General features: G+C 41.7%; 1 protein-coding gene across 2 annotated transcripts; it reads left to right on the forward strand.

Annotated features, from left to right (window-relative positions):
* The first annotated feature begins 22,230 nt into the window (after positions 1-22,230).
* MICALL2 (MICAL like 2) lies at positions 22,231-84,358 on the forward strand. Of its 2 annotated transcripts, none has more exons than XM_072597744.1 (18): positions 22,231-22,399; positions 22,833-23,072; positions 43,666-43,714; positions 47,127-47,268; positions 53,279-53,463; positions 54,919-55,034; positions 58,563-59,603; positions 61,476-61,717; positions 65,992-66,085; positions 68,031-68,215; positions 73,299-73,436; positions 74,011-74,075; positions 74,478-74,601; positions 75,417-75,507; positions 75,815-75,888; positions 77,313-77,427; positions 79,144-79,190; positions 83,902-84,358. In XM_072597744.1, exons 2-18 carry the CDS (start codon positions 22,930-22,932, stop codon positions 83,991-83,993), a joined length of 2,943 nt encoding a protein of 980 aa, XP_072453845.1. In that variant the 5' UTR covers positions 22,231-22,399; positions 22,833-22,929; the 3' UTR covers positions 83,994-84,358. The 2 variants fall into 2 exon arrangements, with proteins under 2 accessions (XP_072453845.1, XP_072453846.1); XM_072597745.1 differs by having other exon boundaries at positions 22,271-22,289.
* Positions 84,359-144,179: the final 59,821 nt, after the last annotated feature.

Raw genomic sequence — 144,179 nt, forward strand, 5'->3', positions numbered from 1 at the left:
ACATAATAAGCTTTCAGGCATTTGAAAAACAATGATCATGTCTTCCCAAAGTTGTCTCTTTTTCAAGCTAAATGTCTATACTTCCTTCAACTGAACCTTAAATAACATGATCGTTGGTCCTTTCATCTCCCTGGTCACCCCTTTGGGACATGCTTTATCATGTCAATGCCTTTACTGAAACATAGTGGTCAGATTTGGATGTAGCACTAGATATATAGTCACTGGGACCATCACCTCCCTTTGCAGTCTAAATCTAAGCCCAATTTACAAATCTTCCCTTTTTCAAGAACAATGATAGGTACAAAGAAGGATTATGGAACTTAGGCATGGAAGGAACCTCAGTGATCCCCTAACCCAACTCCCTCCACTCTCACACTTTTTACAGATGGATAAACTGAAGCCTAGGGAGATCAAGTGACTTCCCAAGGTCAATCAGCTCCTATTTGAATAGCTAGACATCATAAATTGAGTCCAAATCCTGCCTCAGACACTAATTGTGCTACTCTGGACAAGTTACCTAACATCTCTGTGTTCCAGTTTACTGATCTATAAAAATGAAGGGATTGGACTCGATGGCCTCTAACATCCCTCCCACCATCTATGATTTTGTGGAAGGAACATATTATCCAGGAAATTGAAAAAAAAAACCCTATAGGGTATAGCTGATTCAATTCTAAGGTTATGTGTGTATATGATATATATTACATAATATATATAATATATAATATATATTATATGTGCACACAATAGGTATATAGTATATATTATGTGTTATGTATATAATATGTATCTGTATATAATATGTACATGTATCTATTATATGTATATATGTATATAACATACATATATACATATGTACACACACACACACACACACACACACACACACTGTGATAGGTACTTGGGGATAAAAATACAAAATCCACCCAAAGAGGTATAACCCTACATCAGAACTGCTTTGGAAAAGTATGCCCATCTCCACAGCAATTCTGACCAGGACTGCAGAAGAATTATGTGCCAGATATAGAATAATTACAGCTGACTCCACAAAACAAAACAACACATAAGATAAAGAAAGGATTCATGGAATTACCAGGGTGAATTTAAATGCTCAGGACTCCCACTCAGCATTTCCCTTTCTTCCTCACCCCAAGTCCTACTTCATGAGTAGACTGAACATAAGCAACACCTCAGACTTGAAACTCCACAATTTAGCTGTGGGCAGCCCTATCCACTCCCCTTCCCCCTTCCCCATGGCAACAGCTTGGACCGAACCTCCTCTGAGCCCACCAGGAGTGACAGACGTTGCTTCTGGCCAGCCTGATGAAGGAAATGGAAAGGGTCTGGAGGAGGGGGGCTGGCTGGAAGACAGGAGCAGTGTAGAGGTCAGTATAGCACCCAAAAGGAAGGGGAGGACTCTTTTGACCTAGGGAAAGGGGAGTAGAAGCCCAGCTGGTGGCACTCATCTTGCTCCAGGGTTTACTCTGGACAAGGACCTGGGTCCAGATGACCTCACTCTCTCCCAACTTCAGGAGGCTGAGGACAGTCTGCAATCCAGCCTCAGAGGGTCTGTTCAGCAGTGGAAGGGGGATGCGGCCAAGAGTAAGGACAAAAATTAGAAGTACTGTACATAGCTACAGTAAAAGAAGATGGCTCAAAGCTCCAAAGTTCTAGAAAGAAATGTGGAATAAAAACCAAGCACTGCAGCAGAGAAGACAACAGAGAATATCGTAAAGATAAAAAAGGATGAGTAAAATCTCAGAGAATCCAGAATCCACTGAGAAAGAACTAAAATTAATCAATGAAAAGTGAATCCTGCACTTTCCAGATGATAGAACAGCGGCAGAGAAGTCCAAGATGATACAAAAGAAAATTTTTCTTTCCATTAAGTCTACATTTAATCTTATATCTTCTACCCATTTCTCCTACTTCTGCCTCTTTCCTCAGGACAGTCCTTCAAACCCCTATATTGTCTACTCTCCGTCACCACTACCCCTCAAGCTTTTTCTTGAAGCACTGGACTTGAAACTAGAAGACTTAGATTTGAATTCCAGCTCTTTTATTTATTAGCTGTGTGACCTTGGGCAAATCACTTTTGATTTCTGGACCTCAGTTTCCCCAGCTGCAAAATTAATTCAGAGGACACAGAGCTCATGATCAGCAGCTACTTACTCCCCAGTGTGGCCCAAACTGGATTAAAATGTAATTGGGAAATGTTCAACACAATTTCTTCTTGTCGTTTGTCCATCTCAATATACAGATAAGTCATTTGGCTCCTTATCTTAAAAAGGCCAAGGTCTCCCACTACATCCAGGGTATTCTTCAGCACCACTAATAAAAATACAATATAGCATAGATAATGATAATGTGAGTTTTCTAAGTCAATCTGAAGCCTGCAAGGGATCCCTTTGTTTCTATTTGAGTGTGACCGTCCTTAGAATAGACAACCACTTGAAACTGGGATTCGAACCCAAGTCTCCTAGGTTCAAACAGTCATTTACTCCAGCAATGTCAAAGCTGTACGACCTTGAGCAAGTCTGGATCTGTTTCCCAAGTTGAAAAATGAGGTCAGTGGACTAGGTGATCACTACAGTCCCTTTTGGCTCTAAGGTTCCATAATTCTGAGAATCTAAAATTCTGTTGTTAGAGCTTTGGATGAAATTCAGTTATCCCTTCCACATCGTGGCTTTCTTCATCATGGTTTTAATATATTTCTGGTTGGCATAAGACATTAAACGGGAATTTTGAGGGAGCCACAGACAGCACACAAAAGCCAGTAGATGACACAGAAAAGTTTAGAAACTCAGAAATGCATGACATTTATGTGTAGAATTATATAATACCAACATATGCTATCTTTTAATGCTGTAATAGACTTCTTTGGTATGAAGAGCATCAAAGAAAGTTACATGGATTTTCCAGATTGCGGGGCCCTGCACCCCTAACCCTGAGATGTGGAAGGGATAATTGTATCACCAATGCAGTAAATGATAAGTGTTAATAGCAGTAAATACTGCAGTAGGTCAGAGAGAGGAGAGCTGACCTGGGGTGTCAGGGAAGAGGCAGAAACTTGACATGGACCTGGAAAATCGGTCAGGATTCAGAGAGGAGCAAAGGAGAGAAGGACCTTGCAGACAGAGGAAATGGTGTGTGTGAATATAGGTATCATGAACTCAGTGTAGCTGGAGCAGAAGCCTAGGAAGCTAATGGAGATAAGCTTGGAAAGGTTGTTTGAGGACAGATCATCAAGGGCCTCGAATACCAAATTAAGGTGCTTGAGAGGCAGGGTGATTATAACGAATAGAGCCTTGGATGTTAAAAGTTATTGTGCTTTTATGGTAATTACAACATTTTGTTCAATCCTGTCCCCATTCGGAGTCAATTCATGACTCCCATTTGGGGTTTTCTTGGCAAAGATACTGGATAGGTTTGCCATTTCCTTCTCTAGTCCATTTTTACAGATGAAGAAACTGAGACAAACAGGGTGAAGTGACTTGCCTAGGGTCACACAACTAGTAAGTGTCTGAAGCCAGATTTTAAGTTAGGAAGAGAAGTCTTCTGATTCCAGGCTCAGCACTCTATCCTCTGTGCCACCTAGTCGCCCACTATTCCATTATGTTCATATAAAATATATTGTTCAGCCTTTCCCCAAGTGATGGATATCCCTTTATTTTTGAGTTTTTTGGTACTACAAAAAAGAGTTGATATAAATACTTTGGTCATATGGGTCCTTTTCTCTTTAGCTGTTATAGTGGTATTGTCACATCAATAGGTATGCGCAGTTTAGTAGCTTTGGGGCATAGTTCCAAATTACTTTTCAAGAGGGCTTGATCAATTTACAGTTCCACCAATAGTGCATTCATGTGCCTATTTTCTCTGCTACCCTTCTAATATTTATTATTTTCCTCTTTTTTTGGTCATCTTTGCCAATCTGATACTTGTGAGGTAGAACCTCAGAGTTGCTTTAATTTGTATTTCTCTGCTTGTATATTATATCATTAGATAGTATAGCTATATACTACCTATATAGCTGGATATATATAGTCTATCTATAAAGATGTATATAGATAGTATATATTAGAGAGTGTATTATAATCTCGAAAGTTGCTTGGAGGCTCCAAGCAGCTGTGACTTGCCTATAGTCACAGAGCTGGTATACGTTAGAGGTAGGAGTTGATCCTCAGTCTTGGCTCTAGGGCTAGTCCTCTGTTCCCCATGTCATGCTTTCATTGTTGAGTTGTTTCAGTCGTGTCTGACTCCTTGCGACCCCATTTGGGGTTTTCCAGTCAAAGACACTAGAGTGGTTTTCCATTTCCTTCTCCAGTTCATTATACAGATGAGGAACCTGAGGCAAACAGAGTTAAGTGACTCGCCCAAGGTCACACAGCTAGTGAGTGTCTGAGGCCACATTTGAGCTCAGAAGATGAGTCTTTCTGATTCCAAGTCTAGTGCTTTATCCACTGAGCCACCTACCATGCCATGTTATCTCTATATAATGATTATAGGAGCACACACACACACACACACACACACACACACACACACACACACTGCTTCACTCTACAGCTTATAATACATTTCTATCCACAACCTTGTAGGTAGGGAGTGCAAATGGTTGTCATTTCCACTCTTCAGGTTAGGAAATGGAGGCTCAGGGATGGTTAAGAGATGGCTTGTCCATGCTTCTATAGCTAATAAATGGTAGGACTGATGAACCCATTTCTTTTAAACAGTGTTTTTTAATTCTGAACTTAACAAACACACCCAGATAGAAACAGAGACAGAGAACATTTCCATGTGTAAATTAGAACAGAAGATTATACGCAAAATTCTAAATTCCTCCTATGTACAATTGCTTTTCTCTTCTAAGGTATATAATAAATTTGACGTTACTTTCCTTCTTGTGTGGATTTCCCTCTGAACTTCCTTCTGTTCCCTTCTGGGTATTTTGAAATATGCTTCAATAACTTTCTTTTATTTTTGTTTTGGCAACACTACAGCTTCCCCCTTCCCCCGGCTCAAATCTCCTAAAATGTAAAGGGAAAGAGAATTCTCCTGACAAATAAACTTCGTCAAGCAAAACAAATCTGTATATTTGCCATGTCCAAAAATGTATGCCCTATTTTGCAAAACCTAGGTCTTCTTAATTCCTGGATAAACTGAGCCCAAATCTGGTTTCTCGTAATTTTACCTATTGGTCTCAGCTTTGCCCTTGGGCAAAAATAAAGCATATATCCAATGCTTTTTTCTTTAAGAAAATCCCTCAGATATTTGAAGATAGCTATCACATCCTCTCCCGAAGTCTTCCATTCTCTAGTCTAAACACTCCATGTAACCCTTGGCCCCAAACCAAAGTCTCTGGGGTTTTCATGGACGTGGTTCATTCTTGGGGGCTTCCCATAATTATACTCTTAAGCTTAAGTCCCCACCCTGGATTTCCCTTAGGAACAGCAGAATATAACTCAAACTTAGGTCTTTAAAGAAAAGTTAAAAGAACCTTCAGCTCCCATGTAAGCCCTTGGGATAGACACAGGATAGGCTGTATTAAACAAAAATGTGAAACCCAACGAACTTGTACTTGAGTCCATCAAAGCTCAATGATTGTCCTTCCTTCTCTGGTGGACCTCTATCTTCTCCTCAGTGACCTGTACAGTTTTCCAGAATTATTGTACTCCCCAGAGTTTGAGGCTGCTTCCATTCTGGCCTGTGTACCATCCCTTGCCAGGGGAAAGCCACTCTGGTTAAGGGCCTCTGGAATGGGAAAGTCCTTGGGGGTGCTTAGAGATTCATATAACCCATCCCTCTGGCAAGCTCTACTTCTCCCAGACTCCTATATAGTCTTCCCTGGAGCTAATTTCCCCTCTCCTAGAAGAAAGAAGACGGGGTGGCTAGAGTCACTTTCCTTCCCCTCAGACCTTCCCGGGCTACACCACTCACAGTACTAGTAGAGGGAAAGACACAGGTTTGTTCTGTATCATGGATTCATCCTTTGCTTAATCACTAATTGGACATTCCCTCAGTTAAACTGAGATCTGTTAAAGACCTTAGTTTAAAAAGGCCAAGGTCTCCTACTGCATCCTGGGCCATCTCCAGTCATCTTTATCTAGGTCTTGCCATTGGACCAGATGGCTCTGGAGGAGAAAGTGAGGCTGGTGACTTTGCACAGCCCTCACTTAAATCCAATTCACCTGCATGTCATAGCACCACCTCCGTGATGTTATGGTCCTCTTCGAGAACAAAGGATAAAGAACAAGAATCATGCCTTGCTGATCTTTGGCTTTAGCTTCTACTTGGTCCCAGAACTCCTCTGCTTGGTCCAGGGATTCAGCATGACCCCGAAACTCCTTCTCAGTATTCAGGAGACTTGAAGTTCTTACCCTTCCCTAATAACTCTTCCTCTGATCCACTATGATGGCTAGATTGTGTTCCTGTTGCTTCTGACTTGGTATAGATTATCCTTACCATTCAGATGGCATCTCTGGGGGCCATGTGGGTGCCTAAAAGAGAGATGGAGGGGTAGGGGGAAGTATATGACTGGGGAGAAGTCCTTGAGAATGTATAGGCTTCTCTTCTAGGAAACAGAGCCTGGGTTGTAATGTCTCCTTCCCTCTCACCTTTGATTCTATCCCTTTTAAATACCCAATCCAAGGATATAGATATTGGAACTAGCCATGAAGGAATGAATCATCTTTATTGTGGTATCAACAATCCAAGAAATATCCAGGGCAAGGAAAGTGGTGTTGTTTGTCACTTGTGTCCAACTCTTTGTGACCCTATTTGAGATTTTCTTGACAAAGATACTGGAAAGGTTTGCCATTTCCTTCTCCAGTTTATTATACAGATGAGGAATCTGAGGCAAGCAGAGTTAGGTGACCTGCCCAGGGTCATACATCCAGTAAGTGTTTGAGGCCACACCCCATCAGAGACTTCAACACTAGAACAAAGTCAACGGAGGCATCGGTGGAGAGGTTTATATTTTACCCAAAGCAGACATCTTTCATAACAAAAACGATTTCATTGTTTCATCTCGATTGGGTTCTATGTCTAATTCTTTCTACCATTCCTTGTATGAAATAATTTCACGGCAGAGCCCTCGCTATCCTAGCCACTTTTCCTTAGATTAGTCCTTACTTTGTAAGTACTCAGTTAGTACTTACTGTCTCGGAAGTTAGGTGGTGCAGTTGATAGAATGCTAGGCCTGGGCTCAGGAAGGCCTGCATTCAAATCCAGCTTCAGGCACTTACTAGCTGGGTGACTCTGGGCAAGTCACTTCACTTCTGTTTTCCTCAGTTTCCTCATCTGTAAAGTGAGCTGGAGAAGGAAATGGCAAACCAGTCTAGTATCTTTGCCAAGAGAACTCCAAATGGAGTCATGAAGACTTAAACGTGACTGAAATGACTACACAACAACACCTTGGGGTCTAGTTTAAGATTAGAAATTTATTTTATAACCTTATTGCAATTTCATTGGCTCCCTTTGTCGTCTTATTTTTTTTATGCATTTAAAAACATTATCCTGAGAAGAGGTCCATAGGTTCCCCCGGACTGACAAAGAGGCTCATAACATAAAACGTTAACCTAAGAAGCCCCACTCTACGTGTTTTCTAGTTTGTTAACATGATACTTCAAATGCGGTACCCCAACCTGAACAGAATATTCCAGATACAACGTGACCAGGACAGAGTTCAGTGGGAATAACCATAGGATCATTGATTGAGAAGTGGAAGGGACTTCAGAGACCAACTAGTCCAACCTCCTCCTTTTACAGCTGAGGAAACTGCGGCCCACGGAGGTTCAATGACATCCAACTTCATACATTTTGCATCAGAGGTAAAATTGGGGTCCGTATCTTCTGACTTCAGAGCTAATGTGCTTTTGAGTGTACCATGATACCTGTCAACCACCTTTGCTCTTCTGGACTCTGTACCCTCATGAATGTAAAGTAGCATGATGTTCGCTTTTTTTCAGTCACATGGTTGGTTCATATTGTGCTTATAATGCACCAACCCCCCCCCCCCCCCCCGCCCCAGGTCTTATCATAGGATCAGTCAGTCACAGAATATTAGAATTTGCAGAGACTAGAGAGTTTATCTAGTGCAACCCTCTCTTCTTACAGGGAAGGGAACTTGACTTACAAAGGGGAAGTGACTTGCTTAAATTTGCTCAAATTTGCAGCTACAACTCGGATAAGGGTGACCAGGACTTTGTTTCAGGGCAGTCTGGGGAGCATGGCGGGGGTAGGCATGGCGGGGGTAGGCATGGTGAAGGTAGGCCAGGGGTCATGCATGTGGCCCAGATTACTCCTTCTCTGCACCTGTACCTAGGATGCTGTAGACATTATGATCTTCTCCCAGGACCTGGCTTTCCTCATTGCCATGTTGGTGTGAATAAACCCATCAAAAGGAAGATAGCCTTCATTATGCTGCTGGACTTAGAGACTCATGCTGGAAGAGTACCCCAGGATAAGCGACATTGTCAGTGCACTCTGGCCTACCCAGAAACAGCCTCAGGATGTCCCAGGCTTTTTGTCTCTTCCTCCAAATACATGGGCTCCCAGGTGCCAAATGTCTAGTTTTAGCTTCGCCCAGGTATTAAGTGATAGAGCCTTTTCTGCAAGAAACTGCCATGAAGTTCATGCTTTCACCAATTTATTCTGTCACTGATCTTTTGGATCTGTACATAACACTTTCTTATGGGGAAGGGCAAAGAGACTGGATTTGTGATTTTGTCAATATTTAGAATTCCCAGTATGGAAACTTCCTCCTTCAATGAAGATGAGTAACTTATGGTTTTAGAAAATGGCCTGGTGCACTAAGAGCTTAAGTAAATTGCTCATGATCACACAGCTAATAAGTGTCATAAGCTAGATTTGAATTGAGGTCTTTCTAAATCCCGAGGCCAGCTATTATCTACTACACCACTGCTACATTTTATCTTCTATTCAGTCCATTATACTAAGATCTTTGGGGATCTACTAAGATCTTCTGGGATCTATTATTTTCTGGGATGCTGATTCCAGCATCCATCATTCTACCATCCAATTTATTAGCTATCTCCCTTGGCTTTGTGCTTTTGTTTTTTTAAGATAAAGATAACATCTACGTCATTAACCACATTGTTGGTAAAAATGTTGAATAGTAGAGGATCTTAGACAGAACCCTGCCTGATGTGACCAGGAGCATCTATTCAGTTTAACAAAGTGGATAGTCTTTGGTTAAGATTATTTAATGGGACGGTATTTTCACCTTTTATTTATCTACAATAATTTATAATTTAAATTAAGTATAAACAATTAATAATTAATTAATGCATTCTTTTTTTTTTTTTTTATTTAGCTTTTAACATTCATTTTCACAAAATTTTGGGTTACAAATTTTCTCCCCTTTTCTCCCCTCCCCCCCCAAACACCAAGCATTCTAATTGCCCCTGTGATCAATCTGCTCTCTCTTCTATCATCCCTCTCTGCCCTTGTCTCTGTCTTCTCTTTTGTCCTGTAGGGCCAGATAGCTTTCTATACCCCTTTACCTGTATTTCTTATTTCCTAGTGGTAAGAACATTACAGTTGATCCTAACACTTTGAGTTCCAACTTCTTTAGCTCCCTCCCTCTCCACCCCTTCCCTTTGGAAGGCAAGCAATTCAATATAGGCCAAATCTGTGTAGTTTTGCAAATGACTTCCATAATAGTTGTGTTGTATAGGACTAACTATATTACCCTCCATCCTATCCTGTCCCCCATTACTTCTATTCTCTTTTGATCCTATCCCTCCCCATGAGTGTTGACCTCAAATTGCACTCTCCTCCCCATGCCCTCGCTTCTATCATCCCCCCCCACTCTGCTTATCCCCTTATCCTCCACTTTCCTGTATTGTAAGATAGGTTTTCATACCAAAATGAGTAGGCATTTTATTCTTTCCTTTAGTGGAATGTGATGAGAGTAGACTTCATGTTTTTCTCTCACCTCCCCTCTTTATCCCTCCACTAATGAGTCTTTTGCTTGCCTCTTTTATGAGAGATAATTTGCCCCATTCAATTCTCCCTTTCTCCTCCCAATATCTTTCTCTCTCACTGCTTGATTTCATTTTTTTTAAGATATGATCCCATCCTCTTCAATTCACTCTGTGCACTCTGTCTCTATGTGTGTGTGCGTGTGTGCATGTGTGTGTGTGTAAACCCACCCAGTACCCAGATACTGAAATGTTTCAAGAGTTACAAATATTGTCTTTCCATGTAGGAATGTAAACAGTTCAACTTTAGTAAGTCCCTTATGACTTCTCTTTGCTGTTCACCTTTTCATGGTTCTCTTCATTCTTGTGTTTGGAAGTCAAATTTTCTTTTCAGCTCTGGTCTTTTCATCAAGAATGCTTGAAAATCCTCTATTTCATTGAAAGACCAATTTTTCCCCTGAAGTATTATACTCAGTTTTGCTGGGTAGGTGATTCTTGGTTTTAGTCCTAGTTCCTTTGACTTCTGGAATATCCTATTCCATGCCCTTCGATCCCTTAATGTGGAAGCTGCTAGATCTTGTGTTATCCTGATTGTATTTCCACAATACTTGAATTGTTTCTTTCTAGCTGCTTGCAATATTTTCTCTTTCACCTGGGAGCTCTGGAATTTGGCCACAATGTTCCTAGGAGTTTCTCTTTTTGGATCTCTTTCATGCGGTGTTCTGTGGATTCCTTGAATATTTATTTTGCCCTCTGGTTCTAGAATCTCAGGGCAGTTTTCATTGATAATTTCATGAAAGATGATGTCTAGGCTCTTCTTTTGATCATGGCTTTCAGGTAGTCCCATAATTTTTAAATTGTCTCTCCTGGATCTATTTTCCAGGTCTGTTGTTTTTCCAATGAGATATTTCACATTATCTTCCATTTTTCTATTCTTCTCTCTTTGTTCTGTGATTTCTTGGCTTCTCATAAAGTCATTAGCCTCCATCTGTGCCATTCTCATTTTGAAAGAACTATTTTCTTCAGTGAGCTTTTGAATCTCCTTTTCCATTTGGCTAATTCTGCTTTTGAAAGCATTCTTCTCCTCATTGGCTTTTTGAACCTCTTTTGCCAATTGAGTTAGGCTAGTTTTCAAGGTGTTATTTTCTTCAACATTTTTTTGGGTCTCCTTTAGCAGGGAGCTGATTTGCTGTTCATGCTTTGACTTCATGTCTCTCATTTCTCTTCTCAGCTTTTCCTCCACCTCTCTAACTTGATTTTCAAAATTCTTTTTGAGCTCTTCCATGGCCTGAGCCCATTGAGTGGGCTGAGACACAGAAGCCTTGATTTCTGTGTCTTTGCCTGATGGTAAGCATTGTTCTTCCTCATCAGAAAGAAAGGGAGGAAATGCCTGTTCACCAAGAAAGTAACCTTCTATAGTCTTATTTCTTTTCCCTTTTCTGGGCATTTTCCCAGCCAGTGACTTGACCTCTGAATATTTTCCTCACACCCACCTCACCTCCTGATCCTCCCAGCCAGTGTTTGGGGTCTGAGATTCAAATGCTGCTTCCAGCCTCAGGGCTTTGGGCGGGGGCAGGGCTGCTATTCAGTGTGAGATTAAATTCAGATGCTCAGGTGAGGGCAGGGCTGCCTCTCAGGCTCAGTTCCCTCAGGGAGTTTATGCACAGACCTTCAACAATGGATCCAGGCTCCTGCCTGCTTGGGGAGCCCTGGTCTGCCGCTGCCCCTCAGCTTCTGTCTCCCGAGGGGGCCCGAGCCATGGGGGCACCCCACTCCCTCCTCGACCCGCCAAAGGGACTCTCTCACAGACCCCCGTCACCTGTGGGTGGAGGTACTTGTGTGGCCGCTGGAGATCCCGTCCCTGAAGCCCGCTTGGATCTGTTCCTCTCGGTGCGCGGCCACGGCAGGGCTATACTCAGCTCCCAGTCCCGGCGCCCAGTCCGCAGCGCGAAGGACCCCCCGCGAGAGGTTTGCAGGTCTCTCCGGAACAGAAATCTCCCTCGCTCCAATGTTCTGTGGCCTCTGGGTGCAGAATTCGCCGTGAGTTACTTCTTTGTAGTTGTTCTATGGGTTGTGGGTTCGGAGCTATGTGTATGTGCGTCTTTCTACTCCGCCATCTTGGCTCCGCCCCCTTCCTAATTAATGCATTCTTCATATTTATATTCTTCTCGTTAAAGGCTTTAAAAGTCAACCTCCATCTTTATGGTTGTGGTGGCTGATGACTGCAAATGGAATATGCAACCACTGACTGTTTTCTCTTTCCAAAAGAGGCTATTACAATACCAGATCTAATAACTACTTACCAGCTATGTGACCTTCAGCCTTAACTCAATGTCTCTGAGCCTCCTGGTGGGGTAGCTGATAAGAAATCTGCTAAGCAGCTGGGTGGGGGCCCTGGCAGCAGCCATGAACCCAGATGAAACAGAAAACTGGCCTCTGGACTCATACCATACGATGATAAGCCTTGATTATGTAATTTGTACTTTCTGTTTCTTTTTGTTGTTGCATGTTATTATTCTAATGCTGTCGCAAATACTACTATGATAATTAATAATAAAAGCTAGCATTATATAGTATATTATAACCATAAGGCAAAATGGAGCGAGCATTGAATCTAGAGCTAGGGACAACTGGGTTTAAATTCTATCTACTCTGATACTATATAGCTGAGTAACCGTTCACTTATTTCCTCTGGGCCTCACAGTTATTTCTCTTCAGCCTGGACTAAAAATGGTACTGGTCAATCTCTTCCAGTGGTTTTGAACTCAGCCTCCAGGAATAACTTCCAACCTAAGCTATAGCTACATTACCAGGAGACACCTAAGAGAACGCAGCCACCTTCTAAGCAGCCCTTGCCATAAGCTTTTGAATTGTGCCGCCTGTGAAATAGGAATAATGCCCATCGAACCTATCTCACAGTATTGTGGTGTGGAATGAGATAATTGGGTCCTTTTCAGCTGCCTACAAACATACTCACATCTTCCCCGTCTTAAAACCAAACCTTCTTTAATCCGACCATTCTTACTAGCCACCATTTTATATCTCTCTTCTCCTTCATGGCTAAACTTCCTGAGAAAGTCACATGTACCTGGTTGCCTACACTTCCTCTTCTACATCCTCTGTAATTTGACTTCTGGCATCATCATTCTGGCTCTCTCTAAACTGTCACTGCTCTCGTAATTGCCAGATCCAATGGCCTTTTCTCAACACATGTTTTCTTGACTTCCCTGCAGCGCTCCACACCGTTGACCACCGTTTTCTCCTGGACACTCTCACAAATGATCTCATTTGAGTCTCATAAAAGCCTGTCCAGGTGAATGATTCAATTCTTATTTCCATTCACAGGTGAAGAAAGCCAAGGTTCCCTTCTCTTTGTGTTTTCCTAACACTTCTCTCTCCTCATTCTCCTTCTGTCTGTAGAAGGGGGGTTTTCAGCTGAGGACTGGAGGAAGCCAGTGAAAGCAGGAGAAGGAGATAGGGAGGTAGAGAATTCCAGACATTAGGGACAGAGAGGGAAAATGTCCCTGATCGTGGAGTGTGGAGATGGAGCGTTGGGTCCGAGTAATCCATTCCCCGTTCTCTACTTAAACTACTATGCCCCTAGTTCAAAATGCCATCACCTGTCACCTGGCCATTGTGATGGTTGCTCAACGGGTCCCCCTTCCCTAGCCTCTCTATTCCTTAATCCATCCTTCTCCCAGTCTCTCAATTTCCTTCATGTATAGTTATGAACGTAGAATTTAGAGATGGGTGGCACCTTAGAGATTATGCAGTCCAATATGGGTAATGAAGCCCAGGGCTCTAAAGGGTAAAGTGACTTGCCTACGGTAACACTGGTATCAGAATTAGAATTCAAACCTACATTCTATCACTTCAGACTATTTTCATCCTTAGTCATTAACTCTTAGCACTTAGCACAGTATTTGGTACATATTAAATATTTAATAAATGTTTGTTGATGGTGTTAAGGGAGCCCCTGAACTTGTCTTTCTGAGTTGCCATATTCTTAAAAAACACTGGATCCGGAGCATAGAGGAGACTCTGAGTGTGTCAAGGACCCCACCCCTTCCCAGCTACCATAATTCATTGTGTGCACCCCAAGCTGGATTCCCTGTGTATCCTTGGGGGGCAAGACAGATACCAGCCACTCTGCGCCAGGCTGGGAAAATGCTTGTGTAGCTTTTGCAGATAAGCAGACCCTCCATCTTTAGTCTTTATAGTCTAAGTTACCAGGGGAAAAGAATGCGCCTTTTGCCATCTTCTTGGTCCTCCCCTTCGCGAAAGGTTGTATCCTTTTTCCCACCTTTACTGCACCTTTCCCCCTCCTGTGCCACGCCCCTTCCTGTTCTCTCCTCTTCCTTTTGTTGTGCTGTTATAAATAGGCAAAATGTCATGGTCTTCCTCAGGAAAGAAGGACAAACAGCAACATAAACATGCAAACTTCTGTATGAACTGTGAACTCTTTGGGTCCACACGCATGTTCATTTCTCTTGTAATAGACCTGGTTTTCACTGAAGTCTCATGATGCTGTTTGCCTGTTGACAATGGATGACTGATTAACTCAATAGCTATAAAGTAATGGGGTGAGGCATTATGCTATTGATGACTATAACATGATATACTATGTTGCTGGTGCGCCAGAAGGAGGGAAGCTAATTTGGGGACTCCCTAAGGATGGTGGTTTTTTAAAACTATTCTTCCCCTTCAGACTAAAGTCCTTCAGACTTCCCTGAAGGAAGAGCCTTGGCTTCACTGCTCAAACCTAGGGGCCATGTCATTCCCCTGAACAAACAACTTCTCTGGCTCCCTATTGCCTATAGGATAAAAATAAAAACTCTTTATGACTTTTCAACAGCTCCTCAATCTGGCTCCCACTTACCTTTCTAGCTTTACTTCAAAGTCTTCTCCTTGATGCCCTCTATATTCCAGCCATACTGGATTATTGGCTGTTAACTGATCTCTGAAAGCTGTCGTCTTTGCCTGCAACATACTCTTATCTTTCCTCTGTCCACTTAAAGCTTTTTCTTCCTTCAAGGTCCAGTTCAGGTACAATCTCCTCTATGAAGTTTTCCTTGAACCACCTTCCCTCCCAACCCACTTCAAGCTGAAATGTCATCTTCATCCTCAAATTTTCCTAGCACATTTTGTATTTCTCCTTTGCTCTTGTTATATTTTTTTACCTCAAGGGTTCTGAATGTAAGTCCAGAGACCCCTAAGCATCTCTAGATAGATTTCAGGGGTCCCATGAACTTAGATGGGAAAAAAAGTTATATCTTAATTTCAATATAATTGGCTTCCTTTGTAATTTTATTTTATGCATTTAAAATATTATTCTGAAAGGGGTAAGTACATAAAGCTTCACTAAAGTGCCATGACACAAAAAGGTTAAACCTCAGTTTTCTTCTCTGTAAAATGAGATTGTGGCACTAATGGATCTCCAAGGGATCTAGTATTCCCATCACTAATGATCCCTTCTCTACTAGAATCATACTTATTTGTGTACATGCTGTATTTCTGCCAGTTCTCCCAGATCTCCCTGACTTCCTCTGGACTTTAAAACCATGACCCTCCCTGCCCTTGTATGGGACATTCACCCTCTGACTCTGCTTTCTGGCTTGTTTTTGTGTGTTATCATTGCCATTAGAATGCCCTCAAGGACAGGGACATTTTTTTTTTTTGCTAGTCTGTATATCCCAAGCCTTTAGTACAGTGCCTGGCCCATAGTAAGCACTTAATAAATACTTATTATTATTTCATAATATTATTATCAATATAATTAATTAATATTATCATATAATTAATTTATATTAATAATATATTATTTATATATTATATAAAAACAATATAATTAATTATTATTAATAAATGCTTATTTCCTCCCTTCCTCTCTCTCTTCCTTCCTTCCTTCTTTTCTTCCTCCCTCTTTCCTTTCCTCCTTTCCTCCTTCCCTTCCTTTCTCTCTTCCTCTTTCCTTTCCTCCCTTCCTTCCTCCCTCCCTTTCTTCCTTCCTTCCTTCCTTCCTTCCTTCCTTCCTTCCTTCCTTCCTTCCATATTGTAAATTCCTGGAGGACAAGGATTATGTCATTTTTTTACTTTGTATCTTTACCTCTTACTGTAGAGCCTTGCATAGAATAGATAAGTCCTCACAATAGAATGGAAAGAGGTCTAAACCTGGAGACAGGAGAGACTCCTGCTTAAGCCCTGCCTTCTTCATGTACGCGCTGTGCAACCATGGCCAAGGAAGGCATTGTATACCTGCATCACGGAATCACTATGAGAATTGAATAAGAAAAACATGTGCAAAGTACTCTATCCATATCAGCTCATGTTATATTAGCTGCTTAAGCAATAGTTTCTGACTTTGAACTTCCATATAATTCACTAAGACTTTGCTTCTTGTGTCACGAGTCACTGTGCCTCCTTTGCATGCAAAGAACATGCTGCATCTTCCTCATTATGACTTGGGTATAGCCCTCATTACAGGGAGAGGATAAGGATGTAATTCATGCTCATTACAATAGATACTATTTTACTCATGTATTTATCTTATACAGCCCAGCTCTTTCCTTCTAGGAAGAATCGTAGCAGATGCTATCTCAAACCCTTTAAATAATCATCAGCTTTCTATCCTGAAACTATGGGTAGCTCGGAGGTCTTATGGAGAGGATATAGGAAGAATCAATGTTTCGTAATTCTCTCTTGATTTCTATCTCACCGTCTTCTGGAGAAGCCCATTTAATTCTTATCTTTGTCTTAGAATCCCTAAATATTAGAGTTGGAAGAAATGGACGTGGTAGAAAGAATGTCAGGTTTGAGATGAGAAGACCTGGCCTTGAATTTGGACCAGCTTCCTGTTGGAGGCAGCTGGGTAGCTAGAGTGCTGGACTTGGAGTCAAGAAGACCTGGGATCAGATCGTGCCTGTGTGTGACTCTGGGCCAGTCGCTTACCCTCTTTCAGCTTCAATATCTTCTTCTGTAGAACCTCAAAGAGTTATTGTGAGCATCAAATGAGAAAAAATGCAGAGTGCTTTGCAAATTATAAAGTATCATATAAGTATTGTTGTTTGGTCCCTTTCAGTTGTGTCTGACTCTTCGTGCTCCCATTTGGGGTTTTCTTGGCAGAGCTATTGGACTGATTTGCCATTTCCTTCTTCAGCTCATTTTACAGATAAGGAAACAGAGGCAAACAGGGCTAAGATGAGTCTTCCTGCCTTCAGGCCTGGCACTTTGTCCACTGTGGCAATGGTTTACTGTAAAAAAAAAAAAAAACAATGAAAATTACCCTTCCTCTCTCTACCACCACAATGGGAAAGAAAAAAAGAAAGAAGAGAAAAAAAGGAAAGATGATGAAAAAAGACAAAAGAAAGAAAAAGTGGAGAAATAGAGAGAAAGGAAGGTAGGAAAGAAAGAAAGAAGGATAATGTACTATTTTCAAGTCCGAGCCTCAGTGTCTTTGACTGTAAAATGTGAGGAGTTTGACTACACGATACCTCAGGTTTCTTTCAGCTCTAAATCTCTGATCATCTGACTCTGAATTCAGTTCTCTTTGTACCACACCACTGAGTGGTACCGCCAAATAAATGTCAATAATTTAGGCAAGAAGACCTGAGTTCACACACTGACTCTGCGAACTACTATCTTTGTCATCTGGAGCAAGTCACTTAAAACCTATCAGCCTCAGTTTCCTATAATCAATCAGTAAACATTTATTAAGCGTCTACTACATGCCAGGCATTGGGCTAAGATCTGGGATTACAAAGAGAGGCAAAAGACAGTCCCTGACATCCAAGCACTTAAAATCTAATGGGATATATATTATAATATAATACATACATATGTGCATATATACACACATATGTATACATATACATACACACACATATATCTATATACAAATATCTACAAAGCAAGCAATATATAGGATTGTTGTGTTTGTCCTTTATTGCCAAAGAAGACCATGTCATCAGAGAAATGATGACATGACTTACACTTGACTTTGTTGTGAGTGAGGGAGGATTGTGCAGGCCACCAGCCTCACTTCTCCTTCACAGTCATATGAATGCAGTCACCAGATATTCATCAGGATGACTGGAGATGATCTAGGATGCACTGGAATAAATAGGAATTAGCAGAGGGGAAAGCATTAGAATTAAGAGAGGTTGGAGAAAGCTCCCTGTAGGAGGTGGGATTTTAGTTGACTTAAAGGAAGCCAATAATGGTGAATAGCTAGAGAAAATGTCCAGGGTGTTGTGTTCATGGAACAGCTGGGAAGCCAGTGCCCCTGGTTTGAAGAGTACATAGGAAGTAAGATGTAAAAAGACTGGAAAGGTAGGAGCAGGCAAGGTTATGACATGCTCTGAATGCCAAACAGATCATTTGAATTTGACCTTGGAGGTAATAGGGTGCCACTGGAGAACCGTGTGTGTGTGTGTGTGTGTGTGTGTGTGTGTGTGTGTGTGTGTGTGTGTGTGTGTGTGTGTGTGGTGACCTAATCAGACCTATGTCTGAGGAAAATCACTTTACTGGGTAAGTGGAGAATGGATCAGAGTGGGAAAGCCTTGAGGTGGGCAGACCCACCAGCAGGTTAGTGCAAGAGTCCAGGTGTGAAGTGATGAGAGCCGGGGCCAGAATGGTGGCTGTGCCAGGTGACAGAAGAGGGTGAAGCGGAGAGATGTGGCAAAGGTAAAACGAATAGGCCTTGCCAACCACATCTAGCATACGGGGGTGGAGAGATAGTAAGGAATCCAGGATGACTCCTATGTTTTGAACCTGAGAGACTGGGAGGATGGTATTGTCTTCTACAATAATGGGAATGACAATAGCCTTTATCTCACAGGGTTCTTGTAAGAAGCAAATGAGAGAACCCACTTTGCAAACTCTAAAGTGATTTCTGAATTATGGCTGTTATCATGCCTTCTTCTGAATTGTGGTGTAGTGTAAACAAGACCAGGCTCTTCCACATGTTTTTTTCTTCTTCCTGATGAGATTGGCTTTCTCTTCACCCACAGTTATACTCAGTCATGCTTAGAATATCTGAATGTGATGCCTGCTCTTTCCTGATGTGGTGAAAGGTAGAGTATCCATTATTCCTTCCAGAGAGTGAGATACCTCTTCCTACTGATCCCGATCCCTGAACTCCTCACGGTAAAGTCTCCTTGAACCTTGAACTGTTTGCTGTATTTTTGTATACGCTTATATATAAGCATACATATAATAGAAACATAAACAATAAGCATCTATCAAGTGCCTACTGTATGCCAGATACTGAGTATAAAAAGATGAAAATAAGACAGTCTACCTTAAAGGAATTCATACTCTGGGGAAGTGGAATGGAGAGGAGATGATACTCATGTATTGTGTTTCAGTAGGTTTCCATATCAATGGAATACATATAAATAAATGTACTGTTATTTCCCCTGATAGGATGTAAGCTCCTGGAGAGCAGGGATTCTTTTGTTTTTGTCTTTGTATTCTCGACCTGTGCCCTGAGCCTAGTAGGTACTTGCTAGTTGTTGAAATTAGATTGGCATCACTTCTGATTGGGGGCACTGAGTTTAGCCTTTGGTTACTCGGTCAGAGTTTGGTATTTTCTGGGTTCTGATGCATTCTTCAAGCTGCTCACATTTGAGCGATTATTTCCCTTCATTTCTTCCTATTTTAAACAAGTTGATGTCAGTCGGTTCAAGTCAAATGCGAGCTGAACAAGGCATTAGAACTGCTCTAGTTGCCAAGTCATTTTTCATTTGTGTCCGACTTTTTGTGACCCCAGTTGGGGTTTTCTTGGCAAAAATACTAGAGTGGTTTGTCATTTCCTTCTCCAGTTCATTTTACAGATGAGGAAACTGAGGCAAAGAGGTTTAAGTGACTTGCTCAGGGCCACACAACTAGCAAAGGTCTGAGGCTAGATTTGACTCTAGGCACAGTGCTCTCTATCCTCTGCACCACCTAGCTGCCCCAGGAGATGGCCACAGAGGTAAACTCATGTGAGGGAAGGGAAATGAGCAGGATAAGTTCTCCTAAATTCCTTCCCCTTCCTTGTTTACTCTTGAAATTGTTGGAGATAGTGTCTCATGAGGATTGTCTGAAGGAACTTGAGGATATTTGGAGAAATCTGAGAGGGACATACACCGTAACCATCTTGAAGTATCTGAAAGTCTGTGTAGAAGAGAGATTTACTTCTTTTTGGCCTCAGAGGGCAGAAGCAGGACCAGTTAGTGGAGATTTCCTGAGGGGGATTTGGGATGTTCAAGGGCCCCCATGCCTACTGAGAGCTAGCTGTTAAAGCCTTCACACCTTGGAAATAGGCAAATGTTACAAATCAGGGGCGCATTTGTAATTTTGTTGATTTGTCTAACTTTAAGAAAGTGATAGGGAAAATATTAATAATGCTGATTAAACTTAAAAATATGGTGTGTATATTTTTCCCCCAGGAGAGCCATTGTTAAACATTTACCAGCATACCTCCAGACAAAAGAGGAAAAACCTCTTTACAATTAGAGTGGTTCAAGAGGGCAATGGACCACCTTGGAAGGTGGTGAGTTACCCTGCCCTGGACATCCTCAGTCAGACTAAGGCTGTCCACTTGCAAGGAGATTTCTGTTTAGTTACAGGTTGGACTACAGCAAGAGTTCTTAACCATTTTTTGTTCCACGTGCTCCTTTGAAAGTCTGACAAAGCTCAGAATAGTGTTTTCAAAATGCACGAAATAAAATACATAGGATTACAAACATTATAATAAAATAGTTAAAGGAAAAAAAACCTGGGTTCCCAGACCCCAGATGAAGGACCCCTGCGGTCCTTCACATCCGTGAGGTTCATTCCAACTCTAAAATTCTGTGATTTTTTCCAAGTCAGAAAATGAGGTCTTGGGACTCAAACCATTTACTAATTTTTCAACTTTAGATAATTCATTTCGCTTCTAATAAGCCTCAGTATCCTCACCTGAAAAATGGGAATAATATTATTTAAGCCATCTACCTACCAGAAGTTAGGCCCTTGTGGAATGTGAAAATACTTTCTAATTAGAAAGTCCTATATGTATAAGAACAGTTATTAATTATTATTATTTAATTAAGACCCTTGGTTCCTGCCTACCAATTCAAGTTCCAGCTTTTGTAGTTTGGTAAGCAAGGGATTCATAAATCAGGATTTCATGTGGAAATGATGTATATTATTGTGGTTGGTCTTTTAAAATCCTAGCATTTCAGGGGTAGCTAGGTAGGTAGACCCAGGGGGTAAATTGCCTGGCCTGGAATCAAGATTTTAGTTCAAATCTGACCTCAGTCACTTATAGCTGTGTGATCCTGGACAAGTCACTTATGAGCTAGAGAATCATCAGTCAAACAATCTAGCATTTCAGCATAGTGTACATTAATCTGTTAGCCTCAATTAAGTCTTTGGCTTTGTAGTCAAATGAATGAAAGGCTTGTTGTGTACTCAGTATAAAGTTGTAGAATCTTAGAGTTGAAGGGATTGTTAGAAGTCCTTTAGTTACATCTCTCATCCACTGCAGGAATCCATTCCACAGGGTGCTGGATAGATGAGATCGAGCCCATGCTTGAACACTTAGCTGAGTCAGGATTCAAAAAGATCCCTACAGGCTAGAAACACCAGTTCTGAAAAGATGATTAGGGCAGATAGCTACAAATCCCTTAACTTCACCTGAAATCCAGGGACTTCCAGTTTCCCCCACAATTAGCTAGTGCTGGGAGTCCCTTCTCTCTCTCTCTCTCTCTCTCTCTCTCTCTCTCTCTCTCTCTCTCTCTCTCTCTCTCTCTCTCTCTCTCTCTCTCTCTCTCTCTCTCTCTCTCTCTCTCTCCTCTCCATCTCCCTCTTTCTTTCTCCCCTCTCCCTCCCCCCCCCTTTTTAAAGCACGGGTGGGGGTGGGGACAGACCCTAGAAATCATCAGCCTAGTTACCTGGAATTCTTGATCTGGGGCCTGTGAAACTTTTTGAAAGTTTTGATAACTGTATTTTAATAGAATTCGTTTCCTTTTCAATCCCATCTCTTTTATAAAATTTTATTCTGAGGAGGGTTCACCAGTCTGCCAAAGGGGTCCGAGTCGCAAAAAAGGGTTATGAACCTTTGCTCTAGCACAACTCCTTCCTTTCACAGATGAGGGACTGAGGTTCACGGGGAGGACGGGACTTGCCCAAGACCATTCCCTGGGCCGCTCGATCCCCAACTTTTCTGTCTAGGAATGGGGTGCCTCCACCCCACACCTTCCCCTGGCCAGCCCCGCCTCCCTCGCTAGTCCCCTCCCTCCGCCCCCTCCTTCCCCGCCTCCTCTTTCCCACAGATCTGGCCAAGAGCTTCCCGGACACCCAGAAAGCTGCTGTCCGAGCGTGAGTTGGGGTGACCCGAGGCCGGGCCTCGCTTGCCTGGTCCCTTCTGCAGCGAGGACTGCCCTGCGCTCGGGTGCTGGCCAGCGGTCTGGGGACCTGAGGGGGTGGAGGTGAGGAGCGAGGCTGCCGGGCGAGCGGAGCCGCCGCCGGGCACCGGAGGGCAAGCGAGCTTAGGGAGCAGCCCGGCGGCGGCGCGGGGCTGGGAGGGAGCCCGGAGGAGCCGGAGGACCTGAGCCACTGGGGCCGGCCTCTGGGAGCTGGGGGCGGGCCGCCGGAGCCCGGGACTCTGCCCGGGACTCTCAACCCTCCCGGACGCTTCCGATCCCCCTCTCCCCGGCCGCCGTGACCGCCGAGGGGACGGGACCTGGCGGTGACCAGCTTGGTTGCATCCCCGGGGTCGTTGCCGCCTCCTCCAGGGAGGCCCCTGGGGTCGCTTTGCGTGGAAACCGATCTCCTGGGAGCTGGGCTTTCAAGCAAGGGCGGATCGGAGCTAGAGTGTCCCTGGAATTCCCTGCCCTGCCTAGAGGTGCTCTGGCTTTCCAGGTCTGCACCCAGGAAGCGGGGCGCCTGAGAGGGACTTCCCCAGCCTGCGCGTCGGGAGCTTCACCATTCCCCGCTTCGTTCCCATTCCTGACTCAGGATGGCTGCCATCAAGGCCCTGCAGCAGTGGTGCCGACAGCAATGCGAGGGCTACCCCGAGGTCAACATCACCAACATGACCACCTCCTTCAGGGACGGCTTGGCCTTCTGTGCCATCCTGCACCGGCACAGACCAGACCTCATGTGAGTAGCGGGGGCCCGGAACCTTGCAGGGGCAGCGGCTCTGCTCCTGTTAGCTCCAGACAAGTGTCGGTTGGCATCACCCTGACCAAGGTCCGGGCTGCTGCTCGCCTTCACCTTGAATTAAACTAAGCTTTCTGCGTCTTGGTTTCTCAAGTCTCTTTGTTTCAGGACCTCCCACCAAGAAAGGGGTGGGGGTGGGGGTGGGAGGACCGGACCACGGTCTGATACATCACCGTGTAGAGTACGGGTGAAGGAGTCAGGAACACCTGGGGCCAAATACCTTCTCTAGGATTATGTGAATTATGTGAATGTGGGCAAATGCCTCCACCTTTCTTAACCTCACTTTTCCAATCTGTAAAACGGAGACGATAATAGCCACAACGCCTACTTCATAAGATTTTTCTCAGGTGTAAATGAAACTGTCTGTAAAGGGCTTTGAAAACTTTAAAGGATTATATTAAAGGTCATATTATTATGCCCAAGAAGCTGGGCTACTAGGCAAAGATTCCAGGAGTTCAGGCTCCTCCTCCTCCCTTCCTGGAAAAAATGCAGAAAGCCTCTATTCTTGGGTCTCTTGACATCTGACCTTAGTATCCCCAGTTTTCTAGTTGTCATTCCTCTCTCGCCCTCTAATGAATGAGGTGGACGTCAGCACCCTTCCAGAAAGGACATTAAGTTTCATTTGTCTTGAGACCAAACTTTTGATTTGCCCAAAGCCAGAGATAGAGGGATGCTGGGATGGTGGAAAAGTCCTTCTTTCCCCTGGAGTCAGTTGGGCCAGGTCAGGAGTGGCTCAGTTTGGGTGCGGATGGGGCTGTGCAGAAAGTGTGAGACACTAGTCCATCAGACCAGAGACTGGCTGGGAGCCCAGAGTTTGCTCTCCTTTAGGAGTGCTGGAGACAGTGGGTTATTGCCGGACAGTCAGGCCTATGAAGGGGGGTTAGAGGGGGGGGCGGGGTCTGAATACTGAGCTGAAGTGAGGAACTCCCAAGTCTTAAGCTAGAATCCTGTTTCCCCACTGGTGACAAGAGGAGGGGTTTGGGGAAGGAATAGGACCAAGTATTTTCCCCTCTAGGCTTGAAGTAAGGAAAACTTCTTTAACCCATAACCCCCTGTAGAATTCTCTGCCTCAGAGAAGATCTGAACTGTGTGGTGGTTTTCCAGGGCTTTGTTTGGAAAGAGACAGATTCCTGCTGCTGGTGCTAAACACTGGGTTTCCTGGGCTATAGAGAGAAGCCAGTGAGGCCTCCCCACCCTCTTCAGCTGAAACCAAGGCCATGCTGAGTGTGGAGGAAGTTGGATAAAAACAATTCTTCAGAGGTGTTAACTGGCCAACTGAGAGTAGCTTAAGATGTTCCCATTCTGGAGTTTGGAGATAGGGGAATGAAATGCCAGAAAGGTAGGGCTCAGGAATACACTGGGATATAAACCTGGGGTACCATTTATTTGGAGCCAAACTGTCCATAGTGGCCATGAAGCCCAGGAGTGGGGAATGAATGGGAACTAGTCAACGGGCCCTTGCCACCCCAAGCCAGGCTGGTCACGTGGAGAGTGTTCTTTGGCTCCTGCTACTGCACAGGAGGCAAGAAACCCTTTCAGAAAATGGCTTTTATTTATTTTGCTCTCTCCTCTCTGTCCTGCACTATGTACTTCCTTACAGAGGATTTGGGAATGCTCAGAAATGTCATTTCTATTCTAAAATACATTTCAAATGCGTGGAGGAATGCTTTTACCCTTTTAAAAGAATGAAAGTGTTTGTTTAGGCTCTGCTTCCTTCCAATGGTAGTTTTCAGCAGGGTGTTAAAATTTTATTCCATTTCTCCAAACACACCCATGTCCCAGGCAGTGTAGTACAGTGCAGGGAGGGTTGAATTTGGAGTCAGAGGATCTGGGTTCTAATCCCATCTTCTTCTTCCCCTCTGTCATCTTGGGTAAGTCACTTGACTACCTTCGTGCCTGAGTTCCTCCTCGTTAAAATGTAGACCAGTAGTGTTAAACTCAAACAGAAGTGGGGGTCACTTGTCTGCACAGGATGACATGTTAATTTAGTTTTAAAATGTAATGTTATTCGGGCCTTACTGTATTTATTTATTTATTTTGTTAAATATTTCCCAATTACATTTTAATCTGGTCCCACGGGTGCTCAGGGTTATTGTGGACTGCATGAGAATGTTTGGACCTCTGAGGTCAGTTCAATTCGATTCAATGAATATTTATTAAGGACCTACTGGGCACTCTGCTAAGGACCTCTGTGTGTGGTCCTTTCCATCTCTGTTTCTGGGACCTCTCAAAAATGTTGAAATGTCATATTTTTTGCCTGAGAGATGGGAAGGGACTGAAACAGTAGTGTCCTGTGATCCCTTGGGCTAATTTTGTTAAGCATGGAGGGCCCTGAACTTGAGGTCATGGGACCTGAGTTTGAATTTCAGCTCTGCCACTTTCTACCTGTAAGGGCATTAGCCTTTTCTTTGTATTTGTCACCTTGTCTGTAAAATTAGGGGATCAGACTGGATGATTTCTAAGTTCCCTTCTAATCTCCCATTCTTTGATCCTATGACCCAGTGACTAGGGAAACAAAGTCATGTGTCTCATGAGGACAGAACTGGACAAAAGCATTTTGCCAGTGACCTAGAACTCTGTAGTCCGGGGAATCTAGCTGTTCACCCTGCTGGTGTGGTTACAGAGGGGGCCCAAATGGGTAGACTGAGGATTTCCTGGTGGGTGCCAGGAATTTCCCTCACCTTCCTTTTCATGACAAAAATTTCCCTGATTCCCTCAGATTTCTCTTACAGTGTAAGGGAAAGGGAGGATGGCCCAGCCTGGCTTGTTGTGGTGTGTATTCATCTTTGTTCAGAATTACAGCACAAGCTGAGTCTTTTTGCTTTCTTCTGGGCTCCTTCGGTTCTACCTAGCTTCCCTTCTCTGCTGCTGCTGCTGCTTGGAGTATTGTGGGGGTTTTGTGTGCATGTGTATGCCAGCTTGTGTGGGTTACTAGGCCAATTTCCTGAACCACATGTGCTCATCTCTCCCCTGCTGCTTCCCTGTTTCCTCCTCTCCATCTTCTTTCAGGCACCAGCAAAGCCTCCTAAATTATTGGGGGTTCTCAGATCCCTGGAGCCTGTCCCTTGATGGTCCCCTTGGCCTTATTCAGCCACAAGCTTTCTGTCCTTTGCTGATCGCTGGGGTAAGTTGCCTGCTAAGTGACTTGGAGTCATTCTGTGTTCTTCCTTGAGGGGGAGTCCCCTTTCTAGGACCAGTCAGTGAGGAAACACCAGGGGAAGGCCTGGAAGTGACCCTCAATCAGCAGTTTTTTTTAAGATTCCTTGGAAGGTTGTAAGGCCTGGAGGGGCAGAGAGGTGGAAAATTCTAAGCTATTGGTATAACCCATATCCAGGACATCCTTAGGGGATGCCAATGTCTGAAGCAAATAAAACTTTGTCTCTTTTTCTTCCTTCCTCAATATTTCTATTTAGGTGACATAATGAAAGCAATTTAAAAATCACAAAAGAGCAGCCTGAGGGGTGTGTACATATGTAGGAGTGGGGAGGGTCAGGCTTTGTTAACTTATAGAGATGATGACTGGGATAGTGATGACTTTTTTCATCTGTTGATTTGTATATGAGTATTAGGTTTGTATTTAGCACTGGCTGTTGCCATCTTTTTTCCTCACCCATCCAACTGTGTGTATCCCAGAATTACTACCTATACCTCTAGTCACAGTAGCATGGAGGCCCAGCCATCAGTCCACCACTGTCTTTGGCCATGATCATCCCAACCAGGACCTCAGGGAATATGAGTCAATTGCTTTCCTAACCTCCAAGGTGGCCAAGCTCCCAATTCCAATTTGGAATATTCAACTCTCAGCCATTCTCACTAATGAAAGTGTCCAAAAATTCCATAAAGATGTACAATAATTTTAATAATGCTTTATATTTGACTTGTATGATGTGACTTGGGGGTATGTATGCTATTTTATCTTAAGAATGACCTGACTTTAAGTTTTTTTAATTTAATTTTTTTCAACGAACAATTTTATTTTCTTTCTCTCCCACCTCCTACAATGAAAAAGAAACAAACAAAAAACCGTTAATACAAATATATAGGCAAGCAAAATAAATTCCCTCATTAGCCATATCAAAACAATACATGTCTCATGGTGCTTCTTGACGGATGTTAAGCTTAGTTCGTGCCACCTGAGTCTGCTCTGGCTCACCCCGCAGAGGATGCTGGCCCAGAAGTGTGTAGGTTACAAAAGGAAAGTGACTTGGCTTTCCACATTTTGCCAAGGAGGATTCACCATGTAGAAAAGAAACAAGTACTGAGGATCTAAGGGGTGGAGGGAGCTGAGTTTTTGAGTCTGTTGCCTTGTTCCCAAGCTAAGTCACACTGGAACCATCTGGGGACACTGATAATCTTTCTTACTTTTAAAGGCCCCCTGGGAGAAGGATAGGAGACATCCTGTTTTAGTATCGAACAACCTCAACATCAGGAAGCCCTTCCTTTTGTTAAATCTCCAAAACCTTCCTTCAAATTCCCTCTTGGTCTGCCCTCAGTGGAAATGGACAATATCTCTGAATAGTAACTCAATGTATCCTTGAAAACTGATGTCCTCACCCCTCTACCTCGATGGAATAATTCTTGTTCCTCTAACCTTTCCTCATAGGTCTCCCCTCTGAAATGGCTCCAAAGTCAATAAACATTTATGAAGCACTTGTTGCATGCAAGGCACCATGATGCTACATGGTAGGGATGCCAAGATGGAAAAAAACAACCCAGCCTCTTCCCTTAAGGTGTGGTGGAAAGGGCTGTTTGAAGTCAAAAGAGACTTGGGTTGGAATCCTGGCTCCAATATTTCCTATTTATAAAAAATGGGTATGAGAACACTTGCACTAGTTCCCTCTAAGGAAAGCTGTTTGTAAATCATGCAGCACTGTGTAAATAAATAAAAAGGATCACAAAAACAAGGAAATGTGATAAGAGAAGAGTGTGATCTGCTGAAGGTTAGAAAGCCTGCACTTAGCAAGGTGCTTTGCACACAGTAGGTGCTTAATACATGTTTTTTATGCATTCATTTTTATGCATTCATATTCTCTCCAAAGGAGAGTTTAAACCAAGTATTCTAGGAAAATTTAATGGAGGATCACTTTCATCTAGGCTCGAGAGGAGGTGAAATCAGGAAAAAACTTCATGGAAGCCCCTTAGCTAAATGAGCCTGGAAACAGGAGGATTTCAGCAGGCAGAGATATGGAGGAAGTATGTTTTAGGCATGGGGGACAGTTTTTGCAAATGCATGGAGGTAGGAGAGATGAGGTGGGGGGGAGGCAAGGAGAAATCCAGTTTCCCAGTTTGGAGCATGTGGATTTTCTCCAGAGTCTGGTTTAAAATTTTGCATTTTACATTATAAGCACCAGGAGAAGCTCCCAAGGATTTCTGAGTAGGGGAATGATGACACCAGACATGTGAATTAAGGTGATCTTGGCAGCTGTGTGAAGAGTGAATGCATGGGAGAAGAGAAGAGGCTGGAGGTAGTTAGAGATGTTCTCTTTCATGGAAGGACCTGGAGCCGGGGCCACTGGAGTGCTGCTCTCTGAGTAGGACAAAGATGGGGGATTTCTTTTTTTTTTTTTTTTTGAGGGGGAGTGGGGGAGTCAGGCAGTGAGGATGAGGGCTGAGGCCTATGATTCCAGCCTGACACCAGAGCTATGCCAACATATTCTTGGTGGCCCAGGTTGCTGCCCTGCAGCTCTCACCTCTGCCTACTGGTTTTCCCCTGGGGTTGAGGGTATAGGAGTGTAAGGGCCGGTAAACACTGGGTAAGAGACTTGAGAATGGGCCCTGCCTGAGGGCTTTTCCACCAGCTGGATTGGAAGCCTCCAGCCCACGTGTGCAGTTCCGTGGTGACGACAGTCTCCCAAGTCAGGCCAGGTGAGCGCTGCCCTGGAAAAAAAATGGTCACGCCCTTCCAGGGCGGGTCTCCTCACTGCTTTTCCTTTTGGCTGCAAAGGTGCTAAAACCACTTAAAAGGGACTTTGGCACCTCAGATGTTTGGAGATACTCTTCTGCCACCCTGGAATTGCCTATTAGAAATTTCAAGTGTTTCCAGAAAGCGTTCTGCAGTTTCCCTTTGCTCTGGTTCCTTGGAAAGAGAAGAGGGAGAAGCTGAATTCCTATGGCCTAGAGAAGGGAAGTTTTAAGAGCTTAGTAAGTCATTTGCAGACACATAAGTGGATGCTTCACTGAAGGCAAGACAAGAGTGAAGGGAACTTGGGGGAGAAGAAAGCTTTAAGGGACTTAGGTGAGATGTTAGAAAGTACTTCCTGAGGGTCTGACCACAGACCATATCATGGAACCATAGTTTCTGAGGCTCTATTATTGTGTCTCTGTCTTTGTCCAAAGACAGGAGAATGGACTAGATGATCTTTGGTGGAACCTTCCAGCCCAAGGAAACCAAAATTCTGCTTTTGCCTCTTTTGGAATCCATAGAGATGAGGAAGAGGGGGATGAAGATGGGGAAGGGTGAAGGTCCAAGATGGCAGCCGCTGGATTTTTTTCTGTGTGGCACCAGATCCAGACTGCCTTCTACTTGGACACTACACTTGTCTCCTGATGGAAAACTATTTCTCTTCCTTGCATAAGCATCAAGACTCACTGAAAGTGGTAGCTCTGGAGAGAGTGGGGAGGGGAGAGGAAGGAGGGAACTGTGGTTGACCTCACTTCCCACACGAAGACACTAGACATTTAGCAGGAAGCCTGGAGCCCATCTTCCAACGGCTGAGTGGACAAGTGGCCTTCTATTCTGGAGGCTAGGGGTTACTCGGCTCCAATAACCTTTTCCCCTTCCTGTTGTTTTCTTTCCAGAAAGCACATGGAGGGGAATGGACATTTTTCTTCTCCTCATCAGTTGGTGTCAGGCAGCCTGAGTATTGAGAAACCTACTGATGATGCCCCTTAGGGTGAAACTTGAACTCTCTCTCCTTTGGGAGAGGAGAAGCCCTAGTTAATTTCCCAACTTTTTTCACCACAAGAGAAAAAAGTCTGGATGTTCTTGGGTTTTCCCCTGGCTCAGGCTGCAGTGAAGGGACTATTGGGAAATAGGAGAAGCTTGTTCCAGCAGTCTTGGGCACTTTTGTACAGATGGGCTCCCAATATTGGCCAGTTCTGACCCTTTTCTTCTTATACATCCCACTTTCACCTAGCCCTTTTAGGATTAGAGAACCAGATCCAGCAGCCCTGTTTTGAGCCCCCACAGCAGAGGCCCTGCTCTCCTAATTGTGCCAGTTTTCTGGGTGGTTGAGGAAGTCTAGAAGGGGAGGGATGCATCTCTAGAGTTGACCTCCCTGGAGGCAGAAGGCTGCAGTTGTTTCCTCTGTAGACGTGGCGTCGATGAATGGAGCGACTCTTTCCTAGACACAATGCTTTCTGCTTCCCTTTGCCTCTCACACATGTTTCTTGCTCTCTGACTCCTTTTCTTTGTGTTTCTGTCTAATTTTATTTCCATCCCAGCACCTAGTGTCTTGTACATAGTAGGAACCTAGGCTGGACTTGTTGATTGAATGGATATGTCTCCTTTATTTGCTTTCTCTGTGTTTGATTCTGTGCATCAGTTTCTTTACGTTTTTGTGTCTCTGTCTCTATTTGTCTTTTTTTTGTATCTCACTTTTTCTGTCTTGCAACCATTCACTGGAGTGTGGTGTGTGAGCAGAGGGGCTGCTTGCTCTCTTTCTCTCTGTGGGATTAACTCCAGATGTGGTAGAGAAGCCAGTGGGAAGGTTTTGATGAAGCACTTTTCCTTCCCTTGGTAGTACCCTCCCCCTCCCCTTTGAAACCCCCCCCCCCAACCTTCTGCCCCCTTAGTGGTTGGATTTTGTTCCAAACCATAAAGCAGCGTGAGGTCAGCACTCCAGGAATTTGGAAGTGGGTATAAAATCCCCAGGAGCCCCAGGGCTGGTTAGTGAGAGGTGGTTGGGTCTGGAGATCTGTGAGCAGCTGCTGGCTCTCATTTCTCAACAGATGTTTGTTCGTGGCCATAAGGGGCTACAGTCAGAGCAACAGCAACTTGGCAGGCAGAGAGGGGGTGCCTGCTCACCATGTTGATGGGAATCAAGGTTGCTTAAGCTCTTCTTGCCAGGCATTTGCCTAACAGGGGGCTGAGCACACAGTAGGCTCTCTTTAATTAGTTGCTGAATGAACGAATGGGGGAAAATGCTTGACGAATGAATGAGTTTTATTTGGAAGCAAAATAGAAAGCATTATTATCCCTTTATGTGAAACAACTGTGTATTTGCACCTGGAATGCTTTTAGAGTTCAGGAGTGTATGGGGCTTCTTAACCTTTTCTTGAGCCCTCTTTGGCAGTTTGGGGAAGCCTATAACCTCAGAATAATGTTTTTAAGTGCATAAATATGTAGGATTACAAAAGAAACTAATTATATTGAAATGAATGTATGACATATTTTTAAGAAATAAGTTCGCAGACCTCAGAATAAGGATCCCTCTGTAGAGTAGGATGAGAAATGGTCCAGAAAAGCAATGATTTTGAGAGCTGGAGAGCAGTTTCTAAAGGACAGACGGTAGTAATTAGACCAGTCAGTCATAGGATCCCAGTATGTAAGAACTGCAAGGGACCTAGACAGCTTCCAAGCCTCTCATTTTACAGATGAGAAGATTCAGGCCCAAAGCGGGGGGAGCAAATGCCTTGTTTGCAAAGGAAGTGATGGGAATCACGTGACCAAGAAATGTGGAGTTGATAGAGACCTCCGTGATTCACTGTTATACCCATCCCTCCGTCATCTATCTATCTATCTATCTATCTATTTATCTATCTATCTATCTATCTATCTATCTATCTATCTAATCTATCTATCTATCTATCTATCTATCTATCTATCTATCTATCTATCTATCTGTCTGCCTATCTGTCTATTCATATGTCTGTCTCTCCATTTTTCTATCTGTCCATCCATCTATCTGTCTGTCTATCTATCTATCCATCCACCCATTTATCTGTCCATCTATCCATCTGTCTGTCTGTCTATCTCTCTATCTATCTCTATCTGTCTATTTATCTGTCTGTCTATCCATCTGTCTGTTCATTTATCTATTTTTCTGTCTATCTGTCCATCTATTTGTCTCTGTCTATCCATCAGTCTATCAATGTATCTATCTGTCCATCTATTTTTCTATCCATCTATCTATCCATCCATCTGTCCATCTATGTATGTGTCCATCTATCTCTCCATCTGTCCATCTATCTGTCTGTCTGTCTTTGTATGTATGTATCTATCCATCTCTTTGTCTATTTATCTATCAATCTGTCTATCTGGAGTCACATCTACAATATCCCCAGCAACTGGTCATTCAGTCTCTGCCTGAAGATCTCCAGTGATAAAGAAATCTACTCCTGTTGGTGCTTCACTTCCTTTTTTGTATATCTTTGAAAGTTAGGTATTTTCCACAGAAAGTATTCTAAACCTTTCTTTGTTTCTCAAGTCTCTGACATTCTGCCTCTCCCCACCTTCACTCATCGCCCCCTCCACCTTAGCAACTTTGCAAACTCTACTGAGAAATTTGACACCATTCCATGTGAGCTCCAATTCTTTTCATCTCACAAAAACTCCATGGCATCATCTCCTTTGCCCTCGTCTCTGACAAAGAGGTAGCCCTTCTCCTTACTAAGGCTGACCCTTTGCACGTACATCTGATTTCATCCCCTGCAGTAGTCTGAATCCTCAATTATGCCTTATACACTCATCTTAACATTCTCATTATCAACAGCTTCCTTCTGTTTGGTTCAGTTGCGTCATGTCCAACTCTTCATGACCCCATTTGGAGAGGTTTGCCATTTTCTTCTCCAGTTCATTTTGTAAATGAGGACGCTGAGGCAAACGGTAAAATAATTTGTCCACGGTCACAAAGGTAGCGTATCTGAGGCAGGATTTGAATTCAGATGAATCTTCCTGACTCCAGGTCCAGCACTTTATCCAGTGTACCGCGCAGTTGCCTGATTCTTTTCTTACTGACTAAAATAGTCTAAATCTTCACTATTCTTAAAAAAAGACCTTCAATAGACCCAGAATACCCTTAAGCTATTGTCTTCCCTGTGTCTCTTTTCAGACAAACTCCTTGGAAAAATTGTCTGTTCTCTCTGACTCTACTTCCTCTCCTCTCCCTTTGCAATCTGGCTTCGTTACTCATGATTTAATGGAAATTCCCCCAAAATTACAAATAATCCCTTAGTTGTCTGTCTCCTTAAATATAGTGCTTTCCCTCTGGGATTATCTTGAATTTTCCTGTATCTTGTTTGTAAATAGTTTGCATATTGTTCTCCTATTAGACTGTGAACTCCTCAAGAGCAGAGATCATTATTATTAATATTATTATTTTTGACTTTTTTGGGGTCTCCAGTGCCTGGAATTTTGTAGGTACTTAATAAATGCTAGTTGTCCGACGAACTGAGTGATGATCCTTTCTTAGTCTTAATTCTTTTTTGACTTCTTTCTTGCATTTGACCCTGTTGGCTAGTTTCTCTTCCTGGATTCTTTCTCTTATCTGGTTGTTATTGTTTTAATGACTTTACTTTCTCTCTCTCGATTCATCTCCTCTCTAGTCACTCTTTCTGAGTCTCCTTTGTAGATTCATCACCATATCATACCCCCTAACTGTGGGTATTTCCCAAGCTTTGGTCCTAGGCTCTTTTCTTTTCTCCCACTACATTTTCTTTCCTGCTAACCTCCTTAGCTATCATGAATTTAACTGTCATCTCTATCTAGATGACTCTCAGATTTATATATCCAGCCCCAGTCTCTCCTCTGAGCTTCAGTTCTACATCACCAATTGCCCATTGGCTATTTCAGACTGAATATCTCAGAGACATCTTAACTCATTGTGTCTCCAATTGAACTCCTTAGAACTCTTCCTTTTCCTAGAGATCCTTGTTTCTGGAGAAGGCACCATCATCAGTCTTCCTAGTTCATTACCTTGGCATTATCTTGGACTATCCCTAACTCTATATATCTAATCACTTGTCAAATCTTGCAATTTCTTAGCCTTCCAATAGCTCTTGAATCTGACTCCTTCCTACTCCCATAGTTGCCACCTTTATTTAGGCCTTCATCTCCTCTTACCTATTATTGCACCAGCTTCTTCACTGGTTCCCTACCCCAAGTTTCTCCCCGCTCCAGACCATCATATACACTGCTGCTAAAGTTATATTCCTTAAATACAGAGCTTACCATGTGACTCTTCTGCTTAATCAACTCCAACAGCTTCCTCTTGCTCCTGGGACAAAATGTAAGCTCCATGGTTAGCTTTTAAAACCCTGTACAACCTGGCCTGAACCCACCTTTCTAGCTTCATTGGACATTATTCTCCTGCCTGTGTTCTGTGAGCCAGACAAATTGGCCTTCTCTTTATTCCATAAGACTCCATTTTCTATTTCTGTGCCTTTGCACTGGTGGTCCCCTGTGCCTGGAATGTAATTCCTCCTTAATACTTATGAAGACACTGGCACCTAGTAGGTGCTTAATAAATGCATGTTCCCTCCCACCTCACCTTTAAGTTCCTTTCTTCCTTCAAGACCCAGCTGAAACACTTTTTCATGAAGTCTTTCCTGTTCATCTTAAATGCTAGTGCCCTCCCTCCCAAACAAGCTACTTTGTATTCAATTACTTTGTGTTTATAGTGACTAACTGTAAATTTCTAATGTATATAGTTTTTTAATATCTTTTTTGAGGCAGTCAGGGTTAAGTAACTGTGTGCTAAGGTCATAGAGCTAGTAAATGTCTCAGGGTGGATTTGAACTCAGGTCCTCCTGACTCCAGGGCTGACGCTCTATCCATTGTGCCGTCTAGCTGCTCCATGGATATAGTTTTACATGTATCTGTTGCTTCCTCCATTAGAATCTGATACTCCTTGCCAATAGCAATGATACAGTAACAATTGTATCGTACTTTGTACTTTGTATCCCCTTACATAGCGCTACTAGTATCTGGCACATAGCAGATGCTTAAAATGTGCTTGTTGATTGATTGACGATGTTTAGCTGACAACTAATAGGCTGTAACTTCATCTTTGGTAGTTGATTTTTTGAGCCCCACAACAGAACTTGACATTTATCTCTATGAGAATGCAAAGTTCAAGGCAGCAACTAGATTTTGTATCTTTCTCGGAATCAGCTAGATGGAGCAGTAGATTGAGTGTGGAGCTGTGTGACCCTGTGCAAGTCACTTAACTATTTGCCTCAGTTTCCTCATCTGTAAAATGAGTTAGAGAAAGAAATAGTAAACCACTTCAGTATCTTTGCCAAGAAAACCCCAAATGAGGTCTTGAAGAGTCAGATACAACTGAAAAATGACTAAACAACAGCAAACAACAATAACATCTTAGTTTGTAGTAAGGGATTAATAAGTATTTGTTGAATTGACTTAGAACTTTATTCAGTTCCATCTGGTAAACTTCACCCTACCTTTCCAGTCTCTTAAGATATTATTGGTTCTATACTCTGCCACTTAATATGTTAGCTGTTCCTTCCAGAGGCTTGTTATCTGCAAATTTTATAAGCATATTATCTCTACCTTCATCACAGTCATTTATAAAAATGTTGACCACCACAGGGTCAGGGACAGAACTCCCTCAAAGACCTCCTTCTTAGCTGACATTGAGCTTTATGATCAAAAGCTATTGTCATGAATATTGAAGTCAAATATAAATGTAGGCACCAAATCCTGAAATATTAGAATACATAAGTACCCCTTTGGCATTTGGGCTGGATAAGTTTAGGATAAAATCCAAAGAATTCCTACTTCATCCAGTGGGTAGTGACTCATGGCATTCTATGCTTTGTTCTTCTGAATATCACACCCTTACCATATAAAACTGGAGAATTGCCTTTAATTGGTGTTATTTTTCAGCATACAAGTATATAGTATATACTTACGAAATCTCTTCTTAGGCTTGCAACCTATATCACTATGATAAACAGAATCCAAACTTTCTAAAGTCTAAATGACTGATAGCAAGAAATTGGATTAAACCATTTTTCAGTGTGAAGTCAGAGAGCCCTTCCATGACATGCCCTTCCATGATATGCCCTTCAGACCTAAGAGTAACAGAAGTCTGGAAAAGAGAACCCTGGCTCTGACTCAGTGTGGCATTTCCTGTGGTCCTATGAGGGCTGACTGCCAGACAAGGATGGGTGGAGGACCCTTGAGTTGGATCTGAACACACAGCCTTTTCTCTGACTATTTAAGGTCTTTGTAGTGAGGATCGCTGCAGTCAGGCAAGGCTTCATGGGATCTTCCCCTTCTCCCTGATTACTCTGGCTCTTGCTGATGTCTTTAGTGTCTGCATACCTTTCTGTCAACACTGCACATTTAACTATTTCCTCAATCTCAGGCTTATGTAGGTTGGATTTGTGCAATTAAATTGATAGAACCTTCAGCAGAAAATTAGAGAAAGCCTGACAGAATGGCAAGAAGATATCTCAGCTCTGGTCCCAGTTTTTCTGCCTGGGAGCTGTGTAACTGCAGGCTAGTCATTCCATTTCTCTGGGACTCATTTCCCTCATCGATTAAATGAGGGGAATAGTTTAGATGACTGGAAGGGGAGGGACCTTCTTATGATCAAAAGTTATTGTCATGAACATTGAAGTGGTTTTACTTCACATACTAAATATAATGGTGCAGTCAGTGAAGGCTATATGAGCTTAGAGCTAAGAAGAGATCAAATTGAGAAGTAAAATTCCTCTTTTTTTTTTTTTTAGTAAAATAAGTCTTCCAAGAGAAGACAATTAAGTTGGTCCTTGAAAAATATCTGGGATATGTCAGTGGAGGGAAGGCAGAAGTTATTGAGCAGAACACTTAAACTCTGAACAACATTTAAGAGCGTTGTTTCAGAATTTAAGAACAATTGGGGAAATGTGTGTGTGTGTGTGTGTGTGTGTGTGTGTGTGTGTGTGTACACACACACAAATATACGTATATTAAGAACAACTTTTAGGAAGAATTAAGAACATATAAAAAGACTGTGTCCCAACCTTCTCCCTCCCTGATCTCACCTCCCCAGAAGGCCTTATCCTACAAGGCAGGAGAGCATAGAACACCACACCCAATGCCACAATGGTTCTAGGAGTCTCTTCTATCTATCCAGTGTGTGTTCAGATAGTTGATCCAGTTGAGGATGCTTCTCTTTGCTGAAAAGTCAACTGTCTTTTCTCAGCTATACTAATAAAAAGTGATGAAGAAACTTTGTCCTCACAGTGCTTTAAAAAAAAAATTAATGTAATAGCGCGTAGTGTAGCAGAGCCTTGCCTACATGTTGCAGGCCTATGACAAGATTATATTACTGGCCATGCCTTTCAAATCTCACCCTGAGAAACAAAGCTCTGTCTCTTAATTCCCATCCTCAGTACCTGACCTCTCATCCCAAGAACCTTAACCCTTTGTCCTTAGGATTTAGGCTCTTGTCCTTAGTATTTAATCCTCAGCCCTAATCCTTAGTCTGTGCTAGAACCTTAGTCCTTCATCTTCTATGTCTATTTCTTCATCCTTAGTACTCAGCCTCTATCCTTGGTAGCATTTAGCTCCCATCTTTAGTAGTTAGTCCTCAGCACCTTTATCATTTATTCCCAGTATTTAAACCTTTCTTTACTCCTTGTCCCTCTCCATCCCTCCCTCCCAAGCACACAGACACCTGACTCCCATCAGTGACTACCCTTATCTCCCCAATGCCATGGTCTAGAATCATGGAGTCAGTAGATTTAGAGCCAGAAGGGATACTGGACCATCCAGTTCAAATCCTCATTTTACAAATGAGGGAACTGAGATCCAGAGTAGTTAAGTGATTTTACCACATAGTTAGGTGGTATAGTGGATAGAGTTCTGGACCTGAAACAGGAAGACCTGAGTTCACCTCACATACTTTGTGACTTGGCCTCAATTTTCCTCATCTTTAAAGGAGGATGATAATAGCACCTATATTTCTCTCAAATTAGATAACATATGTAAAACACTTGGCAAACCATAAAGTGCCATGTTAATACTATTGAATTATTATCATCTTAATAATAATAGCTAGCATCGATATAGCACTTTAAAGTTTGCAAGACCTTTAAAAACATTGTCTCATTTTATCCTCAGAACAGCCCTGAGAGGTAGGCACTATTATTATTCTTTTCTTGGAAATGAGAAAATTTAGAGATCAGAAAACCTCAGACAGAGGTTAATGACTTGCCCAGGGTCACACAGCTACTAAATGTCGGAAACCAGATGTTTGCACTCAGGTGTCCTGACTTCAGATCTAGAACTCTATCTATTTATCTACCTCATCATAGTATTTGTAGCAGCAAGGGACCAAGTGACACAAAATAATATAAATAAAATAAATAAATATCCTTCTACTTCTATTTTCTTTGCCTTGTGGATAAAAAAAAAATACACTGCTTCAGTTGATGTATCTTGGACTTTCTAATGTTAAAACTGACCAGTCTAAAACCTTCTTTTTAAAGCTGAGGGTACTTGGGTCCATGGAAGAAAAACATCTTGTATGAGGTCACAGGTAGGCAGTAATTGGCAGAGAGCTTTGCTAACCTTATGGGATGCTTATGGTTTGCATTGGATTAAATACAGAAAGGGACCTTAGAGATCATCTAATCTGACCCCTTCATTTTACAAATGGGGAAACTGAAACCCAAGATGCTAAAAAAAATATTCTTTCTATTTTTAGTCATATCTGACTCTTCATGACCTCATTTGGGGTTTTCTTGGCAAAGGTAATTGGAGAGATTTGACATTTCCCTCTCCAGCTCATTTTACAGATGAGGAAGAGGCAGCTAGGTGGTGCAGGAGTCAGGAGGACTTGAGTTCAAATCTCACCTCAGACACTTGATATTCACTACCTATGTGACCTTGGGCAAGTCACTTAACCCTAATTGCCTCATCCTGTGTCATCTCCAGTCATCCTGATGAATATCTGGTCACTGGATCCAGATGGCTCTGGAGGAGAAGTGAGGCTGGTGACCTGCACAGCCCTCCCTCACTCAAAACAAAGTCAAGTGAAGTCATGTCATTATTTCTCTGATGATATGTTCTTCTTCAGCAACAAAGGACAAACACACACAGATGAGAAAATTGAGGCAAAAAAGGTTAAATGACTTGCCCAGGGTCACACAGCTAGTAAGCATCTGAGGTTAGATTTGAACTTAGGTCTTCTTGACTCCAGGTCTGAGGTTCCATCCACTGTGCCCAGCCGATCTTTCTGCTCTATTACAATTAACACCTGATATCTGGAAGAACTTCATCAAGCACAATCCATTCATTGCTGTGGAGGAAAGAGAAGAACCTGAAATTGGAGGCATCATGAAACAGAGGCAAAAGCAGGTGCTCTGAAGTCAGAGGCTGTCAATCTTTTGGGTCTGACTCTACATGACCCCATGGATTTTGCCTATGGGGTTTTTTAGGCAGAGATACTGGAGTGGTTTGTTATTTCCTTCTCCAGTTCATTTTACAAAATGAGGAAACTAAGGCAAGCAGGGTGAAATGATTTATTTGTCCAGGGTCACACAGCTAGTAAGTGTCTGAGGCTATATTTGAACTCAGGTCTTCCTAACTCCCGGTCTGAGGCTCCATCCACTGTATTCCCTAGCTGCTTCAGAAGTCGGAGGACCTGGGTTCAAATCCTACCTCTGACACTTGTTACTTGTGTGTTTCCTCATCTGTAAGAAAAGAGCGTTGGCCTCTGACGTCATTCCTGGCTTTCTTCCCTTTCGAGCTGGGTGGTTGTGACCTTGTCATTTCTTATTGTTGGAGGAACAGCTGGAGACCCTTGGAAAGGAAACACCTGGATGAGGCAGGGGGGGCATTTTGTGGGACTGTGAACCTTGGAGGGTGTGCCGGTGGAGTCCTGCACCCATTTGTGGGTCATTGTGTTTCTACAGGTGGGTGTGGTGATGATCAGATGTTTATTTAAGATCCAAGTTCCCTTTCAGCCTCAGGTCTTTTTGAAGATTTTGTTTTGTTTAAGTAATGCCTTGTGGAGCACCCAGATGCTGGGTATTATGGGTTTTCTATCTGGGGCTTTCACTTGCTCTGACATCCTAGCTGGGGGAGTGGTCCTACTCAAAAGCAGAGGATTGGAATGGAGGCCTGGATGGGCCAACCTTGTTCCCAAGTCAGGCCTGGCATGTGCTGACTTAGTCTAGTCCAGTGACTCCCAAACTTTTTGAGGATGTTATGCCCCCCCTGCTTTTAAGATAAAATTTTTAATAATTGTGGAACTCCATGTGATAGGAGTTGTGTAATTGTATAATTTATTGTAAAAATGCATAAGAAACTCAGCAACATTTTAAAATGAATTTGTATTTTGTTAATTACAATTAATTAAAAAATAGCTGCAAGTAAGGGCCAAGATCCCGTTTTTATATAGCCTGAGAACTAAGAATGGATTTTTTCCCATATTTTAAAATAAAGTTTTATTTTATTTAAAATGTAAACTATTTTTTGCTGACTTGGCCTGGTCCTTCTCGGAATTAATCAATCAACCTATCTGTGGCTCAATGGATAGAGCACTGGGCCTGGAGTCAGAAAGACCTGAGTTCAAATTTGACCTCATCCCAGTTTCATCTCCTCCCTCCCACTATAAGCTGCTGGCCTCACAAATGCCCTTTATTGCCTGTTCCCAAGGATCCCACAGTGCTTTGCTATCTGCCCCTCCCGCCCACATAGAAGGCAGCTAATAATATCGTGTCCCTAATATCCTCAGGAAAAGCTGAAGTGTGGAATGAGGCATAGACAAGTTTACTCTGGAGTAGACAGGCTTGGGACCTTCAGAACCTCATATTTGGGCTAGGGGTGGGGGAGAGGGTGCAGAGACAGCACGCCAGGAAACCTTTCTATGAAAAGTAATGCTATGTCTTTTGCAAGGATATTGCACTTTAGGGAAATTCACATCTAAAATAAAAATTTACCAGTTTTGTTTTAATGAAAGAATGAGTTATTAATATTTTGAAAAAGAAAACATATTGTCAACCCTTTTCAATGACCCTGGAATGACCTCTTGTTTCTGTCTTTGGTTGATCAGCCTGGAGTTAAGTATCTACCTGACCTTAGGCTGGCTGGATAACTGATCGAAGAACCCAGGATTCCTAGCTTCCATCCCCAGGTTCCTGCTGATTAGCAACACTCTTCTGTTCTCTTTGCAATTTGGCTGATTGGTCATAGGGAAGTGAGAGACTAGAGGGTTGTAGAGCTAGAAACAACTTTAGATGCTATCAGTTCAAACATTGAGGCTAAGAGGTAAGTAAGGTGACAGGGGACAGGTAGCTAGTAAAGGTCCAAAGCAGGATTGAAATCCAGGTCTCTGAGTTCAAAGTCAGTATTCCATCCACACTCCATGCTGACTCAGAGAGCTGTTGTGTGTAGTGGGGGGATCAAGGTGAACTGGAATTAATCTTTCACCTTTTGACCCAATATTGTACAGTTATTCGGAGTGTCTTAGATAGTGGGTTGGAATCTTGACTCTTCAAGTTACTGTCTGTGACTTTGGGTGAGACACTTAACCTGTCCAGGCTTTGGTTTCCTCTCCTGTAATGATAATGCCAGTGATGATGGTAATAGTCTTTACACAGGCAGCTGGGTGGCACAGTGGATGGAGGAATGCCTAGCCTTGAGTCATCTTCCTGAGTTCAAATCCAGCCTCAGATGCTTACTAGCTGTGAGACCTTAGGCAAGTCACTTCACCCTGTTTGCCTCAGTTTCTTCATCGGTAAAATGAGCTAGAGAAGGAAATGACAAACCACCCTTGTATCTCTGCCAAAAAACCCCCAAATGGAGTCATAAAGAGTTGGACGTGACTGAAATGACTGGACATACGTATGTAATATATAGTCATATAATATGTGTAATTATATGACTATATAATATATTATTATATATCAATAGAAATTATATTAAATTATACATTAACATATCAATTAATATATAAGAATATATTTATTACTATATAAAATAATAATTAATACATAATACAATCTGACTATATATAATTATACATATAACTATATGATTATATAGTAATATAGTATGTAAAGGTAATATAACATGTATAATTTATGATGCATATATTATACATACACATGTGTAATAACCATGCCTTGTTCATCTTTGTGTAATAGTCTTCTTTGTGGAAAGAGTGGGAAGGAGTTATTAGGAAGTGACGATGTTGTGGTGTGGGCAGTTAGGCGGTACAGTAGCTAGAGCGCTGAACTTTGAATTATTAGGAAGACATCTTCCTGAGCTCAAATCAGTCCTCACTTACTCTAGCTTTGTGACCCTGGGCAAGTCCCTTCACCCTGTTTGCCTGTTGCCTCATCTAGAAAATGAGCTGAAGAAGGAAATAACCACTCCAGTATCTTTGTCAAGAAGACCCCAAACAGAGTCATGAGGAGTCGGACACAACTGAAAACGACTGCGCAGCAACAAAAGCGTTTACCTAGCGCTCTAAAGTTTGCTAAGTGGTTTACACATGGTATCTCATTTGATTCTCATAATGTCCCTATGAAGCAGGTGCTACGATTATCATTCTCATTTTACAGATGAGGAAACTGAGACTGAAATAGACAAAACTGTGACTTGTCCACGCAGCTAGCGTCAGAAGGAGCATTTGAACTCAGGTCTTCCTGACTTCAGATTAGGAATGAAATAAGAAATGAAGGGATCACGGTGTCAAACTCAAGTAAAAAGAATCCCTGCCACATATTGATAGGAAACCACAAATCAATGTTATCTATGTTGTATTGTATTTTTATTTGTTTTGTTAAACATTTCCCAATTCCATTTTCATCTGGTCCCAGCAGCATACTGGAAGTTATGTGGGTCCCTGGCCTAGAGGATCCCTAAGAGTCTTTACCACTTGATTGCTATGTTGAAAGAGTTAGGACCTCTTGGGTTATCTGCTGTTGTATGTGTAAGACTTGTGAGCTCCTCAGGGGCCAAGCTGCTTGTTTAGCTTGATTCACTCTTACATCTATGTGGATTTTGTTGCTGCTACCATCACAGATGAGGGTTATTAGCTCAAAGGATGGGCTGAGCCCTGCTGGGTTGACTATGTAGCTTCTGGGGCTCATAACTTGGAGGTGACTTGGGTTCATGCTCAAGAGAGAAGCTGGGGAAGAGTCGGTGCTCAGACTTGTTTGGGAGGAGTCTGATGTGTTGGACGAACTACCTGGGTTCTAGCCCCAGTCTCAATTCTTCTTAGTTGAGTGACCTTGAATGGATCTTTCAACTTCTCTGAAATTTAATTTTTCTTGGGGTTGTGGTGAGGATCAATGGGGTTATAGACTCATTTTATAAAACCATAAAGTGTTTTGTACATGATTGCCATGATTATTTTTTTTTCAATGCTCTAATCCACTTGGGCAAACAAGGTTGCTGTGGCCTTGCTTCTGATCTGCCTCCAACTCTTTTCGGACTCTCTACCTGAGGGGTGGTGGGCAATGTTTGCAGCAGGGTGGGGGGGTGGGATGTAAGGGGAGGCTGAAGAGTCTTATAGAAAACTATGCCAAGCTAGTTGGGACTTTAACTCATGTTGTTTTCCTCTTTCAGAGACTTTAGCGCCCTTCGAAAAGAAAATATTTATGAAAACAACAAGCTGGTAAGTGCTATATTCCTCCATTTCTATCTATTCTTCTATCTCTTGCTTTCAGTGACCTGGCTCTGTTCCCTTGAGGTGTTATCATGGCGGGAGAAAGAGCATGTCTCAGTCTTTAGTTCTGCATACCTGTGGTCAGACTGAGTCTTGGAGCCTGAGACACCCTTCCCATCTCAATTCATTCTATTACTCAGAGAGTTTTCCCCTTCTTGGTTTTCCTTCCATTTCCAGTTCCTTCCCTAGTGCTTTATGTCATTAAGGAAGTTGTGAATTGGTGCTTATAATACGTTGGTTGGTAGCACCTGATTTTGTAAACTACCTCACTTTTTTTTAGGAGACTTCTGAAGGGTTTTGCCATCCCATAGGGAATTGTTGCCATTTTGTAGATAAGCAAACTGAGACTGAGAAAGGTACTTCTGAACTACTAAGTGAGGTCAGAGTCAGAGCTCCTGTCTAAAAGTGTGAAAAAAAATCCTTACTGTTCTCTCTCAGAAGAAAAACAGACTGTCACCCCCGCCTCATGTCACAAACTGCTTGGGCTGTTAATCTTTTTTTCGCCTCATTCCTCTCAGCCTTTTTCCCTCTCTTTAGGTGGCAGCCAGACTTTCCAGTTCCCCTGGAGTTCCTGAGGGTGGGGAGGGTTCCGGTGAGGTGGTGTTGGGGTTGAATCAGGGGAAGCAGGTGGGAGAAAGGAATGGGCTCCCTTGGGAGCAGCCTCTCCTCTGGCCCAGGCTGCCGCAGAAGCTCAGACCACCCATCTGTTGGGAGCGTAGGCTGGCTCCAGAGAGGGCCAGTGTCTGCTTTGATGGACTTCAGCTGCTCTACTCTCCAGGACGGATCCGGCCTGAGCTGACCCAAAACTGGAGCAGGCCTGGACATGGATTTCTCTCCCACTCCCCAAGCTTTATTTCTTTCAGAGACCAAAGACATTATTTGCTCTCTCTCCTTACCAACACCCTTACCTTCCCTCATCTTTATCAGACTCCTCTTCCTTCTCCTCTTCCTTTTTCTCTTTCTTTTTCTTCTTCTTTCCTTCTCCTTCTTCTTTCCTTCTTCTCCTCCTTCTCTTCCTTCTCCTCTCCTCCTCTCTCCTTCCTTCCCTCCCTCCCTTCCTTCCTTCCTTCTTTCCTTTTTTCTCCCCCCCCGCCAAGTTCTTTGAATCTCTTACCAGAGTATCCAGTCAATGGTGCTTCCCAGAATGACCCTATAGAAAATAATCAAAGGACCATGTGTAGATACAGGTTATAGACTCACAGAGCATTTTTGTAGGTGAGAAAACAGGTCTAGAGACACACAGTGACTTGTCCAACGTTACACTGGTAATAAATGGGGAACTGGGATTTCAGCTGAGGACCTCTGACCCCAGACTCGGTTCTCTTCACTGTTACACTGATTTCCTATCCTCTGTGAATGCTTGTAATTAATCGTGTTCATGGGGGCTATAAAAGGAGTTTTACTCAGGCTGTTTTTCTTTTTTCCCATTCCATACAACGGTGTTCTTCCTGCTTTTAGTTATGCATCCTCCTCTTGTTCCTTCCTCATTGTACATATAGATAAGAAAAGCAAGTGAACTTGAGCCTAGGACTTCAGTCTGATGCTTCCAATAGCATTGTGGAGAATGAGGGGAACAGTGGAGAAAAGGGGAACATGGGAAAGGAGATTAGGTAGAGAAAGAGAGAGGCATAGGGCAGAAGTTGGGTGAAGATCAGCGAATGAGTATTGGGGATTAGGGGAGGTGAGCAAGGACTGAAAAGTGCAGGCAGGAGAGAAAGGTAAACAAAGCCCCACCTTTACAGGATTAGCTCAGCTCCTCTGGACTCTGCCTTGTCAAGGTCCATGAAGATCCTGCCCAGGCTCCTTTGCTTCATCCTTATTCTCTTTATCTTCTCATGTAACCCCCTCGCTCTTCTCTGTACTCAGCCTTATGCCTTATCTGAGTCTCTGGCTGCTTTTCCAGTCTCTCCCCAGTATGACTTCTAGGCAACACCATCCCTGTGGGTCAAGTCTGGAAATTTCCTTTCTTTCCCACTAGACAGATCAACTCCGTTTAGGATTCTGGGTGCCTGATAGTGGCAGGAAGGAGTCCAGAGGTTGGAGGGTATCTGGTTAGCAGTACTGGGGGTGGGTGGCGAAAGAGAGCTTCAACAACTCTAGTGAAGGGGTATGACTCTGGGTTCAGAATGAAACCTGCTTCCCTGCTCATGCGGGTAATAAATATTGTGGAAATACAAATACAAGCAAGAGGAAAAATAGTCCTTGCTTTCTAAGAGCAGGAGAGAGACCTTGGGGATGACCCACTTGGCTCTCCCTACTGAATTGCCTTGCTTCACATCTCTTGCCTTTGAAGTCAACCAAGTAGTCAGTCTGGTGAAGGAAGGCATGTGTGTCTCTCCAGCCTGTCCTGTACTGTTTCCTGTCTTTCTTCCCTTCTCACACACCCCAGGGCCTTCTAATCAGTGTCTTTCACCATCACTCCAGTTATGAGAATATAATTCATTCTCTGTATGCACTGGGTAGTTCCAGAAAGGGGTGAGGGGAGGAACATAGAGTAGATTAGGGAAGGTGGGAATAGAAGAGACTTTGGGTCATTTTTGTTGTATGGAGCTGTTTGACATGGTTGCTTTGTGGGTGAGAAGGCTCTCTTGGGGTTATTGGGAGCATGCATCTCCCTCTTTCAGAGAAGCTATTCTGGGCAATTACTGACCATATAAGGATTCTTGTTGAGAAAGAATGTGTCTTTAGCTCAGTGCCAAAAAAGAGCTGTTAGGACATTGATCTGTGTTTGTGAAATCACTCAACGAGCCAAAAAAAAAAAAATTGGAACCTTTTGGGAGATTATTCTTCAATTTCTGCCCTTTCACTTTCTTTCACATCTGAGTTATCCAACTGTTAGGCCAAAAATGTCTAGAGCTCTCAGGTCGTGTTGTCTCTAGGATCAAGACTGGTGCTAGATAACATTGACAGCTTTTCTTGTCATCTTCCCCCTTCCCATCTGCTTGGAATTGTTTAGAAATTTACCTGTCTGCATTCAAGGGGCAGACTCCTGATGGTCCCTTTCACTGTCAGGGATTATGAGAATACAGATGGGGACTGGACCTGGGATGTCATCGATTTAGGAAATTCCCAGATGAGATGGACAACACAAAATCACATACCATGAAGTTTTGATGTGATGTGTTATGGATACTAAGTCCTGTAGATTTGTGGAGAAAAGATCATGGTGGGCCAAGGCAATTGAAAGCTTATAGCCTTGGAAGGAAGAATAGGTAAAGAGGAGAATGCAGTCAGTCAGGAATGGCAGCATTTCCTATTCTCTTGCCCAACTTTAGCCACAGGGCAGAAGTGCCCTGTGGGGCAATCACCTGTCTCATCTAATAGGTGTCTTATGCCTTTGTCCTCTTTTCATCTATTGTAGGCATTCCAGGTGGCTGAGGAGCAGCTGGGGATACCAGCCCTGTTGGATGCAGAAGATATGGTGGCTCTCAAGGTGCCGGATCGATTGAGCATCCTGACTTATGTCTCCCAGTATTATAATTATTTCCATGGCCGGTCACCTAGTGAGTAGTCAGTCCTATCTCACCTTCTTCCTCAATACCTTTCCCACAATCCTTGGGCAGGGCTCCTTTTTTTCTTGTTTTGGAAGAAACCCTAGAGAGGAAGTTGGTTGAGTTTTTCAATTCAACAACTTTGCTTAACCTCAACCATGCTTCCTAAGCTGCTTTGTGTATGTAAGATGGGATTTACAGGGAACTTAGTAGGAGAATGATTGTTTTAGCTATATAAAGACATGCCTGGTAGATGGCATAGCTAGATGGGATTTGCAAGAGGGTCATGCTGGTACCTCCAGCAGCCTAGTTGGTGAATGGGAAATTCTGAGATTGAAGTTAGATGATATTGTCGAAAAGGGGTACTGAGTTGTTATTGTTCATTCATTTCAGTTGTTTCTGACTCTTTGTGACCCCAATACAGGAGTGGTTTGCCATTTCCTTCTCCAGCTCATTTTTGAGACCAGAAAACTGAGGCAAGCAGGGTTAAGTGACTTACCCAGAGTCACACAGCTAGTAAGTATCTGAGGTCAGATTTGAACTCAGAAAGATGACTCTTCCTGACTCCAGGCCTGGCCCTCTATCCACTGTACCACTTAGCTGCAGTTAATTCTAACTGGTTTAGAATTATATCTATTTGCCACTCCTCAATAACTCTAGTGTAGGGGTATGAGTATGGGATAGGATTGAAACCAGCCTCTCTAATCATGCAGGCAACAAACATTTATTAAGCACTTAGGATGTACTAGGCACTGTGCTAAGCACTGGAGATACAAATACAAGAAAAAGGAAAGACAGGCCCTGTCTTCAGGGAGTTCACAATTTAATGGAGAGCCTCTATCTGTAGACTCCCAGGGATAGGGGGCTCTCTATTGCATGAGGCACCAGTGCTAACACCAGCACAGTTCTGTTCATCTTCTTGGATGAAGACCAATCCATTCTCCAGTTATAGAAGCTCCAGTTTCTCTGTTTGAAACAAGAACACACAAAATGTTCTCCTTGTTTATCATTCCATTTAAACACTTGCATGTCATGGTATCCTCTCCCTGATATCATGGTCCTCTTTGAGAATGAAGGACAAACACATACTACGAGTAGTCTGAGCTGCCTGAATGGGGACCCAGCCAGTTGGGTAACTCAGCTTGTCATCTCCCTGTCCCTCTCCAAAGGAAGGTAAATTTTGGTGGGTGAAAGTTGCCTAGTTCACTTGGGGCTTACTGGCAAGGTTTCTTTCTCAAAGACCAAACCTTAAACCCAATTCACTCTGGATCTCATGGGATGGACAATAATAGATCCCTGCCCAAGCACCACTTAATGGCTATTTTTTGGTCCCTCCTGGCTCAGAGTAAATGTCAGTAGTAACTGTTTCTCTTTTGGCCAGTCACCCTAGGGGTCTTCCCCTCCCAGTTTGATTTTTTTTTTAAATTGAAAAGGGGCCATTCCTTGATTCACTTCTTAAAGAGGCCTATTCACTGAAAGGAGTTATCTTACTCAAAGTGAAATCTGAAGCCCTTAGCTTAAAAAGGCCAGGGTCTCACATGGCATCCTGGGCCATCTCCAGTCAGACTGATAAATATCAGGCCACTGGACCCTGATGGCTCAGGAGGAGAAAGTGAGGTTGGTGACCTTACACAGCCCTCCCTCCCTCAAAACAAAGTCAAGTATAAGTCATGTCATTATCTCCCTGATGTCACGGTCCTCTTCCAGAATGAAGGACAAACACAACAACAATTTAAACAATGAATGGATTGTCCAGTTCTTTGGCCGCCTGTTCCCCGCTCCCCACCCCTCCCCCAGGTTTGTAAACAGGTCATTAAAAAAATGACAACCACCCCAACCATGGTAGCTAGGTGATGCAGTAGATAGAACTCTGGCACTGGAACCACTAAGACCTCAGCTCAAATCCAGCCCTAGCTTCATGACCCTGGACAAGTCATCAACTCCTGTCTGCCTCAGTTTCATGGTTATGAAAACAATAACTAACATTTATATAGCACTTTCTATGTGCCAAGCACTGTGCCAAATGCTTTACAATTATTGTCTCATTTGTCTCACAGCAACCCTGCCTTCCCTCTCTCACTCAAAGGAATGTATATATTCCATGACAGGTAGCCAAGCTGCTAGTGGGGAGAGTGCTGGACTTGAAGTCAGGAAGATCAGAGTTCGAATTTCTCCACAGACATTTATTAGTTATGCACTTATAAGTCACTTAGCTCATCTCAGTCTTACTTTTCTATCTGTAAAATGGGAGTAAAAATAGCACCTGTTTCACCCAATTGCTGTGAAGATCAACTCAGAAAACATATGTAGAAGCACTTGGCAAACCTCAAAGAGCTATATAAAAGTTTCTGTTATTGTTGTGCTAATGAAGGCTGTGGCTATATTGGGGACACAGAAAGTCTGCTTTGGGAACTTCTGAGACAAGTCCTTTCAGACCTAGCTGTGAAAGCCTTCTTGCTAGCTCCTTTACTTTTTAAGAGGGTGTTCTAGTCTATCCAGTGATGGGTGGGGGGTGATGCCTGATCTAAATAGGGTGTGTAAGGGGTTCCTGGCAGGAGGGTTTGGGCTCTCAGAACAGGGAAGATCTGAGTCCTCAGGATCCCCTCTTCCCAAGGAGCATGACCTTTCCCAAAGCTTCTATTTCATCCACTATTGTGCTCCGCTCACACATGATTTCCTCTCCGCTTGTGCTGTGCTCAGCCTTTTATGAACAGCTCCCTCCCCACCTCCCTTTGCCACATTCCTAATCTGAAGTTTAGAAATTCCCGTTCAAAACTCTTAGTGACTCTGGGAATTGTGCCAGCTTCTGTGTTCCCTCCTCCCTCCATTTTCTTTTAGTCTCTTTGTATCTCCCCCTGCTCCCCCTCCCACTCTTCCAGCCCTGAGGAAATCTATTTTTCTTTATTGTAGTTAAATAGAAAAATCCCCTTTTTGGACCTCCATGACCCGTTGTGTGTTTTCACTGTTGTGGGGATATAGACCAAAGGCTTGCCCTCCGTAGACAGTTCTGTGTTATCCAAGCTCTAAGTCCCCCATTCTCTGGCTCCTTAATTATAAGCATTAGATATGGCACTGGTCTTGGGAGTCAGGGAACTCTTGGGTTCATTTGCCACCTTAGACACTTACTAGCTGTGCAACCCTGGGCAAGTCCCTTAACTTTTCTGATCTTTAGTTTCCTTATCTATAAAATGATGGGAGTAGGTTGGAACTCAGTGACCCCTAAGGTCCCTTTGGACTCTATGATCCTCTGTGATCTTTGCTAGGGCCTGATCTTTGCTAGAACACTAAGATCTGATTTGAGAAGATTTGAGTCTGAGCCTTTGGGGTCTGAGGGAGGGAGGAGCCAAGTCATAGTCTGATTCTTTGGTCCAGATTAAAGGGTCTTTGTGTAATTCACCGTGAGCCCTTGTTGGTGGCTGAGCTCCATCATTGCAATGGGAATTCCCCATTCCCCTAGGAAAGTGTTTGTGAGAAGCAACTTGGTAGAGTGAAAAAGGCATTGGCTTTGGAGTCCGAAGACCTTCATGAACTCCTAGCTATCGGTCTAGTGTTTACTATTGTGTTACTTTGCCTCAATGACCCTAGAAAATGGGTTGGGTTAGATGACCTCTATGTTCCTTTATAGCTCAGAATGTTGATGAAACTCCTGAACATCTGTCTTGCTCTTCTGTCCCTTGTCTTCCCATCACTCCTTTCTCTCCTCCATTTTTCACTTCTCTATGAATGTTCTTCTGGATTGATTCATCCAGACCCTTTGATGGCAGATTAATGTGACGCTGCTTAGTCCTTAGTGCATCTAGTAGGTCTTTGGTGGGATACCATTCTGGATTTTCTCCATCTGCTCTGCCAGTTTTTCACTGGAGGAGTCCCAAACTGTTTCAGGGTGTTTATGACCACAGTAGAGAGAGAAAGGAGTCCTGCTAGTATGTATGTGTTTCAGCTAATATTCAGGAATAGGCTGACATCATATGAAATGATCTGTAAGTTAGATATTTGTAAAGTACTTAGCATGGTGTCAAGGCATTACTTCTTGCACAGGCATTTCAGTCACGTTCAACTCTTTGTGACTCCTTCTGGAGTTTTCTTGACAAAGGTACTGGAGTGATTTGCTATTTCCTTCTCCAGCTCATTTTACAGATGAGGAAGCTGAGGCAAACAGGGAAGTAACTTGCTCAGGGTCACACAGCAAGTAAGTGTCTGAGGCTGAATTTGAATTCAGGGCTTCTTGACTCTGGGCCAATCTACTGTGCTACCTAGCTGCCCCTACACTTGAGTTTATTTTTCTCCTTAATCTTTTCCTTTTTCTTATTCAAACTGAACCCTGTGCTTCCAGGTCCAGTTAACATGTGATCTCTTCCAGGAAGCCTGCGATCATTCCAGCCCACAGCAAACTCTCCCTTCTCTGAACCAGACTAGCATCAAACATCTCACATTTCAGTACTAGTTTGTAATTTTGCAAGTGTTTTCCCTTCAACAACTCTATGGTATGGGTGTAGTGATACTACAGATGAGGAAACTCCACTCTTAGTGAGGCTAAGTGTCTGTCCAAATCTTAAGAGTAATCAGCATCCGAGGTGGGTTTGGAACTCAGGTACTCTCACCCCAGCTTGGTTATTCTGTCTCTGAATTTATTGTCTATACTGGACATTTGGTACTTCCCCAATACTGAGCACCTCATTTCCTAGTACATAGCACAGTGCTGAGCATCTGGTAAGTGCTCAGTAAATTCTCATTCCTGTGAATTAAATTGAATAGGGAGAAGTATGGTTTGAGAATCACAGTCTGATCACTGTTCTAGCGGGCGTGCTCGGCGTTTTGTGTGAGCATTAGTAAAATCCCCTATACTGCAGGTTAGTCTGCTGGAGGGAAATGGGGTATAGTGGATAGGGTGCTGAACTCGGAGTCAGGAAGACCTGAGTTCTAATCCTGCCTCAGATACTAGCTGTGTGACCCTGGGAAAGTAATGTGATCATTCTCAGTCTCAATTGCTTCAACTGTGAAAGGGTACCTACCTTACAGGGTTGTTGTGAAGGTCAAATGGAATAGCATATAGAAAACATTTTGCAAATCTTAAAGTGCTAAGTGCTGTTATTATTCTTGTTAATAGTACTAATGGCAGCTAGGTGGTGCAGTGGATAGAGTGCCAGGCCTGGAGTTAGGATCTTTGTGAATTCAAATCTGGTCTCAGACACTAAGTCACTTACCTCTGTTTGCCTCAGTTTCCTTATCTGTAAAATGAGTTGGAGAAGAAAATGGCAAACCATTCCAGTATTTCTGCCAAGAAAATCCCAAATGGGGTCACAAAGAGTCTGACACAACTGAAATGACTGAACAACAAAACAGTCATAGATGTTGGATTTGGGAAGGAGTCTTACATGTCATGAAGTCCAGCCCATTCATTTTACAGAGAGATGAGGCCAAGAGAGGCAACATGATTTGCCTCTGCTGATGTAGATTAGGCTCAGAGCCAGGATTTGAACCTAGGATCCCTGACTCCAAATACAATGTTCTTTCTATCCCATCACACTGCCTCTAAGAATCTTACCTGTGACATCTCTGCATGCAGACTTCATGTGATAGCTTGTGTGGATGGCTGGATCAGAGGATGGCCAGGGGTGAGGGGAGCCAGAAGAATGTTCCTTAAGTTTGTTTCAGTCTGCCCTGGGAAGTTTAGAGATGGAAAAAGTTTGGGGAGCAGTGGACCCCTTCTTTGAGGAAGCTCCTGTGCTTTAAGGCTCTGGTGTCAAACTCAAATAGAAACTGATCCTGGCTGGCCAGACACTAACTTAGGAAACCACAAATGAACATTATCTGTGCTGTATTATATGGTTATTTATTTTGTTAAACATTTCCCAATTACATTTTAATCTAGTTCAGGCAGATGGAGAGTTTGGCACATCGACTTTAAGGGGAAAACCCAGGCATAGCCATAGCCCTGTTGCCTCTTGGTGATGGTAGTGGCTTGGGGAGATGGTGGGAGTTGATTCCACTGGTCCTCATCTGTTTGTGTTTTCTGTACTAGTTGGAGGCATGGCTGGAGTGAAGAGGCCTCCTTCAGACTTAAGTGAGGAGCCTGTAGGGAAGAAAGTCATTTCACAGCCTGTCAAGCCTGCTTCTCCAGCCCCCGTGCAGCCACTGTCTCCAGTCCGGACAAACCCCTTTGTCCAAGGGAAGAGCACGGGGACGGAATTCCTGCCAGCAAAACCTGTAAGCATCCCAGATCTTTCCCCCTTTATGACCTATGTCACCCTACACAAATTGGGGCTGTGTACAGTTATAACACCCTGCCTTTGCCCAGAAGTCTTTCTTTAAGGAGCTCAAAGCATGATGTGAATTGTTTTCTTTTAAAAATTGATATTCATGACCAGGGAGGGTTAGGCATAAACCTGATTTTTTTTTGGTAGGTGAGAGACTACAAGGGTCATCGATACCCTCCAGTGTCGGAGCCAAATGAGTTAAATGTCCAACTCATGGTTCTATTTCCAGTTCTATTCTTTCTATAATATCCCCAGTAGAATTCACAACTTTGAAAAATCTGACATCTCAGTATATGGAGTATTCAGATTGACCTGAAAGGGCGGGGGCTTTTTTTGTATCATATTTGGGAAGGCATTATAAAGGCAGGTTTCCTTCTCTAATTTCTTTATTCAAAAGCAATGATAGTAATGTAATAAAATGTTGCTAGCGAACATTTATGTAATGCTTACTGTGTGCTAAGTGCTTTCCGGTGTTGATGTCATCAGTCCCGGGGAGCTGGGTGTTATTGTTATCCCTTTTTTACAAATTATGCCTATGGATCTTTCTGGGGTTATTTTTTTCCAGGTCAAGAATTCTTAACATTTTATGTCATGGACCCCTTTTGGCAGTCTGGGGAAGTCTATGAAACTCTTCTCAGAATAATCTTTTTAAATGTATAAAGTTAAATAAGTAGGATACAAACCCACTAATTATATTGAAATATGGTTATGAAAATTTTTTTTTAAAAGCCTCAAATCTAAGTTCACTGACCCCAGGTTAAGAACCCTTACAATACCCTCCAGTAGTTGGTGACTATTGGAGGAAATGAACCCTTTAGGCCTTCCCCCAACACCCCTTCCCTGCTCCCTATTGAGAGATATGCCTGTAGATTTGTTTGAACATTAATGAAGAATGAGTTTAGGAAAAGTAAGTGGTTCCTCCCTCAAGATCAGTCTGGGTGTGGCCTTTTCTATTGCTGATAAATTCAGACAAAGGCCAAATTCTCGTTATCTTCCAACCCCGAAGTGAAGAAAAGGAAGACTTTGATGGGTGGAGAGACAACCGAGCCAGATGCATTATTAGAACTTTCAGGGCCACTTAGATACAGAGACTGAAGTCCAAAGTTCAACAAGTGTTAACAGAATAATTTCCAGGAGCAAATGACCAAAACAAGTTGCTTAAGGCTGATAGCATACAGGGGAAGGGGAGCTAGCCTGTCCTAGGCCACGGAATGAATAATGGATGGAGTCACGAGTTCAGGCCCAGAAAAGTGCAGGATGTGAATCGGGTTTGCCATGTCTTGCTAAGTGCTCTCTGCCCTTCCCAGACATCATCCTACCTGGGACTGAGCATCTGGGTTCTGCTCCTTGCCAGGCTCTTGGCCCACAAGGTTGATCTGATGGGCTCTGTCTCCATCTCCCTTAGGGCAGCGAAAGCCCCCGGGGCTCCAGGAGCAGTATCTGTGCTATCTGCAAGAAACATGTGCACCTGGTGCAGCGGCACCTGGTGGACGGAAAGCTCTACCATAGGAATTGTTTCAGGTAGGTTTGCTTTACCTCTCCTGTCACTACTTGCCAGGAAGAAGGTGGAGTTTTATAGTTTCATACACTGAAAACTAGAAGAGACTGGATTGGTCGTCTAATTCAAATAATATGAACATACATTTCTTTGGTGATTTCAGTTTTTCAAAAGGCTTTCCTTTTGTCACCACCCTGGGAAGTAAGTGGGACAACGATTATCATCTCTGCTTTGTGGTTGTTCAGTTGTGTCCAACTCTTTGTGGCCCCATTGGGATTTTTTTTTGGCAGAGATACTGGAGTGGTTTGCCATTTCCTCCTCCATCTCATTTTACAGATGAGGAAACTGAGGCAAACAGGGTGAAGTGACTTGCCCAGGGCCACACAGCCAATCTGAGGCCAGATTTGAATTCAGGAAGTCTTCCTAACTCCAGGCTCAGTGCTTTATCCGGCATCACTTATTTTTTCTTTACAGAGTGAGGAAACCAAAGCTCACACGAATGAATGATGGTTAACATTTAGAGAGTGCTTTAAAGTTTTGCAAAGTGATTTGCTTAGATTACCTAATTTAATTTGATCTTAATGAGCCTGAGAGGTAGGTTTTTTACTATCCTTATTTTACAGATGTAGAAAGGAAGCTGAGGAAGCTTGTATTCCTTGCCCAGGGTAACAAAGCCAGTAATTGTCTGAGGCAGAATTTGAACTCAGGTCTTTCTGACTTCAGGTTGTTGCTATATCCAGGTCTTAGTGCTTTTCTACCTAATCACAGTGGCCAGTAGAGGAGCTTAGGAACTCAGTTCCTGGTCACTTGGCTCATTGACTTAACCCAAGTACAGCCAGACCTGGATTCATCAGGAATCTGCCGGAACTGAGGATTCTCCTCAATTGGATTTTTGAAAGCTAATGCTAAAACCTGTTTAGAAGATTTCTAAAGTATGTGAGTAGCGGCTCCTACCTCTGTGCAATAGTCTATTGAGCATTGGATGTTCAAGAATGTGACAAAGCCTCATGGTTCTTAATCTGAATGTTGGTGAACCTTAATGAGTCTTAGAGAAGGTGATGGTTTAGGAGGGTGGGCTGAAGGTAAACTGAACCTAGGTGTACCTGGAGCCAGGAAGATTCATCTTCCTAAATTCACACCTGGCTTTGGACACTAGCTGTGTGACCCTAGCCAAGTCACTCAACCCTATTTGCCTCAGTTTCCTCATTTATAAAATGAGCTGGAAGAGTGGCAAACCACTCTAGTATCTTTGCCTGAAAAACCCCAGATGGGATCATGAAGAGTCAGACACAACTGAGCAGCAATCACAACTAAGACTGAACCCAGAGCTTCCCATGGAAATAGTGTAGTCTAAGTAAAAGAGCTCTGGAGTAGGCATCAGACCTGGCTTTGCCACTAACTAGCCTCACGGTCTTGGGGAAAATCACATTTCTCTGGGCTCTAGTTTTTCTGTCTGTAGGGGATCTGATGAGGTCAATGGTTTCCAAACTTTTCAAATATGGAGACTTGACATAAAAGTTAAAAAAAAATTTAACCTAAAAAAATTTAATGGAACTCCTCTCTGAAAGTATTTAATGTCCATTGACTGAGATTATTTGCAATGACCAAAAGTTACTATGTATGAATCAGTACTTTCAAAGGAGTTTGTGTTTTACAATCACAGCATCTGTTTATTGCTAAAAAAAAAAAAGTGTGTGTGTGTGTGTGTATCTATGAGAGGGAGAGAAGGAGAGGGAAAGGGAGAGAAAGAGAGAGAGAGAGAAAGAGAGAGAGAGAGAGAGATTATTCAGGCTACTTGGAGTAAGTTTGCTTATTTATGGATCTGCAAAAACTCTTCAGTCCATAAGATAGAAATTATTGCATTAAATGATTTCTAAGGTCTCTTTCCAGCTCTGCCATTACATGATGAGTTTAAAAAAAAACCCCACAGAAAACAGTAAAAAAAATCGGGGCAACTAGGTGGCACAGTGGCTCTGGAGTCAGGACAACCTGAATTCAAATCTGGCCTCAGACACTTATTAGCTGTGTGACCCTGGGCAAGTCACTAGACCCCAACTGCCTTTCAAAAAAAATCCCCCAAACAAAACTAAAACTAAATCCTTTACATAGGTGTATTTTCTTACCATGGGACTCTTTCAAAAGTAGAATGTCATTGGAGGGCAGGAACCTAATCAATTGAGGGTTCTGGACTGTCAGGTTCTGGTTAATTGAAGTTTTCTCATAGTTTATTCCCAGGTGTGGATTGCAGATTCTGGATCAACCATCCCTAGGATTAGAAGCAGGAGCCTACTAGCATGGAAGATACATAGAATCATAACCATAGGACTGGAGCCTATCTAGTATAATGCCTTCCTTTTACAGTTAAGGAAATGGAGGTTCAGTAAAGTTTAGTGACTTTTCCAAGGTCACATAGGTGGTAAGTGTGAGAAGTAGGTTGCTAGAAAAATTCCTCTCCATTTAGCCCAGATAGACTCCTCTGAGTCTTTCTAAAGTCCATTCCCTTTCCCCTAAAGCTGCCCTGGGCATGGACACTTGGTAACAGGAGCACTTCACATAGAGAGGCTCTGGCAGTGGAATGTCTGGGATGGTGAAGCCAGGACATGAGAGAGTCCATGGGTCAGGTACAGTGAGATTTAGGATGTACAAAAATGAACCTGCTGTCTCCAATTCAACCAGCGTTTATGAAGCTCCAACTTTGTGCCAAACACTTTTTTAGGCATGGAGACAGATAAAAAGTCTAGAAAAGATGCAGTATTTGTCCTTATGCTATTGAGTAGGAGAACAAGGTAACTAATAATATATGGTCAGGGCATTAGTTGTGAAAAGTGCTATGTAAGGTCAGAGGGAAAAGGTTTTGGCTATCTAGGAAGGCTTCATGAAGCAGGTAGCACTGATTTGGGTTTCAAAAGATGGACTGGATTCATCAGACCAAGAGGGGAGAGAAGGCTATTCTAGGCACAGGGAAAGATATAATCAAAGGCATGAAAACTTATGGGACAGAGAGTAAGCAAACTAGGCTAGAGCATATAGTACACAGAGTCACATGTGATGAGTCTGGAAAAGTAGGCTAGTTACAGATTATGAAAGGCCTTGCATGCCAGACAAAGGAGTTTGAATATAACTGTGGGTAATAGGGAGTCACAGAAAATTCTTGAGCAGAGGAATGGCTCTGGGTACTTGGGGGACAGGGAAAAGTGGAGTGTAAGTTATATCTTTCATTTCCAGAGGTATTCTCCTCATATATCTTACGTCTTTTCAAGAATTTTACAGGTTTGGTGTTGGCCATTCTAATTTTTAAAAGCTTCTAGGTGGCATGGCACTAAGCAAGTCAGATGGCTACAGCCACAGGGAGTCTGTCTTCTTTATATTCTCATCTCCCCCAACAAACTTAGCCCAGTAGCCGGTGGTCATTGGAACACACGATGATGGACTAGTTGGAGTTGAGGGATTGGTTGGAATTGATGCTTGGAATTGATGCTCCAAGATGGGAGCTTACAAGCTTAGGTTTTTGGGGGGCTTTTTTACCCTAAGGATCTTTCTTACATTCCCAGATGCAAACAGTGTTCCAACACACTCCACTCAGGTGCCTACAAGTCCACAGGGGAACCCGGTGTTTTCGTCTGCACAAACCACCACACTAAAGCTTCTACCCCGAACTCTAAGTCCCCTAGCACAGATCAAAAGCAGCCAGCAGCTGGGTATCCGAGCTGGACCAACCCTGTTCTAATAGATACCACATCCTCTGGTGGATCCTGGAGGACCCGGGAACCAGATAAACCGAAGGAGGCTGGGCAGAAAACGAACCAACCAGGCAGAGAGCCTGTTAGCAATTCTACTGCCAAGAGTTTTGTCCAGTCATCTGGATGGAGCCCATCTTCTGTGGGCAACGGTACCACGAATTCCCTCAGCTCCATTAACCCTGCCCTCCAGAAGTCAACGTCCAGCACAAATACCCCATCAAACTCTTTCCTCAACCGATTTACTCAGAACTCTTCTCCAGCTGGTGGCAAGTCCAGTGGTGTTACCAATAACTCCCCCGTGGGGTGGTCATCTGCTCAAAGAAAATCAGACCCACCTACAAACCCTGCCCTGAACAAATTAGATATTCACACGACTTCTCCTCAGGGTAAATTAAGTTTTAGTGTGACTCCTCAGAACCCACACACATCTCCTCTGAACAAATCAGACTCTCCAGCAGGAACCCAGAGCATCACTTCTCGGATCAAATCAGACTTCCGTGCAGCTCCTCAAAACCAATCAAACTCTTATACAGTGGCTTCACAGCACAAAGCAGACTCAAGCCCCAATAACTGGACTTCATCTGTGTCCAAGACGCAGCAAGCCCGGGAAAAGTTCTTCCAATCATCTGGGACCTCAGCTGATAAACCCCCAGCTTCCAAGGAGTATGGTCTGACTTTTACTTCCTCCCAGGCAGCTGGGAAAACACCCCTGGGGGTCACAACTGTTCCTGGTCAGTCTACACAAGACAGCACAAAGAACAAGGCTCGCGAATTCCTTGTGAAGAACCTTAAGATAGGACCAGGTTTTGACTCAAATGGTCAAGAAGGCCCTCCTGCCCAGGGCTCTAACAGGTAAGAGGAATTTTCCTCACATATGCTCTGCATCATGGATTCTTTATCTGGGTCCAAGTACTTGTTAAAAATTAATATTTTCTTAATTATTTCAATGTAATTGATATATTTTTGGTAAGCCTGTGTATTTTATTTTATGCATTTAAAAACACCATTTAGAGAAGGGGGTCCATTTTATCCAACTACCAAGGGGTCCATGATCACAAAAAAAGATTAAGGACCCATTCTCTCTCCTACTACACATGGAGAGAACATTATGTGTTTATATAAGGCAGGAGTTGAAAACCTATGGCATGCATGACAAAGATAGCAAAATGGAGTGCAAGGTGATTTTTAGAGTGGAAGGGACTGGGTTTGTACAGACAGGTAAGAGCCGGAATGGGAGACAAAAGATATTTCCAACACCCTCTGGTTTTTGACTACTATGCTGCTATCTAGAGGACCTGGAAGATCTGGGTCAACATCCCTGGGATTTGGAAAGGCCCACAGTTTGGAGTTCCAGTCTTGCTAAGTTGGAGCATCTTTTGGGATCAATGGGTGTTTTTATTTAAATTAGATTAAAATTTATTTTCAACTAACAAGAATTTATTTTCTCTACCTCCTACCTCCCTTCCTCGTACTGAAAAAAAAAAGTAAAACTCTTATAATAAATATGCATTGTCAAGCAAATCAAATTCTCACATTGGCCATGTCCAAAAATGTTCATCTCATGTTTTATACTGAGTCCACCACGTCTTTGTCAGGAGGTACGTAGAATCTTTCATCACTGGTCCTTTGGAATCGTGGTTGGTCGTTGTGTGGTCAGTTCTTAGGTCTTTTGGAATTGTTCTTTTTTTTTACACTTTTGTTGGTATTGTGTAAATTGTTTCAATTTACTTGGTGCATCAGTTCATACAAGCCTTCTCAAGGTTTTTCTGAAACCCTCCCTTTCATTATTCCCCCAGGCACAATAGCATTCCAGTCCACTCACATACCATACTTTGTCCAGCCTTTCTCCCATTTATAGACACTCCCTTATTTTTTTGTTCTTTGCCATCACAAAAAAAGTGTGGTGTTCCTTAATGGGTCTAAGTAAGGTCCTAATGCTCTTGTCCTTCAAGGGGAAGGGAAGATTTGGCATTTTGAAAGGGGGCAGATTAAGAAACAACAGACCAATGTCCAGCTTGAGAAGTCTAAGATATATTTGGTTCCCATTTTATCCTCCCTACCCCCTAAAGCTTGGACTGTTTAGACCCCCAAGGGATGGTATCCCCAGGGCATCTCTGATCTTACTTTTCAACAGGCTTGGCCCTCTTTGTCAGGTGGTATATCTATGTGTGTAGAGGTTTTTCTTTCTTTCTTTCTTTTTTTTTTTTAGAAATACAATTTTTATTAAGTACAAATAGTAACTCAAACAAAGCTTTAAAAGTTCATTCATTCATCCGCATGGACGCTCAATAAACATACCCTCAGTTGCAGCCAGCTCTTGGTTATTTGCATGTGGATTTGCCATATGTGGATTATCGTGGTATGTTTTTAACCCCAGATTGGCTTCTCCCTGCTTGCCCCCCAGCCTGTTTCTGGGTCTCTGCCCGAAACCATCAGTTGGTGTGTGCTGAGGGGTCCAGACTCAAATGAATGAGTCAACTTCCCTCAATTATAACTGGCAAAGTAATCAGTTGAATCACATCAAAACTTCCCTATAACAACAGAGAACCAACCTAAGTCTTTAATTTGTAATTTCATTGTCTACTGCTTTCTTCCACGAGTGTGGATCCTTGACTAACAATGAAAGACTTTGAGAGAATGATGCTTCCCTCCTTGGGAGAAGGACCTGGCAGGGTCCCAGAGACCTTTCCTGTGACTCCTGCTATGCTTTATTGCTTCCCCCAGGTCATCTCCTATCCCATCCCATGCTCTGACACCAGATCCCAAAGCTGACGGGCTAAGAGGGAGCCCCAAAACAAAGCTGGAGCCTCCATCGTCCCGGTCTGGTGTAGTAATGGAGCTCTCATCTCAGAGCAAGGTTTCTGCACCATCATCGCCCCAAAGACCAAAGAAGAGCCCCACCTTCTCTCGTCCAGGCAACGAGCTCATAAACACCAGACAGAAGCCAGACACCTCGGTGGTAGATGGTGAGGCCTCCCTGTCTGCCCTCCTCCCCCTCTTTTATTAGGTTTCTCTGAAATATTATTCTCTCACCATGTTATGTGGCTCCCTTTAGTCTTTTGTTTTGGAATATTACTGCAGGGTCTCTTTATTTCTGATTGTCAGAGTCCCACGCCTGCTTGGACAAGCAGTCCCTAAAGGCACAGGGGTGACTCAGAGAATGTTCTTCCTGGCATGGCTTTCACTGGCCCTGGGCCACAGTGCTATATCTTGAGTGCAGAGGGACCATCTCCCCGAAGTGGGGCAGCACAGGCATGAACAAACACTGGCTCCACCACAGGGACCCACCCAACACTGTTCCTCTGGCTGTGCCAACAGAAAGGCAAATGGAAAAGCCCATGGGCCCACAAGGAATATGGCCAGGGGCTAGCCAGCAGCACCCACAAGCCTCACCTGGCCCCTCCTTTCAATGATCTATACATAGAACCTCTTTGAAAATCCACAGAATATAGCAGCTGGTTTTGCCCACGATTAATCAATCAGTCGGTCAGTCAATCCACAGGCATTTATTAAGCACCTACTATGTGCCAGTCGCTAGGAATACAAAGAAAAAACAATGAAACAGTTTCTGCTCTCCAGGATCTATTATGCTATCAGGGGACATAACATGTACACTTACAAATATATGCAGAATTGGTGGAAAGATTCATCTTCCTGAGTTCAAATCCAACTTCAGACACTTACTAGCTGTGTGACCCTGGACAAGTCACTTTACCCTGTTTGCTTCAGTTTCTTCATCTATAAAATGAGCTGCAGAAGGAAATGGCAAACCACTCTGGTGTCTATGCCAAGAGAACCCCAATGGGGTCATGAAGAGTTGGACATGACTGAAATGACTGACAACAACTGCAAAGTAATTAGGGAAAGAGTTTCCTAGTGGTGGGGAGAATCAGGAAATGCTTCCTATCGATGGCATATTTTGAAGGAAGTAAAGGATTCTTTGAGGTAGAGATGAGGAGGGATTATACTACAGGAAGCGGGGCTGGCCAGTGCAAAGGCTTGGAGATGAGAGATCCAGTGCCATGTATGAGGGACAGACAGTTCAGAAGATAGATTTTTCCACAGAATAGAAACAGTGTTGGACTTGAATTCAGGAAACTTACTCCTGGCTCTGACACTAGATGTGTTAACCTGGGTAATAAGTCATTTAAGCCCCTCTGAACCAAATCATGGGGTAATGGGAACCCTATTGAATTTGGCTGACTCTGCTACTTTATCGCCAAGTGTGAACTAGGACAAAGTAATTAACCTTTCTGGGCTTCAGTTGCCTGATCTTGCAGACAGGAAAGTTGGACTCATTGACTTCTAAGGTCCCATTCGGCTCTTAATTTATAATCTAATGATCTGTACATGAGGAATGGGTTTGTACAGACTTAGTTATCTTAGTTATCAGTCTAAAGGATGTGTTGGAGAGGGGAACAGCTTGGTGATACAGAGACCAACGAGGAGATGGTGTCTATTGTCCATTGGAGAACTGTGATAGCAATAGTGAGAGCCGAGAGAGGGCTTGGCTGATGTAACGGATGTTGAAGAGACTGTCAGCAAGATAGGACTATTGTTTAGATGTGATGAGTGACAAAGAATGAAAATGTCTTGAGGATGAGAGCTTAAATACGGGGGAGAGAGTTAATAACAATAATAGCTTGCATTTATATAGCACTTCAAGGTCAGCAAAATGCTTTCACACATGTTGTTTCATTGGGTCTTCACTATAACCCTGGGAGGTAGCACTATTATTCTCAATTTACAAATGAGGGAACTGAGGTGGCAGGTTAAGTGACACCCGTGGTCACACAACTAGTAAGACTCCAAGGAGGATTTGAACTCAGATCTTTCTGGCACCAAGCCCTGCACTCTATCTGCTGCCTCAAAAAAGATAATTTTAGTTCTGGATCTGCTGAATTGGAGGTAATGGTACATATCCAGGTAAAGGTGAGTCATCATGTACTATTCATCAAAAACAATTCATACCAACCTCATTTCCTTTTTTACAGTATGTTTTCATTGTGTTGTAATGTTAGACTACTTCCAAGTATCCCCTTTCTCCACATTATTATACCAGAGTCAGCAAAATCTAGAATTTATTTCCTTTTCAACTTACTAAGTTAGCATATGAACCCCTTTAAAGAGGGGACTTCTTTCGTGTCCTCCCCCTTTTTTTTAAAAAAAGTTTTAAATCCTCTGTGCTTAGCATGGCCCTTGGCACTTAGTAGGTACTTAATAAGTGGTAATTGACTGACTGAGGTCTGCTCAGGATGGTATTTAACTATCCAGGAGCACAAAGCAGATTGCTCTATAACCTTCCTATCCTGCCACAAATGACTTTAGTGGGGAGTCAAACTGGCAGAAGAGTACTGAAGAGGATGAAGTACAGCTAGTTAACAACCTGGTGGGGTTTGAAGGATGACTGGAAAGACCTCTTTCTCCCCTGAATACCTTTCCCACTGGCCTGTCATGATCCATGAAATTTCATCATTAACTATTGCTCTGCTGATCTGCATAGAGGACTTTGCAAACCTTGAAGGGTTGAATAGGACTTCCTAAAATTTTTAATGCAGTTGAAAGGTTTAATAGCTTAGATCTGCACTAAGGTTTTTGGGAACACCCCATATAAATGCTAGCCACTTTTTTCCCAATTATTTTTTCCCAATTTCTCAATTATTTCCCAGTTATTTTTTCTGATTGCATGTAAAGATAGTTTTCAACATTCCCTTTTATAAGATTTTGAATTCCAAATTTTTTTCTCCCTTCCTCCCTTCCCTCCCCCCTCCCCAGGACTGCAAGGCATCCTATATAGATTATACATGTACATATTTCCACATTAGTCATGTTGTGAAAGAAGAATCAGAACACAAAGGAAAAACCAAAAATGTGACAATAAATATAATGCTAGCTATTCTTAATCTTCTCCAGGAGGCCCCTATTAACATGCAAATATCCCATGTTGTTGTTCAGTCACACCTTACTCTTCATGGCCCGGTTTGGGGCTTCCTTGGCCAAGATACTGGGGTGGTTTTCCATTTCCTTCTCCAGCTCATTTTACAGATGAGGAAACTGAGGCAAAAAGTGACTTGCCCAGGGTCACATAGCTAGTAAGTATCTGAGGCCAGATTTGAAGTCACAAAGATGAGTCTTCCCCACTCTAGGCCTGGTTCTCTGTGTCACCCAACTGCCCTGAAATATCCCATGGGAGATGCCTTTATGGGTTACTTAACACTTTAACTTGAATATTAATTTATTAGTTTAGGTAGCAAGGTCCTGAGGGCTTGAGAAACCAGATAGATCAGTTTTGATCTTGGGAGAAAAAGATGGGGGAGGCACTGCTAGTGGGAATTCTAGGAAACAGAGGTAAATAGGAGAAGAGGAGGGTGAGGAAAGAGGAGATTCGAGCATATTGAAGGTGTATATAGACCTAGGGCTGGTCTACACCCTCTTCTTCCAAACCAGCACTTTCCCCTTTAATTGGGTTTTACCTGGCTGGTGTTTGGAGTGTTTCTTCACAGTTATGGCAAGAAGCCTGAGCTCAGTGGGTACCACTGAGATAGGGGTATAGGTGTGACTACCGGGAGAGGACATTCTGAACCAGACATCTGATGATCTGGGTTCTTATCCTAGCTCTGCTGAGGACTCACTGTGTAACCCTTGGGCAAGTCACTTTATCTCACTATGCCTTGGTTTCTTTAGCTATAAGATGAGAGGGCTTATTGGGTACATAGCATCTTTGGATTTGGTGCAGTGGATAGAGAGCAGACCTGGAGTTCAAATCTGACCCCAGACACTTACTAGCCCTGTGACCCTGGGCAAGCCACTTAATCTGTGTTTGCCTCAATTTCCTTATCTGTTAAATGGGGATAAGAATAGGGGGTAACAATCTCCTAGGGTTATTGTGAGGATAATAATTGTGAAGTACAGTATCTGGAGCATAGTAAGTACTGTATAAATGTTAGCTATTAATATTATTTTCTTTACTTCTCTTTACCAGAGAATCAGGGGATGTTAGAAATGTGAGGGGCCTTCTAGAGCAGCTAGTGCAGTCTCTCAGTTTACAGAGAAGGAGACGTGCTTGGGATGGCAATGTTATCCATCTTGAATTCTGTAAAGTGGAGCTGGGCTGGTTGGGAGCAGCTACCGTGGGGTTCTAAGTCCTGAATGAAGATCCCTTTCCATAGTAGGGACTGGAGGAAGGAGGGGTGAGTACTCAGCCCTTCCATGTGTTTTCATTTGGTGGTCCTGCTCCTAGGTCAAGGTCCCGGCTCTCCTGAAAACCAGCTGGATGGTCCTGCAAGTTGGCGATCCAAACTAAAGCCTGTGGAGAAAACATCTTCAGTGGACAAGTGAGTAATCCAGGGGCCTGTTAAGTGCCTACTAGGGGCAGAAACTCTGAAGTACCACATGACAAAGTGAGTTCTGCTCATGTCTATACGTAGGGTACCTTTGTATGCATGAATGTCTGCACCTGTATGTGAGTGAATGACACATTTATCTGTGTATGAGTACATACGAGTGTACTTGTTAGTATTTTATGAAAATGGGTGGGCATCTGTGTGTCCAGCACATGCGTACATATGGTCTGTAATTCTATCTGTGCAAAGTTAGTGTATGTGGTCAGGTACTTGTTTATGCATATTGATTTACTCATCTGACACACGGGGCATATTGATATGCACATATACATAGGCAGACACATGTATAATGTGATCTGATATGCACAATACGCAAGCAGACACAATTCATTCAGCACTTACTACGTGCAAGATGCACACCACTCTATGCACACCCAGAGGTTAACTGCGTATCTGTCTATCCCATATGCTTATACATACTGTATAACCCTTGGGCAAGTCACTTTATCTCACTGTGCCTCAGTTTCTTTAGTTTTAAGATGAGAGGATTGTTGTGGGTACACAGCATCTTTGGATTTGGTACAGTATACAGAGTGCTGGGCCAGAGTCAGGAAGATCTGAGTTCAAATATGACCTCGGACTCTTACTAGCCCTGTGACCCTGGACAAGTCACTTAACCCATGCTTGCCTCAGTTTCCTTATCTGTAAAATGGGGATAAGAATAACACCATCTCCTAGGGTTGTGAGGATGCAATTAGATAATAATTGTGAAGAAATTTGCCCATATATAACTCTGTTTAGTTGTGTTTACCTGTGTATGTGTATATATCTATATACTTCTACTTTACCTTTGTATACTTGTGTCTACATATCTGAGCTGAACAAAGGGCTTTGGGGTCCATAAGGCATATGGTTTTGCTGGGTGGAGTTGTGGGGGGATTGGTATAGAAATCTGCAGGAAAGGCTCAGTAGACCCAGCTTAAGGAGGTCTGTATGGAGGTATGTGTGCGCACGTGTATGTGTGAGTGTGTGTGGGGGTGGGGTGAGGTGGGGTGGGGTGGGGGGGTGGTGGAGGGAAAAAGGAGAATGAGGAGAGGGGGAAAACACAGCTCTAGGATGCAGAACAAAATTCTTTTCCTTTGGGTAAAGAACAGACCTGATAGTGGATGACAAGTCAACTTGGCATCTGGGTGGCAATGTGGCTGGAGTATGGGGACTTGGAGTCAGGAAGACTCAGGGCCTTCTTAGCTGTGTGACCTGAACAAGTTATTTTACTTTAGTTTCCTCCTGTAAAATGGGATTATAATAATTCCTACCTCCTAGGGTTGTAATAATAAAATATGCTAAAAATGTGTGTGTGTCTATGTATGTGTATACAGATATGCATATATATGTAACAGATGTTACATGACTTGTAAAAGTACTTGAGCTTTGCAAATGGTCAAAGTTCTATATAAATATTATTATTATTAATAATAATAATTGGGGTTGCTTCAGGACATCTCCAGTTTAGGAATACCTAGTACATGATACAAAATTTCAGACTTACAAAGCAAATGAATCAGGGAATTATTCATGTTAAAAAAATGATTCTCCATTTTACCCAGGATTCATCTCCCATAATTTAAGCAGCAGGTTTGTGGTACACTTACAACATAATTGAATTAGGAAAATTTATATTGCATAAAGTGGTTTGGGAATGGGTCTATTGAAAAAAGGGGAGTATTCCTAGGTAAATGGGAGGGTCAGGGCTGTGTGTGTGTATGTGTGTGTATGTGCATGTATGTGCATGCAAACACACACATGCTCATATGCATGTCTATGAGAGATAGTGTGACAGAGAGAGAGAGAAAGAAAAAGAGAGACTGACTCATGGGAGAAGGTGGGGGAACATACATCCCTTCTTTCCTACTCTCATGTCATCTCATCCTACCAGGTTTCCAGAGCTAAAGCAAAAAGCAGCTCCAACAGAGACCAAGGAACTGACCATTCCCAAGAAGCCTTTGGAAAACTCCTCGGCAGGTACACGGATCACCCTGATCCCGGCTCTGAAGGATAGAACCCCTCCTTCACCCAGAACCTTTTCCAATAATAACCAGGACTCACTCCCTGGCCCTGTAGGTAAGTATCAGTGGGGCTTGGGTGCCATTCTGTCTAGCATGAGGGAGGTCCGGAGGAAGCCCTGAGAGCTGAGGCCGGCCCTGGCTTGTGGGTAGCAGCTTATGTTACAGGAGTCTTAGGTTATTTCTTAATTTTGAAAAATTCAAGTGTGACTAAAGAGAAAAGGTATTTTCTGAAAGGAATAAGAGGTTTTTTTTGTGTTTTCTCTTTAATTAGATGGGGAAAGAATGGTTGCAGGCATCATCTAAACAGATACCATCTTCCTCCCAGCTATGGCTGGGGTCAGGACAGGCTTTGGCAGTCATAGAGATTATCATTACTCTGTCGTTGCTGGGGTCCAGGATACATCCTCTTCTGGAGGGGAGAGTTGAGGGATGCTATTTCTTTTGCCCCGTCCTCCAATAGTTTGGGCCAATATTTACTGTTGACTCTGCCAATGATCCCTGGCCTACTACAGGCATGTTCACTTCTTTGCCCAGAATCAGTTTTTCATCCCCATTGCCTAGCTTACAAAATCTTTCCAGCTAGGTGGCTGGGTGGTATAGTGGATAGAGCAATGACCTGAAGTCGAGAAGACCTGAATTCAAATCTGGCCTCAGACATTTACTAACTGTGTGACCCTGGGCAAGTCACTCAACTCGGTCTGCCTCATTCTCCTCATCTGTAAAATGGGGATGATAATAGCACCTACCTCACTGGGTTGTTGTGAGGATCACGTGAGATGATAATTGTAAAGCAGTTAGTGCAGTGCCTGACATAGAGAAGGTGCTATATGACTCTTAACTATCATTATTATTTTTTAAATACAAGGTAGTTTGGTAGGGAAAGGACTAGAGAAGGAAAGGCATTTTTTAATCATTAAGAAATTGGCTATAAAGATGACAGAATGATAGATTTAGTGCTAAAACGGTCCTTAGAGACCATGTTGTTCAATGCCTACATTTCGCAGATGAGTAAACTGAGGCCCAGAGAGTTAAGTGACATGTCCAAGGTCATACTGGCTGTATGGACTTAGAACCAGAACCTTAACTGAGTATCTCACAAAGCTGTATCATCCATCTGTAGCAGGGACTGGGTGAGAAGGTATGGATGGCTCCAGGCAAATCCATCCCTTCTATCGTAAAAACCTCCAGGTTGTATAGTTCAATAAAGATTTGTTAAGTGCCTTCTTTCTGTAACAACTCATTGGCAAATTGGTATGATCAAGGACCACGGATAGTACTTGAAATGATCTAGCTTGGAGAAAAGTCTCCGGCCCGTATAGGGCGCTGTTTGAGGCAGGCCTTTCCTTTAGTTGGTTTTCTCTGGGCTTGTGTGCTATTCTGTCTAGTGTCGGGGAGGTTGGAGGAAGCCCTGAGAGCTGAGGTGGGCCCTGGCTTGTGGGTGGTAACTTATGTTACAGGAGTCTTAGGTTGCTTCTGGATTTTGAAAAACTCATATGTCATTAAAGGGAAAAGGTGTTTTCTAGAAGTAATAAGAACTATTTTTTGATGTATGTGGGTGTATACTCTTTCATTAGAGTAATTTTGCTGTCTTCTAATGTTGGTGAATGTGCTTTCATTGCTGTATGTGAATGAGGTTTTGTGTGTGCGTGTGTGTGTGTGATGTGTGTGTTGGAGACGTGGAGTTTTTCTGTGTGTAGTTTTTAGAATTTGAATAAATAAATATTTTCATGAAAATAATGGAATAAGAATTAACCTTCCACAATACTTTTAAAAAATTGAATAATTTATTAGAAACCTTAACATTAAGCAACAATCCAAGGTGTCCTAAAAGTTTTAGTGCAATTTTAAGCCATTAAAGCCTAAATTAATTTAAATGTAAAAAAAAATTAAGCAAGTTTCTTTGTTTGTATTTGCTTGTCGTTTAGTTGTTTTCAGCTGTGTCCAACTCTTTGTGACCCCATTTGGGGTTTTCTTGACAAAAATACTGGAGTGATTTGTCATTTCCTTCTCCAGTTCATTTTCCAGATGAGGAAATTGAGGCCTTTGCCTCAGTTAAGTGACTTGTCCAGGGTCACATAGCCAATACGTGTCAGAGGCCGGATTTGAACTCAGGAAGATGAGTAGTCTTCCTGATTCCAGTTCTCCACTGGGCCACTTAGCTGCCTTTGTTTGTACGGGGTGTCCCAAAAATCTTAGTGCAGTTTAATAGCTTGAATAGTTTTAATAGCTTACAGCTATTAAGAGTTTTAGGATACGCTGTATAATCCAAGATACTTGCTTAATAACTGCTTACATTTAAATTAATTTAGGTGCATCACGTATCATAAGCCTTTTCTATTTCCTCCTCCATCAAAATTCTTTGTCCATTCATTCTCATTCATTTTTCACGGGAGCATAGATTTAGAGCTGCTGTAGACCTCCGAGGCTATCTCTGGTCCAACTCCCTCATTTTACTGATTGAGAAATGAAGGCCAGGGGAGGTAAAGTGATTTTTCCCTCCATCAAATAGGTAGTAAACAGAGACTGTGAACCCAGGTCCTTGGACGTCAAAGCGAGCCCCTTTTCCTCTGTACTTTTTATTTTCCAGTCATAGTTATTATAAACTCCATTCTTTTTTCATTTTGTATTATTTCATTGATGTCTTTCCTCAATTCTCTGATTTCTCATCTTAATTGTATTACAATATTCCATTATATTAATATACCACAATTTATTAGACCTTTCCCCTCTTTCTAGCCATTTAGATTGTTTCTAATTTTGTTTTCTTTTGGTTTTTTGAAATTATATATAATGAAATTATATATATATGAAAATATTTGAGCAGATAATTTTTTAAAAAAAAGTAATGCCATTTTGTAGATCTAACTCTCCACCTGTATTTTCTATGCTTTTAAAATTCATTCATTCATGTCTTTGAATCCTTACATGTGTGCGTGTTTCAACGTGTATATGTTTGCATGTGTATATATGTACTTTGTGTTCCTTTACGTGTGCATGGTTTCAATGCCTAAATTCTTATGTGCTGTGTGTTTGTATGTGTTCTTATGTGTGTACATGCATACTTCTGTGTGTGGTGTGTTTTTTATTTGAAATCTTCCTTAATGAAGCCATGCAGAGAAGTGTGGCAGGCTTCTGGCTGGGATGGACATTTCTGCTTCGCATCTTTCCTCATGTCCTTTCTCCTGATTAGTTTTCTTTTTAGGGATCTCACGGACTTCTTTAGGCTGGGCTTTCAGGCCTAGCTTTGATGACTGGAGAAAAAACTCAATATAGGATAATCCTAAATTAAGGCACTAAATAACTAAATGACTAAGGCACTAATGACCCTAAATTAAGGGAGATACATTTAGAGGAGACCAGTTGACCTTCCAGTTGAAGATGATGAGTCTTTGTATTTGGGGTGGTAGAGACTGACTTTTGGGAGCTGTCACAGATTTTATGACAGTCTTTCTTCTATAGGCAGCTAGGTAATATAATGAATAGAGCACTGGGTTTGCAGTAAGGAAGACTCATCTTCTTGAGTTCAAATCTGGCCTCAGACACTTACTAGCTGTGTGACCCTGGGCAAGTCACTTCACCCTGCTTGCCTCAGTTTTCTTATCTGTAAAATGATCTGGAGAAGGAAATGGCAAACTGCTCCAGTATCTTTGCCAGAAAACCCCAAAATGGGGTCATGGAGAGTCAGATACAACTGAAGTGACTGCAAAAAGAGGTTGACGTTGGGGAGCTGCCATGGATTTTATGGCAGTCTTCTTTCTTTTAGCTCTGCTTCTCAAACATGAGAACATTGTTTGTTCCCTGAGAGACAGCATGTTATAGTGGAGAGAGTGCTTACCTTGGAGTAAACTGCCCAGATCTGAGTGACAGCTTCAGCACAGTTGTGTGATCAGGCAAGTCATTTCATGTTAGAGGTAATGTGTCATTGGGGATAGACTGTTGGAACTTGAGTCCCAACCCCTACCTCCCAGAGTTGTTGTGAGGATCAAAGGAGATAATAATGATAAAACCCAGTGCCTGGTACAAAGTAAGTGCTATATAATGTTAACTATTATTATAATTATTATTGGAATCAGGAAGACCTGGTGTCAAATCTCAGTTCTGCCACTTCCCAGCTTTGTGACCTTGAGCAAGTCTATGAATCTCATTTTCCTCATCTGAAAAATGAAGGAGTTCATTCCAACTCTGTCTTGGAGTCTTAATATCTTTTTCTGTAAAATAGGAATAATAAGAGTTGTTGTGAAAGTAATTTTAAATTTAAAAAACTAAAATCAAAAGTAAATTTATTAAATTAAATTAAAAAAATTAAAAGTAATTTAGCGATCTAAGCTGCTATTATTTTGTTTATTTATTTATTTGTCCATTCATTCACTTATTTATCTATTCAATTATTCATTTGTTCATTTATTGAATTATTTGCCCGTTTATTTATTTTCTTATTTCATTTATCCACTCATTCATTTATTTTACCATGGCTTCCTCCTCACCAGCCTCTATCCTTCCCAGCTTTGAACACTGGTTTAATTGCTTTGGCCCCCCCCCCCACCTTAATCTTCCTGAGTGTTTATATTCCTAGAGTCATTAGATCATTGATCTAGAGCTGGGAGGGACCTTGGAGACCATCTGAGGGCAACTTCTTTATTTTGCAGACTACGAAAATGAGGACTAGGGAGATTAAGGGACTTGACTGGGGTCATACAGGTTGTCAGAGTGAGAACCAAGATCCAAATTCCGTTCTCCTGACTGATTTTTACAACAAAGTTCTCCTGATGTCTGCTGTAAGCAGACTTACCTTGGGGGTAGGGAGACTAGGTGAGAGTATGGATGGTTAAATGCAAATCCACCCCCACTACTGAAAAAGATTCTATCCAGTTCAGCAAACCCTAAATCTTGGGGTTCAGAGTTCTTTCCAACTCCACTCCTAGGAGTCCGTGATTTAGGTTTGGGGGGAACTGATAATTACAGCTAAGAGAATCAGATAAAAAAAAAAATCTGTGTAGTTGAGGAATGAAGGATGATGTACATTTGATGCTGTGGATTAAGATTTGCTTTGGAAATCGGGGTTGAGGATGATATGACCCTAAACAGAACAAAAATCCACCTGGCCCTCATCACTCCCTGTGTCTTCTTTCCCCATATAGCTTCAAGTGCTTTACCAACAGGCCGGAAGAAACTCTTGATACCCTCGGACCTGGATGTTTCTGACAGCTGGATGAAGCCTGATCAGAAGTTGGAACAGTCTATCCCTCCAGAGAAACCCACTCGGCAACACAAGCCAGGTCAACTTGAGGCTTTCCCTGCCTGTACTGGGGATCCGAGCTCCTTCAGGCGGATACCACCCTTCCTCCCTCCATTCCCCTTTCCCAATCTTCCTAATGCTTTTCCTTCCTTCTCCCCCTTACCCCTTTGGTTTTTCCCTAGGAGAAATAACCCAAAGAGTAAGGGAAAATTTCATGAGTCATTTAATGTTTGTAGGCATGGAAACCTTACGACATTCCCCTGAGGGTATTTTTGTGGTCCTGTTTGCTCACCCTATACAAAAGCTCAGACTCTATATAAGGAACATTAGAGATTGCAGTCAGGGCCTGAGGGATTGGTTGAGTAAATAAGTGATTAAGGGAAGGGGGGGAGGGGAATGAATGTGATCCAGTCTACCAGGTGGGGCTATTTGAACCCTGTGAGTTTTGGATGGTTTTCACTGGGAGTTGAAGGGAGCCAGAGAAGTCAGGAGATATAGATAAGGAGGGAGAGAATTCCAGGCATGGGGTACAGTCATGGAAAGTAAGGAGAGGGAGTGATAGAAGCCAAGTATCACTTTATTGAAGGTTTTGGTGGGTTTTGTTTCCTTTATAGAAAGGCCCTGCAATCCACCAAGCTTCTCCATCTCACTGAACAAGGAGGTCAAATCTCCAGTCAAGGTGTGTTTGAAAAGAGAAATAGTTAGCAAGGGAATTGGGAGGTTGGGGGAAGGGATGGCCAGGAGAGAGAAGGATCATGAAGGGCAAATGGAAGGAACCATCACTGTAGGGAAAGAACTGGGCTTGGGAATTAAGGGAGGGCACATAGTTGGTACTTATAAAGCTGTGATAAATTAAATTATCTGGGGGTGGGGGAGGGGACGGTCATAGGATCACAGAGTTAGAACTGGAAAGCACTTTATAGACTGTGAAGTCCAATCTAAACTGAGGCTTCCTCTGGCTCATTCAGTGAGCAAGTGTCAGAGGCAGGATCTGAACCAAGATCTTCCTGTTTCCAAGTCTAATTATGCCATGCCATCTCTCCCTGTAATTGCCTTTCTCCTCTCTGTTTTTGCCCCTTAGCTCCACCCTGACTATGTGTCAGAGGAAGAGATCCAGAAGAGGATTCAGGACATTGAGAGAGAGCTGGACTTTTTAGAACTGAAAGGCATAGACCTAGAGAAAAAGCTTCGGGAAGCTGAGGGAGGTAAGTTAGCAGAAGGGCTCTAGGCTCCAGTGGGAAGAGAGTCGGGTCAGGGATGGGCTGTTGCTAGGTATGTTTCCTTGGATGGAGCTACCTGCTTACCACTCCTACCAGCTGAGAAGTGGACAGACCCAGTTACTCTTCCTATGAAGAGTAGCGAGAAGGGAGGCTCAGTTTTTCAATATTAGGCTGACCACAGGCCTGGCATTTTGACCCATACCTTCTCTGAATTACCTTGTTGTAACTTGTGACCCGGGAGTCAGGTTCTAATCTCTCATTTAACTCTATCTGGGATTACTCTTTATGGTTTGGGGGCCAATGTTTGCTATTCTAGGTACCCTTGCTTAGTCTCCCTCTCCCCAACCTTGCCTTGGACCTTGAAACATATCCTCTGCTTCAGTTTCTGGCAATTTGCATCTCAGGTTCCATCTGCTGGTGCTCAATTCTCATTCTTTCCCTTGAGGGAAAGAAACATTTGGGCATGGGGAGGGGCTTCTGCTTCTCAGAAACTTTAAAGCATCACTAGACAAGATGGGTTAGAAGAAGCCGCTTTGACAGAGAGGTCTAAGCTGCATTACCTGTACACTACACCAAGGCAGGAACCCTAAGCCCCAGGGGTTTAGGCATCTGGTTTTAGATAGGTGTGCAGAATAACAGTTTTCAATTGAGATTCACCTTATTTGAGGCAGTGGTAGACAGGGAACAGTGCCTTGCCTGCACCCAGTTCCCAGTGGGGTCCTGCCTGGTCACCTCTGTTATTCAAGGTACCCCAGACTCTGTCGGTCTAAGACTACCTATGCTCCCTCTTTGTTGTCTAGATGAATCTGAAGATGCCCTCATGGTAGAATGGTTCAAACTTATTCATGAGAAACAGCTGCTATTGAGACAGGAGTCAGAGCTGATGTACAAGTGAGTGTGACTTGCATCCTTAGTCCCCTACTCCCCACCTCCACCCCATGGCTGATGTGAGCTGGAGGGGGGACACATAACCCTTTGCTTGCTCCTCCATGCCCTTGGGGTTAGAGATTGAGCAGGGGACCTCCCCTGCCCCAGACTCCCCTTCTGAAAGAGAGGGGCTGTTGTTGGGGAAGACATTTTTTAACAGTGAGAGAACAGCATCCCCTGTTGTCCTTAACTCGGAGTTGGGTGGGAAAGGTAAGGCCCAGGTCACTCTGAGCTCAGTTATGGAACCTGCTTCTTTGTGGGATTTTCCTAGGGCCAAGGAGCAGCGTCTGGAGGAGATGCAGCTGGATATTGCTGGTGAACTTCGCCGCTTGTTGGACAAACCAGGTAAGTAGGTGACCAGGCTTTTTAGCCTCCCCTCACCCCATGTAGAGAAAGAGAGAAAGATACCTGCTCCTGGGGTGAAATCCTGGAATCATTGCTGGAAGGATCCTCTTAGAATCATAGAGGTGGGAAATAATGCACATGCCGTCAGATCAGTTGACGTGCTGGTTGGTTTTACCGAACTGTCTTTTTTTTTTTTTTTTTGGTTACAAGGTATGGTTATCTCAGTAGGTAAGGGAGATATCTAGAAGTGAAGGTGATTAAAAAATGAGACTGCAATGCATTAAAAAACAATTTAAAAAAGACAATATCAAATTCATAGAATCAGAGAATATACAGTTGGAAGGGAATTGAAAATCACAACATCTTAGATGCAAGGGTAGGGAACCTGCAGCCTGGAGGCTAACTGTGACCTTCTAGGTCCTCAAGTGTGGTCTCTTGATTGAATCCAAACATGTAGCCTCGAGGCTGCAGGTTCTCCACTCCGTGAGAGTTATAAGGGACCCCAAAGATCATCTAATTATCCCTAACCAACTGAATAAGAGACCAATTTCCAGTGTCCAGTGAGAAGTAGTTCACGGTGAGGTGGCTGATGGGAAGGGGATGGGAACAAAAAAGGGAAGACTTGGACAATCCCAGACTTGGACAATCCACTTTATTATTATTCCAGTTGAGGAAACTGAGGTAGATGGGTTAAGTGACTTGTCCTGGCTCTCATGGCTAGTAAGAGTCTGTGGCTGAATTTGAACGCAGGTCTTCCTGAATGTTAGAAGTGTTGTTTGAAATGGTCAGTGGTCTTTCCACTACTTCATGCCAACCCCTTTTATCTACATTATTTCATCTGATCCTTAAAATCTCTGTGAAGGAAATACTATGTTCAATATTCCCATTATTCCAGGGTCTGCCAGAAGATCTTCAGTAAGGGAGAACCCAGTAGCTCTAGGGATGGCACATTCCAATTAGGATCACTTTAATTTTAGAAAGTTCTTTCTTCTATCAGGCCTAAGTCTGTATCCAAAACCCTGTTATTTTATAGATGAGGAAGCTGAGCCTAGACAGACAGCCCATTGACTTATCCTGAGCTCTTTCCTTTACACCATTCTGAGGTCTCTGCTACTTAGCTGAAAGCATTTAAAATACCCTCAGCTCATGATTCAAGAGGTCTTAATCTTGCCAACAATAGAGGTTGAATTAGATGGCCTTTGGGGTCCCTTACAACTCTCAAGATTATAGGATTCCCTGGCTTTGGAAGGCAGTCTGGTCATGGACTCCCAGTTACCTGGCATCCATGCTACCATCAGAAGAAGAGATGCTGCCACCTGCAGGAGAAGTAGGGACTAACCACTTGATAAGTAACAGCTTGCTCATCTTGGGAAACCCAGGGTAAGGCAGGGCAGGCTGGACCAGTGCTGTTCTTAAACCTACAGAGTCATTGAAGACGCTAAAGGAGAAGAAAAGGGAGCAGGAGCTTCTGGAGCAGTATGTGAACACGGTGAATGATCGCAGTGATATTGTGGACTGTCTGGATGAGGATCGGATCAGGTTAGGATGTGGCCGGTGAGGTGGCTTGTGGGAGGGGGATGGGAACGAAAAAGGGGAGACTTGGACAATCTTCTTTATAGTGGAGGAAACTGAGGTAGATGGGTTAAGTGACTTGTCTTGGCTCCCCTGGCTTGTAAGAGTCTGTGGCTGGATTTGAATGCAGGTCTTCCTGAGTGTCAGAAGTGTTGCTTGAAGTTGTCAGTGGTCTTTCCACTACTTCATGCCAACCCCTTTTATCTACATTATTTCATCTGTTCCTAAAATCTCTGTGAAGCAAATACTAAATTCAATATTCCCGTTATACAGATGAAGAAACTGGGGTGGAGAGGTTAATTGACTTAGCCATGGTAACAAAGCTAGGTGTAAGAAGTGACACCACTGATGTTTAAACCTTGTCTTCCTCAGAACACATTAGGACATGCAGGTGAATAAGCAATCTTTAAAGCTTGCCAGTATCAACATATATCAATACACACATATACACATATATGTATACACACATATGTATGTATTCATATATATAGTTATAGATATCTAGACCACATTATACAAATGGACAGTGCTAGATTGAACTGAAGAGTAATAGGGAGCCTTTGCATGCTTTTGAGCAGATGACTGACATCAAGGAAGCCAGAGAAGATGAACTGATGGCAAGGTGCAAGATGGATTAAAAGTAACAAGCCAGTCTAAAGGCTATTATTGCAAGACTAATTCAGGTGCAGGGAAGTGAGGGCTAGGAGCCAATCGCAAATAATGGGGGAGAAAGGATGCAGCTGACAGATGCTGAAAAAGAAGAAAAGGATAGGACTCTGTGACTGATCAGTTGTGGAGGAGCCACATTGATAGATTTCCAGGCTTCTAGCCTTGGTAACTGGGAGGATGACAGAACCAGACCCATAGACAGGCCACGGGAAAGGGATTGAGAAAAACTACTTGTTTGAAGGAGCCAGGCCTGTCTGGGGTGGGGGACAGGGTAGTGTGTGGACAGGGAATCATTCTTCTGGGTAGATTATCTTGTTTTCTCAGCCTCTTCCCAAGGTTTCCCCTCCTCCTACCACCTCGCCCTCCCTCCCCTCCCACTCCCCACCATGAAGAAGGGCTCTCCATGTCTCTTTGTAAAATAGGAAGCCCTGTTTTTGCTGGATTCTACTTCCTTGTCTCCTGGGAAAGGGGAGGGGAGAATCTGGGGTGAGAGGTTAATTTGGTGAGATTTTTTTCTTCTGGTTTTAATATTTCTCCATAGACTCCTTTAAAAACATAGTCAGCTAATACATCAGCCGATTTGCACTAACTGTGAGGAAAATGCACCACTTGGCCCCCGACCTCTGTTAGAATGGCCAAGGGGGTCATTTGTGAGTTTCTAGTTTCTTCTGCCAGTAAATGCATTGTTGGAAGGGTTTTTATGTGTGTATGTCTGTGTTTCCTGTTTGTTTTGGTTTAATTTCCTTTTATCTTTTTAAAACTGACAAGTATAGTTAACCAATTCTAATCATCCAGCCCAGGGCTTCTCCTAGTAGTTGTAGATGCCAAGGCTAGAGCTGGCATCAGATGTCCAGTGGGCTTGGCAGGGGCATATGACTAGTCACCTCCTTGGTTATAGTGGAGTCTTATACAGGGCTTCTGTGTGTCAGAGCTATGTCCAGACGTGGGGATATTGTAGGAACCTGTCTATTGACCTTTACCTGCCCTTGTAAACTCATTTCTTTCTCTTTTCAGGGAGCAGGAAGAGGACCAAGTGATCCAGGACATGATCCAGAAACTAGGTAAACTATATATGCTTAAGACCATCCTACCCTTATGAAGGAAGACAGTCATCAAGGCCTGAGGGCAGAGTCCTCTTGGAAAAAGATTGAGGTTATTGGGGAGGTAGTGAATCAGAGGCCATTTTAAAGTCCACTAAGAATGTCACTTCAAATTAGGGGGTGGGAAAAAATGAAGTCTGAAGCAGTCATCAGGATGGGTAAGTTAGTCAAGATGAACCATGGGAGTATTGATGAAATTCAAATGTCTTATGCCACTTCCTTGTCCAAGATGATGGTCTTTTATCAGTCATTCAGTCAACAAGAATTTATTAAGTACTTATTTTGTGTTAAATGCTAGAAATACAAAGAAAAAGTAAAAATAGCCCCTGCCTTCAAGGAACTTAGATTCTAATGAGGAAAACTACATATATAAATCACCATATGAGACCAAGACTGAGTAGATGGAAAGAACCCTTAGAAGGGATGTCATTAGCAGCTGGGGAGGAGGTATTAAGAATGATCTGGAGGAGGCCATACTTGGGCTAAGTCTTAAAGGAAATCAAGGATTCTAAGAGTCTGAAGTTGGGAGAGAACATTCTAGAAATGGGGAACAGCCAATGCAAAGATCTGGAATAAAGGGGATGGAATGTCATATCTGAGAAACATCAAGAAAACCAGTATGGCTGTATGGCAGATAGTGCAGAGGGGAGTAAAATAGAAGATTGGAAAGGTAGGAAATGACCAGGTTGTAAAGAATGTTAAATATGAAACGAAGTACTTTATAATTGATTCTGTAGGTAACAGATTGCTGGGAGAGCTTATTGAGCAGGGCGGGTAACATGGTCAGCCCTACACTTTAGGACAATTACTCTGGCTGCTGAGTGGAGGAGAGATTGGAACAGAGACTTGAGGCACAGAGACCCAATTAGAAGGAATATTGCAATAGTCTAGGCAAGAGTCGATGAGAAGCTGACTCAGGGTGGTGTCTATAGAGTGGTAAGAAGGACATGTATGTGAGAGATATTGAGAAGAAAGAAAATGGTGGCTGATTGGATTTGTGGGGTGAATAAGAGAGAGGAGTTGAAGATGGTATCATCAAGGTTGAGAATCAGGGTGACTGATGACATGGTGGTCCTCTTGACAGTAATAAGGAAGTACATAAGGGGGGCAGGTTTTGAAGGAAAGATGATAAGTTCTGTTTTGTATATGTTGATTTTGAGATGTCTATGGGACAATCAATTTGAAATGACCAATGGACAGTTGGTGATGTGGGACTTGAGGTCAGGATGGAAACTAGGGGTGGATAAATAGATCTAGGAAATATCTTCATGGAAATGATAATTGAACTCATAGAAGCTGATGAGATCAGCAAGTAAGAGAGCCTAAAGAGAAAAGAGAGGAAGGCCCAGGATGGAATATTGAGGGACTCTCATGGTTAGAAGGCACGACACAGATGAAGACCCAGCTAAACAGCGAGACAGGAGAAAACAACCAACAAAGAGAGTTATCATCTATAACACAGAGAGGAGAAAGTATTCATGAATACAGGGAGATAACAGTGTTGAATACAGAAGAAGGGTTAAGCTAGAGAGGAGGCTATTAGATCTGGCAATTAAGAGATCATTCTTAACTTTGGAGAAATCAGTTTCACTTGAATGATGAGGTTGGAAGTTAGCTATCAGAGGGTTTAGAAGAGAACATGGAAGCCCTTAGGGTAGATACTTTTTCTAAGAGAATTTTCAGGAAGAGATGTGTGTGTGTGTGTGTGTGTATGTGTGTGTGTGTGTGTTTGTGTTTGTATTCATCCTTGGTTGCTGAAGAAGACCATGCCATCAGAGGAATAATGACATGACTTGCACTTGACTTTGTTTTGAGTGAGGGAGGGGTACAGGAAGAGATACAGGATGATAGTTGATGGTCATGGTAGACTCTAGTGAGGGTGTTTTAAGGATGGAAGCTGCCTTTAAGGAAGGCAGCAGACAAGGAGACAGAAGATACAGTGAGAGAGGGAGAGAGGGAAGAAGGGAGCAAAGGAGGGAGAGGGAAAGGGGGGGGGTAGGGGGTGGGTGGGTATTGATGAGAACAACCTGTTAGAGAAAATAGCAAGGAAGGAGATCAAGGGCACTAGGGTGTTGGTTGTGCCTTCCCCTTGATCTGCCGTCTTGGTTCAGCTATAGGTCACCATTTTTTGTCTTCCCTGGTTTACTTAATGGATCATTTGCTTAGATTAGGGCTGGTGAAGGCTCAGAAGCAGAAGCTAACCAGCCAACATCTGCATCCAAATTGACTTTAGCCTTGCTGATACAGCCCTCTAACCACTAAGAAAACCAAATCAGCTAATCAGCAAATCAATCAACCGATCAATCAACAAGTACTTATTAAACACCCACTACATATTCTTTTTTCTTTTCTGTGGCCTCAGATCGAATTCAGCATCTTAGTAATTGTAACAAAATAATTTAGAGTTCCATCAGTAAAGATCTTATTATGAAGAGATTATAGAGGCTATCTTTTCTCTTTGTACATTCCTAGTCTGAATTAGGATAGCTTTCAAAGAGTTACTTCTCTATTTATCGTTTCCAGATCTATTACAGTATTGAATTCACAGACTCTTTGTGGGTCACAAAGACCTCCTAATTGCATTAGAAAAATAGGTAGGTAGAACGTTGGATAAGGCTCTAGGCCTGGAGTCAGGAAGGCTCATCTTCCTAAGTTCAAATCTAACCTCAGACACTTACTAGTTGTGCGACCCTAGGCAAGTCACTTCACCATATTTGCCTCAGTTTCCTCATCTGTAAAATGAGCTGGAGAAGGAAATGGTAAATTATTAAATTTGGAGTAAATGGAGTAAATGGAGTAATACTCCATTATTTCTGCCAAGAAAACCCTAGACGGGGTCAGGAAAAGTCAGATATGACTGAAAAACAATTAAACAACTGAACGTGACATCACTGTGCCAGGTACTGGGGATATAAGTACAGAGAATGGAACGATCTCTACCCTCCAGTAGCTTACATTTTAATGGAGGAGACAATAAATATGTATAAAAATATGCAGAACACAAATGAATAAATACAAACATATCTAAGGTAGTTTGGGAGGGAGGGTACTCTCGGTTGAGGGGGACCAGGAGAGGCTCCATGCAGAAGATGATGCCAGAGTTGTTTTCGATATTTTGAGTTTAACATGCCATACTTCACAGCATCATCACTGAAGATTCTGTGCCAAATTCTTTTTTTTGCAAAAAAAGTGGGGTGCAACCATTATGTGAAGCTTTTAAAAACTGTGCCGCTATTACTTAAAATTAATTTATTACTAAGCTGTCTTTGGTGCAAGATTAGGATGCGTGGAATACTTGTGAATATACATTAAAATTGAATACTGACAATGTGTTTGCACTGAGAATTCTAGGTTCACAGCTTGCAATGCACGAGAGATAAATGTGTATGCATATGCCACTGGGGAATACATTGGTGCTCTGTTTACCTTTGAAGGCAACAGAATTATTACATGAGGAAAGGTTATAAAAAATTTTTTTGGATCAAAAAAAAAAACCCAACAGGGTGTGACAATTATGTGGTGAAATATAGTGTCTCCAGGACACCCAATTTGAAATGTCCAATATGTAGTTTATAATGTGGGGTTGAAACTCAGGGAAGAGACTGGGGCTGGATTTATGGATTTGGGAGTCATCTGCATAGACATGACAGTTAAACCCATGGATGCTGATGTGGTTACCAATAAAGACTATAGAGGGAGAAGAGAAGAGGATCTAGGATAGAAATTTGGGGGGCACCAAAGGTTGGGGAGAGTGAAATGGATGAAGGGCCATCAGAGGAAACTGAAAAAGAAGACATGATCAGAAACATAGGAATAGAACCAGGAGATAGCAAGCAGTGTCATATAAACCTTGAGAGGAGAGAGTATGAAAGAGGAAAAGGTAGAGAGTCATATCAAATGTGTGAGCGTTCACTGTGGCCTCAAGGTCCTGTTAGGCTCTGTGGGGAAATACAGACAAAGACAGACAAATGAAAGTTAAAATCCCAACCCTGAAGTTGATTATAGTCCACTTATGGGTGTAAAACTAGTCTAACATGAAAAGAAAACCAATCACATTAGCCAGGATATAAAAAAACCTGAATGTATGGATTTGGTAGCTATTATAGAGAGAGATAAAGAATTGGGATAATCAGGGGAAAAGACCTTATGGAAGATTAAAAAAAAAACCTGAGCTTTAAGGATTTGGATAATTTAAAATTAATAATTAATAGCCCTTATTAGCTTTGTGACCCTGGGCAAGTCACTTAACTCTGACTGCTTCCTAGGAAAATATTTATATAGAGCTTGCTATGTGCCAGACACTGCACTCTTGTCTTCTTTCATCCTCACAACAATTTTGAGAACTGGTGCTATTATCCCCATTTTATAGATGAGGAAAGAGTTGGAGAAAATGGTATAAGCAGAGGTTTAGAGGCTGGAAAACTTAAGGCAAGGAATACTAGATTTGAGGACAGAGGACTTAGGTTTACATCCTACTTCCACTATCTGTATGACTCTGATGTCCCCGGTTTAGACCTCAATTCTCCTTCTTCATCTATAAAATGAGTACATTGGACTCATATCCTGTTAAATGGGCATATGTTTAGTTTCCTACTTTGTGCCTTTCTGCTCTGGGTAGGTGAGGGTCTGCCTGGCCAACGACTCAACTACGTTTTCCCTCTTTCCCTTCTAGACCTCCAAAAGGAGGGTGCAGAAAAGAAGAAGTCCAAGTCTCGTTTATCCAAGATTTGGAAGCAAAAGAATAAGAGTAAAACATCAGAGTGATGGCTCTGGCTCTCCAAGGACCCAGCCAAAGCAGATGGGGTGATTCGGCGCCTCCATCACCCAACTCTGTCTATCCCCAGCCTCACCCACCCCCTAGGATGGAAAAGACAAGAGGCAGTGTGGAATCCAGACTTGTCAGAGGGTGACAAGCTCTTCACCTCCCACAATGGGATGGAAGTGACTGAGGGACAGATAGTCCTGACTTCTTAGGAGGGGAGGCCCTGTGACCAGTTCACTCTGGGGAGGCAGAGGCCTCCTGGCCTTTCAGTAGAAGCAGAGACTCCAAGGCAAGAGAAGGGCAGACCCTCTTGCCTGTAAGTGAGGTCTCATATGGCATCATCGTAATAAAAATCAACTGATCCAAATCCAGCTTCCTCTTTTTTCTCTGTCTCCATCCTTTCCTGCCCTTTCTTGCCCTGCCGCTCCCATGACTTCTAGGCAATTGCTAATTCAGGATGAAACTTATGAATCAGAAGATTTGGGTTCTAATACCTTAATGCTATTAAAATCTGTCTGCTCCTAAGTTTTTATGGGACCTAGTCAGGGAAGGCATTTCTGGGGAGGTCTGGAGAGCCTATAGTTCAGAGGGTTTGATTTCTTTTGGTGGCCTGGATAGAGTAGGGGGAGACAGAGAGGTGGGATATTAGAGAATTGGGAGTTAGTGTAATGATCAAGTGAGGCACATTGCATAATATATGTGAAGGTGTTTCGGAAATATCAGAAAACATTTGGGAAAGCATCGTAGAAATGTGAGGTTAAAACAGAAAGCTATCAGATTCCCATGGTAGCAGTAAGTAGCACTGTTTGGAGGGAGGAGGGTTCTAGGGTCTAGTTACAGTCCCTGAGGTCTCTCCAGGAGAACAACTGTTTTTAGCCATGCTGGTATTTACCTTCACCTTGTTGCCGAGGAATGAGGCACTGAGGCAGCAGGGTTATAGAACTCACCAAGTTGTTCCTACTGTTCCATCCTCCACCCCCTGCAAGATTAGTTAATTTGTTTAAGATTTATGCCCTGTCTTCCAGGAAGACTTGGAAGCTGCTTAGAGATGAAACTCAGAACAGAAAATCCTTGGAGAAAACAGAGCAGGGTCCATCTAAAGGGAACTGAATCTCCTAGGCACCTGAAATGAGTTGATTATGGCAGCTGGGATGGAAATTCAGCTCTCAGAGTTCCTGCCAACTTGGGAGGAAAGGGGAATAACGGTTACATTCATTTCGTTTTCAGAAGGGAGAGAGCAGGCAAATGTGTCCATTGGGGTAAGCATATCCGAGGGCAAATTTGACTGGGTTCATGTCGAAGGGACAAGAGCTAACAATAAGACTCTACTGCTCTGACTTCACAAAAGATGGAGATGCTACTCACACCCCTTCCATTCCATCGCTACTCCAGGAAGACATTTCTGGGGAGGTTCAGACGTCCTATAATTCAGAGGTTTTGATTTCTTTTGGTGGTCTAGATAGAATAGGGGGAGACAGAGAGGTGGGATATTAAGAGTGCTGGATTTGGAATCAGAGAACTTGGCTTTGCTACATAACTGTCTGACCTTGAACAAGTCACTTGGCCTCAGTTTCCTCACCTGTAAAATGAAGAGTATCTGGTGGACCAGCTAGTCATCTCTAGGGTTCTAATGTCAAGGGACTGGACAAGAAACTTAAGGCTAGAAATATTTATTAAATGATAAAACAGTTCATAAACCATAATGGATCACAATTATAGAGCTGGAGGGAACCTTTGTGGCAACCTGGTGCAAATTCCTTCCCATTTTACAGATGACAAACTGAGTCCCAAAGAGATTCAGTGACAAAGGTCACCCAATAAGTAGCATTATTAGCATTGGAACCTAGTTCCTCCAACCCTAAGTCCAGCATGATTTTCACTACCACAATAGAAATTAACAGCCCTATTCCGTTTCCAGCCAGTTCTAAGGCCCAGTTTCCTGCATTTTAAGGTATGCTGTGGGCCCCACTGATATCAAAGGGCCATGTATGGGGCCTGCTGCACACTAACCCAACCCTGACCCAGCCCAAATCACACTTCATAGGGGAGGTATTCTGTAAACCAAAGGAAGGTGGGATGGAAAAATACTGGCAGCGCTCTTGTAATCTGTTCCCTGGGTCAGCTGCGTACAAAGACACAAACTCTAGGGCCAGTCAAGGCCAAACCTTCATGGTTTTAGTGATGTCCTGTACGGCCTCGATAAAGTAAACTGACCCCAAACTAGATGCCTGTCTATCTCTTTCTCTGTCCCTCAGTCTATGTGTCTCTGTTTCTGTCTCTGTCTTTTTGTGTCATTGTCTCTGTTTCTGCTTGTGTCTCTGTCTTTATGCCTCTTTCTGTCCCTGTGGTTTTTTCTGTCTGTGCTTCTCTGTCTCTGTTTCCTCACATGTAAAATGTGGATAATAGCACCTACCACCTGGAATTCTTGTGAGGATCAAAGGAGATTTTATATACATATATGTATATATGTATTATGCATAATTTATTTTAAAAGTATATATTTTAAATGAATTTGAAATATGAGAGTATAATTTTAATATTTACTAATAAATTAATAACACACATGTATACACATATATACACATATGTGTGTATAAACATATATACATATACATGTATGTAAAATCTCCTTTGATCCTCACAATAACCCTGGATGGGAGATGCTATTATCTATATACATATACATATACATATGTATGCACACAAATGTGTGTATATATATATATATATATATATAGTATATACAGTGATTTGTAAACCTTAATACACTATTAGCATTATAGTTATTGTTGCTATAAATGCTAGTTATCATTTTCGTGGTTATTTAAATTCTCTTGGCCTCAATTTCCTCATTTGTAAAGTGGACATAAGAATAACATCTCCCTCCCAGGGTTGTTGTAAGATCAAAGAATATAACATGTAAGATGATTAGCAAACCTTAAAATGCTGTGTAAATGCTACCGCTGTTGTTGCTGCTGTCCTGTCTTCCATGAAATCTGGGCAGATGTTAGGCTGGTCAGTTCACAATCCAATCCAAAACAAAGCTCTCAAAGAGCTTGTCTTGTCTGATATCCCCGGAGTGCTAATGAACAGGGTGCCAGAGTGCAACGAGCATTGGATTGGGGTTAGGAGCCCTGGATTTGACATCCAACCTTGCCAATGGTGGGGCAGCTAGGTGGTGCAGTAGATGTAGCACCAGACCTGGAATCACCCAGACTCCTCACCCTGGGTTCAAATCCGACCTTAGATACTAGCTGTGGGACCCTGGGCAAGTCACTTAACCCTGTTTGCCTTACATTTCTCATCTGTGAAATGATCTGGAGAAGGAAATGATGAACTACTCCAACATTTTTGCCAAGAAAACCCCAAATGGGGTCGAGAAGAGTAGGACACAACTGAAAAACAACTGAACAAAGTTACTGTCTCTGTGTGACAATGGGTAAGAATATTCAAGGCTCTCATTGATACCAGTGCTTTATATTTCTTACCATGATTCCTTTGTAACACAAACAACAAACAGAGTGGAGGCACGTTAGCTGTCTGACAATGCACGCCATGCCACACCCCTGTAGTCCACTATCTCTCTATCCAGTCAGACTCCTTAGTTCTCTGAGGTCATGATTTGTCATCCAGTGCAGTGTTGTCAAACTTAAATAGAGGGGTGACCACCAAATCATATAGAAGGATCACTGTAGGCTACATATTTACTTAAAGAACCACATAATAACTTTGTTATTGTTTAGCTGTTTCAGTTCTCACTCTTCATAACCCCATTTGGGGTTTTCCTGTCAAAGATACTGGAATGGTTTGCAATTTTCTTCTCCAGCTCATTTTACAAATGAGGAAACAGGCAAACAGGGTTACATGACTTGTCCAGGGTGGCATAGGTATTAAATGTCTGAGGCCAGATGTGAACGTAGGTCTTCCTGACTCCCAGCCCAGTGCTCTATCCATTGGGCCACCTAGCTGCCTTATGTTAACATTATCTATGTTCATATTAACATTATCAATGTTCTCTTGTCCCCTCCTGGATCACTGCCTTGTCATAGTGGAGGGGCTTATGTGGCTCAGTGAAACTGTGAGCTGTGCCATGCAGGGTTACCCAAAATGGGCAGGTCATAGTGGAGAGCTCAGACAAGAGGGGATGCCCTGGAAAAGGAACTGATAGACTACCTCAGTGTCTCTGCCAAGAAAACCCAGTGGACAGTATTAAAATGCCAAAAAATATTACCTGGGAAGATGGGCCCTTCAGATCTGAAGGGCCTGTCGTGCTATGGTACACAGGATCACAAAGAACTGGACGTGACTGAATGACTGAGCAAATGAAGAGGGAGAAGGAGATCAATAATAACTTTTATTGTTCTTTATTAATAATAAATCTATGTTGTGTTATGTCATGTTATGTCATACTATGTTTTGTCATATTATACCATTCCTTGTAATGTGTCATGTGTCATGTTATAACATGCAATTCCATGCCACATCATGGTGTTACACGTCATGTTATACATCCTATGTCATATTATGTCATATTGTCATGTCATGCCATATATGTCATAATTCCATGTCATACTATCTTTTAATGTTATATTATGTCTTATCATGCAATATATTACGTGCCATGTCATGTCATATCACAATGTCACATCATGTTATGTCACATGCCATGTTATAGCAAACCACATGATGTTATGGGTGTTGTGTAATGTCATGCCATGTGGTCATGGTGTTACATGCCATGTCATGTATGTTGTGCCATATCATGCCCATGCCATGTTGTCATGTTATGTTATACTATCTTTTAATGTTATGTTATGCCTTATCATGTCATGTTGTATTGCATGCCATGTCATGTCATTCTATGTCATGTTATATCATATAATCATGTGCTGTGTCATGCCACATCCTGTTATGTTATATAATGTCCATGTCCATGTCATGTCTGTCACATCATGTCACATCATGTTGTGTAATATTGTCATAGTGTTATATGGCATATTGCATCATATCACGTTTTATCATATTATGTCATGTCAATGTCATGGCATGTTGTCATGTTGTATGTCATGCCATGTTGTTATATCATTTTGTTATATTATGCTATGTCATGTTCTATGTCATATGATATGTTATATATATTCTGCTGTTATGTTATACTATGTTATGCAAGTTACAAATTGTTATGCTATGCTATGTCATGTTATACTATGTTACATTATGTTATGCTATTTGTGTCATGTGATGTCATGTCATGCCATATTTTGCTATGTTGTGTCATTGTGCCATGTGATGTCATATTTACATTATGTTATGATGTTATGTCATGTCAAGTGTCATGTCATGTTATGTCATGTTATGCTGTCATGTTATGTTATATCATGTTATAATAATAACAATACATTTATTATTCTTTATTAACAACAACAATTCTATTATATTGTTCTTAACTTTGCTAAATACTTCCCAATTATATTTTAATCTGGTTCTAGCTGCATTTGGGAGATTTGCAGGCTGTAGTGCAACCCTTCATCTGTCCATTGTACTTTCCACTGTAACCCCCTCCCTTGCCTTTCCTAGGTGAGAAAGTCTAAGTCTCCTCCCAAGCATGACAATTTTATGACTGACTCTACAGCCTGTAGTTTTGGCTAAATGGAATGCCATAAAGTTCCCTAGAACAGGTGTGAGGGTTGGCAAAGTTGATTTTGTGAAAGTTTAATTGTGAAAGTTAAAAAGCCAGACTTCTATTTTCACCTGGATAGAACATCCTGGCCATGATCAGTATGGGGGCATGCATGGAATCAACACTGGAGTTTTTGTTTGTTTTTTTAGGAAAGAGGTTTGACTTTTCTTAAGTATTGAGACTGAGTCTTTAAAGTTCTCCCCAGAATAACATGGAAGGGACAACTTTAGCTTGAATACCAGTTGACTGCCTCATTGTGGCTCTGGATGGACAGCCTCTGGTAATCACTTTTATTTTAAGAAGAAAGAGGCATCCTGGTAAACCCATGAGAAGCTAGTCATGCAGTGTAGTGTAGTGGATAGCTAACCAGCTTCAGAACCAAGGTTTGCCTCTGACCTTAGGTAAGTCACTTAAACCCATCAATGCCCCCAGGCAACTCTTTCAAACTATAATTTGCAAAACAATTGCTGATGTCCATTGATAGAGTCCCCTATTCCTCACCCTGAATTCCCTGTACCAATGAAATCACAGGTTTGGTTCATGCAAATGCCTCTCCAGTGCAGTGTACAATATAGGTGCAGTGTAATTAATGGAAGTCAGAAAACCTTGAGTTGAAACAGTCATGTTGAGTTGAAACAGCCTAATTTTGAATCTGACTTTGCTTCTTTGGGACCTGGGGGAAAAACATTTGACTTCTCTGGGCCTCAGTTTCCTCATTTGTAAAAATGAGCAGGTTGGGCTAGAGAAATGGTCCCCCCAGTTATAAATCCTATGATCTTTATAATCCTCAGCTTGTCACCTACTGGCTGTGTGACCTCAGTCAAATTGTTGAATCTCTCCAAGCTTCAGTTTTCTCATCTCAGGTGGGCACAGAAAAATCTTCCCTAACCCACCTAACCTGTGTTGGACTTTTTCCACTGGTAGAAGTGGCAAACCACTCCAATATTTTTGCCAAGAGAAGCCCATGATCCATGAGGTCATGAAGAATTGGACATGGACTGAATCCACAACAACCCACTGGTCAAGGTGCTAAGGAATGGATAAGATAATGTATTTGAAAGTACTTTAAGAAACTACAATGAACATTATACAAATGTTAGGGATGTTGGTTATTATTATCTGTGATAGTGTTGGTAGCTGTAAATCTGTTGACTATTCTAGCCAGAATAATAATTTGCTACTTGGAAACCCAAGTAGCAAATTGTTATTCTGATAGGGATAGCATTTCCAGCTGCTTCTTAAAATCACTCCTAATTTAAGACAATAAAGTCATTTCATCAGCATAAAGGAGGATTCTTGTCTTCTGGTTTGTTATAGCAGGAGGACATGCATCAGTTGTTCTAATACTAGTACTGAATTGTTAATAATAAAAAAAGGAGGACTGCTTTGCTAGGACACAGCCCTGTTTGACTCCATTTAAGACAGAGGTTCCATCTGTCATGAAGCTACTGTTACCTGCTCTGTTATCAGCTAGGAGACTGTGCAGTTCCCAGACTAAGAGGGGTTCTTCCTATTAGAATGCCAGGGAAGCATACTGGTTTTGGAATGAAAAGATCTGGGTTCAAGACTTGTCTCTACTATTTATTCTTGGTATGCCCTTGGGCAAGCCAGTTTTGTACTTTAGGGGACAGGCTGGGATGTATACCCATTACTTTCAGGATTCATTCTGAGGAAAAAAGTAGCATTGCGGAGACTCAGAAACACGATGAGGTGCTAGAAAGAGTGTTGGAATTGAATCCAGTTGGAATTGCCACTGGGAGGCAGCTAGAAAGTATAGAGGTTGGAACACTGGAACTAGAGTCCAGAATTGTAGTTGTTCAGTCCTGTCTAACTCTTTGTGATCCCCTTTGGGGTTTTCGTAGCAAAGATATTAGAGTGGTTTGACATTTACTTCTCCAGCTCATTTTACAGATGAGGAGACTGAGACAAACAGGGTTCAGTGACTTGACCAGGATCATATAGCTAGTAAGCGTCTGAGGTCAGATTTGAACTCAAGGAAGATGAACATTTTTGACTCCAGGTCTTAAACTCTATCTACTATTCCACTAGCTGCCCCAGAGTCAAAAAGACCTGAGTTCAAATCCTGTATCAGATACTTACGACCTGTGTAACACTTGGCTAGTCACTTAATCTCTATTTTCTTAATATTCTCATGTGTAAAATGAGAGGGGTGGACTCCGTGACCTCAAAAATCCCTTTTATCTCTAAATCTGTGATCCTGTTTTACACATCCGGCCCAGCTTGGATTCTTACTAGCCCAAAGGACTGACCAACAACAAATGCATTAAGTACAGAGACGTATGCCAAAGGGAGCCAGCAGCATGAGCTGGACTTAGCCAGGGAAATCTGAAAGTCGTAGAGTTCAAGTTGGAAGAGATCTTAGAAGCCATCAAAATTACAGACAACATGGGGATGTCGAGGACCAGAGAGAGCTTGTGACTTGCCAAAGTGACATAGAATAGTAATGCTGTGGCAGCAGAAAGTCACTTCAACTTCCTGATCTTTCCTTTCCAACTATTAAATGAAGTTAAGAATACTTTGACTATCACGGAGGACAGAATGATATAAATCTTAAAGAGACAGGGCCATGTGATGTGATAATTATTACTGTAGTACCACATTTTCATCACCAGGTGGAAGCAGAGCTCTCCTTCCCAAACCTGAAGCCTGGTGGTTTAATTAATCCAGCTTGCTGGGAAGTAATCCAGTGGCCCAGCCTGCCCAGCTGTGCACTGTGTTTGATCCCTCCCGCTCCACGCCTGCCCCCATGGGACACTAGTCGCAAGCCCCAGCTGAGCATGCGAAGGGTGTTATGGGTACTGAGCTTGAGGCAAGTGATGCGTACTATGGGCCTGATTTGGGGTGCCAGGTGTTAGAGGGACCCTAAAAATGGGAGAGCCAGCAAAAAGTAACGTAACCCAGGGTGCTGATAACGCTAAGGTGACCTTATGGCCAGCCCTAGTTGCAGGACTTCATGCTCCAGAAGGCTGGGAATGGGGCCAGTTTTGGAGGTTGTTAGCAAAACATTCCATCTTTTCCCTCAGAAGTTGTTGAGTTCCTACTGTATAAACAGCACAGTGGGGAAAACTGTAAAAAAACAAGAAGCTAGGGCCCCTGTCCTCAAGGAGTTACAGTTTGAACAAACAAACCAGAGTAAACGGCGCAGAGAATGCATTAAGGATGGCAGCTGGGTGCACAGCGTTGAGAGTGCCAGGTGTGGAGTCAGGAATCCAGCCTCAAACACTTACTAGCTATGTGATCCTGGGCAAGTCACTTAATCATGTTTGCCTCAGTTTTCTCATCTGCAAAATGAACTGGAGAAAAAGGCCAAGGTGTCTTACTGCATCCTGGGCCAACTCCAGCCATCCTGATCTATACCTTGCCACTGAGCCCAGAAGACTCTGGAGAAGAAAGTGAGACTGGGACTTTGCACAGCCCTCCCTCCCTCAAATCCAATTCACTTGCAAATCACGTGATCACCTCCCTGATGTCATGGTCCTCCAGAACAAAGAACAAACCACAACCACAAAATGAACTGGAGGAAAAAATAGCAAACCACTCCAGCATCTTTGCCAAGAAAACCCCAAACGGGGTCACGAAGAGCTGAATGTGACCGAAAGGACTGAACAACGACAAATGCATTAAGTACAAAGACTTGTGTCCAAGGGAGCCAGCAGCATGAGCTGGACTTGGCCAGGGAAACCGGAAGGTCATAGATTTTGAGCTGGAAGGGATCTTAGAAGCCATCAAAATTATAGACTACATGGAGATATCGAGGACCAGAGAGAGTTTGTGACTTGCCTAAAGTGACATAGAATAGTAAAGGACAGAGATGGAATTCAAACCCAGGTCTGCGGACTCCAAAATCGGCCATACTTTCTGCTATACCATCTGTTCCTGTCTGGAGGAGGGGGACAAACAGAGCTAGGGCTTAAATCAATTTACTTAATTAAATTAAACACATATTAATGAAGCACTTCTTTGTGCAGAGCACTGTGGCAGACTGGTGGAGACACAAAGCTTACATAAATGCCTGTCTTCATGGCACTTAAAGTCCAGCGGGGAGGCGAGGATACACATATGAATAACTTTAATACAAAATAGTATACAATAAGTGAGAAGCTAAAATAGTGCTTTGTGGGAGGTCTGGGATGTATGGATACAAAAACATTTGAAAGATAAGGTTCCTGAGTCTAAAAGAGATAATTCCACTCAGCAAACATGTATTAGTTAGCCACTTTCTGTTTGCAGAGCACACGGTAGGAAGCACTATTGGAGGGAAGGAACAAACATTAATTAAATGCCTACTGTGTGCCAGGCACTTCACCAGGAGCTTAACAAATATTATTTCAGTTGATCCCCCAATGACTTGGGGAGGTAAGTGCTATTGTTATCCCCATTTTATAGGTAAGGAAACTGAGTCAGGGAGAGGCTAAGTGACTTGCCCAGGGTCACACAATGTTTGTAAGTGTCTGAAGAGGGATTTGAACTCAGAGCTTCCTGACTGCAGTTCCAAGTCCCTGTCCACTGCACCATCCATGGAAATAGAAAATTTAGCTAAGGTCTGATCAATGGGACAAAAAACCTCATGCTCTCATATCCACTGGGTAGCTATTTCCAGCCCCCATTCTCTATATGGCATCTGTGGGCACAGTCTCAGGAGAATATATTCTGACACCAAGAGGTCAATGATTGGTTGTCCCTCATCTCTAGAATGTTCTCTGTCCTCTTCTCTGCCCTTTTAGCTTCAGCTCAAGGGCCACCACCTACACGAAGACTTCTCTCATACCCCACTGCCACTATCTCTCTTCCCTTTCAAATTCACTTGACTTCTCTGTGTACAACATCCCCGGCTCCCCAAGGTCAGGGTTGTTGTTCAGTCATTTCATTTGTGTCTGACTCTTCCTGACCCCATTTGGGGTTTTCTTGGCAAAGACCCAAGAGTGTTTTGCCATTTCCTTCTTTAGCTCATTTTACAAATGAGGAAATTGAGGCAAACAGGGCTAAGTGACTTGCCCAGGGTCACACAGCTAGTAAGTCTGAGGCTGGATTTGAACTCACGAACATGAGTCTTCCTGATTCCAAGCCCAGTGCTCTATCTTCTGCACCACCTAGCTGCCCTGAGACAGGGACTGTACTTTTGTTTTTGTTTTCCCAGAACCTATAATAGTGCCTGATACAAGGTGGGTCCTTAATGCTTGACTGATAGACCAGGCACCTGGGACAAAAAGACAGAAATGAACAGTCCCTGTCCTCAAGGTGCTTACATATGGGTAATAAATATGAACAATATATACCTGCATTGATTGAATGAATGACAATTCAGCAGCTGTGACCACTAAGAATTAGTGCATTAGAGCCCCAGGCAACCCATATTCTAGCCTCTGGCTTGGTCAGAATTAGAAACAATTCTGAGACAAAGTTTCTCTCTCAGCCTGCAAGTCCTTCCAACAAGATATACCCTCTCCCCATTCAAGAACTATGAGGAGTCATGAACTTTCTGTGTGATTTTACCTATGTCAGTTTTCCTCTTTGGAACTTAGTTTCCCTCTCTGTCAAATGGGGAGAGTTAGACTAGCTTATGATATCTTGGAAGTTTAAACTCCTAGTTGGAACCGAGGAATCCTGTGGCCCACACTTGTTTACCCTTCAGTTGGCTGGAGTTTCTCTAAATTTGTGTTGACTTTGTTTTAGACAAAGATGGGCATGGTAAGAAAGAGTGCTAGAATTGGAGTCCAGAGACTGGTTTGGGAGGCCTCAAGTCAAGAAGACCTGAGAGTCAAGAGACCCGAGTTCAAATCCTGCTTCAGATCCTGCCTGAGGTCCACAGCTAGGGGTACTCTGGGCAGCTATGACTCCTCCTCTTTCCCTGTAGGTATCACTCAATCAATGACTGAGTGTCTAATAGGTACAAGTCATTGTGCTAGGCCCTGGGAGATACAAGAGGAGCATAAAATAGTCTTGGAGTAATCTTATGGTCTAGAGGGGGATGAGACACACAGCCATGCAATAACACTGCTACAAGTTCTAGTAGTGAAGGGACCTCACAGCTGGAAGAAAGCAGTAGGAATTAGAATAGTTGGTCAAAATGTCATGGAGGAAGTGGGCCTAGAATTATGTCCTAAAGGATTAGTAAGATGTAACCCCATCTGTGCTTCATTCTCTGAAAGAGGTTCTGCTAGGGGTAGAAAAGGGAATCAATGACGCCTAATTCCTCTTTGGGAGTTGATAGGAGGGTTGGTGCTGACAACATTTTTTTAAAGAACATTTTATTTTTCCCCCAATTATATGTAAAAACAATTTTTAACATTCATTTTAAATAGAGTTCCAAATTTTCTCTTTGCCTCCTTCACCAGTCCCTTCCCTAAGATGGTAAGCATTTTAATATAGGTTATATATGTTCAATCATGCAAAAAATATTTCCATATTAATCATGATGTGAAAGAAGACACAGACCCAAAAAGAAAAAAACCATGAAAAAAATAAAGTGAAAAAATATTCTGAATTCAGACTCCATCAGTTCTTTCTCTGGAGGTGGGCAGCATTTTCATCCCAAGGTCTTGGAATTGTTTTGGATCATTGTACTGCTCAGAATGGTGCTGACCACTTTGCTCCAGAACAGCCCAGAGAGATGAAATGTCTTGACAAGGACTCAGGGGACTTTTAAAACCTGCCTTTTTTGTTTATTTGAGGGGCAGAGAGGAAGAGACTTTTCACAGCAGTGATAGACAGAAAGCCCTAGGCTAGATCCTCAACAGTCTTTTTATCCATACATCATTTGGTCAATCCACAAATATATGTATGAAGTACTTACTATTTGCCAGGCATTGTACTAAATGCTGGGGAATATGAAAACAAAGTATTCCTGGCCTCAAGGAGCTTATATTCTATGATGGGTGAAGGGGAAACATCTAAGACACATAAAAAGCAGACACAGTGTAACATTGATGTTAAGGTACTGATAGCTGGGGAAACAGGGAATGCCTCCTGCCTATGGTGGTGCTTGAGTTGTTTTTTCTTTTAGTTGGTTCTAAGGGAACAGAGGAAGGAACAGGGACAGGGAAGAAAACCTTCCTTATCTGATATCTAGCAATGGCATTATTGGATTATAATGTGTGTTAAATACTTTACAAATATTAGAAGTACTAGATACGTGTAATTGGTGATGACGATGATGTCAGTCTTGAAATCAGGGAGACCTAAGTTCAAATCCCATCTCTGAGACATTGACTATGTGATCCTGGATAAGTTATTTCTCTCTGCCTCAGGGAGAAGCCAATTTGCATTGGTAGGAGTTTCTTTGCCCAGAATTCCCTGCACTCACGTCAGGACCAGACAAGGGAGGAAATTGTTACTATTTCAGGGTTGATAGGTTTCAGCTACATCTTTCCTTCCACCTGCCACTTATGGTTCTTCTTCACCAGGATAGCTTGATTCTGCCCTCTGTGCCTTTTCAAGGGAATAAGCAAATACAGTTGCCTATGGTCTTGGGTATGAGGATGATGGTACCAACCTCGAGAGCTACCACTCTTGTGACTGTTTCTGGGAAGAGAAGGGAAAAGTGCCCCCAAAGTTGAGTGGTGGCAATTGGAAGGTCTTGAGGGACAGGATGCACCTAGGGAAATGGACGAGAATATTAAAGACTAAATAATTCTGTTTGTTACAGTGGTTCAGAGTCATATGTCTATGATACTAGAGCTAGAAATGATCTCAGAGGCCATTTAGGGCAAACTTCTCATTTTACAGATAAGGAAACTGAGGACCAGAGAGCTTAAGAGAAGTGGAAAGCATGAGAGGCAAGGTTCAAAATCAGGTCTTCTGACTCTAAATTTAGTTCTCTTTCCACTGAACCACATTGCCTGCATAGTCAGAGAAGTGCCTAGTGAAGTTCGTGGAAAACACTATGATGGGAACAGGAGATGTGGGAATTATGCCCTGTCTCATGCAATGGTTCCAGCTTCATTCTCTTATGGCACTACAGTGCTAATCATTCCCCTCTTTCTTTGCTGTGTTGAGATGCTTGGTTCACCTAGTTTAGGGTTAATAGCACCTGATGAGGGACCTACTCCTCTCTCTCTGATGGACTATGATGTTTTCCTTACCACTGGATTTGGAGACAGAACCCTTGGGTTCAAATCGATTTCTGTAATTACTGTGTGGTTATTGGAATGAATGAATAAGTGAATAAATGGAAAAAAAAATGTACCAGGCACTGACTGGGGACACAAATACATAAGAGATATGGTACCTGGCCTCTATAAATTTATATTGTAATCTGGGAAGAGAACACATCCAGGAGAGTAGAGCCTAGTAGAGGACTTTTGGATTTCGAAGTCACAGGAAAGGTCAATAAAACCAGAGGGCAATTGGTTAAGGCGCTTTTTCTGGAAGCTATGGTTGTGTTGATTTGATTACTGTTCCTAGACAAGAGGTGGAAAGGAGTGGAGTGGACTAAGTGAGTGGCATAGGAGAAAGAGGCCAACAAAATATAATGGGCTTTCATCCATCTGGACACCCCAGCCTCTGGGTGGGAGTTCCTCCAGCAATAGAAAGACAGTGTGTCAAGATGTTTAGGGTGAAGGAATGTGAGACAGAGGGTGTTTTCCTTATTATAAATTCCCCATATCAATGAAACCACACATCAAAATTCTCTCTATCTCTTCTCTCTGTGTCTGTTTCTTTCTCTCTTTCCTCTCCCTCTCTTTGCTCTCTTTCCTCTCTCTCCTCTCTTTCTCCTCTCTCCTCTCTCTCTCCCTCTCTCACCTCTCTCTCTCCCTCTCTCTCTTCACTCTCTTAGTCTGTTTTCCTCTGTGTCTGTTTTCTTTCTGCTTTCCTCTCTCTTTCCTATCTCTATTTCTGTTTTTTCTCTTTCTCTCACTCTCTTTCTTCTTTCTCACTCTTTCCTCTTTCTTTGTGTCTCTCTCTGTGTCTGTCTCTCTCTATTTCTTCTCTCCACCCCCACACAAGTCATTTAATCTCCCAAGTTTTCTCAGCTATAAAATGAGGCTGATACTTCTAGCACCTACCTCACAAGTTGTTGTGGGAACCAAATGAGGTAATGTATGTACATAAAGCTAGAGGGTTTCTTAGCGAACCAGATGGGTGGTCTGGAGCTGGGACTGCATTGGGAGGAAACACCTTCTACCAATGCTAATCTTCAAGTATTTTATAGCCTAAAGTCTTAGAAAGCTACTGGGGTACTCCAAAGATACCCTTACCTGGGGTAACAGAGGAAGTATTTGTCAGATCTGGGACTTGAAACCAGGTCTTCCTGGTTTCTTTCTACCAGGTAACACTGTGTCTTTAAGCCCTATATAAGTAATAGATAATAATAAAGTAATATAATATAGTAATAGATAATAGTACTACTAATAATCAAGCTATTCTTATTATAAGAACTCTCTAACACCAGCTCACGCACTCTTAGGTGAGAGGGTCTGGATGACTCCACATGTTCTATCACAGTTTTAGAAGAACCTTCACAGTACACATTCTGTTGATGGAGGGGTAGGAGCGCCATCTTTGTAAAGGATGCCATGTTCTATTATTCTTCATTGGCTTCATGATATCACGGTCCTCTTCAAGAACAACAACAACACTACTTTGCTTCACGTAATCATCACAAAATCCTGGTTGTAGAGGGGCCTCTGGGTTGTAACTGAACCAGTGCCCTGCTCCTATGCAAGACTTAAGCTAACTCTGGTGAGGAGGGCACAACATCTGCTCAGCTCGGCCAAGCTGATTGGTAGACAAGATTGTACAAAGCATGTGAATATTTTCCCTGAATTGTCCAGCTCTTTGGTGTTGTGGGTGTAAGACCTGTCCTGTAGCCTCCAATAAAAGATCTCCTAAGGAGGAAGTTTTGTAAACCTAGCAGGCACGTAATATTGGCCTTTTATTAAGGTGTGGGAAATAAACTTTAAATCAACGTATAAAGGTGAGTTATTATTTTATTATTGAAGGAAGAGAATGTCACAGGCAGAGGTACGAAGGAGTTTATTCCAAGTAGGGGGATTATATACTCAAATTCTACCTTCTTTAGATAACTTTCCTTCCTGGCTAACTTCCCTGTTCTGTCTTTAAATCTGAACTCTTAAAGAGCTTTCTGCTTTTATTATTTAACCTAGTACTTGATTGCATTCAATTCAATTCAGCAAGTTTTTATAAAGTACCTACTATGTGCCAGGTACTCCCTGGCATATTCCCAAGATGTTAAGCCCTTGGGAAACAAAAGCAGCAATCGATAGAACCCTGGATCTGAGTCAAGCGAAGCTGACACTTACTGCTGTCTCAATTTACTCATCCATAAAATGAGGATAATAATTTTACCTCCAATCCTGGAGTTATTGTGAAGATAAAATGAAATAATATTTGTAAAGTGCTTTGTAAACTTTAAAGCATTATATCAATGCTTGCTGATGTTATTATATGAAGATAGCAATAAAAATAAACAGAATTGAACATGATCCTCCAAATTCCTATCTGTCTGTCCATCTATCTACCTGTCAAGGACTTTCATAGAAATCTGTATTAAAATAAATATCCAATAATTCTAATTTATCCAGGATGGTCAGGAAATATGAGAATGTGGTTAATTGAATATTCTGGTTCACTGAGGGTCATCCTCTGTAGCTTATGTTGAACACTGATTTTTTTCTAAATAATTAGAAGACAAGAAAATATGCAACATTAAAACTGGATCAAGAAGGGGCAGTTAGGTAGGGCAGTGGATAGAATGCCAGGCCTGGAGTCAGGAAGAAAGATGTGAGTTAAAATTTGGTCTCAGAAACTTACTAGCTGTGTGACCCTGGGCAAGTCACTTGACCTCTTGCTTGCATTAGCTTTTTCATCTGTTCATTCAAAGTTCCTTCATTGTTGTTGGTCCTTTGTTTTCAAAGAGGACCATGACCTCAGGAAGGCAATGCCATGATTTGCAAGTGAATCAGATTTAAGTGAAGGAAGACTGTGCAAAGTCACCAGCCTTACTTTCTCCTTTGGGCAAGATTTCTTTTTTAAGGATCATGCCTTAAGTAAACCCAAATCACTCTGGCTCTCAAATTGGCCTACAATAGTTCCCAACCCATGCTTCATCTGTAAAATGGGGATAGTAGCTGAAGGCCATCCATATTTGTTCATTCTGTGTGTTTCTTACTCTTAGCAAATATCTATTGAGGTTCTACCAGTGATACTGTTACCTCTGAAACACAAACAACTTTGTGTGATTTCCCAAATGCAATCTAACTCATCCTCCTCCTCTTATTTAATTCTGTACCCAACTCTTCTCCAGTAACAGCTTCTGTTCAAGATGTAGGCATTGGATTGCCCATACAACCACATCTCAAATCTGGGCAGTGGTATCCTTTATGGATTTGATTTTTTTCCTGTGTTTCTGAGATCTTTCTGATTTTTACTTATTCCTATGAGGAGTTCTCTAACTTTTCTGGGCCTCAGTTTCCTCATCTCTAAAATGAGGGACTTGAACTAGATGGTCCCTGAGGTCCTTTCTGTCTATAGATCTATACTACCATTATCTTGTATTTGCTGTGACTTTCAATCAGTTATGTGAAAACCTGCCCATATGGTTTTCATATTGTCATCAAGGATATTCTCTCTAGATAAAGGCAATTCTTGTAAATAATTTTTTTAGTGTAGACCTGTGATTTCATTGGGATAGGATTGTTTAATCATTTCAGTTGTGTATAACTCTTTGTGAGCCCATTTGGGATTTTCTTGGCAAAAATACTGGAGTGGTTTACCATTTCCTTCTCTAGATCATTGTATTGATGAAGAATTAAGGCAAAAGGGGTTAAGTGACTTACCCAGGGTCACACATCTGGTAAGTGTCTGAGGCAAGATTTGAACTTAGGAAGATGAGTCTTCCTGACTTCAGACTCAGCCCTCTATTCATTGTGCCACCTTACTTGCCCCATTAGTATAGAATACTCCTTTAATAAAAATTCTATTGGGTGTTTTTCAATTCTCTTAATTTCCTTTTTTAAAATATTTTTTATTTTGAATGTAATCACAAAAATATAAACATTTCTATATTTCTATATAGATGGATAAGCATTCATTAAATGCTTACTAGGTAGTGGGTATTGGACTAAGTGCTGACTATACATATACAAGTAAGCAAGACTGTCTCTGTCCTTAAAGAGGTTATGTTCTCATGGGGGAAACAACACATACAGAGCACTAGAAAATAGAGATGGTGGTAGTGGGAGGGTTTCTGTGGTGGCAATATGACAGGTGAGAAGGAGGTAGCATCAGAGAACTCAAAAAGAGGACTCCACATGAAACTGTAAATCTCTACTTTATATTGCTTACTTAAAAAAAGTATATGTTGAGTGCAGAGTGAAGATGGAAGAATAGAAGGACAGACCTTCTGTAGCTCTCCCCCCACAGCCAATAAAAGACCTGTAAAAAATGACGCTAAACAAATTCTCAAGCAGCAGAAGCCACAAAACGACAGAGTGAAAGAGATTTCCAGCCTGAGACATCCTGTAAGACTGACAGGAAAGGTCTATTGCACTGGTCTCAGAGCAGAGTGTAGACCAGCTTTGACTGTGCCATGTGGCATGGACAAGACTGGAGCAGGTTTCAGGGCAGGGAATCACAAGTAGCAGCTGTGGTTCCCAGATTTCTCAACCCCAAAATGCCAAAGACAGCTTTAAAGGTCAGTGATAAAGCTCTTTCACCTGGGTGAGAAGGGAGCAGGTCTGGACTTGGCCCCAGGACAACGACAGCCACTTCTGCACAGTGTCCATTTTGGAGCCATTGGCCTAAAGACTCTGGGAAACTGACTAGTTGGTCTAGATCTCAGCCCTGAGTGGTGGTCCTGGGGTGAAGAGGAGTACTGGCCTGGTGGAGCTGGTGGAGGCTCTGGAGAGGAAATTCTACTCACACATCCTGGGCAGAAAAGCTTGTGATTGCTTTCAGACAAGAGTGCAGGCCAAGAGAGGAGTAAACTCCTCTCCCTTGGTTGTGCCATCCTGGAGGAACTGAGAACTTGTAGGTTCCCAGAGTCTACCTTCCACTTGACAAACAATTCAAAAGTCAAGTAACTGGCTGGGGAAATGTCCCAAAAAGGGAAAAGAAGATTATAGAAGGTTACTTTCTGGGTGAACAGGTATTTTCTTCCATCCTTTCAGATGAGGAAGAACAAGGCATAACATCAGAGGAAGACATAAAAGTCAAGATTTCTGCATCCAAAACTTCTAAAATAAACATGCAATGGTCTCAGACTATGGAAGAGCTCAAAAGGGATTTTGAAAATCAAGTAAGAAAGATGGAGGAAAAATTGGGAAGAGAAATGAAAGCAATGCAAGAAAATCATGAAAAGCAAGTCAACAGCTTGCTCAAGGAGACCCAAAAATTGCTGAAGAAAATAACACCTTTAAAAATAGACTAAACCAAATGGCAAAAAACCAATGAGGAGAAGAATGTTTTAAAAAGCAGAATTAGTCAAATGGAAAAGGAGGTTCAAAAGTTCACTGAAGAAAATAGTTCTTTAAAAATTAGGATGGAGCAGATGGAAGCTAATGACTTTATGAGAAACCAAGAAATTACAAAACAAAATCAAAAGAATGAAAAAATGGAAGACAATGTGAAATATCTCGTTGGAAAAATAACTGACCTGGAAAACACATGCAGGAGAGACAATTTAAAAATTATGGGACTACCTGAAAGCCATGATCAAGAAAAGAGCCTAGATATCATCTTTCATGAAATTATCAAGGAAAACTGCCCTGATATTCTAGAAACAGAGAGTAAAATAAATATTGAAAGAATTCACTGATCACTTCCTGAAAGAGATCCAAAAAAAAAACCTCCCAGGAATATTGTAGTCAAATTCCAGAGTTTCCAGGTCAAGGAGAAAATATTGCAAACAGCTAGAAAGAAACAATTCAAGTATTGTGGAAATACAGTCAGGATAACACAAGATCTAGCAGCTTCTACATTAAGGGATCAAAGGACTTGGAATATGATATTCCAGAAGTCAAAGGAACTAGGATTAAAACCAAAAATCACCTACCCAGCAAAACTGAGTATAATACTTCAGAGGAAAAAATGGTCATTCAATGAAATAGAGCACTTTTAAGCATTCTTGATGAAAAGACCAGAGCTGAATAGAAAATTTGACTTTCAAATACAAGAATCAAGAGAAGCATGAAAAGGTAAACAAGAAAGAGAAATCATAAGGGAGTTATTAAAGTTGAACTGTTTACATGCTTACTTGGAAAGATAATATTTGTAACTCTTGAAACTTTTCTCAGTATTTGGGGAGTTGGAGGGATTGTATACATACACACACACACACACACATAATAGACAGAAGGCACAAGTTGAGTTGAATAGAAAGGGATGATATCTAAAAAAATTAAGGTGTGAGAGAGGAATATATTGGGAGGAGAAAGGGAGAAATGCAATGGGGCAAATTATTTCTCATAAAAGAAGCAAGAAAACTCTTTTTCAATGGAGGGGAAAAGGGGGGAGATAAGAAGGAAAAAGTGAAGTTTACTGTCATCACATTTGACTTAAGGAGGGAATGACATGCACACTCAATTTGGTATGAAAATCTATCTTATGCTACAGAAAAGTAGGGGAGAAAGGGGTAAGTGGAGTGTAGGCGGATGATAGAAGGGAGGGCAAATGGGAGGAGGGAATAATTAGAAGTAAACACTTTTGAGGAGGGTCAAGGTCAAAAGAGATAATAGAATAAGTGGAGGGCAGGATAGGATGGAGGGAAATATAGTTAGTCTTTCACAACATGACTATTATGGAAGTCTTTTGCATAACTACACATGTGTAGCTTATATTGAATTGCCTGCCTTCTCAGTGGGGATGGGTGGGGAGGGAGAAAGGGAGAGAAGTTGGAACTCAAAGTTTTAGGAACAAATGTTGAGAATTGTTTTTGCATGCAACTGGGAGATAATAAATACAGGCAATAGAGTATAGAAATCTATCTTGCCCTACAAGAAAATAGAAAAGATGGGAATAAGTGAAGGGAGGGGTGTGATAGAAGGTAGGGCAAATTGGTGGAAGAGGAAATCAGAATGTATGGTGCCTTGGGGTGGTGGAGGGGAAAATGGGGAGAAAATTTGGAACTCAAAATCTTGTGGAAATAAAAGTTGAAAACTAAAAATAAATAAATAAATAAAGTATATATTAAAACCCATGTAACTTTCAAAACTGTACTGTCTGTGGTTCTTTCTGAAAATCTTTTTTATTTGCTTCTGTGTATTTTTGGAAATGTTTCATTGACTTGCCCTTTTGGGGGCTTCCCTATAGCTAACTTCTCCTCTTGACCAACTCCCATCTCCCCATCAAATACTGAGGGAGAAAAAAATTATTGTAACACCTAAACAAAATAAACCTATGAAGTGGCCATGACCAAAATGTATATTCCTTTCTGCACCTTGAGTCCATCACCTCTCTGCCAGGTGGTAGCTAATGTGTTTCATCATAGGTCCATAGGAGACATGGTTGGTCACTGCATTGATCAGAGCTCTTCAGTTTTTCAAAGTTCTTGGTCTTTAAAATGTTTCTGTTATTGTAAATATTGGTTTCCTGATTCTGTTCACTTCACTCAGTGTCAGTTCTTTTACCCAGGATTCCATGATATCTACTCTTTTCAATTTCTTATTTAATATTCCATTACATTCATATGCCACAAATTGTTCATCCATTTTTCAGCTGATAGCTCCTTAGTTTCTTATTTTTTGCTTTTCCTTTTAATTTTTCCCTTCAGGATCATGAAGTTTGTTTTCTTTTCTTGTTTCCTGGGTGTTATCCTCCATCTTACTCCACCCCAATATCCACTTATTTCTTTGTTGAGTTACAGTATTTCTACACCAATGTCTTTGTTTGGTTTCACTCCTTCTCTTATTTCAGAGGAGTAAGTTTCATCAAATGTCCTAACTCTTCCTCCATATTTGTAGAGTCTTCTTTTCACCCCACTTCTGAGAAATGGCAAGTTACATTTCCTTCTTCCTCCTTTCTACTCAAGTTTATGCCTTTTACCCTCCCTTTTCTCTCTTCTCTTCAAGCCCTCAGAACAGATCCAATCCATGTCCCACTTCTCCAACTTTTTAGTATGTGTTTTAAAAAATTTTTCTCTATCAATATACTTTGAAGGCATTAAAGTTATGAAGGGATATTTGTTTCTTTTACTTCTATTAGAATGTTAGCAGTACATCATCATATAGTTCTTTCCAACTGTTCAAATAAATTTACCTTTCTAGGTTTTTCTTGACTCTTGTATATGTATTTCAGAGTTTCTCCTCAGTCATGATCCCTTTATCAGAATGCTTGAAAGTCTTCTTGTCCGTAGAATTATATGCTTAATTATAATCCTGGGTCCTTTGTCTTTTAGAATACTATGTTCCAAAATCCGCTCTCATTTGTGGTACAAGGTATCAGGTCCTGTATAGACCTGACTGTGGTTCCTTTGTACTTGAACTGCTTCTTTCTGGTTGCTTATAGTAGTTTTTATTTGTTGTGGAAGGTCTAGATTTTGGCTATTTGGCTAAAGGACTTTTCCTTTTTAGTTTTCTTTCAAGAGGTGATTAGTGGAATCTTTCTATCTTACTCTTTGGTTTTAATAGATTTTGGCAGCTTTTATTTTTTGATTTCTTATAGTATCCTGGTTACTATTGATATGGCTTTCAGGAAGTCACTGAGTTCTAAATACTTTCTCCTTGACCTGTTTTCAAAGTAAGTTTTAAAAAAATATATCAGCTATCTTACTTTTTTCAGTATTTTGATTTTGTTCTGTCATTTCTTGTTGTCTCATAGTGTCATTGACTTTTATTGGGCATAGTCCAGTTTTCAGGAAATCTGTTACTTTGCTAAGTTTCATCACTTCCTCTTCTAAGTTAGTTTTTCTTCTAATTCTTTCCTTCAAAGCTTTTATTTAAGTTTTAAAAAAATTTCTTGCTTCATTTCTTCTAGGTATTTAGGTAATCTTTGTGGGAAATCTGTTTTCCTTTGAACTGCTGCTTGCATTGTTTCAGGGTTACTAGCCTTCCTTTGGGGGATCTCTAGATCTACAATAATCTTGGTTAGTGTTTGTCTCAAGCTTTAATTCCCTAACTGAGGCTTTATGCCAGGGCCAGGCTCTATTCCCTGCTGTACTTTTGGATGGAGTCATTGACTATGCATGGTCTTACCCTGAGGCCTTTGGGTTCCTGCACTGATTTTCACCTCCAAGGGTTAGGCCGTCCTGAATCTTTGAGGTTTGGAGCACTGGATATCTAGGGTCCTCTTTGCTGTCTTAGGACAGAGTGTTAGTAGCCTCAAAGCCCTTGAGTGGCTGGGATATTTTGTTATGAACACTGGTTGTACTGATCACTTCTGTTCCATCCAAGGTTCTTACCCTGTAGCTTTCTGACCGCCATGGACCTTTCCTGGGGGAGCCCTCTACTCTTGATGTTTCCAGACAAACAACCTTCCAGGATACGTGTGTTTCTGTCCTACAGCTGATCAGGCCAAAAGGTTGGACTTTTCCTTGAAATAATTTGCTTGAGATATTAAAATTGTGATAATTATAATAGCTCATATTTCTCTAGCTCTTTAAGATTTGCAAAGCACATTTCTCACCTTGTGAAGTAGACTGCATGAAGTACAGTTTTATACATTAGATTATAGATTATATAGATTACAGATTATATAATCCAACCCCCTCATTTTTCAGATGAGAAAATTGAGACCCAAAAAGGGGTAAAGGACACACAGCTATTAGTGACACAATTGAGACTAGAACTTAGTCCCCATCTACTTAGGGTCTTGTTTCTCTAGTTCAAACATCCACTTCATCTAATCAATCCCATTCTTCTAAGCCTTCTCATGGACTGTACCATGTATCTATTCTTTCCTTCCTTCCTTCCTTCCTTCCTTCCTTCCTTCCTTCCTTCCTTCCTTCCTTCCTTCCTTCCTTCCTTCTTCCCTTTCCATCCCTCTATATTGGCATTTCTATCCATCTGTCTCTCTCTTCTTTTCCAACTCTTCACTCAGTTTCTGACCCTTTCTCTCTCTTTCTCTGTCTCTGTTTCTTCCCTTCTCAACCTCTCTTAGTATTCTCTATTTATCTACCTTCCTCGTCTTCTTCTTCCTTCTCTCTCCATCACCTTCTCTTTTTCCTTCTGCATCTCTTTCACTTTCTCTCCCTTCGTGATGGTTTCCCTCCCTCCCTCTCAGTCTCACTTCCTGCTGCTGCTCTCTTTAATTACAATCTCAGAGGTAATTGCTGACGGATCATTAACGGCTCTGAATAAACAAGGGGCTTTTCAGAGTGATTCTCTGTGAACACAAAGACTTTCATCATGCAGCTCCTGGTCCTCCTACCCCAGAGCTCAGCCTCCCAGGTCCTGGTCCCAGGGCACTTAATGACACTGATGTCTCTTGTTTTCCAGATAGAAGGTGCCTGACCTTGTAGCTACTCTGAAGTAGCTCTGGAGCTTTCCTTCTTCCCCATCATCTTGCCAATACAGCTCATCTACCCGAGGGCCAGCATTGAGAGGACTTGGCTCAGGCTTGCTTGAGACAAATCTGAGAACTAGGTTATATGTGTCTTTCATGTCCTAATGTCCTGTTTCTTGGCTGACATCTCTGCCCAATGCTCCAGATCCTTTTTCCCCTTCCTCACTCTTTTTATCTCTCATTCCTTTCTGTTTCTTTTTCTTTTCCAGACTCACTGTGGGGAGATGGAGAGGAGGATATGAAGTCCTCATCTGCCCAGAGAGAGTTCCCTTTTTCCTGTCTCCTTCCCCCATCAAGGTCTATCTCCTGTCTTCTACTTCCTTAGGAAATGAATACAAGAAACCTTGGTGACTCATGGTAGGGAGTTACTGTGTGTTACAACTGACAATACACTTGTATCTTGACTTCAAGAGACCCAAGACTTCCATCCCAAGGAGAAGATTACCAGTTGTTAATTCCAGGCAATGTGTCAATGTGGTAGAATTCTGGTGGACCTTCCCACAACTCTTCTTATATCCTTCTATTTAGGTGGCTACCTACTCCAGCTATGCATGAGGCCTGTTCAAGTGTCAGAGGCTAATTACAACTCCCACTTAGAGACAACTGAATTGCTGGCTGATAGAGGGGAAAAGTTATTTCCTAAGAATGGGTAGGAGAAAATATAGTAGGAGGTAGTGAGGCAACAATGTGGGACTAGGGTTAGGTAACTAGATTATCACTTGTCTGATTTCGATTATTGCTTCATTCACTGATACATCGATTCATCAATTTATTCATTCAATAAACATTTACTGAAATAGCAAGGAATCCTGAGAGAGGCAGGAAGTAGCATGTGCCAGGAAGTTCAAAGCACTACAATCACCTTGACCACCACCTCCCCTCAGACCCTGGTGGAGATAGATCAGAATCTTGAGATCTAAAGTCCCTGGAATAGTGATATCCCACTCTCTCAGGCCAGCATCCCTGCTTCCAGTCTGCCTTGCCCCACATCATTATGGAGGTGAGCCATTCTTGTGAAGAACCACAGTCAGGATTATATAAGACCTGATAGCTTCTATCACAAATGAGAGAGGATTTTGGAATATGGTATTCTAAAAGAATTCCAGGCTTACAACACAAAACTCTGACTGACTGCCACCATTGGGCAAGTAAGCCTGGAATTCAAAGTGCCCCACAGATCATAGGCCCTGTTTTCCGCTCAACCATCATCAGAGGAGCAGCTGGGTAATTGCCTCTGAAGGTCCTGCAGTCCTCAGCAGCCATGCATACTGAAGACCTAGAAAAGGATCTCTCTTCACCAAAGTTTTTGGCACTGTCAGATAGCTCAACTTCAGATGTGGATGTAGGTTTATCCATGAAAATAACATTAAAGAAGGTACATTTTCCCCTGCTTGACTAAGGACCACTGGGCCTTTCCAAATGCTTTGCAGATGAAGCCTCCAAATAAGTTGCTTTCCCCACTAGAATGTAAGTTCCATAAGAACAAGGACTGTCTTGCTTTTTTCATTTGTATCTCCAACATTTATTCAATGCTTGTCCATTCATTCATTTATTAATTCATTCACTCATTAGACTACATACTTCCCCTACTAGAGATACGAAGATGAAGATATGATTCATTGTCCTTAAAAAAGCTTTTAGTATAGAGAGATAGTATAGTATAAACAAAATATAGTATAAAGTTTGGTATAAATGGGAGATTGGGACATACACCTATGAAGTCATATAAAAATCTCAAACTCTATGTCCATTCCTTTTCATTGACTGTTCCCCATGTCTGGAATACTTTGTCCCCTCAGCCCTGGCTCTTAACTTTCCTGGCTTTCTCTAAGACTCAGCTCAAATCCTACCTTTTCAGGATGCCCTTTCTACCTTCCACAGTCTCCCCCATCTGCTTCCCTTTAAGACTATCTTCTATCTAATCTCTATATATCTTGTATATCTAGGCTTATTTAGAAGTTGTCTGTCCCATTAGAATGTTAGAACGAGAGGTCCTTCAGGTCAGTGACAGTGTTTTTGTCTTTCTTTATGTCCTCAACGCTGAGGACAGTTCCTGGCACATGATGTCTTCATTTTTAAAGAGGACCAGTGACATTACAGGATGATGTCCTGACTCAAGCATGAACTGGATTTAAGCAAGGCAGTTACACAAAGTCATTAGCTTCACTGTTCCAGAGTCACCAAAATCCAGTGGCAAGAGAAAAGTCAAGACAGTTGGCTATTGCCTAGTCCAGGATGCAATGAAGGATCCTGGGGTCTTTGATGTTTGACCAAACTAATTGCTCCATAGTGCCGCCTGCTTCAGCCTTCTTTGTGGCCATTGGAGCAAATTGTTCTCATCTCTCCATTCCACTGAAGGAAGTTTTCACACACTTGGGGTAACTCACCAATGGGTTTGAGATCTGTTCTTTGCCCTTAACCTGGTTTAGCCCATCTGCCAAGATGGTTTACAGAGCTATGGCTGCTGTGTATAGTATAACTTTTTGGAGCCACAGGTGAGAGCTGGGAAAGGTAGATATGAAAGGTAGATGAGCAGCCCTGAAAAGGGCTTGGCCAGCCCTCACACCAGAGGTGCTAGACCTTCCTGAGCACCCCATATACCCTATAGTACTTATTATATGTTTGGTGACCTACTGATTGACTTTCTTGGTCTCAGATTCCTTACCTGTCAAAGAAGAGGGTTAGACTGGTAACCTCAAGGGTCCCTTCTAATCCTAAAACCCTATCATCTAAAAAAAATGATACAAGGCTGCCTGTGCTATGTGCTAAATGAGTAGTGCAGACAGTGAGTACTATGGGAAAAAGAAGAGCTTAGTGTAGATGGGGGTGGATCAGGAAAGGCTTCTTAGGGCACGTGGCATTTTCAGAATGGGTAATACTTTCACATGCAGAGAGGAAGGAGGAAGACCTTTCTAGGTAAGAGAATTAAGGCTTGGAGGTGAAAATCTGTCCTGTATTTTGGATGGCAGTGGTGTGTAGGCCAGTTTAGCTGGAATGGAGGATTTCATTGAAGATTATTGGGGCAAAAGGTTAAATGACTCTCAGATACTTTGTAGCTATGTGACTTTGGACAAATCAATGAACCATTCTCAGACTCAGATTCCTTATCTGTAAAATGGGGATAATCATAGCACCACATTTGTGAAGATCAAATGAGATAACATGTAAAGATCTGTGTATAATTAAAGACCTATATTATTGCTAGCTATAAGGCAGGAAAGCAAACTGACTCAAGTTATAAAGGGCCACACAATACTTATGGGCAGCTAAGTAGCACAGTGGAAGACCACAGGGCCTGGAGTCAGGAAGACTCGTCTTCCTGAATTCAAGTCTAGCCTCAGACACTTCCTAGCTGTGTGACCCTGGGTAAGTCACTTCACCCTGTTTGCCTCACTTTCTTCATCTATAAAATGAGCTGGAGAAGAAAATGGTGAACCTTTCCAGTATCTGCCAAGAAAACTCCAAATGGGTCATGACTGAAAAACAACTCAACAAAAACAATAGTAGGGAGCTTGGATGAATAATGTGGGCCAGTATACTAAGTCTTGACCCCACGATGGGTAAAAGGAGCTGGTGTCAATGCTCACCACCCTTAGAGGTACTGTTTATGGAGATGCTAGGAAGCATGGTTTACCCTCACTCTCAACCACTCAGGGAGACTTTAATAAACACAGAAGATGCCTTAAAGTATGTGAAGTGCTGTCGTGCAAAGGAGGGCTGTTGTTCAATGGGGCTAATTATCTCATAAAAGAGGCAAGAAAAGCTGTTTCAATGGAGGGGAAAAGGGGGGAGGTGAGAGGGCAAATGAAGCTTACTCTCATATTTTCCTTAAGGACAGAATAACATGCTCACTCAATTTCATATGAAAATCTATCTTACACTCCTGGAAAGTAGGGGAGAAGGGGATAAGTGGGGGGTGGGGGGATGATAGAAGGGAGGGCAAATGGGAAGAGGAGCAATTAGAAGTAAACACTTTTGAGGAGGGTCGAGGTCAAAAGAGAGAATAGAATAAATGGGGGGCAGAATAGGAGGAGGGAGATGTAGTTAATCTTTCACAACATGACTTTTATGGAAGTCTTTTGCATAACTACATATATATAGCCTATGGAATTGCTTGCCTTCTCAGTAGGAATGAATGGGGAAGGAGGAAGGGAGAGCAGTTGGAACTCAGAATTTTAGAAATGAATGTTCAGAATTGTTTTTGCATGCAACTGGGAAATAAGAAATACAAGTAATTGGGTATAGAAATCTATCTTGCCCTACAAGAAAAGAGAGAAGATGGCAATAAGGGAAGGGAGGGGTGTGACAGAAGGGAGGGCAGATTGGGAGAAAGGATAATCAGAATGCATGGTGTCTTGGGGTGGGGGGAGGGAAGAGATGGGGAGAAAATTTGGAACTCAAAGTCTTGTGGAAATGAATGTTGAAAACTAAAAATAAAAAACTTAGAAAAAATAAAAATACACATAGATCACATTTTTCCCTCCCTCTTTCCTTTCCTTCCTTCTCCCAACTAAAAAAATACCAAAACCTTTGTAAAAAATATGTACTAATAAAATAAATTCTCACATTGACAATGTCCAAACATGTTTGTCTCTTTCTGCATCTGGAGTCCATCCTCTCTCCTTGGAGAGGTAAGGGCTCCACGCTTCATTACTGACCCTCTGGAATTAAAGTTGGTCATTGTATTGATCCAAGTTCTTAAGTCTTTCCAAGTTGTTTATATCTATAATATTGTTGTTCTTGTAAACATTACTTTCCTGGTTCTACTGACTTGGCTTTGCATCAGTTAATACAAGTCTTCCCAAGTTTCTCTGAAACATTCCCTTTTGTCATGTGGCACAATAGAATTCCATTTCATTCAGATACCAGTTTGTTTAGTCATTCTCCAAATATTAGACAATTCTTTAGTTTCCATATCTTTGCCACCCCTGAGCTAATCTAAATATATTTGTATACATAAGCCTTTTTCCTCTTTCTTTGGGATGTAGGCCTAGTAATAGTATCATTAGATTGAAAGGTATGTAGTTTAATAACTTTTGGGGTATGGTTCCAAATTTTTTCCCGAATGGCCGAACCAATCCACAATTCAACCAACAATTCATTGATGTGCCTATTTTCCTGCAGCTTCTCCAATATTTGCCATTTTCCTTTTTCAGGGAGTATATCTTACTAGGGTCAAGGGGAAGAAACAATGAGTTTGCTTAAATGTGGGCAGGAATTGCTCACTAAGAAAACTGATGAATCACAATGGTTTATCTATACTCCTGCCATTCCCCTTTGCCCTGTGTCAGGGTGTGCTGGAGCCAGCTCCATCTTGCTTGTTAAATTTTCAGTGTAAACACCTTAGAAATCAGCAAATGCTACAAATCAGGGTTTAATTTATTGTTCTGTTGACTGTCCAGACTCAAGAAAATGTTAATAATGCAGATTAAACATAAAAGTATGGCATGGAATAATTTTTTTTGGAAAGTTGATTGACATCTACCAGCATACTCTTGCCTGTGACCCTTTTGATCTCAGGCTCCTTAATCAAAGAAACTGTTTAGTTTGTCTCTCAGTGCTTTAAACCATTCTTTAAGACTATAAATTACAAAGAAAGTGAGTACCACCACTTATTTTCTCATTGAGGAAATCCTTTTATGAATGAAATCATAAGTCCAGTACCTATCCCTATTTCTATCACCCAACACAGTGCCTGGAATTTGGTAGGAGCTTAATGAATGCTTTTCAAATTAGATTGAATGGGAAAATCTCTGGCCAATAAATCCAGATTTCAGAATTACAGCAGGATGTCAACCAATATTTTCCCATCTTTGGAGTCCATGCCCAGGTTGAGTATCCAATTTGGCACTTCTCAGACTCTTCCAAACATTTTCTACTTTCTTTTCTGAAATGGGTTTTGGGTACCAATCTCATCGGATCATAGATTTAGAGGGGGAAGGGAACCTTGGAAGGCATGTAGTCCAATCCTCTTTTTGCATGAGGAAATGGAGGTCAAAAGATGCTAGGTAACTGAAAAACATGATATCAGTGGCAGAGCTGGAAATTGAACCCAGGTCCTTGAATTCCAAATCCAGCATGAAATCCACTCTCTGTACTTTGTCCCTGATCTGCTTCCATCTTAGGGCATGGTTTGCTTTATGGTGTTGGAGCCCAGATCCATGAAGATGGCTCATTTTCATACTGTTCTTTGTTCCACTACTTGTTAGGAAAATCTTCCAGAGTTTGTAAGCAGATTCTGTGTTTTTGAAGCAGGAATGCTCCATCATAGGATGAGGCAGGAACATCTTTTACTGAGGCACATCCTAACCTGTATATGTGTACATGTGTAACCTGAGTCACAAGTCTATTGGTATGGGAGTCTCCTCGTTGCTGGAGCTAAGCGCTCCATCTGAGTGAGGGACAGGATTGACTTGGCAAGAGCAGAAGAGAGGAGATGACCATGCTCTTCAAGTCTTTTCAGCCTCTTTAGGTTCTGCAGACATGTAGGGAGTTCTGGTTTCCAGCTTTGAGAAGATGGATGGTACCAACCCTACTTCAGGTTGCTGAAGGAAAAATAAGACTTTGGGAAGAAGCTGAAATGAGAGGAGCTGGCATCCTCCATCATGGCCCTATCCCTAGCTTGCTACCCTAGGTACCTCAGGGAAATTCACCTTGGGTGAGATTTGAGACTCTCTCTTGGTTGAGCTGAGTTACCTCGTTCGTAATGGGACAGCTCCTTCACTCTGCAATGTCTGGCATATATTCTCATATGGATACTTTCTCTGATTATTGTTTTTTCTATCAGTTTGAACAAATGGTTCCCTTTGCTATTTGCTACGTGTGTTCATTATGGAACTGGTATTTGGTGGGAGGAGAGTTAAACCTTGGATATAAAATTGGGGTCCTGCTCCTTTCCCCATTAATGAAACTGAGATTAGAAGTTTAGCTTGAACCTGAAATTCACATTGCCAAGGCCAAAAATATTTAAGATGTAATAGATGTAATTGGTATCCCCTCTCTCAGAGGAGAGCAGAGAGGCCAAGTTTCTTGCACTAACCTCCTGCTTTGTCTCCTGGTGGAAATTAAAGTCTCCATTGGACAAGGGTTGGGGGAAGAAGAGACTTGAGATATCTATTCTACCTTCCTTCAATCCATGCAATGATACTCCCATGCCACATGGTGGGGCACCCTTGTTACATACGATTTTGTAGATAAGTCTTAGGGATCAGCCTGAGACACTAGAGGTTCAGGAGCAAGACCATAAATTTAGAAGTGGAGGGTTATCTACCCTTTTCCCTCACTCTACAAATGAGGAAACTAAGGCACTGGAAAGTTATTAAGTTTCTTATTCAAAGTCATACAGTTAATACCTGGTAGGATTTGAACCCAGGGCCTCTGACTCTAAAGTTCCACTTAGGCTTCCTAACTCTGTGCTCAGAACTCTAGCCACTATGCTGTGTTGCCTCTACAGGCCCATCATCCTTAACATTTTTCCACTTAGGTAACAGATCTCCCCTCCATCCCTGGATGTGTGGATAAATGTTTAACAACCAGCTCTCCGGAGAAAGAAGGTAGGCAGGACACACTTTTAAGTTTAATCTGCATGATCAAATTTTCTCCATCATTTCTTAAGTCTAGACAATCAACGGAACAATAAATCAGTCCCTGATGGGTAGCGTTTGCCAATTTCTGAGGTGTAAACGCTCACATGGAAAACTTAACAATCAGTTTTCTCACTGGCTCCCACACACTCCCCTGCTGCAGTTCTTCCTCAAATATACATGAAGCTTCCTTGGTTGATAACTGAGGAAAATGAAACATAGACAGGAACCTAGGTCCTCTCATTTCTGATTGTTTCTAGTATATCCCTCTGCCTCCCATTATAATAGTATATGTTTGTCATTTATTATGAGATAGTGTAGGTTACTCAAAAGGCCTTCTAGATCGGAAGTCAAAAGACCTGGATTCAAGTCCCAGCTCTTACATTTACTAGTTAAGTAACAATAGACAAGTCACTTACCCCTTCTGGTCTTCAGTTTATTCATCAGTAAAATGGAAGTCTAAGTATTTGCAATCCTCTGCTTTGCAAGGTTCTTGAGAGGAAAGCACATTGTAAACCTGAAAGCACCATATAAATGGGAGCTGTTCTTATAATTTTAGACTTGTCCCAGGGGCCTCCTGGGAGAGAAGAGACCCAGGGAGGGGCTCTCCAGATGGGAAGGCAAGGGAAATGAGGAGGACAGGATGAAGGGCTGCAAGAAGACTACAGCTCCTGTGAGTTCCCCCACTGTCATTCTGGAGGTGTTCATATAATTCATATCAGAAGAGTTAGTGGGTTGAAAATGAATTGGAGAAATCAATCCAGAGGGTATAAATGAATTAGCATGTAAATGAGGACACTTGCTCGACATAGTTTAATACCGCCTGCAGCTGTAAATAATTCCAGGGATGGCAGCAAAAGCGCAAACAACTTCATTTGGGCACTCCTCCCCCCACTTTCTAAGCACCTGCAGCCCCTTCTGGCCAGGCCCCCTTTGGGGAGAAATGGGCATTCAAGGGATGGGAACTGGAGGATTTTAAAGGAACCTGATTCTCCCAACCACAAGCTGCCTGCCTCGTGGACCTCAACAAGTGCTGAAGGGAGAAGTAACAGGGAGGGAGGCAGAGAGAACTGTGTATGTCCTGAATGGAGAAGGGAACGGCAGGGGAGAAGTTGGGAAGAGGGTAGCAGACTGGGCAGGACCAAGAGGGAGGACTGGTCAGTACAGGTCAAGGCTCCTACCTATTCAGAAAGGGATAACTGAGGGGTTGGAGGTGGGCAGGGTTCTGATATCTTAACCACTGCCATCACTATCTTGTGAAAGATGCTCTATTATTCTCTTTTATTTTTAGATCACAGTTATTTCTCAATATACCACTTCCCCTGCATTGAACTCTACCCTTCTAACAAAGAAAAATAGTTAAGCAAAACTGACTGAATAATTATCAAAATGTATGCCATATTCTGTACCTATAATCCCCTACTTCTCCACCAAAAGAAAAGTATATTTATTTTATCATTTGTTCTTTGGTCCAAGGCTATCATTACAATTCATCTGAATTCAAATACCTTTTAGCTTTATGTTCATTGACATTATTGTAGTAAATGTGCACATTTATGCATATATGTATATGCGTGCATATATATGCACATGTATATATACATACACACATAGGCATACATATACACACGTGTATGTATATATATTATATTACATGTATGTATACATACGATTCCCCTGGACCTGCTATTTCATTCTTCATTGTTGCATGTAAAAATCCTGTACTATTTCTCTGAGTTCTTCATATTCTTTTGGCATTGTAATATTCCACTAATATTTCCCCAGGACCACCTGGGGAACCCCCTTCTCACAATTCATACGTGAGACCCTTCCTCCAAAACATATTGCCCCCCATTCAAAGTATTCAATAGGTCTGCACATGTTCAAAAACAGCTCATAAGCTTGAACTGATGTGTTAGTAGTCAGCCAGAGGACTATCTTTATCACTCAATTAGTTCAAAGATAAGGTATTTATTGAAATAACATTATAAGAAAAGAAACATTAGAACATTTCCTTCATTGATTCGGGAAGTAATATCCCATAAATACTTACTATCAATAGTGGATAGGGATAGGGAATGAGCAAGGAGGAGTACATTTATAGGAAACTGTGTTGCCAGAGTAGACTTGTAGGGACAGCTCATACCCCTAATACAACAGGGTACCCTGTCTGCTGCTTCCTTCTGGTTTTCACAGTTGTTGCACACGAGTAGGGATTGTTTCATTCTTTGAACTTGTATTTCCAGCACATGGCTCAGTGCCTGGCACATAGTGGTATATTAATAAGCACTTGAGTCATTGATGGATAGCCTGGTGGACTTGTCCACTGGTCACTGCTATTCAGTGTGAGGCATTATGTCCCTGGGAATTCTAGTTGCAAAGTTTTCTTTCTGTTTCTACTTTCTGGCTTCAGTTAGAATCCTTAGATGATGGGCAATCTTTTCCCCAAGAGGAAGAGTGAGGTCTCACGTCTATCTTTTTATTAAAGATCAGAGACTTATATTACAAATGTTTTTGAAAGACAGAATCTTCACACACCCGTCCACTGGACTAAGAGAAAACCTTCTCCACATAAACGGAATTCTGTCAGTTCTTAGAGTCTCCAAAAGGAGATTCCACACCTTGGGGAATTGTTTACAGGACACAGAGCTGCCAGTCACTAGCTAGCTAGCTAGCTATGTATCTGCTACAAGCTTTCAATATTTTTTTTAAGCTCCACTTCTTGATTGCAAAAGGTAGGGGCTTATATCAGAAGCTACATTATAGCTTAGGGTCAGAAATTATTTGAAATTTAATGTGCAGATTAGCATTTGAACAATTAGCTTCCATATAAAGATTCTTAACTTGGGGTTCACAGAAGGGAGCCATAGGCAAATTTTGGGGGAGGTACAAAGGGGGAAGGTATCTATGAAATTGAATAGGAAAAAACTTACCATTTTAATTTTCATTAACATTTTACGGAAATTTAATCATTTCCTTTAGTTATTTTAAAACATTTTGAGAAGACATCAGTCGATTCCACTAGACTGCCATCCATAACACAATATGGTTAAGAATCCCTTATTTAAAGACAAACTTTAAAATACTTTAAATATCTAGCAAACTGTCCAAAGTTCTCTGCGTCTGAACTCCCTTTTTCCAGTTTTTCTTAAGCCTGAGATTTTTTGGGGAGGTGGAGGAGGGAGTCTCCCATGCAAATTAATGGGAGAGAGAAAGGCAAGGCGAGAATTCCAAATCTCTTTGTACCTTGGTTTCTTCATTTGTAAAATGGGGATAATGATATTTGCACTACTTCCCTCACAGGATTATGTGAGGAAAGAGTTTTGTAAATGTTAAAATGTCATATAAATGTGAGTTATTATTACCATTTCCTAGCACCATCTTGAGACATCTGTTCACTTTCTTTTCCATATCCTATCTCTGCCATTTTACCTGCTTAATTAATATGCCAGCTGGGGTGGACGACATCCTGGGTTCCTCTGTCAGGAGCAGTCAATCAACAACACTTATTAGGCAACTATTGGGTATAGGGCAAGAGTTTAAGCATCGTTCACAGGAAAGAAGTTGACACCATTATCTTCTCTATCCATTAAACGGCTTCCTGATCCTCTGTTTTTGTTGTCATTCAGTTGTGTCTGATTCTTCAGGACCCCATGGACCATACTGTTCATGGGGTTTTCTTGGCAAAGATAATAGAGTAGTTTTCCATTTCCTTCTCCAGTAGGTTAAGGCAAACAGAGGCTAAGTGACTTATGCAGGGTCACACAGCTAGAAGGTATCTAGAGCCATATGTGAACTCAGGTCTTCCTAACTCCAGGACCAGTGCTCTATCCACTAAGCCAGCGAGTTGCTCCTCTGCTACCTCCCATTTATGGGCAGCTTTGCAAAATGAGAACACTAGACATGGAGTCAGAAAGACCTGAGTTCAAATCCTATCTCCAACACTTATTAGCTGTGTGAGCATGGACACACTACCTAAACCCTCTGAGCCTCAGTTCATTTATCTGAAATAATAATAACTGAAGTACCTACTTCCCAGGGTTGTTTTCAGTATCAAATGAGTCATGCATACAAAATACTTCACCATCGTTAAAGTGCTAAATAAATATCAGTTATTATTCTCCATATCTATTATTCTGTGGAGTTGGGTAGTGAGTGGATGTATTAGTTAGTGGTGAAGGCCACCTCTTTTAAATCTCTTTATAACCTGGTTCCTTCCTACCTCTCTAGTCTTCTTGTACCTTACTACCTCTGCTCTGGGATCCAGTCACGATGGCCCCTTTGTTGTTCTTAGAACGCAACATTCCATGTCTCCATTTTGGACACTCTCACTAACTGTCCTTCATGCCTGGATTGCTTTTCCTCCTCTCTGCCTCTTGGCATCCCTGATTTCCTTTAATGTCAACTAAAATCCCACCTTCTGCCAAAAGCCTGTTCTTGTGTTCCTTCATGCCAGCGCTTTCCCCTCTATGATGAATCCTATCTAAGGTTTGTTTGTTGTTTCCCCCATTAGACTATAAGCTTCCCAAGTAGGGACTGTTTTCGCCTCTTTCTGAATCCCCAGCACTCTGCACAGTGCCTGGCACATCATTGGCAATCACTTACTATAATAAATGTTTATTGAATTGAATTGAATGTCATCTCCCCCGTTAGATTATAAGCTCCTGGAGGGCAGGGAATACTTTTTGCCTGTCTTTTTATCCCTATCCTTTAGTGCAGTGCCTACATTGTAGCATTGTTGTCCATCTTTCATTTTTGAAGAGGACCAATGACGGCCCGAGGTGATGTTGTGACTTGCACGTGAATTGGATTTAAGTAAGGAAGAATCGTGCAAAGTCATCAGCCTCATCCTGTCTTCCAGAATCACTGAAGTCCATTGGCAAGGCAAAGGGCAAGATGAATGACGATGGCCCAGGATGCAGTGGGCAACCTTGGAGTCTTTGATGTCTGACCAAGCTCTAAAGACTCTGCAGAATCTGTTTCAGCCATCTTCAGTGCCACTGGAACAAATTGTTCCATCTACCGTTGGTGTCCACTTGTCAATAAACTCTCACCTTGGCTCCAGGAAGCTGTAGGTATTTAACAAGTACTTGCTGCTTGTCTTGAAGACGACTGTAATAATTTCAATAATTTTCAAAACAGCAGTAATTCTGATATCTGTGATTTGGAAAATTCTTTGCAGTTTATAAAACTGTGGATTACAGGGTTTGTTGTATTTGGAACTCAGGTGTTCTTGTTCCTTCAGTTTCCTTCATCTCACTCTCCTATATTCCTTGTTCCACCATGCACTTTAACATCATATATTTACCCACTTTTCAACATTTTCACAAGCAGTACATATATAAAAAAGAAGGGACAAAGAGAGCAGGAATGAGCTAGAATCAGAGGTGAAGATCCCATGTTCAAATCTCAGCTCCATATTTATTATCTGGTATGGTTTTGGGCAAGTCATAACCATCCTGGGCCATCACCAGTGGTCCTGACTTTTGTCCTGCCACTGGACTTCAATGACTCTGGAAGAGAGAGTGAAGCTGAGAACTTTGTGCAACTCACTTAAATCCAATTTACACACAAGTCAAGACATCACCCTGTGATGTCATTGGTCCTTTTCAAAAACAAAGAGCCAACAACAACAGCCTTTCTGGGTCTCTGTTTCTTTCTTTGCAAAATGTGGGTTTGGATTACATGATGCCACAGTAGACAACTAAGTGGTACAACTGGACCCAGAGTTAGGAAGATCAGTATTCAAGTCTAGCCTCAGACACTTACTGTGGGACTTTGGGCAAATCATTTAACTTCTGTCTGCTTCTGTTTCCCCATCTGTAAAATGGGAGAACAATAACACCTATCTTACAGGGTTGCTATGTGGGTCAAAGGAGAGAATTCTGCAAAGTGTTTTGCAAATTTTAAGCACTATACAAAAGCTAGGTATCGTTGTTATCAATCATTGTTATGGATCCATTCAAGCTCTACCTATATTCCTATGATCCGCTGCCCATTTCCAGGGGATTTTAGATTCTATCTCAGGTTCGGAAAATCCTGAGTAAAGAAGAGCAGTAGGATGGAGTGGAAAGAACTCTGCTTATGGAGCTGGAGGAAAGGAGTTAAAAATCCCCCCATTTGCCAAACATCACCCATGTGACCTTGGGCAAGTCATTTCACCTCTATGGGTAGGATGCTTCCTCTTATACACCCCAGATCAGACGTGTCCAAATCAGTTTTCCTCCCTACTAAGGCAGTAGCCAGATTAAAATATAATTGAGAAATGTCTAACAAAATAAATAAGAATGCAATACAACATAAATGATGTTACTTTGTTGTTTTCTAAGTCCATGTGCTGTCTGCAGAGATTCATTTCTATTTTTATTTGGCATTACTGCACCAGATAACCTATAAGATGTTTGGCAGATCTAAAGCTATGATGCTTCAGCACTTACAGTAGTATATAATTATATGCCAGCAAAACTGAGAATTTAAAAGAAATGGAGTATTATAAAAATCTAAATACAAATAAACTGTAAATACAAAATGTAAAATAGCCAAATTATAACAACATGAAAGAGTGTTCTTATACAATTCATTTTCAGAAAAGGAAATTGAATTAACAGTAAAGGAACTGGGGAGAGGCAGGGTAGAAACTTGATCCAGATGGATTTACAGATGAATTTTATCAGATGTTTAAAGAACAATTAACACCTATGCTACAAAAAATTACTTGCAAAAATTGAGGGAGAAAACATTCTGTTGTGACTTTATGCTCAGAAGAGAACCTTCCAGGGGAGAGTCTTCAAAGGATAAAACAAAGATCTGGCCTCATGGGGACTCCCTGTGGTTCCGGGTCACTCTGATGCCTTCCATTTGGTTTCAGACAAGAACAATGAAGATAGCTGGACTTACTAGTAAGACTTTTCTTTTTAAGGAAGTAAGAACTCACCCTAACTAGTTGATGACCCAAGCCCCCAACCCCAAGGGCTTAGTCAACCTTTAGTTCTGAGCTCCCTAGAATACAAAACCTCACAAATTCTGAGACAATAATTGATGAAGAACTATCTCTGTTACTGTGCTGCTTCTTATCATTCTTGACACTGTCACTATTTTAATTTGCTTTGCTTTATTTTGCTTCTTATTGTCTTGAATTACATTAATCTGGGCCTTTAGATCACAGATCATTTTACGTTCTTTTAAAATTTTTATTTTTTTCAATTAATATTTATTTTATCCCTCTCCCAATTCTTCCACCCCCACCTGTGTGCATTAAAAAATGAAGGAAAAACAAAACCCTTGGAACTGGGCGGCACATCACTTTATCAGTCCTTTGATCATTTAATTGATCAAAATTCTTTTTTAAAGTAGTCTGGGTCTATAATGTTGTTGTTATTGTTAAAGTGTTTTCCTGGTTCAATTCACTTCCCGGTGTATCAGTTCATACAAGTCTTCCTAAAGTTCTCTGAAACTGTTCCTTTCATGATTTCTTGTAGCTCTTGTTTGTCCTTTGTTTTTGAAAAGGACGGATAACATCATGGCTCGAGCAAGAATTGTATTTAAGTGAAGCAGAGTTACACAGTCTTCAGCCTTGTTCTCTCTTCCAGAGTTATCGATGTCCAGTGGGAGGACAAAAGTCAAGATGTCCGGCGATGGCCTAGGGATGCAGTGGATGACCTTGGCATCTTTGATGTTGTAAACAAGCTCTAAGTGCCCTATAATGCCTGCTGTAGCTGTCTTCTTGGCCATTGAAGCAAATCGTTGTCATCTGCCCATTTTGCCAGGAAGTCTTCATGTACTTAGGGTAGACATCCCCCTCAATCACTGATGGGTTTGAGACCCCTCAGTTGCCCTTAACTTGGTTTAGCCTGTCTGTCAAGATGGTGTACTGGGGTGTGGCCCTGTGCGTGATACAGCTTCTTGGATCCACAGGTGAGAGTTGTATGAAAGGTGGACACCAAAGGTGGATGAACAGCCCTGAACAGGGCTCGGCAAGCCCTCACAGCAGAGGTACTAGACCTCCCAGAACACCCCATACTTTCTTTTCTTATCATACACTAGTATTCCATTGCATTCTATAATGGCTGGGTAGTATACCTAGTTTCCGCTTCTTTGCCACCACAAAAAGAGATGCTGTAAATGTTTTTGTACATATAGGTCCTTTCTTTTTTCTCAGAAGATCATAGAATTCAGAGATGAAGAAAACTTAGGGCTAATTATTTGGCCCAATCCCTTTGTTTTACACGTGAGGAATCTGAGAGTTTCCTAGGGATGGAGGTATCTTTTCCAAGGTCACATATATAGTTAGTGGTGGGGCCAGCAATTGATCCTATTCTTATGTCTCTAAATCCTGTGCTCTTTATGACTCTCCCTCTTTCACGGTTCTAAGCTACTGCTGGTAGAGGTGAAAGAGCACTAGAACCTGAGTTCAGATCCTGCTTCTGAGAGATACTACCTATGTGACACTCTGAGTCTCAGTTTCCTCATCTGTAGAATGAAGTTGTTAGACTCGATTATATCTGTGGTCCTTTCCAATTCTATATCTATGATCCTAAACCCTTCCTTAGCTACTGAATCACTTCATTATCCTTTAGCACCCTGAAAAGGACTCCACTGAAGGACAGCATACTCTGAAGGCCAAGTTTCCTCCAACAACTGTATTCCCTCGTTCCCATTCTTTCTCCTTTAGCTATGTTCCCATATACCAACCAAAGCTGATGAGCATGATTTCTACCTCAGATACTCACTAGCTGCCTGACTCCGGGTCAAGTCACTTCACCTTTTATGGCTTCTGTTTCCTTATCTCTAAGATGAGGATGTTGTACTCAGTGATCTCTCAGGCTCCTTCCAATTCTAAATCTATGATCCTATAAGCAGGCCTGAGGATGAGCATGAGGAAAAGCCTTGAACCCATCCTAGGAATCCTTACTCTATGACAGTCAGAAGCTGGAGGTGATGTTGCAGCCATCAGTGTTGTGCCCAAGCTATGATGCTCCCCTCTCATCCCTGACACTGATAGATCATTCTGTTCCCTCTTTCATCAGGTTGGAGTTTCAGGTTCCGCACTAACGAGGCCTCCCAGGTGGGCTAGAAACACTGATTAAGATAGATAGAGTGAAAGCCAGTCCATTAAATTGTTAATAAAGAATATTACACACATACCTTAATCTGCAGCTAGCCTGACACTTTATAAAGTACATTAGGATGTAATCCAATTGAAACCACAATATCGAGAACATCTTATCTCATCACAAATTGAAATTATATCATATTCCTCATTTCTTAAATTAAAAAGCTAAAACCTTTTAGTTTGCTCTCATATGCTTGTGTAAAACTTAATCAGCGGCTTTAACAACATTATTTTTCAATATGGGCCATTTCTGTTCTCATTTATTTACAAGAGAGAACTTCCTGGTAGAGGAGGTGATTCAATTTGTTGGAGGATACATCAAGCACTTAAGGATCAAGTAAAGATTGATTGATTATTTATGGTGTTATCTGGCCTGCAGGAGCCAGGCTCTCCTTCCACCTAATGTGCTGCTTGTCCCTTCTCCATCCTTATCCATCCACATTTGGCTCCACTCCAAGCCAAAAGGCAGCAGCATGAGAAGGAAAAGAAAGAAGGAAACCATAGTGGGCCTAGGAAGGGTGAGGATGATGAGTCTGGCTCAGGAGCACTTGGGTGCTGGGAAAACTTGGATAGAAACTCAACCAACTGGGAGAATAATCAATAATCATTTGTCAATAATTATCTATCAATCAATCAACATTTACTGAGCAAAGCTCTGGGGAGAAACCAAGATGAATAAGTCAACATTCCTTCCTCTAGGTAGTGATGATCTGCCTAGGAATACGACACATCTATATACAAAAAACGATAGTAACGACACAAGGCAATGTCTGATGGGACCTCCTTGGAGATGCCTCCTTTGATCCCTCCCCACCCTCCACTGTTAGTGCTCTCTCCTCATACTATCCTGTATTCATTTATCTGTGTACAAGTGTTATATCCCTCCCCCACTACTGAGTAGAATATAAAATCCTTGAAAACATAAGACTATTTTTTTGTCTTTGTGGCTCCAATGCCTATCATAGTACCTTGTACACAGAGTCACTAAACTGTTTGCTAAAATGAAATAAAGTGTACCTCTTGACACAGAGTGGATGGACTCATGGTGCAGAAGGATACATGTGATCTTGGACATGGTCAGTGTGGGAATTTGCTTTGCTTGACTGTGAATTTGTTTGAAGAATTTTGTTTTTCTTTTGTTTCTTTCTCAATGGGATTGTGGGTGAGTAGGAGGGAGAGAAAATAAATGAACTTTAATTTAAAAAAAAATTAAGTATACAGGAAGGAGGACCAAAATGTAGAACTTGGACAGCAGGTGACTAGGAATTTGGAGGAGGAAGAGATCACGGTGACTTGAAGTGGCCAGGGATGACTTTATAGAATAGATGAGATTAGAAAGAACTAGAAATAGATGGGACCCAAAGAGGGAGGAAAGAATAGGACAGGCAATCCAAGTGGTGCAAATTTACAAAGGTGCAGACCCTGGAAAAATATAAGGTATGCTTGAGGAATACTAAGTGCCTGAGGGCAGCTAGATGTTACAGTAGATAGAGCACCAGTGCAGGAGTCAGGAGGACCTGAGTTCAAATCTCCTCTCAGATACTTGACACTCACTAGCTGTGTGACCTTGGGCAAGTCACTTAACCCCAATTGCCTCATCTTGGGTCATCTCCAGTCATCCTGATGAATATCTGGTCACTGGATTCAGATGGCTGTGGAGGAGAAGTGAGGCTGGTGACCTGCACAGCCCTTCCTTGCTCAAAAAAGCAAAGTCAACAGCAAGTCGTCATTATTTCTCTGATGGCATGGTCTTCTTCGGCAATGAAGGACGCACACAACCACACACTACTTGGCAGATCAGTTTGGCTGTGCAGAGGGAGATATGGCTGAAAAGCTAGGGTAGTACCAAATTTAAAAAACATATTTTAATATGATTTTATTTTTTTCTTAATTGCATGTGAAAACAATTTTTAACATTTGTTTTTAGAAATTTCAAGTTCCAAATCCCTTCCCTCCCTTCTTTTTCTCCTCCCTCCCTGAGACAAGTACTAGATTTTTTTGTTTGTCTGTAGGAGTTTTGAGGAGACAGGAAGTGCCCAAAGAGTTTGGTCTTTGTCCCAAAGGTGACAGGGAGGCATTTAAGGTAATCAGAAGTCTCACCAGAGCTTCCATCCCTGAGAGTGCTTGACTATCTAGGGTACAACAGAGAGCCAGTGAATCAAGAGAGCAAGATGGTTCATTTCTCAAGAAGTACCTACTTAAAGTAGATGTGGAGTGGAGACAGGCTGACAAATATTACCATAAAAATATTCCTGCATCCCAGAGCACAAAAGATGGCATGTGCATTGTTTCTCTACATCCTAGTCAGTGTCCATCAATCAGAAGATTCCAAAGTTGCATCCATGTTGATACATACAATTTGAGATCATTGGGTTCCTTTAATTGGTGCCTAATATACCCAGAAGGGCTCAGTAGCCATTCAATCCAGTCTCCTCAAGAGCCCCCACATTGGTCCATGCCTTCATCATCTCCCCCCTGAAAGCTATTCTTCCACTCATCTCTCAGATATTATTATATCTTCACCTTCACTCCCACTCTCAATTCATTTTGCAGGGGCCATCAGATTCACTTTTTTAATGCACAATTCTGATCAAGTTTCCTTCCTCCCCAAGAACCTACCATGTCTCTTTATTGCCAATAGTCTAAATTCTTCCCTGGCTTTCCACGCCCTCCATTTTTTCCTAGTTACTCATATCTCCAGCCTCTGTCTCAAGGGCTTTGCGCTTCTGTTTTATTCTGCTTTCTCTCTCTCTGTCTCTCTGTGTGTCTCTCATGTTGTCTCTGTCTCTTTGTCTCTCTCTCTCTGTCTCTCTCCCTGTATCTCTCTCTGTCTCTCTCTCAGATGAAGCTGGCAGACCCTGCTTAGTGCTGGATGTGGGTGGCTGAGATTAGACCCCAGCAATTTCTAGGTTTGGGATCCAGCTCCCAGTAACTCACCTGGGGTTCTGGCCTTGGCTGCTTCTCTGTGCACAGATCCAGAACAGAGCTGGCTCCCTCCCTGGCAATGAGCCTCACTGGCCCCAGATGTTGCAGGTTATGTTGGTAGCAGACCTTCTATAAGATCCCATGTGTTTTGCATCCCAGGTGCTGTCCTAAGCCTTTCTCTTGCTCAACTATGGGCTTTCTGGATGTTCTTCTGGCTCTGTTTCCTGCTGTGCATTGGGGTAGGGGGTCAGAGGAGTAGGTGTCGCTCTTTGTGCAGTTTCAGAGGAGATAGATACCTCAGTCCTTCCTGGGTGCTGTGTCTCCTCTTTACCTTCTGACTACCCTGGCTTATAATAGCTAATAATAATAGCTAATATTTATATAGCGCTCACTATGTGCCAAGAACCATGTTAAGTGCTTTATTATCTCATTTGATCATCACAACTACTTTGGGAAGTAGGTGTTACTATAATCCTTATTTTACAGATGGGGAAACTGAAATAAACAATTGAACTCAGGTTTTCCTGATACCCTTAGGATAGCTAGGTGGCTCAGTGGGCAGAATGAATGCTGTGTGGAGTCAGGAAGACTCATTTTCCTGAGTTCAAATCTGACTTCAAACACTTGTTAGCTGTGTGACCCTCGGTAAGTCACTTCACTCCTGTTTGTCTTCATTTCATTATCTGTAAAATGAGCTGGAGAAGGAAATGACTAGAAAACCCCAAAAGGGGTCATGAAGAGTCAGACATGACTGAAAACCACTTCCTGACTCCAAGCCTGGTGTTACTGGGATGTTTATTGGGGATTTGGGGATCCTGCAGGCCTTAACGTTATTGTCATCTTTCCCCAACCTCCCCCACTTCTACTTCTTTGCAGTCTATTTATTAAATTAAATGTGATAAGCATTTCTAAATCACCTACGATTCTAGTGGAAGTAAACCACACATAAACAAAAAGAAATATATACAAAGCAACCTCTAGGTAGAGAGGGTACTTACAAGGGAGTGCATCAAGAACGTGTCCTCACAGGACTTTAGGGATTTCAAGAGACTCAGGTGAGACTGAGGAGCACACCAGACATGGGCACCAGCACTCTGGGCAAGACCTGGGAGATGGGAAATGGAATGTTTTATGCAGGGAACAGTAAGTAGTACAGTTTGGCTGGAACACTGAGTATGTGTGGGGGAGTAACAGAAGTAATTGGAAGTAGAAGTAGAGTCAGATTGATAAGGGTTTCCAATGCCAAACAGAAGAGTTTGTATTTTATCTCTCTTATCTAGAAGTTCTAGGTGGCACAATGGATAGCAAGCTGAGCCGAGACTCAGGAAGACCCCAGTTCAAAGCCCGCTTCAGAGACTTACAAGCTATGTGACCCAGGTCAAGTTACTTAACCTTTCTGAGTCTCAGTTTCCTCTTCTGTAAAATGGGGGTAATAATAGGATCCATTTTTCAGCATTCTACCTTTACTTTGAATGTTTCTCCCCCGGAATACTTTCCTATTCTTCTTTAATACTTCTATTTCAGATATTAGGAGAAAGAACTCAGAAACTCTAGCTTTGGCTGACTTTATGATCTAGAGTTAAATTTGGGGGTTTCCTCTTGGGTGTTCTCCCTAAGCAAGGCCCCAAACTGTTATTTACTTAATAATATTTAATATGATTAATTATTATTTAACATTATAATATAATACAATATCATAATATTATATCATATACCAACATATAATATAATATTATAATTAATAATTAATTTAATATTGAAATTGATCATTATTTAATATTATATAATAACATATAATCTTATTAGTTATTTAATATAATTTAATGTTAATAATCAATGCCAATAAATATAATTTAACACATTATAATATTTAGTATAAATTATATACAAATATACATATATATGTATACACATGCATACAAACACTGATGGACAGATAGACAGACAGACAGATAGAAAGATAGATAGACAGACACACAGATAGATTGATAATTGCTTTTACATCACTTTTATGGCTCAGTGGACAGAGAACCAGACCCAGAGTCAGGAAGACTCGTCTTTCTGAGTTTAAATCTAGCCTCAGACACTTCCTAGCTGTTACCCTGGACAAGTCACTTTACCCTGTTTGTTTCAGTTCCTGAGCATCAGTAAAATGACCTAGAGAAAGAAATGACAAAGCACTCCAGTATCTTTGCCAAGAAAACTCCAAACAGGTCCACAAGGAGTCAAAAACAATGGAAATATCATTTCCATTTCTAAATATATTCCTTTTCCTTCCCTACCCAGGGAGTCATACTGTGTAACATAGAGTAAAAAGAAAAACAAAAAAGCCAGTTCAGTAAAGCTAATCAATATATCAGTAAAGTCTGACAGTGCTCAACACTTAGAGTTCCTTACTTCTGCAAAGAAGGGAGGCACATTTTCTTATTAGGGCCAGGCTTTATCAAAACAAAACAGAACAAAACAGATTGTAATATATATGTGTATACACACACACACACATATAATGTAATATGCATATTGTTTTTCCTGTTTCTGTTTTCCTTCACCCTGCATCAGTTCATAAGCATTTTCCTATTCTTTTCTGAATTATTCAAAAAGATAATTTCTTAGAGCACAATAACATTCCAGCACATTCCTGGATCACCATTTTATTATTTAGTCATCATGTCATCTTTTCTCTTCCTTCCTTCCTTCCTTCCTTCCTTCCTTCCTTCCTTCCTTCCTTCCTTCCTTCCTTCTCTCCTTCCTCCCTCCCTTCCTTCCCTCCTTCCTCCCTCCCTTCCTTTCCCAATCAGTGGACCCAAAACTTTTCAACCAGTTCAAACCCACATTTAATGGAGGGAGGATGAAGAAAGGAACAGACATACATAGAACTCCAGAATCAGAACATTAGTGTTGGAAAAGACCTTTGGAGTTTGTATATTTCAGTTTTCTCAAGAGAAGGAAACTGAGATCCAATGAAGTCTAGGGATTTACCTAAGGTCCTACAGCCAGCCAGTCAAACAGCTAACTAGCATTTACTACTATGTGCCAGGCACTGTGCTAAGTGATGGGGAAACAATGGCTAAAAACAGTCCCTGCCCTCCAGGAGCCCCCAGTCTAATGGGGAAGAATATGCACACAACTATATACAAACAAAATACAGACAGGATAAATTGGGGCAGTCTCAGAGGGAAGGCACTGAAGTCAGGAGGACTGAGAAAGACTTCTTGTAGAAGGAAGTCAAGCTTGGCCCTAATGAGAAAATGGGCCTCCCTTCTTTGAAGAAGGAGGGGACTATGAGTGTTGAACACTGTCAGACTTCACTGCTGTTGGTTCATCTTGCTGAGCTGCCTTTTTTCTCTTTATTTTTCAAGCTGAGACCTGAAGGAAGCCAGATCTGCTCACTCAGACCAAAGCTCCTCCCATTGTACCACACTGTCCTACCTTGCTATTGTTGTATTGGTCCTTCATTCTTGAAGAGGACCAATGATATCACTTTTTGAGTGAATCCGATATAAGTGAGGTGGAACTGTACAAACTTCAGCTTCACTCTCTTCTCCACACTCATTGAAGTCCAGTGAAAAGACAAAGGTCATGATGGTGGTGATGGCCTGGGATGCAATGGGTAACCTTGGCTTTCTAAATTAAGTTCTTTTCCAGGTCTCAGTTTGTCTGCCTAGAGTATTCCACAGAGGAGGAGTTCTATATTAGGGTTCAAAAACCATCTGAAAACTCACAACCACTGTGGCCTAAAGCAGCTTTTCTTAACTGTGGGTCAAGTTCCCATTTGAGATCACAATAAGTTAGGTAACAGTAAAAAATTTCTGAATATGCAATGACTAAAATTTAATTAAAAATCAAATGCATAATGAATCCAAAGTGTTTCTGGTAGCACTTGGTGTTGCATCCAGATGCAACCTTGGTTCTAAACACAAAACATGCATGACCTCAGGCCACACAACACCAATAAATGTTGCTGAAACTAGAAAAGGGGTCTCCTGTGGAAAAAGTTTAAGAAGCCCTGGCCTAGAGGCTCTGTTCAGGCCTCTCAGACCCTTCTCTCACTTTCCAATAATTGTTTCACTCTGCAACCAGGACTAGTTTCAAGGCCAAAGGGTCTACCACCAGCAAAGTTGATTTCTCTTAGCTTTGATATCTGGACTGATTATAGCCACTAAGAAATCAGAAGCACAGGGGAACTTCCCAGGGTCCTCCAAGCTCCCTTACATTGCTTTCCTGCTGTGCTACCAGGCTGGATGACTCCAACACATCTGCTTAGGTCCAGCTGAAGTCTTACCTGCTCTCCATATCTCCTTGATTGCTCTGTACTCAATGATAAAACTTTCCCCTGAACACTAATAGTGTTAATATCTGCACAATTTAGCAGCCTGTTTTCTACTGTTCACTACTTATGAACTAGACTGTAAACTACTTGAAGGCAGGAAAAAGGAACCTGTCAGAATACAACTGTGAATGCTCCATAAATCCCCTTTAATTGATTCATCTGGTCTCACTGTTTTTCTATCATTCAATTCTTTATGACCTCATTGTGGGTTTTCTTGGCAAAGATACTGCTGTGGTTTGTGCCATTTCCTTTTCTAGCTCATTTTCCAGATGGGGAAACTAAGGCAAACTGGACTAAGTGACTTGCCCAGGGTCACACAGCTAGTTGGTAAGCAAGCTAGAAAGGCCTGACTGACATTCATGAAGGTGACTCTTCTTGACTCCAGGCCCAGCACTTATCCACTGCACCAAGTAGCTGCCCTCATCTAGTCTCAGACCCCGATAATTGAGTGTTTGTCCTTCATTGCCAAAGAAGACCATGCCATCAGAGAAATAATGACCTGACTTGCATTTGACATTGTTTTTTGAGTGAGTGAGGGCTGTGCAGGTCACCAGCCTCACTTCTCCTCCAGAGCCATCTGAATCCAGTGACCAGATATCATCAGGACGACTGGAGATGACCCAGGATGAGGCAGTTGGGGTTAAGTGACTTGCCCAAGGTCACACAGCTAGTGAGTGCCAAGTGTCTGAGGTAAGATCTGAACTCAGATCCTCCTGACTCCTGCACTGGTACTCTATCTACTGCACCACCTAGCTGCCCCAATTGATGATTGAGGCTCTTACAGGTTCTTAGGGTCAGCATTCTGAACATCTGCTTTAATCATCTGCCTATTTATTGCCTGCAGTGAATGTAGGATGTGCAAGTTTCAAGTATCCATCCCAAATATTCACATGGACTATCTGTGCCCAACCTGTGGTAGAGCATCGCGACCTCATATTGATCTGATCAGCCACAGTCGGACACACTGAAACCTCACTTTATCATGGTGATGCCATTTTGGTCCTCTTGAGAACAAAGGACAACAACCAACCCACCAACTGCCTGTGTGATTTGGGGGAAATTACATCATCTCCCTGGGCCTCAGTTTCTTCATCTGTAAAATGAGGGGGTTAGACTAGAACCTAGTCACTTTATTAGGGACTTTAACATGGCATCTATGAACTGGTTTTTTATTTCTTAATATTTTGAGATTTGCTATTTCAATATAATTGGTTGCCTTAGTAATCCTATGTGTTGTTTTCATGAATTTGCTTTACCAGACCCTCAAATGGATCCATGCCACAAAAAAAGGCTAAGAACTCCTGTACTTCATGAACTCTGAGTTCCCTTCCACATCTGCCTCTATGATCCTAAAGTCTTTCTCTTTGTGATCTCATCAGCTCCCATAAGTTCAATTGAAATCTCTCTGCAGCCGATTTTCAGATTTTTAATCTGTTCCTTCCTGTTGAAAATAATTTACATTCACTTTGTATATATTTTGTGTTGACTCATCTGTGTACTTGTTTGCCTCCTGTAGTAGTACGTAAGCCTCTTGAAGGCAGGGACTGTTTTCATTTTTGTCTTTATATCTTCAAAGCCTAGCAAGGTGCCTGGCACATAACAGACGCTCTATAAATACTTACTGAATTGGAATTAATTAAATCAGAAAAAAGATTTCAGTTGTATTTACAAGTCTGGTCTCACTAAAGGACTCATCCCTGTGGATCAGAGTACTTGATGAAGGCTTCACAGAGAATATAGGACTTCAGGGGGACCTCAAAGGATACGATTTGTTTAATTACAAAAGGAAAGGGAAAGACATTCCAGATGATACAGCTGATGATGGAAGATTCAAATTCCCAGAGTTCCAAATCTCTCCATCCATTATCTCCAAGGCCTTCCATTGGAGAGGGAAACAATTTGCTCAAATCCCAAACAATAATGAACAAAGACACGAAAGCCAGAAAGAAAGCTAATGCATTTTGGAGATTTTTCAACAGGCAGGCTTGGAACAAAAAAGGTTTTCTGTTCAATCTCAGCTATGTAGAAAAATGTAATTACCCATAATGCCACGTTTCATGAATATTTTGGTTAAAAAAGTTTTACTGTACTTTGGATACAAAATGAACTTTTATATTAAATTATTTAAATGGCTGTGGTACTTATCTACACAGTCAAATGCTTCCATCTTAATAGAATTGCAAACTTGATAAATTTGTAGGGAGGTGAAGTTTTATTGGGGGCTTTAAGGATATCTTTCTATGGGTATGTGCGTGCGTGTGTGTGTGTGTGTGTGTGTGTGTGTGTGTGTGTGTGTGTGTGTGTGTGTGTGTGTGTGTGTGGAGGGAGACATAGCCATTGGCACCTGAGAGGCCTGAGGACGTCTCCTGGGCATGGTACTTCTTGATCAATCATCCCCACTTCACTTATTTTTATTATTGAGTCTCCCAAGAGCTTTTCATTGTCATTTATTTATTATTGATTAATTTATTATTAATTTATATTTATTATCATCTACAGTTTACATTTATTATCTACATTTGTTATCACCTATAGTTTACAAATGAGGAGACTGAGACTCAGGGAATTAAGTGAATTGCCCATAGCCCCACAACTAGTAAGTGTTTGGATAAGATTTGGATAGAGGTCTTTTTGACTATAATGTCAGAACCCTGTATATCACATTCCAGATGAATGACTACATCCCAATGAAGGAGGATGATTTTGTTTTCCTGGGCTATTGTGGGGTTAGAATGATGTCTCTGCACTGGGTTTATCTTTAAAAGGTAGCTATCAAAGCTGTGGACTTTTGGGGGAAGATCTGAAGAGATCTGAGAGCAGAGACTTAAGCACAGACTTTCAATAGTGAGGTGAGCATGTGTGTGAGGAGATGAGGCCTCTTCATTGGTGCAACCCTTCAGAGACTTGGCATTCCTTTTCAGCCCCAGAAATGGCAGCTAATGAAGAGGTCAGTGGGATGGTAATAAGAGTTCTTAGGCCCAGCTGTGAAGATGCAATGGATATTTAACTAAACACTGTACTCATAAAATGGCAACCATGGAAGAAAGAACCATGTGTCCCAATGGTAGAAATTCCTGAACTTGCAGAGAAATATCAGAAATTCTTACACTGAGTATTGAGCCTATGGCCATGGAGCTGGAGGAACAACAAGGAGATGAAGAGTTGGAGCTAGATTTTTTATTTTTAAATATTTTGATAATTGGCCTATTTCAAAATAATTGGTTTCCTTTGTAATCCTATATTTTTTATACCTTAGCAACAACCTGAACACCTTCTTCTGCTACTACCCTGAGTTAGATAGTATAGGTCTAATGGGAAATGAGGGCTGCCTCTCTAGCAATTCCAATTTCATTTTCTTTTTGATAGGTCTAAACCATAGGATGGCACCACAAGTTTGGAAAACTGTAGAAATTTTGGGGAGTGGAAGAGAGGGAAGGAGAAGAAATAGGATTCACTATAGGGAAGAGAATTATATAGACTGTTTATGTTCTAGTCAATCTTTTTTATTTTATGCATTTTTACCTATGTGGCGAAATGGGGCAGATAGGCTGTCCCATACTAGATATGCATTGTTACCTTAAGTGCTTACAGAAAAGCTGGATCTTCTTTTACCTGCATCATAGAAACCTCTCTATGAATCATATCATAGACCTCTTGGAGAATATTCTGGGTGGAAGAAAAATAAACCAAGGAAAAAGGATTTTTGGAGAAGACTCCAAGATGAACCAGGTTCATATGGTGTAGTGGATAGAGTACTGGATCTCTATCTCTATCTGAGTTAAATCCTGCCTCAGATACTTACCATGTGTGTGACCCTGGACAAGTCACTTAACTATTGTCTGCCTCAGTTTCCTCATCCGTAAAAAGGGGTAATAATAGCAACTACCTCATAGCATTGCTATGAGTCTTGAATGCGGTATTTGTAAAGTGCTCTGCAAATCTTAAAGTACTGTATAAATTCTAGTTGTTGTTATATAAACCCAGAGTCTGGGGTTCTGGGAAATAAGTTTTTTTTTAAATTTTATGTTTCATATTTTTTATGTTTATTTTATATTCCATTAATCTGCCTAGGTGGTAACAGCTTTCTCCCTTAGATCTCACATAGATAGCCTTTTGTTTTGTTACTCTCTAGCACTCTTAGTATTGATAATTTTGTATTATACTGTTGGAGTAATAAGTGGAATTATAACTTTGAAATGGTTTCTGACTCTTAAAAATGATAATTCATAGACCATTAGAGCTGGAAAGGATGTTTGAGATCATCTGGTACAACTCCCTCATTTTACAAATAAGGCAACTGAGACTCATAGAGGAGAAATAATTTGCTCATGGTCACACAACTAGGAAATGACAGGATTGGCCTCCAGCCCAGTCTTCTGATTCCAAACCCAGAGTTCTTTTCATTATATAAAACTATGATTGATTTGATCAATGATCAAATTTGTCTTTAGTCATTTCTACCTGTCATCTGTCTTTTAAAAATCAATGGTGATCCAAGGTAAGGGATATAGTGGTAGTGGTGGTGGTAGTGCTAGAAGATGCTGAGGGAGAGAGGTGGGTGGACTTGGATGGGTGGGGAGAGATGGGACTTAATTTCTGATTCTACGAACTGGATCTTATGATATCTCTTCCCCTTAGGTGGTACAATGCCAGACCTAGGACTCCTATGCCCTAAATAGCTTCTTGCCCCTTCCCACAGTCATCCTTTGAGAAATTAATTTTAGATTTGAACAAATTGTCTTCTTCACCACCCTCAGACCATATTGACATGTGAGGTGATGAATAGAGATGCTTAAGATTAGCCTCTCTCCAGACACTTGTCCCACTAGACAGGAGGTAGTTAGCTATTATGTAGCTGGATTAGTCATTCAGGGAGGTCACGGTATAATGGATAGAGTGCCCAACTTGATATCAGAAGACACTGGTTTGAGTCTTGGCTTTGTCATTTAAAATCATAGGAACTTAGGTTTAAATAGTCAATCAATAAACATTTATTAAGCACCTACTATGTGCTTAATAGTCAATATTATCCCACTGTAATATTATCAACACAGTAGTCAGGCATTGTGCTAAACACTGGGGATACACAAAAAGGGCAAAAAACAGGCCCTGCCCTCAAGGAACATAATTATATCCCTCAAGGAATATAATGAGGGAAACAACTTACAAATAAATGCAAAGAAAGTTTCATACAGAGGTAAACAGGAAATAACAGAGGGAAAGCATTAGAATCAAGAGGGACTGAGGAATCCTGGAAAAGACTGGATTTTAGATGGAACTTAAAGGAAGTACGGGGGATCTCCGACATGGGGCACAGGTAGAGACAATGCCCTGAGTCAAGAGATGAAATGTCTTGTCTGTGGAATAGCCAAGAAGTCAGTGTTGATAGATCAAAGAGTATGTATGGTGGGTGGGTGAGGTTATGGTGTAAGAAAATTGGAAAGGTAGGAGGGGCTAGGTTATGAAAGGCTTTGAATTCCAAATAGAACATTTTATATTTGATGCTGGAGATAATAGAGAGCCACTGGAGTTTCTCTAATTGGGGGAGATGACATGATGGGACGTGCACTTCAGGAAAATCACTGGTGGCTAAATAGAGGGTGGATTAAAGTGGGGTGAGATGGTCAATTGGTCATTAAACACTAATGAAGCGTCTACTATTGGCGGCTGGGCGGATAGAGTGGATGAACTCATCTTCCTGAGTTCAAATATGGTCTCAGACATTTACTAGCTGTGTGACTCTGTCACACTTAACCTCTGCCTGCCTCAGTTTCCTCAACTATAAAATGGGGATAGCAGCGACACCTTCCTCTCAGATTGTTGTGAAGATCAAATGAGATAACATTTGTAGAATGTTAAGCACATTACTTAGCACACAATAGATACTTGACAAATATTTGTTTCCTCTCTTACTTGAGGCCAAGTTTGGATATTATCTAACAACATTCAGTTCTAATGTTGTTGCCAGTCTTTTAAATGACATTGTTGCTCTCACTGTGCATTTTTTATGCTTACTTCCCTCTGCATCAATTCTTACGTCTTCTAATGCTTCTCTGTATTCTTCATATTCACTGTTATTATTTACAGTGTGATAATATTCATTATATTCCCTAACCAAAGAGTATCTTCTTTGTTTCATTTCTTGGTTACTACACAAAGTATGAGGCAATTTGTTTGTTTGTTTCTTTCCAAATAGTATTTTTTTCAATTACATGTAAAGACAATTTTCAACATTCAATTTTTATAAGATTGTTGAGTTCCAAATTCTTCCCTCTCCTCACCCTCCCAAAGATGGCAAGCAATCTGACATAGGTTATACATGTGCAATCATGTAAAACATATTTCCACATCAGTCATGTTGTGAAAGAAGAAAAAACAAAAGGGAAAAAAACACTAAAAAAAAAAAAAACAAAGAAAGTGAAAATCGTCTGCTTCGCTCTGCATTCCGACTCCATAGTTCTTTCTCTGGATGTGGATGGCATTTTCCATCATGAGCCCATTGGAACTCTCTTGGATCATTGTATTGCTGAGAAGAGCTAAGTCATTCTTATTCCTAGTTAACCGTTGCACAATGTTGCTGTTACTGTGTATAATGTTCTTCTGGTTTGAGCTAAATTCTAAATGGTTAAGTTCTACAATCCCAGGACTATCAGTGTCACAAAGAACAACAGATTTGCAGGACGGACATCTGGGTTGAAATACTGGCTCTCCTACTAACTATGGGTGACCTTGGGAAAGTCACCTCAGTTTCCTCAATTGTAAAATGAAGGGATTGGACTAAGATGACCTCTAAAATCTCTACCAGCTCTGAATCTATGATTCTACATTCTTATGACCCACTGAAAGGGTATAATTCAACCTTTATCTGTGCCTCTTTGGGGATTCCCATCCTGAGGTGGGGGAAGGACTGAGAGAAGGTGTTCCATTAAAAAGGTCCCAGAAGAGCTCCAATGGAGCCATGGGCTACATTTCTTACTGACTGAATGGAAAAAGTGAGGTGCCAAGAGAAGACCCAATGGATGCAGCTTTTTTCTCATCTCTCTGTTGGAAGCCATGGTCACTGTTGTTTAGGGTGGGGAGTTTTTCATACTGGTACATATTTAAGAATTGGCTCCCTAGGGGAAAACAAATGTACTCAGGACACACCTGTGAATTTAATCTGCATTACTGACATTTTTTCCATCATCTTCCTAAGTTCAGACAATCAACAAAACAATAAATCAAACCTCCATTTGTAGCATTTGCTAATTTCCAAGATGTAAATGCTGAAAGTGAAAATTTAACAATCAGCTCTTGTGAGCTGTTTTGAACTGAGTCCAGCACATCTCTAACTGGAGGTCAGAATGCCTATCCATGCTCTTTTATTTTGTTTAGATTAATACATTGACTATTGTTTGAAGTAAGGGGAAAGATCATCAATTGAAGTTTAACGATTCTTTTGTTATATGGAGATTTTTTTGTTGTAATGAAATTTAGGCCTCTATTCCTTTTGTTATCTGTCATCTTTGGTTTCAGTCTATACAGTTGATTTTATATTCAAGGTCCTCTATAATTTGAGGCTACTTTTGTAGCCTTTATCTCTCCCCAGCTCCTTGCTACTCAGCACTCTGTTTCAGCCTATCTGGTCATGACTTGTACTTTTTTACCTCTCTGCTTTTGCAAAAGAAGTATTGTTTAGTGGGTTCTAGTTTTGAATCTGATCTTTATGAACTAAGTCCTTTCAATTCTGTGAGCCTTAGTTATTAGGATAAGGAGAATATTTAGTCCAGAGGGTTGTGGTGAGTTAAGAGCTTGGTACAACTTTAACATGCTATACAAATGGAAGTAATTATAATTACACCTTTTCCTCTAACCCAGGTGCCCCCTTGTTCAAATGTCATCCATCCTTTCCAACCCAAACCACACAACCTCCATGAAATTTTCCCTGACCATAACGATCTCTTTTCTTCCCCATTCCCTAACTATATGCCTTATTAGCAGCACCATTCATTTGGCACTTTGCCCACGCTCCCTTTAGTTGGTAATTGCCTTTCATTTGTCAATTACCTTTCATGCATGTCTTAATTTCCCAAATACATGTAAACTCCTTGAGGGTAGGAACTATATAGTCTCCTGTGCACTCAAAGTACCTAGTACACAGTAAGGACTCAATTAATAGTATAAGTTGACTAATGGATTTATTATTTGGGGATTATTTACACTTCTCCCCTCCATTAATATGGGATATTTTGTTCAACTGGATTTAATTCAGTTTAACAAGAAAAAAAAATTACGTGCTTACTTTGTAAGTGCTAGGATTGGGGCTAAAAAGATGGAAAAAAAAGTGATAGCTATTTAATCTCTCAATGCCATAGGCAAAATTCTCTTAAACTTTGTCAATGCTGATTTCCTTTGAGAAAGTTTCCTATTCTTGTAAAACCACAGGGCTGGTTTAAAAATATAATGGAGTCCCTGCCCTCAAGGTGCTTAAAATCTAAAAGAGAAGATTAGATATGTAAGTCAGTATGATATAAGGCAGGATATAATAAGTACAAACAAGAATTCAGGTAAATTTGAATCAGAAAATTTGAAAATTTAATCTGAAAATCTGAAAAGTTTTGGGATGAGATATAACTTTCAGGAGGTGGGGGTGGGAGTAGATGCATCATTGTGGAAGGTTTTAGCAGAGCTGGACTTTAAAGGAACAGAAGTATTTCAAAAGGCAGAGATGTAGAGGCAATCTCTTGTTCCCCATATAAGGGTGGGATACTCAGGGGCAGAAGAGGGTTATGATTGCTACTAGAGCTGGGCTGTAGTGAAGACCAGCAGTGTCAAACATAGGTTGGCAACATTCCCCAAGGTGGCCTGAATCAAATTCAAATATAATTGGGAAATATTTAACAAAATAAATAAAAATACACTAAAATATAGATAACATTATATTTTTAAAACTGGAAGAATTGTTATGTATGGATTAATGGTCTTGGTTTCTACTTGAGTTTGATACCATTGGTGTAGGTTTTGTGAAGGAATTATCAAAAAAAGGCTACAAGAGGAAAGTGGAATCAGATGGTAGAGGGCCTTGACACCTAAGATTAAATGTTTCTGCTTTATATTGTAGGTAATAGGGAGCCAATGAAGGTTTTTGAGCAGGAGTCATATTCATAGGATCATTGCTTTAAAGTTGGGAGGGATTTTAAAGGCTACCAGATCTAACTCCTTCATTTTATAGATGAGGAAAGGAAAAGCAGAAGAGATTAAGTGACTTGCCTAAAGTCATTCAGGTACTTGATTAGAAACATATTAGGAAGATTACTTTGGTAATAGTGTGAGAGACAGCTCATAGGAATCTCATCAGAGATTGGAGACAGTGTTTGTTCATTCAACATTTATGTCTATAATACAAAAGATCTTAACCTTTTGGGAACCTGTTGTCCAGGTCAGTGATGTCAAAATCAAATAGAAATAGGGGCCCACTGTCCATGCATAAGGGCAGCAACATGGCACAGTGGATAGAGTACTGGTCTTGGAATCAGGAATTCAAATCTGACCTCAGACACTAACTAGCTGTGTGACCCTGGGCAAGTCACTTCACTGTTCACCTCAGTTTCCTCATCTGAGTTAGAGGAGGAAATGGCAAATTACTCCAGTATCTTTGCCAAGAAAACGCCAAATTGGGTTAAGGAAAGTTGGACATGATTGAACAACAAGAAATCCAAACATAAGTATCCTTGAGTGCGGCATATAGACTTAGTTTTAAAATGTGCTATTACCTATGTTTCATTGCATTTTTATTTATACTGTTAAGTATTTACCAATTACATTTTAGTCTGGTTTGGACTACATTTGGGAGGGTCTTGAAAATGAAGTGAACTTCCTCTAACCTAAAATAGTTCTTTAGAATACTAAACCTAGCAAAGATCTTCTAGATGTGATCTAGCCCTTCCCATTGTCTCAAAACCATTCTGAATGTAAAAAAAAAAAAAAATTTGGTTGTGGCTTCCCTGCTCTAAGATTTCTCCAGGAAATCAATATTGTTCTTTTTCTCCTCCATAATTACCTTCATTTTATAAGTTTGAGTTTCATAAGTTTATCCCTTACCAGTGGGACCTTGAATAAATTGTTTCATTTCTCTGTGCCTCAGTTTCTTCAACTGCAAAAATTGGGATACTACCTACCTTCTAGGGATAGCATGGAAGAAAGTGCTTTGAAAACCTTAGAGCCCATAGGAATTTAGGCTATTAGGAGACATACCACTATTATTGTTTAGTATATATGTCTCATTAGCTGTGTGACCCTGGGCAAGTCACTCAACCTGTCAGAGTCTTTTGCCTCATCTTTAAAATGGACATAATAACAGCACCTATCTCTCAGAGTTGTTGTGAGGATTAAATGAGATAAAGTAATAAATGAGATAATATAAAGTGTTTTACAGACCCTATGTGCTATATAAATGGTAGTTATTATTAACATGTGTGGCCATTTATTGCCTCCGAATCCAACACTTGTAATCCAGGTACCTGCCAGCATGTGGAAAGTGAGCTCTAACTAAGAACTGATTAGGACTTATACATATTATATGTATATATACATATAATATGTATGTATGTATGTTTATATGTATTCAAATACATACACATATTCACACACATACTCACATACATGGAATATCTGAGTTCAAATGTGACCTCAAGCACTATATGACTCTGGGCAAGTCACTTAATCCTGTTTGCCGCAGTTTCCTCATCTGTAAAATGAGCCAGAGAAAGTAATGGCAAATCACTCTAGTGTCTTTGCCAAAGAAAACCCCAAATGAGGTCACATAGATTATACACATATATATGCACACACATATACATACATATATGTATATAAATATGTATTCCACATATATAGAAAAGCATACTAATACGTATTATATATGTGTTTCCTTTCCTTTTCTCCTATAATTTTCAAAATTTTTGAAATCTTAAAATTTTCTTTAAAAGTGTCCAGGAGTGAGTATAGCTACAGCTCTACCTCAGGTTTCTTCCATCCCATCTCGTGTCTTCACCTGGAGGAGTGCAGAAGTGGGGAGGGGTGTGGGGGTATAGAAGAGTGTGATTCCTTATATGACTCTGAGCTAGCTGGAACCAAGGAGATCCCATAAACAGTCCCTTTAGTTTACAGATGGGTAATCTGAGGCCCAGAAAGACAGATGCAAACTTCTTAAAGTCATTCAGCTGGTTAGTAGCAGAGCAGGAATGTGAATTGGGCTTTCCTGTCTCCAAATCCAGGGCTCCTTATATTATATCAGCTCCCTCTCAGCAACTCTGATCCTCAGTTCTTTTCCAAAAAAAAAAATCTGTCATAGAGTTAGAGCTAAAAGTCATAGATTTAGAATACATGGGAAGGCACCTGGTCCCACTCTGTCATTTTACAGATAAAGAAACTGAGGCCTAGAAAGGTTTAATAATCTTTCCAAGGGCCCACAGAACCCGTTCTTCTGATTCCAAATCTAACACTCTTTCCATTGTTGTGCTGTGTTTGTCCTTCGTTTTTGAAGACACACATTAGTAAAATGATGACATGACTTGCAGTTGACTTTGATTTGAGTGAGGGAGGACTCTGCAAGGTCACCAGCCTCACTTTCTCCTCCTGAGCCATCTGGATCCAGTGACCAGATATTCATCAGGATGACTGCAGATGGCCCAGGATGTAGTGGGACACCCTGGCCTTTTGAGGCAAAGGTCTTTTCAGGTACTCATTTAGAGTGAAGTAATACTCATTCAGTGAATAGGCCTCTTTAAGAAGTTATCAAGGGATGGCCCCTTTAATTAGAGGCTGGGAGGGAAAGACCCCCAGGGTTGCTGTTCCAAAGAGAAACAGTTACCATTGATATGCACTCTAAGCCAGGAAGGCCCAAAAAACAGCCATTCAGTACAGCTTGGGCAGGGACTTGTGGTCCAATCTATGGGTTTGTATGTGAAGTGGGCTTAAGGTTTTAGGAAAGAAGAAGGAAAGAAAGAAAGAAAGAAAGAGAGAAAGAAAGAAAGAAAGAAAGAAAGAAAGAAAGAAAGAAAGAAAGAAAGAAAGAAAGAAAGAAAGAAAGAAAGAAAG

Source organism: Notamacropus eugenii, chromosome 3 (genome assembly GCF_028372415.1).
Source record: "Notamacropus eugenii isolate mMacEug1 chromosome 3, mMacEug1.pri_v2, whole genome shotgun sequence".
Taxonomy (NCBI): domain Eukaryota; kingdom Metazoa; phylum Chordata; class Mammalia; order Diprotodontia; family Macropodidae; genus Notamacropus; species Notamacropus eugenii.

Bases quoted from the DNA above. Each gene is read 5' to 3' on its own strand.
- MICALL2 (XM_072597744.1), top strand. From the start codon at position 22,930: ATGGCTGCCATCAAGGCCCTGCAGCAGTGGTGCCGACAGCAATGCGAG. The intron at 47,269-53,278 runs GTGAGTAGTCAG...TTTCTGTACTAG, and splicing joins TTTCCATGGCCGGTCACCTA to TTGGAGGCATGGCTGGAGTG. The intron at 68,216-73,298 runs GTAAGTATCAGT...TTCCCCATATAG, and splicing joins CTCACTCCCTGGCCCTGTAG to CTTCAAGTGCTTTACCAACA.